The sequence below is a fragment of the Oncorhynchus mykiss genome, chromosome 2 (genome assembly GCF_013265735.2).
Source record: "Oncorhynchus mykiss isolate Arlee chromosome 2, USDA_OmykA_1.1, whole genome shotgun sequence".
Taxonomy (NCBI): domain Eukaryota; kingdom Metazoa; phylum Chordata; class Actinopteri; order Salmoniformes; family Salmonidae; genus Oncorhynchus; species Oncorhynchus mykiss.
In genome coordinates, this window is record NC_048566.1 from 4227068 (window position 1) to 4360000 (window position 132933).

Consider the following 132933-nt stretch of genomic DNA (forward strand, 5'->3'; position numbering starts at 1 on the left):
TTTTACCCTAACCTTGTTTCCAACAGTAAAATATTGGGTTGGATCATTTGTGTTGTTTTAGAAATTTAAACACATTTTATTTGAAAGCCTTCTTGTCACTGCTCTTCTGCCTCTTGCCACTGGAGGGCACTAAATGATCAAATTGTGACTGTGGTATTAGGAATAAAGCATAAGATATATAGTATAGGTGGTAGGAAAAAACACAAAGTAGGTCATAATTACAAAAACATTAGATTTTTATTACAACATTTGAACAAATACAACAATACACTGATTCCAAACAACTTTGCTCGTCAATTAAGATATCCAATCGTCTTCATGTTGCCACTAGCCTTCTTGAATTGAAGACTTTTATTCCGTTTTGCGTGGACAAACGAGCGTACTTGGTAAGAAGAGCTCCAGTTGTTTGCTTTTCTCCACACAAGTCCCTGCATGACAATAAATCGTTGAGGATCAAATCGTTGTTAACACAGAGAGCTTTCCAGATAAAACAAGACAGTTGGCTGTGTCTGACACCACCTGGCAGTGTCTGACACCACCTGGCAGTGTCTGACACCACAAACATCTGGCACACAAGTCTAAATCTCTAATAGTCATTATGGGACAGCACAGAGACAGCGGTCATTATGGGACAGCACAGAGACAACGGTCATTATGGGACAGCACAGAGACAACGGTCATTATGGGACAGCACAGAGACAGCGGTCATTATGGGACAGCACAGAGACAGCGGTCATTATGGGACAGCACAGAGACAGCGGTCATTATGGGACAGCACAGAGACAACGTCATTATGGGACAGCACAGAGACAGCAGTCATTATGGTACAGCACAGAGACAGCGGTCATTATGGTACAGCACAGAGACAGCGGTCATTATGGGACAGCACAGAGACAGCGGTCATTGTGGGACAGCACAGAGGCAGCGGCCATTATGGGACAGCACAGAGGCAGCGGTCATTATGGGACAGCACAGAGACAGCGGTCATTATGGGACAGCACAGAGACAACGTCATTATGGGACAGCACAGAGACAGCAGTCATTATGGTACAGCACAGAGACAGCGGTCATTATGGGACAGCACAGAGACAGCGGTCATTATGGGACAGCACAGAGACAGCGGTCATTATGGGACAGCACAGAGACAACGGTCATTATGGGACAGCACAGAGGCAGCGGCCATTATGGGACAGCACAGAGGCAGCGGCCATTATGGGACAGCACAGAGGCAGCGGTCATTATGGGACAGCACAGAGACAGCGGTCATTATGGGACAGCACAGAGACAGCGGTCATTATGGGACAGCACAGAGACAGCGGTCATTATGGGACAGCACAGAGACAGCGGTCATTATGGGACAGCGGTCATTATGGGACAGCACAGAGACAGCGGTCATTATGGGACAGCACAGAGACAGCGGTCATTATGGGACAGCACAGAGACAGCGGTCATTATGGTACAGCACAGAGACAGCGGTCATTATGGTACAGCACAGAGACAGCGGTCATTATGGTACAGCACAGAGACAGCGGTCATTATGGGACAGCACAGAGACAGCGTCATTATGGGACAGCACAGAGACAGCAGTCATTATGGTACAGCACAGAGACAGCGGTCATTATGGTACAGCACAGAGACAGCGGTCATTATGGTACAGCACAGAGACAGCGGTTATTATGGTACAGCACAGAGACAGCGGTCATTATGGGACAGCACAGAGACAGCGGTCATTATGGGACAGCACAGAGACAGCGGTCATTATGGGACAGCACAGAGACAGCAGTCATTATGGTACAGCACAGAGACAGCGGTCATTATGGTACAGCACAGAGACAGCAGTCATTCTGATGCTCAGTTTTACTCACTGTATGTAAGGGGTGATGTCCTCCTCGGTCCACTTCTGTCTCATGGTGAAGAGGTGGGTGAATCTCTCCAGTGTGTCCTCGGGAAGATCTTCCACTCTCAGCAGAGATATGGTCTCTGGTTTGGAGCTGCGGTCCACAAGGGCTAGACTCTATAGAAACCCATAACCATCTGGATAATCCTGTAATCATGTCTGCCAACAACCATCACGTCTTTAAAAATGTGTGATTACCATATTTCTAAGGCTAAAATAAAACCTGCTGTAATGCCTAAAAACGTAAACATCCATTATGAGATATTTTGCTGTAGAATCTAAGAATAGTCCACATGTAACAAAACAGTGTTGGTTAAAGACATGCTCTGGAACTTTAACTAGTAAGTACAGTGCCTTGCGAAAGTATTCGCCCCCCTTGATCTTTGCGACCTTTTGCCACATTTCAGGCTTCAAACATAAAGATATAAAACTGTATTTTTTGTGAAGAATCAACAACAAGTGGGACACAATCATGAAGTGGAACGACATTTATTGGATATTTCAAACTTTTTTAACAAATCAAACACTGAAAAATTGGACGTGCAAAATTTTTCAGCCCCCTTAAGTTAATACTTTGTAGCGCCACCTTTTGCTGCGATTACAGCTGTAAGTCGCTTGGGGTATGTCTCTATCAGTTTTGCACATCGAGAGACTGACATTTTTTCCCATTCCTCCTTGCAAAACAGCTCGAGCTCAGTGAGGTTGGATGGAGAGCATTTGTGAACAGCAGTTTTCAGTTCTTTCCACAGATTCTCGATTGGATTCAGGTCTGGACTTTGACTTGGCCATTCTAACACCTGGATATGTTTATTTTTGAACCATTCAATTGTAGATTTTGCTTTATGTTTTGGATCATTGTCTTGTTGGAAGACAAATCTCCGTCCCAGTCTCAGGTCTTTTGCAGACTCCATCAGGTTGTCTTCCAGAATGGTCCTGTATTTGGCTCCATCCATCTTCCCTGTCCCTGCTGAAGAAAAGCAGGCCCAAACCATGATGCTGCCACCACCATGTTTGACAGTGGGGATGGTGTGTTCAGGGTGATGAGCTGTGTTGCTTTTACGCCAAACATAACATTTTGCATTGTTGCCAAAAAGTTCAATTTTGGTTTCATCTGACCAGAGCACCTTCTTCCACATGTTTGGTGTGTCTCCCAGGTGGCTTGTGGCAAACTTTAAACAACACTTTTTATGGATATCTTTAAGAAATGGCTTTCTTGCCACTCTTCCATAAAGGCCAGATTTGTGCAATATACGACTGATTGTTGTCCTATGGACAGAGTCTCCCACCTCAGCTGTAGATCTCTGCAGTTCATCCAGAGTGATCATGGGCCTCTTGGCTGCATCTCTGATCAGTCTTCTCCTTGTATGAGCTGAAAGTTTAGAGGGACGGCCAGGTCTTGGTAGATTTGCAGTGGTCTGATACTCCTTCCATTTCAATATTATCGCTTGCACAGTGCTCCTTGGGATGTTTAAAGCTTGGGAAATCTTTTTGTATCCAAATCCGGCTTTAAACTTCTTCACAACAGTATCTCGGACCTGCCTGGTGTGTTCCTTGTTCTTCATGATGCTCTCTGCGCTTTTAACGGACCTCTGAGACTATCACAGTGCAGGTGCATTTATACAGAGACTTGATTACACACAGGTGGATTGTATTTATCATCATTAGTCATTTAGGTCAACATTGGATCATTCACAGATCCTCACTGAACTTCTGGAGAGAGTTTGCTGCACTGAAAGTAAAGGGGCTGAATAATTTTGCACGCCCAATTTTTCAGTTTTTGATTTGTTAAAAAGTTTGAAATATCCAATAAATGTCGTTCCACTTCATGATTGTGTCCCACTTGTTGTTGATTCTTCACAAAAAAATACAGTTTTATATCTTTATGTTTGAAGCCTGAAATGTGGCAAAAGGTCGCAAAGATCAAGGGGGCCGAATACTTTCAACCTCCCGAGTTGGGCTGGATGTGTCCATGTGTACTTCATACATGCATAATCTGTGTGCAGAAAAACATCCTAACCTCAAACTGGCCACGAAATCCCTCATTTTAAAGCAACTGTTTTCTGGAAGCTATGCGACGCCATTTTCCCTACATTTTCTGGACCAGGTTCAAGCTGGAAAACTGGCCCATCCCTCTGTGAGCTGCCAGTCTGACCCCCGTCCTCACCTTCAGCTGGTCCAGTCTAGTGCCCATCCCTCTGTGAGCTGCCAGTCTGACCCCATCCTCACCTTCAGCTGGTCCAGTCTAGTGCCCATCCCTCTGTGAGCTGCCAGTCTGACCCCCGTCCTCACCTTCAGCTGGTCCAGTCTAGTGCCCATCCCTGTGAGCTGCCAGTCTGACCCCCGTCCTCACCTTCAGCTGGTCCAGTCTAGTGCCCATCCCTCTGTGAGCTGCCAGTCTGACCCCCGTCCTCACCTTCAGCTGGTCCAGTCTAGTGCCCATCCCTCTGTGAGCTGCCAGTCTGACCCCCGTCCTCACCTTCAGCTGGTCCAGTCTAGTGCCCATGCCCTCTGTGAGCTGCCAGTCTGACCCCCGTCCTTACCTTCAGCTGGTCCAGTCTAGTGCCCATCCCGTCTGGGACACTTTGCTGCCACACCTCCTGGAACTCTGCCAGGTTGAACTTGGCTGCGTTCTGCAGCAGCATCTGAGCTGTGGCTCTGCACACCTTGTCCTCGTTCAGCGCAAAGAACACCTCATCTGAAAAATTACCACATTTTCATTTCTGTTTAATATCCATGAAATAGCTGTGAAGAGCCAAAATAGTGCACGAGGGAAGAGGTAGTTTGGCTGTGTGTCACTCTACAGCACACCAAAGCATGAGGGAAGAGGTAGTTGGCTGTGTGTCACTCTACAGCACACCAAAGCATGAGGGAAGAGGTAGTTGGCTGTGTGTCACTCTACAGCACACCAAAGCATTAAAAACGTACAGTACTTTGACTTACCGTTGTCCGTGTAGCGCCTTCCATAACAGTTCAAGCTATGCTCTATCATCTCCCTGGGAAGGAGAAGGGGTTTGGATGAGTATTAAACAAATACATGTATTCCCTACCCCACACACACACTTTTTAATGTTGTCATGACAATTACATGCAACAGAGAGCTTCCACACACTTCGGTTCAATGCACATTTTAAAGACGTTGGTTGTCCTGAGCCTTTAGTCAAATCTGGCCTTTGACAGAGCTGACAACGTGATGACTAAGTATTACATCAAACTGCTCTCCACTTCATCATTTTATTTAACCAGGCAAGTCAGTCAACAGTAAATTCTTATTTAAAATGACGGCCTACACCGGCCAAACCCGGGACGACACTGGGCCAATTGTGCGCCGCCCTAGGGGACAGCCGTAACGTTGCCTAACTGCACCTACTGTGGCTCCAGACATCCTAACTCCTCCAGACTGACACGAAGAGGGACTTTACTGAAGGACCAGGACTCAGAGTCCACCAGCTGAGTGATGTGACCCAGTAGCTTCATCTCATAGTCAAAATCCAACAGCCTCCAGTAGCCTGGAATACACAAGAGGGGACCATGTTAAAAGAGCACAGGACAAACAAACACCTTCTCATACATGTGGACACACCAAGGCCAGCATGTATATAGACACAAACCACATACAGTAGATCACATATCTAAATGGAAAAACTGTGAGAAAATTAACATTTGGAAGATTTGAGAATGATTCTTACCGTTGACCTCACAGGCATGAATAGTCTGTAGTTGGGCCTCCAGTTCCTCCTCACTTGCTTGGATTCTTTCAAGCAGGTCTCCCATAGTGTACTGCCAAAAGTAAACGTTTTATCAAGCAGGTCTCCCATAGTGTACTGCCAAAAGGAAACGTTTTATCAAGCAGGTCTCCCATAGTGTACTGCCAAAAGGAAACGTTTTATCAAGCAGGTCTCCCAGTGTACTGCCAAAAGGAAACGTTTTATCAAGCAGGTCTCCCATAGTGTACTGCCAAAAGGAAACGTTTTGTCAAGCAGGTCTCCCATAGTGTACTGCCAAAAGGAAACGTTTTATCAAGCAGGTCTCCCATAGTGTACTGCCAAAAGGAAACGTTTTATCAAGCAGGTCTCCCATAGTGTCCTGCCAAAAGGAAACGTTTTATCAAGCAGGTCTCCCATAGTGTACATTTTAGTCATTTAGCAGACTCTTATCCAGAGCGACCTACAGTGCTGAGTGCATAAATTGCCATACTTTTTTTTTGGTACTGGTCTCTCGTGGGAATCGAACCCACAACTCTGGCGTTGGAAGGTCCATGTTCTACCAACTGAGCCACACGGGACTACCAAAAGGAAAGCTTTTAAAAAAAGAGAACGGTAGCGTAGCGGCAGACATTTACTCAGTGTATAATAGAGATGATGTTCTAGCGTGTACTGGCCTTTCCTGGGTGTCTTTTCTTAGCGGCACCAACTTCGCTGATAGTTGCTTTATTGAGGAAAAGTTGTACCGACTATGAACGTGACAGTCCTACCTTAAGATGAATGGACTGTAAGTCTCTCTGGATATAATCTAGTAGAGTTAATAAGTACCTTCCCCTCTGTGACATCCTCCTGCCCACTGATACCTGGGCCCTCGTACGGATTCTCCATCAGAAGTCTCTTCAGCTTCTTTAGTTTGGGATGGCGCTTTCTCAGCTCCCAGTAACTGTTAGAAAAGCCCCAGATCTGTTGGGAAAAGGGTCATTTCTCAGGTCCTGAATACATTTCAGCATATTATGTCACACTGCAACTTTCTGTAGGTACTGGAGAGCATTATTGGTGTGTAACATTTGGGGAAAGTCGTACAGTATTGATAACATTGAATGATGTGGGTCAGGTACTCCCAAACTGAGGTAACTTTGTTAAAGCAAGGCCCCTGAACTCTCGTGTATTTTCTGCATTATGCAAATGATATGGGCAGCGACCATGTAACATTTTTACAACATACAGACTGCGCTGGTTATCAAGGGGCAAAGTATTGACACGTTTCTTTCAATTGAGAGAAGAACTTAAAGTTCTTTACTGACCATAATTTTCACTTGTCTGACCGCTTGCATGATGATGAGTTTCTCACACGACTGGCCTATCTGGGTGATGTTTTTTTTCACCTGAATGATCTGAATGTAGGACTACAGGGACTCTTTGCAACTATATTCAATGTGCAGAACAAAGTTGCTGCTATGATTAAGAAGTTGGAACAAGGACAACACACAGGTCTTTCCATCATTGTATGATTTTTTTTGTGCGCAAATCAACTCAAGTTTACGGACAATGTCAAATGTGCGAGCTGGGTGTGCAATTACACAGGTACTTTCCCGAAACAAACTGGATTCGTTATCCCTTTCATGCCCTGCTGCCAGTCCACTTACCGATATCTGAACAAGACAGCCTCAGAAATTGCAACAAGCGGTTCTGTGAATAAATTCTATTTAAATCAGAAGCCAGAATGTAATATAGCGAAGCACCTAAGCGAGCTGGGTGCCCAATTATGCAGGTACTTTCCAGAAACAGACGACACAAACAACTGGATTTGTTATCTCTTTCATTCCCTGCCTCCAGTCCACTTACCGATATCTGAACAGGAGAGCCTCATCGAAATTGTAACAAGCGGTTCTGTGAAAAATGTATTTAATCGGAATCCACAGCCATATTTCTGGATGGGGCTGCGCTCAGAGTATCCTGCCTTGGCAAATTGAGCTGTTAAGACACTGATGCCCTTTGCAACCACGTACCTATGTGAGAGTGGATTCACGGCCCTCACTAGCATGAAAACTAAATACAGGCACAGACTGTGTGTGGAAAATGATTTAAGACTGAGACTCTCTCCAAATACAACCCAACATTGCAGTGTTATGTGCATCCTGTCAAGCAGACCCTTCTCATTAACCTGTGATGAGTTATTCTCCATTTACGATAAACAAATAAGGTTTTATATGTAAGATGGTTAAACAAAGAGCAAAATGATTGATTATTATTATTATATTATTATTAGTGCCCTGGTCCTATAAGAGCTCTTTGTCACTTCCAACGAGCCGGGTTGTGACAAAAACTCACTCATTCTTGTTTAATAAATGTATTGTATAGTGTGTGTGTGTGTGTGTGTGTGTGGCAGGCTTACAATGATGGCAAAAAAACAACATTTGAGAGTGCCCTGCCCCTGGTGCTTAGAGGGGGTACGTAGCTGGAGGTTGAACGTTTGAAGGGGTACGGGGACTATAAAAAGTTTGGGAACCACTAATGTAGGTGAACACAGTGCATTAGAAAACCATGTAATACATCACAATGAACTCACTGTGTTAGAATGTCTATAGCTATTTAGTGTGCGTGTGTCAGCATGTTAACGTAATATCTACTGTACAGACATTCAATAACAGATCAGTGATTTTCAAAATGGCTGTCACACCAGAAACATTCATTGTGTTCAGATAGTTGATAAGACTCCTCCTACCTGTGCATGGACCAGCTGAGAGCTGGCCTGGTTGTCAGTAGTCAGATGATCTGGAGTCAGGCAGCCAGGCACTAACAGCAGGAGGTTTGAGGTGTCGGCTATCTTCAGGTCATAAGTCTTGTCTTCACTGCACAGGACAGCTCTCTCATCCTGGTCTCCTCTGATAACCAGGCTGCATGTAGAGAACAAGGATAAAGGAGAGAGAGATTGTGGAGATTGTTGACGTGTAGAGAGACTCAACGTTAAAACTGTCTCTCTACTCGTCAATGTTAAACAGACATGTAGAGAGACTCAACGTTAAAACAGTCTCTCTACTCGTCAATGTTAAACAGACTGTTTTTAACGTTGATGTGTAGAGAAAGTGGCAACAGCTGGATGAGTTGTTTTCGCCAGGGCTGGACAACCCTTCTCCTATAGAGGTAGTAGGTGGGTGGCCCTTGACCATCACATTCCATTACATCACACATAAGAGTCATTGGATGAAGGGGTATTCTGAAGGAGGAGTTTAAATAAGAGACATGACGCTCAGTCTATACATTAACCCGCATCTCTTGCGGTACGGTTTTTGTGGAATTATTTTTTTTAATGTGATATGAAAAGTAGAAGGATTTATGTTTCTATAACTGTACTGCAAGTGTGAATCGATTCACGTTTAGTTTGAGTATTCGGCCGTTTTTGGCTTCCGGAGTCAATTTGCCCTTTAAAACAGAACATGTAAGGTCCTTGGACTAACGGAGTAACGGTAGACTCCTTAAACCTGAATCAGGTGTGTTTCAGTCCAACACACCTGATTCAGATTATCAAGGTCCTGATAGGGAAGATCAATCATAGAATAAGATGTGTTGGAGCAAATGCCTGCAGACATCCGGTAAGAGTCCAGGTGGGTTGCCAACGCACACTACACACACGTAATCTGTGAACCCAGAACAAAATCTCGTGTAAACCAACCAGTCACCTGCGAATGTTTAGGAGAGACAACCCACCGCCACATTTCTATTAACCCAACTAGCTACGTCTATTAACGTAACTGTGTTTAATCTCTTAACTGTGTATTTATGTTGAATTAGCTACATTGTAACTATGCAGATACTTCACCTCTTTCCTGCTTCTATGTGTTTACAGAGAGTGTCATCCAGTTCCATCAGGCAGTAGTCTCCGGACGAGACGCTTTCTCCAAAAGTCAAACAGTGAATTGTGTTCTGCAAATCATTCTCTTTTAGTTTGGCGATTTGTATGGTCGCCTGCACCTCTTCTAATGTTCTCGACATCTGGTTCTAATATATGAGCTAAATTTAATGAGAAATAGCCTATTTTGTAGTGTACTCCAACTAAATGTGATTCTCGCTAGATTAACTTTCCCGCAATATATACCGGAAGTACGATGGCATATTCGATTGACAGCGGCATAGGCCAATGAAAGTCTCGATTACGTCACGTTGTCCCTCCTACAGTACAGTCGATTTATGTCCGCGCCGCACGCCGAGTTCACCCGACGTGGGTGCACGGTGCTGAAATCTACCACTGGAAATGATCAGATGGAACCCAACCTTCATCTACGGTCACTGAACCTAACCATAGCGCCAAAGGCGATGCGCTTGATTTAGCTCGCTTAGCACACCGAGTGAGTGCAGTTTGTTGGTTTGAGACTAGTCCACTTATCCGATTATGTAACATTTGCATATATCGCGCCTTCTTGGTTTACTTCCACAATGCCCACTTGTCTTGTGAGCGTTGCCAATTTAGAAACTTTGTCGCTATATTAAGCGAGTTTTCAGACCCCTCCAGCGACGTTTATTGGTAAAGGATTCCAGCGACAAATTCAGATTTTCTTTTTCAGGCTGCCTTTGGGGTTTTGACGCAGAGGGTGTCTATGATTTTAACAGCATTTAGCGACTTTTCCCACTCAATTCTACCGCAAACAACAGTGGTTGAAGGTGCAGGCTACTTGTGCAACATTAGTCACATCAACGACGCACCCACATGCCGCGTTCACGTACTAGTTGAAACCAGGAAACTGACATTTCCTGGTTGCACGCGTGTATAACTTCAACCTATTAGCAAGTCGGACATTTCAGAGTTTCTTAGTTCCAACTAGCACTTGAACGCGGCAATAATCAAGAGAGGCACAACGTGCGGCGGAAAAGGGCGAAAACGCGACGTGGAGACCGCAGTTGTGCCGCATCAAGCCAAATTCATGATGTGACGCCGTCGCGGAAACGGTAAAACGTAATCTAGCGTCTTCTAGCGACAAATCAAGGAGCCAATAGCTGTAATCACTGAAAAAAGTCGTCAACCCTGCACGGTGTCAACGTGCTTTTCATGGTAGGATCGCGTAGTAAACAGAGGCAGAGGTCCGAGTGGAGCTCATTACTACTGAAGAAATCTATGCACATTTCACAAGGAAACGCTGTTCGTTGAATGAAGCTTTACGGACGAGAAAATAATATGCATACGTTTAGATGGTTAGCGGACCAGTTACATTTTTAGAATACAAAAGAAGTTCGACATCAAGATAGTATCCCCTCTTGCATAGCTATAGATAGCGTCTGTCCATTTTTCACTGTGTGAAACGTGTTTTTTTTAAATGCGTTTCTCACATTATGCTGCTGGTTTGCAAATCTAGGACAACGTTATCTCGAGGAACAATAAATCAGCAATTTTTTATCCATGGTGTTTGCAAGGTAAATTATTTGAAAAATTGTTATGCATTTAAATGTGCACGTAATGATCAAATACTACAGCACATGTGTGTCAGAGATGGACCACAGCAGGGGTGTTTTACCTGTGATCATGGAGGATATGATTGCACTGTGAGCTAACGTTATCTAAACTATCCTGTTTATTTCAATAGATTGTACTGTTGATATTCTGCAATTTTGTTTGGATATACGAATGACTGGTTACGTCAGTTATGACACTAATACAGTATAGCTACAGTCATTAGGACAGAATACAGGGGAGCTATTCAGACGGCTTGTCAATGACATAAGGATAGGCAGCTATGTATGATGTACTGTACAGTGGAGCTATTCTGACGGCTTGTCAATGACAAGGATAGGCAGCTATGTATGGTGTACTGTAGCTCGTTTTCACAGGCTATGATGCCTTTGGCTTGTGTACAGTATTTACAGTGCCAGTAATATTTCCGTTATTTTAACAGTTGTAAAGAGATGGATGGTATCGGGAACACAATGCAGAAGAAGGCTGCGGAGCTCGAGCGCATGGCCGAGGTTCTCGTCACCGGAGAGCAGTTGAGGTAGGAGTGGCTGGCTCGAGCTGAGAGCTCTGTATGATCCTGTTCAAACTGTGTTGCGGCTTTTCAAACAAAGGCGTGAATTGTACCCATTCAAACCAACGCACAAATACAATACATTTTCTGCAATGCCAATGTGTATTGCGTTGTACTGGCGTAGTGCACGCACACAATGTGATTATTTCAAGTCTCAAAGGTTGTTTTTTTTTGCTTTGTGTAACTGAAAGCCATTCATTCATTCATTGTGGTGTCAGTCCGAAGAACACTGCTGCTTGTTTTAGTGGAAGAGAAGTAACACCTGCTATTTGTGGAACAGAACACACACCCTTGGCCCATATTAGGGGTGCCATAAAAAAGCATGATTGAAATAGTGAGATAGCAGGAAGGGACAGCAGTGAGTGTCAACATCAGTGAAATGACTCTTTATAATTGGCATTGAAACGTTTTATCGCCTGTCAGGATGTGTGTGTGTTTGGGGGGGAAGTTGCTGTGTGTTTACAGATCTTTAACTTCATCATGGTCAAATCATATAGGTCAGTCAATAAACTCAATGTCAGTGTTCCCTATCAGTGGTTAATCTTTGACCCTCTCTAAAATGGTCACTTTTAACTAGGGCTGTGATAATATCAGTATTGCATTTATCTTTCTACGCCAAAAATGAAAACGGGAAGCAGACCAAACTCTTTTTGTCCTTTTAAAAAACCTGCTGTGTGTAAAATATTGTGTGTCGTAACTTTGAAAATAAATAAATGTGTCTCTGAATGACAACGTAATGTTTTCCTAAAGAAGTTAAATCTGCTTTATCTGGAACACAATGCCACGATACTAACGAGTATTCTCCCTGGCCCTACTCTTAACCTGCCACAGCATGGCACAGTACTAGTCTGGTCTCCCTGGCCCTACTTTTAACCTGCCACGATACTAACGAGTATTCTCCCTGGCCCTACTTTTAACCTGCCACGATACTAACGAGTATTCTCCCTGGCCCTACTTTTAACCTGCCACGATACTAACGAGTATTCTCCCTGGCCCTACTCTTAACCTGCCACAGCATGGCACAGTACTAGTCTGGTCTCCCTGGCCCTACTCTTAACCTGCCACAGCATGGCACAGTAGTAGTCTGGTCTCCCTGGCCCTACTCTTAACCTACCACAGCATGGCACAGTACTAGTCTGGTCTCCCTGGCCCTACTCTTAACCTGCCACGATACTAACGAGTATTCTCCCTGGCCCTACTTTTAACCTGCCACGATACTAACGAGTATTCTCCCTGGCCCTACTTTTAACCTGCCACGATACTAACGAGTATTCTCCCTGGCCCTACTCTTAACCTGCCACAGCATGGCACAGTACTAGTCTGGTCTCCCTGGCCCTACTCTTAACCTGCCACAGCATGGCACAGTAGTAGTCTGGTCTCCCTGGCCCTACTCTTAACCTACCACAGCATGGCACAGTACTAGTCTGGTCTCCCTGGCCCTACTCTTAACCTACCACAGTACTAGTCTGGTCTAGTTGGCCCTACTCTTAACCTACCACAGCATGGCACAGTACTAGTCTGGTCTAGTTGGCCCTACTCTTAACCTGCCACAGCATGGCACAGTAGTAGTCTGGTCTAGTTGGCCCTACTCTTAACCTACCACAGCATGGCACTGTAGTAGTCTGGTCTCCCTGGCCCTACTTTTAACCTACCACAGCATGGCACAGTACTAGTCTGGTCTCCCTGGCCCTACTCTTAACCTACCACAGCATGGCACAGTACTAGTCTGGTCTCCCTGGCCCTACTCTTAACCTACCACAGTACTAGTCTGGTCTAGTTGGCCCTACTCTTAACCTGCCACAGCATGGCACAGTACTAGTCTGGTCTCCCTGGCCCTACTCTTAACCTACCACAGCATGGCACAGTACTAGTCTGGTCTAGTTGGCCCTACTCTTAACCTGTCACAGCATGGCACAGTACTAGTCTGGTCTAGTTGGCCCTACTTTTAACCTACCACAGTACTAGTCTGGTCTAGTTGGCCCTACTTTTAACCTACCACAGTACTAGTCTGGTCTCCCTGGCCCTACTTTTAACCTACCACAGTACTAGTCTGGTCTCCCTGGCCCTACTCTTAACCTACCACAGCATGGCACAGTACTAGTCTGTTCTCCCTGGCCCTACTTTTAACCTACCACAGTACTAGTCTGGTCTCCCTGGCCCTACTTTTAACCTACCACAGTACTAGTCTGGTCTAGTTGGCCCTACTATTAACTTACCACAGTACTAGTCTGGTCTAGTTGGCATGTCTTTTAACCTACCACAGTACTAGTCTGGTCTAGTTGGCCCTACTCTTAACCTACCACAGTACTAGTCTGGTCTAGTTGGCCCTACTTTTAACCTACCACAGTACTAGTCTGGTCTAGTTGGCATGTCTTTTAACCTACCACAGTACTAGTCTGGTCTAGTTTGCATGTTTTTCTCCCAACAAAGTGATAACCTCATGCTTAATGTAACTAAGAACAGGAAGACTTGTGTCTCTAAATCATATCATTGACTAGAGGTCATATGGGGATAGGCTATGTTTGCCTCCCAAATGGCCCCCTGTTGCCTTTCTAGTGTATGGGAATAAGGTGCCCTGTCTTAGACATGCCGACACAGATGTTGCTGGCCACTGGCTACCACTAGCTGGAATAATTGGTCACAGCTGAACATAGTGCACCTGCCTCCTTTTGGCCCAGTTGAACAAGAGTACAAGACATGCTGTTGTGCTGAAGATTAGCTCGTAGCTAATCGGCAGGTAGCCTAGTGGTCAGTGTTGTTGGCCAGTAACCGAAAGGTTGCTAGATCGAATCCCAGAGTTGACAAGGTAAAAAGTTGTCAGTCTGCCCCTGAACAAGTTAACCCACTGTTCCCCTGAACTAGTTAACCCACTGTTCCCCTGAACAAGTTAACCCACTGTTCCCCTGAACAAGTTAACCCACTGTTCCCCTGAACAAGTTAACCCACTGTTCCCCTGAACTAGTTAACCCACTGTTCCCCTGAACTAGTTAACCCACTGTTCCCCTGAACAAGTTAACCCACTCTTCCCCTGAACTAGTTAACCCACTCTTCCCCTGAACTAGTTAACCCACTCTTCCCCTGAACTAGTTAACCCACTGTTCCCTGGTAGGACATCATTGTAAATAAGACTCTGTTCTTAACTGACTTGCCTAGTTAAATAAATACAAACCTAAACATTATAACAGGACAAAAGCTTCCTTGGATTCTGTAGTGTTAGAATGGTATTTTTGACCCCTGGCTTTATAATTCTAATGAGGAAACCAAGCCGTGTGGATTCATGGCAGGTTGCCCTTTGGGTTTAGGTTACTCGCTACGTAGTGCACTACTTTGACGAGAGCCCTATAGGGCCTCGAGGCTCGGACTGAGCTGCCAAATCTAATCCAGGAGACGCTAGACAGCAGTAGATTCTACAGAGACCTCTAATCCAGGAGACTCTAGACAGTAGTAGATTCTACAGAGACCTCTAATCCAGGAGACAGTAGTAGATTATAGAGACCTCTAATCCAGGAGACAGTATTAGATTATAGAGACCTCTAATCCAGGAGACTCTAGACAGTAGTAGATTCTAGAGAGACCTCTAATCCAGCTAGACAGTAGTAGATTCTACAGAGACCTCTAATCCAGGAGACACTAGACAGTAGTAGATTCTACAGAGACCTCTAATCCAGCTAGACAGTAGTAGATTCTACAGAGACCTCTAATCCAGCTAAACAGTAGTAGATTCTACAGAGACCTCTAATCCAGCTAGACAGTAGTAGATTCTACAGAGACCTCTAATCCAGCTAGACAGTAGTAGATTCTACAGAGACCCAAAAGAGCCAGTGGAGCAGCTGTAATGAACAATGGCTGTTTTGTTGACTTTCTCCATTTTAACATTATAGTGAATCACCCCGATAAACACACAAGCTATTCAGGACACATCTTGAGGAAGATGCCTTTTTATTCCTGGTTGTTGTTTAACTAATCTTCCGTCTAGTGGTTGTAGTTGTAGTGTTGTTCATGGGTCAGTCCAAGAGGCAACATAACATTTGTTCATAGCAGAGTAACGCGTGTACTGTAGGTACACTTTGAGACAGTGTTCTTGTAAAGGATCATTCATTTCGACATCTAGATTCACTTTTGTTGGCCAATCAATGAGTTTTGTCTCGTCTGCCTCAACCTCTCCTCTCCTGATCGATTTAGTTGCACATCTGCTGTCTTTCGTCATCTTCGTACTGAAAGAGGAGCCAGAATACACAAGGAACCCAGAGTGTGTAAAGAGTTCTTGTTCTACCCAGTCTGTCTGCTAAAGCCTGGGACATTTATTCTACTGTGCATTTAATGACCTGGACAGACACTCCAAATCACTCAGACCTGACTGATTTATATGACGTGCACCACCTACATAACAGCCCCTTATACATACTGAGGTATTAGTTAAAAAAAATGGTTAACTGTTCATTTTTTGACTGTTTCAGTTCATTTTTAATGAGGACACCTGTCAAATTTTATTTGAAGTGCACCACCTACATAAGAACTTCTAAATCTCTTCATCCATCCTCCTCAGACCTGTCCACTTTATCCCTCCCTCTGTCCATCCTCCTCAGACCTGTCCACCTTATCCCTCCCTCTGTCCATCCTCCTCAGACCTGTCTACTTTATCCCTCTGTCCATCCTCCTCAGACCTGTCCACTTTATCCCTCCCTTTGTCCATCCTCCTCATACCTGTCCACTTTATCCCTCCCTTTGTCCATCCTCCTCAGACCTGTCAACTTTATCCCTCCTTCTGTCCATCCTCCTCAGACCTGTCCACTTTATCCCTCCCTCCGTCCATCCTCCTCAGACCTGTCCACTTTATCCCTCCCTCTGTCCATCCTCCTCAGACCTGTCCACTTTATCCCTCCCTCTGTCATCCTCCTCAGACCTGTCCACTTTATCCCTCATTCTGTCCATCCTCCTCAGACCTGTCCACTTTATCCCTCCCTCTGTCCATCCTCCTCAGACCTGTCCACTTTATCCCTCCCTCTGTCCATCCTCCTCAGACCTGTCCACTTTATCCCTCCTTCTGTCCATCCTCCTCAGACCTGTCTACTTTATCCCTCCCTCTGTCCATCCTCCTCAGACCTGTCCACTTTATCCCTCCCTCCATCCATCCTCCTCAGACCTGTCCACTTTATCCCTCCCTCCGTCCATCCTCCTCAGACCTGTCCACTTTATCCTTCCCTCTGTCCATCCTCCTCAGACCTGTCCACTTTATCCCTCATTCTGTCCATCCTCCTCAGACCTGTCCACTTTAGGGCAAAAAACAGTATGCAGTCAAACGTTTGAAAACACCTACTCATTCAAGTTTTTTTTTTTATTTTGACTATTTTCAAGACATCAAAACGATGAAATAACACGCATGAAATTGTGTAGTAACGAAAAAAAAGTGTTTTATATCGTAGATTCTTCAAAGTAGCCACCCTTTGCCTTCATGACATCTTTGCACACTCTTGGCATTCTCTCAACCAGCTTCACCTGGAATGCTTTTCCAACAGTCTTGAAGGAGTTCCCACAAATGCTGAGCACTTGTTGGCTGCTTTTCCTTCACGCTGCGGTCCAACTCATCCCAAACCATCTCAATTGGTCTAGTTGGCCCTACTCTTAACTCTTAACTCTTAAGGTGACTGTGGAGGCCAGGTCATCTGATGCAGCACTCCATCACTATCTTTCTTGGTCAAATAGCCCTTACACAGCCTGGAGGTGTGGTGGGTCATTGTTCTATCGAAAAAAACAAACGATAGTCCCACTAAGCCCAAACCAGATGGGATGGCGTATCGTTGCAGAATGCTGTGGTAGCCATGCTGGTTAAGTGCGTCTTAAATTCTAAATAAATCAGACAGTGTCACCAGGAAAGCACCATCACACCTCCTCCTCCATGCTTCACAGTGGGAAATACACATGCAGAGATCATCCGTTCACCTACTCTGCGTCTCATAATGACAGAGTGGTTGGGACCAGAAATCAAAATGTTGGACCCGTCAGACCAAAGGACAGATTTCCACTGGTCTAATGTCCATTGGTCTAATGTCCACTGGTCTAATGTCCACTGGTCTAATGTCCATTGCTCCTGTTTCTTGGCCCAAGCAAGTCTCTTCTTCTTATCGGTGTCCTTTAGTAGTGGTTTCTTTGCAGAAATTTGACCATGAAGGCCTGATTCACACAGTCTCCTCTGAACAGTTGATGTTGAGATGCGTCTGTTACTTGAACTCTGTGAAGCTTTTATTTGGGCTGCAATTTCTGAGGCAGGTATCTCTAATGAACTTATTCTCTGCAGCAGAGGTAACTCTGGGTCTTCCTTTCCTGTGGCGGTCCTCATGAGAAACAGTTTCATCACAGCGCTTGATGGTTTTTGCGACTGCACTTCAGAAAGCTTTAGAAGTTCTTGAAATTGTCTGACCTCCAAGTCTTAAAGTAATGATGGACTGTCGTTTCTCTCTGCTTATTTGAGCTGTTCTTGCCATAATATGGAGTTGGTATTTTACCAAATAGGGCTATCTTCTGTATACCACCACTACTTTGTCACAACACATCTGATTGGCTCAAACACAGAAGGAAAGACATTCCAGAAATGACCTTAACAAGGCACACCTGTTAATTGAAATGCATTCCAGGTGACTACCTGGAGAGAATGCCTACAGTGTGCAATGCTGTCATCAACACAAAGGGGAGCTAATTTAAAGAACATCAAATATATTTTGATTTAACACTTTTCTGGTTACTACATGATTCCATATGTGTTCTGTCATGGTTTTGATGTCTTCACTATTATTCTACAATGTAGAAAATATCTTTTTTTTTAACTGAAATGAGTAGGTGTATCCAAACATATGACAAGCACTGTGCCTACATAAGGAAATCATAACACAATCCTAATTCATCCATCCACATCCTCCTCAGACCTGTCTGTCGGATGTCCTACCCGACAACACTTTTATCTGAGGAGCAAAACCTACTAGGTTACACAGAGGCTTCATAACCCATTGATAATCCCTACACACTGCACTCATAAGCAGAATGCTCTGAATATTCTCATTACATAACTTCAAATGAACCATTTTTAAAAATGAAGAATATAAAACAAGTGTAACTTATTGACTTCAAAAGGGAGAGAAAAAAAATCCAGCCAATACTGTGAGTCAGCATGCTGTTGTGTCACTGACTAGCTAACATAACCACAGTTCAGAGGTCACCAATGTGCACCACACCGTTTGGTTGTTGTCACTTCCTCTTGAAGACAACTACCAAGAAACTGGAACATGTGCTACGAATTCACAATACGTGTACATGCATGTCCTTCCTGAGAGAACATGGAGTACAGACCAGTGCAGCCAAAGCTGTGTTATAAGAGACTGTACAGGAGAGTGTGTGTGTGTGTGTGTACATAACGACATTTGTAATGTCTTTATTCTTTTGGAACATCTGTGAGTGTGTAATGTTTGTTGTTTTATGTAACTTTTGTATATTATCTATTTCACTTGCTTTGGCAACGTTAACACATGTTTTCCATGCTAAGGAAGCCCCTTGAATTGAGAGAGGGAGAGCGGTATGTCACTAGGCAACATAATTGTGTAGATACAGTTACAACACATGACGGAGAGAGAGAGAAGCTACACTACTGTATGTCAATAGCCTGACGTTGTGTTGTTCCACAGACGATGCAAGAATAGTCTACATTACTAGCTGTAGGCCTTATCTTTTCCTGAACATGTGTATTGTAGTTACAGCATGAGAGAGAGAGAGAGAGAGAGAGTACAGCTTGTCAATAGCCTAAACGTTGTGTTGTTCGTTCCACAGGCTGCGTCTCCATGAAGGGAAGGTGGTTAAGGACCGCAGGCATCACCTGAGGACGTATCCCAACTGCTTTGTGGCCAAGGAGCTGATCGACTGGCTGCTGGAGCACAAGGAGGCGTCGGACAGAGACACGGCCATCAAGATCATGCAGAAACTCCTGGATCAAAGCATCATCCATCACGGTAGGGCCTTCTGACACGACCACGTCTGGGCTGTGTTCATTAGGAACCAAATGTACTGAAACGGGGAGAGATTTCCTGGACCTGTCCAATAAGAAATGCTCATTTTTTCGTTTTCCATTGCTAAGCATTTGGTGATGGTGTGCCCTAATTAATACTCCTCTGAGATTGGGGTTTTTCTGGGAACAGCCAGATCCTGCTTCTCTACGGTCTTCAAATACAATTTTTATCGTCACATGCGTCTTACAGTGAAATGCTTACTTACGAGCCCCTAACCAACAATGCAGTTTAAAAAAAAAAAATACGGATAAGAATAAGAAATAAAAGTAACAAGTAATTAAAGAGCCGCAGTAAAATAACAAGAACAAACCTGCTTCTCTACAGTCTTCTGACATGACTTCTATCTGGTTGTCATTCATTAGGGAACTCAACAGGAAATGTTCTGTGTCAGGTTGTTTTGTTTTTCTCTATGCAGATAGTCCCTGCCTGTTTCAAATGTGGTTTTGTTTTGTTTAGTACCTAATGTTCTTCCATTTTAATGTAAAGAGACAAATCCTCTGTCTCTCTCTCTCTCTCCTCTGTCTCTCTCTCTCTCCTCTGTCTCTCTCTCTCTCCTCTGTCTCTCTCTCTCTCCTCTGTCTCTCTCTCTCTCTCCTCTGTCTCTCTCTCTCTCTCTCCTCTGTCTCTCTCTCTCCTCTGTCTCTCTCTCTCTCTCTCCTCTGTCTCTCTCTCTCTCCTCTGTCTCTCTCTCTCTCCTCTGTCTCTCTCTCTCTCCTCTGTCTCTCTCTCTCTCTCCTCTGTCTCTCTCTCTCTCTCTCCTCTGTCTCTCTCTCTCCTCTGTCTCTCTCTCTCTCTCTCCTCTGTCTCTCTCTCTCTCTCTCCTCTGTCTCTCTCTCTCTCTCTCCTCTGTCTCTCTCTCTCTCTCCTCTGTCTCTCTCTCTCTCTCCTCTGTCTCTCTCTAGTTGGTTGTCTTTCTCTCAGCCAGTCTGGATGTAGCCTAGCACAACAATGTCTTGTTGAAGGTTAATATATATATATATATATTGTATGTCAAGGATACACAGTGTGTAGCTGCTGTCTGATGACCTATGAGTTTCCAGATAGCGGAGTAGCTAACATAACACTTTAAACTCAGACCTCACCACTCAAAGAACAGCAAAGTGCTTCATTTGGCAAATTTCGTTCACTTCAGAGGATTGACAGGCTCTGGGTTGTCGAGAGAAACGTAATGGCATTAACTACGAAGCTTTCAGGTAAACTCGCCTCTGTTTAGTGGGCTGTTAGTGTGGAGGAAAAGAGGAGGCCATTAGCAGTTAGCTAACTCGCCTCTGTTTAGTGGGCTGTTAGTGTGGAGGAAAAGAGGAGGCCATTAGCAGTTAGCTAACTCGCCTCTGTTTAGTGGGCTGTTAGTGTGGGGGAAAGAGGAGGCCATTAGCAGTTAGCTAACTCGCCTCTGTTTAGTGGGCTGTTAGTGTGGGGGAAAGAGGAGGCCATTAGCAGTTAGCTAACTCGCCTCTGTTTAGTGGGCTGTTAGTGTGGGGGGAAAGAGGAGGCCATTAGCAGTTAGCTAACTCGCCTCTGTTTAGTGTTAGTGGGCTGTTAGTGTGGGGGAAAGAGGAGGCCATTAGCAGTTAGCTAACTCAGCTCTGTTTAGTGGGCTGTTAGTGTGGGGGGAAAGAGGAGGCCATTAGCAGTTAGCTAACTCGCCTCTGTTTAGTGTTAGTGGGCTGTTAGTGTGGGGGAAAGAGGAGGCCATTAGCAGTTAGCTAACTCGCCTCTGTTTAGTGGGCTGTTAGTGTGGGGGGAAAGAGGAGGCCATTAGCAGTTAGCTAACTCGCCTCTGTTTAGTGTTAGTGGGCTGTTAGTGTGGGGGAAAGAGGAGGCCATTAGCAGTTAGCTAACTCGCCTCTGTTTAGTGGGCTGTTAGTGTGGGGGAAAGAGGAGGCCATTAGCAGTTAGCTAACTCAGCTCTGTTTAGTGGGCTGTCAGTGTGTGGGGGGAAATATGACGCAATTATCAGTTCACTAAATGTAAACAAACATTGTTCCTCTTTTTTGTGTTGCAGTTTGTGACGAGCACAAGGAGTTCAAAGACATGAAACTGTTCTATCGCTTCAGGAAAGACGACGGGACGTTTCCGCTGGACAACGAAGCCAAGGTCTTCATGAGGGGACAACGGATATATGAAAAGTAGGTTTTATCAATTCAATGAACCCAGAGTGGCTTTTTGTTCTGTTGATGGCGGGAGACATTTTATCCAGGGGGAAAACCCAAGTAAAAAGCTTTCTCATTACAGCGAGTTCTTACTTGTTATATTCAATCAATGAAATATGTTCTGAACAGTATTATTTTTAGGGTGTAGGCATCCTGTTTGTGTTGTTGTTACCGGTCTAGTACATGGTGTTGTTCAGCAGGCAGGCGAGAGTGGTTAGAGCCTAATAGTTTCCATAGAAACCCCCTCCTCAACCAGATAGATCTTGTTCGGTCACTCTGCCAGCTACAGTCATCTCTCTCTTTCTCTCCCTCTCTCTCTCTCTCATGAGAAAACCAAGTTTTAATCAGTCATGGACATAAAAATGCTGAAAAAAATGGTCTCCCTGTTTAAAAAGAAGATGGAGAACAAGCTATGAAGGAAAAATACTGGAGTTTTGGTGCAGGTATAGACAACTAGCTATGAATGATAAATACTGGAGTTTTGGTGCAGGTACAGACAACTAGCTATGAAGGATAAATACTGGAGTTTTGGTGCAGGTACAGACAACAAGCTATGAAGGATAAATACTGGAGTTTTGGTGCAGGTATAGACAACTAGCTATGAATGATAAATACTGGAGTTTTGGTGCAGGTACAGACAACTAGCTATGAAGGATAAATACTGGAGTTTTGGTGCAGGTACAGACAACAAGCTATGAAGGATAAATACTGGAGTTTTGGTGCAGGTACAGACAACTAGCTATGAAGGATAAATACTGGAGTTTTGGTGCAGGTACAGATAACTAGCTATGAAGGATAAATACTGGAGTTTTGGTGCAGGTACAGACAACTAGCTATGAAGGATAAATACTGGAGTTTTGGTGCAGGTACAGACAACTGGCACAAAAATAATAGTGCGATATTATCCAAACAATTCGATACAATATTTAGTCAACTGAATAATATCACTAAATTAAAGCCCAGTCGCCAAGTGGTCTGGAGTTGGCTGCATTACTGCTAGACCAGACTCCAGGACATTAGCAAGGGGTATGAGTTGGCTGCATTACTGCTAGACCAGACTCCAGGACATTAGCAAGGGGGATGAGTTGGCTGCATTACTGCTAGACCAGACTCCAGGACATTAGCCAGGGGGATGAGTTGGCTGCATTACTGCTAGACCAGACTCCAGGACATTAGCAAGGGGGATGAGTTGGCTGCATTACTGCTAGACCAGACTCCAGGATATTAGCAAGGGGGATGAGTTGGCTGCAATACTGCTAGACCAGACTCCAGGACATTAGCCAGGGGGATGAGTTGGCTGCAATACTGCTAGACCAGACTCCAGGACATTAGCCAGGGGGATGAGTTGGCTGCAATACTGCTAGACCAGACTCCAGGACATTAGCCAGGGGGATGAGTTGGCTGCAATACTGCTAGACCAGACTCCAGGACATTAGCCAGGGGGATGAGTTGGCTGCAATACTGCTAGACCAGACTCCAGGACATTAGCCAGGGGGATGAGTTGGCTGCATTACTGCTAGACCAGACTCCAGGACATTAGCAAGGGGGATGAGTTGGCTGCATTACTGCCAGACCAGACTCCAGGACATTAGCAAGGGGGAGGAGTTGGCTGCATTACTGCTAGACCAGACTCCAGGACATTAGCAAGGGGGAGGAGTTGGCTGCATTACTGCTAGACCAGACTCCAGGACATTAGCAAGGGGGAGGAGTTGGCTGCATTACTGCTAGACCAGACTCCAGGACATTAGCAGACAGAACATTCTAGCAGCATAGCAACATGCTGTTTGAGTTGATATGCAATTTGTAGTTGGACCGTATCAAATGTAATTCATTCAGGGTGGTTTCTATGGAATGGACCTTTCCGTGTGTGTGTGTGTGTGTGTGTGTCACACACACACCACCTTGAGAACAAGTTCTCATTTACAACTGCAACCTGGCCAAGATAAAGCAAAGCAGTGCGACACAAACAACACAGAGTAACACATGGAATAAACAACAACACAGAGTTACACATGGAATAAACAACAACAGAGTTACACATGAGATAAACAACAACACAGAGTTACACATGGAATAAACAACAACAACAGAGTTACACATGGAATAAACAACAACAACAGTTACACATGAGATAAACAACAACACAGAGTTACACATGGAATAAACAACAACACAGAGTTACACATGGAATAAACAACAACAGAGTTACACATGGAATAAACAACAACAGAGTTACACATGGAATAAACAACAGTTACACATGAGATAAACAACAACACAGAGTTACACATGGAATAAACAACAGTTACACATGAGATAAACAACAACACAGAGTTACACATGGAATAAACAACAGTTACACATGAGATAAACAACAACACAGAGTTACACATGGAATAAACAACAACAGAGTTACACATGGAATAAACAACAACAGAGTTACACATGGAATAAACAACAGTTACACATGAGATAAACAACAACACAGAGTTACACATGGAATAAACAACAACAGAGTTACACATGGAATAAACAACAACAACAGTTACACATGAGATAAACAACAACACAGAGTTACACATGGAATAAACAACACAGAGTTACACATGAGATAAACAACAACACAGAGTTACACATGGAATAAACAACAACACAGAGTTACACATGGAATAAACAACAACAACAGAGTTACACATGGAATAAACAACAACACAGAGTTACACATGGAATAAACAACAACAGAGTTACACATGGAATAAACAACAACAACAGAGTTACACATGGAATAAACAACAACAACAGAGTTACACATGGAATAAACAACAACACAGAGTTACACATGGAATAAACAACAACAGAGTTACACATGGAATAAACAACAACAACAGAGTTACACATGGAATAAACAACAACAACAGAGTTACACATGGAATAAACAACAACAACAGAGTTACACATGGAGTAAACAACAACACAGAGTTACACATGGAGTAAACAACAACAACAGAGTTACACATGGAATAAACAACAACAACAGAGTTACACATGGAATAAACAACAACAACAGAGTTACACATGGAATAAACAACAACAACAGAGTTACACATGGAATAAACAACAACACAGAGTTACACATGGAATAAACAAACGTACAGTCAATAACACAATAGAAAGGTCTATATACAGTGTGTGTAAATGTAGTAAGTTTAGGGAGGTAAGGCAATAAATAGGCCATAGTGGCAAAATAATTACAATTTAGCAATTAACACTGGAGTGATAATGTGCAGATGATGATGTGCAAGTAGAGATACTGGGGTGCAAAAGAGCAGAAAGTCAATGCTTTGTTACAATGTGTTAACTGACAACTTAAATACTCCACTCCTGACAGAGACGGTATGTTGAAATTCACCCTCAGGCATCTTGTATTGGCTGCTACTACCTAACTTACTACGCAGTAAGAATGCATCTCTCTCTTAGTTTTTTCTTTATTTAAGGCTAGCCCCTCTTCTGTCTGCTCAGGCTGGCCTCCCTGCCCCCTCTCCTCAGGCTGGCCTCCCTGCCCCCTCTCCTCAGGCTGGCCTCCCTGCCCCCTCTGCTCAGGCTGGCCTCCCTGCCCCCTCTCCTCAGGCTGGCCTCCCTGCCCCCTCTCCTCAGGCTGGCCTCCCTGCCCCCTCTGCTCAGGCTGGCCTCCCTGCCCCCTCTCCTCGGGCTGGCCTCCCTGCCCCCTCTCCTCGGGCTGGCCTCCCTGCCCCCTCTCCTCGGGCTGGCCTCCCTGCCCCCTCTCCTCGGGCTGGCCTCCCTGCCCCCTCTCCTCGGGCTGGCCTCCCTGCCCCCTCTCCTCGGGCTGGCCTCCCTGCCCCCTCTCCTCGGGCTCCCTGCCCCCTCTCCTCGGGCTCCCTGCCCCCTCTCCTGGCCTCCCTGCCCCCTCTCCTTATGATGGTGCTGTGTTTTCATTACATTTTCAATTCAGATTGAATTTCACTAGGACATCATGGCTTCCACCATTATGTTGTAAATTACACTTGTTATTGCAGTTTTACACGCCTGCAGAATGTCGGTCTAGTGCCTCTCTAGTTCGGTAATACTCTGTGACTGTGTCTGTATTGTAGCTATCTGCCAGCTCCACAGCAACCTTCTTTGTGCCAGCTCCTACTCCAGACCCTGTGGTGGTTGAGCCAGCCTCCCCCTGAGGGGTGTGTGTGTGTGTGTGGCGTAACAGGAAGACAGGCAGGGCCAGTGTTAGGGTGTATTTATGTAGTCACCATGGTAGAGGGACACACAGCCTGGTTTAGTGGAAGTATGCAGGCTACACCTCCAGTCTTCACACTCATCAGACTAGAGACTCAAACAAGCACAGCTACAAACAAACTACCTGTGTGTGTGTGTGTGTCCTGGAATCCCAGCCCAAGTTCCCAAGTACAGGAAGAGCTGTTGTATGGTTGTGCACAGTCTCGAAACAACGGATACAATCTCAAGGCGATATTTAACCTCCTTGTTTGACTATTGTCTTCCTGCCTGAACAACCAGGGTGAAGATAAACTTCAGTCCCTGGTTGTCTGGTAAATGGGCCTGTAGTGTTTAGAGGGTGGTGAAGGCACCCTTTTTTTTAGAGAATCAACAAAGCGAACCTTTCCTTCTCACAACGAGCAGGGTGGCCTCGGCCCTGAGCCCAGACCTGTGTGGTGTTAATGGTGGCGACTGACTCCTCGTTCAACCATAAGTTCAACCATAATGTTTCCACTTGTCTCATTTGAAGGAGTTGTGACGTCTACAGTACACGGTGGTGATTTAACATGGAGTCTACAGTGGTGATTAAACATGGGGAAGTCTACAGTGGTGATTAAACATGGGGAAGTCTACAGTGGTGATTAAACATGGGGAAGTCTACAGTGGTGATTAAACATGGGGAAGTCTACAGTGGTGATTAAACATGGGGGAAGTCTACAGTGGTAATTAAACATGGGGAAGTCTACAGTGGTGATTAAACATGGGGAAGTCTACAGTGGTGATTTAACATGGGGGAAGTCTACAGTGGTAATTAAACATGGGGGAAGTCTACAGTGGTGATTTAACATGGAGTCTACAGTGGTGATTAAACATGGGGTCTACAGTGGTGATTAAACATGGGGGAAGTCTACAGTGGTAATTAAACATGGGGAAAGTCTACAGTGGTAATTAAACATGGGGAAGTCTACAGTGTTGATTAAACATGGGGGAAGTCTACAGTGGTAATTAAACATGGGGGAAGTCTACAGTACACAGTGGTGATTAAACATGGGGGAAGTCTACAGTGGTGATTAAACATGGGGGAAGTCTACAGTGGTGATTAAACATGGGGGAAGTCTACAGTACAGTGGTAATTAAACATGGGGGAAGTCTACAGTGGTAATTAAACATGGGGGAAGTCTACAGTGGTAATTAAACATGGGGAAGTCTACAGTGGTGATTAAACATGGGGGAAGTCTACAGTGGTGATTAAACATGGGGGAAGTCTACAGTACAGTGGTAATTAAACATGGGGGAAGTCTACAGTGGTGATTAAACATGGGGGAAGTCTACAGTGGTGATTAAACATGGGGGAAGTCTACAGTGGTGATTAAACATGGGGGAAGTCTACAGTGGTGATTAAACATGGGGAAGTCTACAGTGGTGATTAAACATGGGGAAGTCTACAGTGGTGATTTAACATGGGGGAAGTCTACAGTGGTGATTAAACATGGGGAAGTCTACAGTGGTGATTTAACATGGGGGAAGTCTACAGTGGTGATTTAACATGGGGGAAGTCTACAGTGGTGATTTAACATGGGGGAAGTCTACAGTGGTAATTAAACATGGGGGAAGTCTACAGTGGTGATTTAACATGGAGTCTACAGTGGTGATTAAACATGGGGGAAGTCTACAGTGGTAATTAAACATGGGGAAGTCTACAGTGGTGATTAAACATGGGGGAAGTCTACAGTGGTAATTAAACATGGGGGAAGTCTACAGTACACAGTGGTGATTAAACATGGGGGAAGTCTACAGTGGTGATTAAACATGGGGGAAGTCTACAGTGGTAATTAAACATGGGGGAAGTCTACAGTACAGTGGTAATTAAACATGGGGGAAGTCTACAGTGGTAATTAAACATGGGGAAGTCTACAGTGGTAATTAAACATGGGGAAGTCTACAGTGGTGATTAAACATGGGGGAAGTCTACAGTGGTGATTAAACATGGGGGAACTCTACAGTGGTGATTAAACATGGGTGAAGTCTACAGTACAGTGGTGATTAAACATGGGGGAAGTCTACAGTACAGTGGTGATTAAACATGGGGGAAGTCTACAGTGGTGATTAAACATGGGGGAAGTCTACAGTGGTGATTAAACATGGGGGAAGTCTACAGTGGTGATTAAACATGGGTGAAGTCTACAGTACAGTGGTGATTAAACATGGGGGAAGTCTACAGTACAGTGGTGATTAAACATGGGGGAAGTCTACAGTGGTGATTAAACATGGGGGAAGTCTACAGTGGTGATTAAACATGGGGGAAGTCTACAGTGGTGATTAAACATGGGGGAAGTCTACAGTGGTGATTAAACATGGGGGAAGTCTACAGTGGTGATTAAACATGGGGGAAGTCTACAGTGGTGATTAAACATGGGGGAAGTCTACAGTGGTGATTAAACATGGGGGAAGTCTACAGTACAGTGGTGATTAAACATGGGGGAAGTCTACAGTACAGTGGTAATTAAACATGGGGGAAGTCTACAGTGGTAATTAAACATGGGGGAAGTCTACAGTACAGTGGTAATTAAACATGGGGGAAGTCTACAGTGGTAATTAAACATGGGGAAGTCTACAGTGGTAATTAAACATGGGGAAGTCTACAGTGGTGATTAAACATGGGGGAAGTCTACAGTGGTGATTAAACATGGGGGAACTCTACAGTGGTGATTAAACATGGGTGAAGTCTACAGTACAGTGGTGATTAAACATGGGGGAAGTCTACAGTACAGTGGTGATTAAACATGGGGGAAGTCTACAGTGGTGATTAAACATGGGGGAAGTCTACAGTGGTGATTAAACATGGGGGAAGTCTACAGTGGTGATTAAACATGGGTGAAGTCTACAGTACAGTGGTGATTAAACATGGGGGAAGTCTACAGTACAGTGGTGATTAAACATGGGGGAAGTCTACAGTGGTGATTAAACATGGGGGAAGTCTACAGTGGTGATTAAACATGGGGGAAGTCTACAGTGGTGATTAAACATGGGGGAAGTCTACAGTGGTGATTAAACATGGGGGAAGTCTACAGTGGTGATTAAACATGGGGGAAGTCTACAGTGGTGATTAAACATGGGGGAAGTCTACAGTGGTGATTAAACATGGGGGAAGTCTACAGTACAGTGGTGATTAAACATGGGGGAAGTCTACAGTACAGTGGTAATTAAACATGGGGGAAGTCTACAGTACAGTGGTAATTAAACATGGGGGAAGTCTACAGTGGTGATTAAACATGGGGGAAGTCTACAGTGGTGATTAAACATGGGGGAAGTCTACAGTACAGTGGTGATTAAACATGGGGGAAGTCTACAGTACAGTGGTGATTAAACATGGGGGAAGTCTACAGTACAGTGGTAATTAAACACGGGGGAAGTCTACAGTGGTAATTAAACATGGGGAAGTCTACAGTGGTGATTAAACATGGGGGAAGTCTACAGTACAGTGGTGATAAAACATGGGGGAAGTCTACAGTGGTAATTTAACATCCCACAGTGTAAGAGTCCCTCTGCCTACAGCGATCAGGACTCCTGTCCCCGGCGTTGTACTGTGTTCATGTATCCTATTATGTGTTGCCTCATGGCCGTCGCTGTCTAACTGCCCGCTTGGGATGAATAAAGTGTATTGAACGGAACAGAATGGAGTGGAATTGAATGTGGACAGGCTTTTCTGTGGACCATTCAGTAGTGTAATCCTGCTGTGCCCTGATTTTAGTTTTTATATCTTGGTACCAGCCGGGTCAAACGCTGCTTCTACTTACTGTTCTGTTGATAAGAAATACAAATAATAGTTTTGAAGAATGGAGCTCAGACCTTGACGTGATTCAGGCACTTGTTTTTCCCTTTTTAATATATACGGCACACTTTTTGTTTTCCTAACCGTCGTTCCAAGTCGATAATGATTTATATATTCTGTGTTACTGATTCTTAGAAATAACTTGAGACTTTTATAGTCTCTTTGTGAATTATTATTATCATAAACTCAAAGATGAACAACGGCGTTCATTTTGAACAACAGGTTTGAAACTTCTTTACGAACAACACGGCGTCAAGAAATCATAAAGAAACGATGCGAAGGCTTTTAATACAAACTAATGCTATGATGAATCCTCCCACACACTGCTGATCTGCAGGGATTGGACCAGAGCCAGTTGGCCTAGCAGGAATAAAGCTGACGGTCTGACAGCACCCTATCCCCTACACAGTGCACTACTTCTGACCAGAGCTCTAAGGGCCCTAGATAGGAATACACCCGAGTGGCCAAAACATTAGGCGTCAACATGGAGTGCTTTCGGCACCTTGTAGAGTCCCGTGCCCCGAATCATTGAGGCTGTTCTGATGGCAAAAGGGGGTGCAACTCAATACTAGGAAGGTGTTCCTAATGTTTTGTACACTTGGTGTAGGTTGTCATTTGGGATGCAGAGTGTATGTAGGATGGAACAGGTTGCGTTCAGGACATCCATTACCATGTGGTGGCTGTGGTAGCTTAACAGCAGAGCACGTTTACTGTACATTAAAGGACAACTACGCCACTTTTAACATGTGGCTTGTTATTGTCAAGTATTTGGTGAGCTACACAGTTTTTAAGTGTAATTTTATGATTTCATGTCTGTCGATTTTGTTTGGCGGTGAGCAATACCGGAAAGTGCTTCTCTGTGACGTTGTCGAGTCGGATCCCTGAGATGACGGCTACAGGAAATGATTTACAGCGACCGATATGACCCGTCTGTAGTTGTCTGATCATCCATCAAATCAAATGTTATTGGTCACAGACACATGGTTCATCATATTGGGCCTCCCTACCATATGTTGCTCTGCTCGTCTTTGTCTAATAACACCTGGAAATATTTTAAATATAACCTTTTTTTTGGTTCCGGGTAGAACTCTTTTTGGGTTCCATATAGAATCTTCCGTGGAAAGAGTTCTACATGGAACCCAAAAGGGTTCTTACCTGGAACCAAAAAAAGGTTCTCCTATGGGGTCACTAAAGAACCCTTTTTAGGAACTCCTTTTTCTAAGAGTGTAGGTTTTTGAGCGTCTACTTAAAATATTTCCAGGTGTTATTAGACAAAGACGAGCAGAGCAACATATGGTAGGGAGGTCCAGTATAATGAACCATGTGTCTTGATCTTTCAAAAATGACAAAAATAAGGAATCGTGCAGAATGGCTAACAAACGATAAAACATCAAATGTGGATCAAATCTTCCAGTAAGTGGATGTATACGAACAGCATAATAACTGGTTCTAAAGTTGCAGAGTTGTTATTTTTTAATGAAGCTGTGGCCAGACCTGCCTGGGTGGTTTAGATCAGATGTGGATTCGTGCTGTGTTCCGAAAGGCACACTATTACTTTCCTTTTTCAAAAGTAGTGCACTATATAGGGAATAGGGTGCGATTTGGGATGTGTCCTGGGTGTGTGGGTAAGCTGTCGGCTTGGTAATCTTTCACATGTCAAGCGTCAAGACTAAAGTGAGGTTAATGGGTGGGTTAGTTGACTCAGTGATAAGATGGCGAAACGTCAGCAAACAGTCACACGTCATTGCTTCCTATGGGAAAGAGGAATGAATCTGTGAAGAGAGAATCGCTGCCCCGCCTTGGAGAACACAAGCTATAGCCACACCATGATGACGTGGTCTGTCTTTGTCTCAGTGCCAAGCAATAACATGTCCATTATAGTTTCCACTGTCTTTGTCTCAGTGCCAAGCAATAACATGTCCATTATAGTTTCCACTGTCTTTGTCTCAGTGCCAAGCAGTAACATGTCCATTATAGTTTCCACTGTCTTTGTCTCAGTGCCAAGCAGTAACATGTCCATTATAGTTTCCACTGTCTTTGTCTCAGTGCCAAGCAGTAACATGTCCATGTATAGTTTTCACTGTCTTTGTCTCAGTGCCAAGCAGTAACATGTCCATTATAGTTTCCACTGTCTTTGTCTCAGTGCCAAGCAGTAACATGTCCATTATAGTTTTCACTGTCTTTGTCTCAGTGCCAAGCAGTAACATGTCCATTATAGTTTTCACTGTCTTTGTCTCAGTGCCAAGCAGTAACATGTCCATTATAGTTTCCACTGTCTTTGTCTCAGTGCCAAGCAGTAACATGTCCATTATAGTTTCCACTGTCTTTGTCTCAGTGCCAAGCAGTAACATGTCCATTATAGTTTCCACTGTCTTTGTCTCAGTGCCAAGCAGTAACATGTCCATTATAGTTTCCACTGTCTTTGTCTCAGTGCCAAGCAGTAACATGTCCATTATAGTTTCCACTGTCTTTGTCTCAGTGCCAAGCAGTAACATGTCCATGTATAGTTTTCACTGTCTTTGTCTCAGTGCCAAGCAGTAACATGTCCATTATAGTTTCCACTGTCTTTGTCTCAGTGCCAAGCAGTAACATGTCCATTATAGTTTCCACTGTCTTTGTCTCAGTGCCAAGCAGTAACATGTCCATTATAGTTTCCACTGTCTTTGTCTCAGTGCCAAGCAGTAACATGTCCATTATAGTTTCCACTGTCTTTGTCTCAGTGCCAAGCAGTAACATGTCCATTATAGTTTCCACTGTCTTTGTCTCAGTGCCAAGCAGTAACATGTCCATTATAGTTTCCACTGTCTTTGTCTCAGTGCCAAGCAGTAACATGTCCATTATAGTTTTCACTGTCTTTGTCTCAGTGCCAAGCAGTAACATGTCCATTATAGTTTCCACTGTCTTTGTCTCAGTGCCAAGCAGTAACATGTCCATTATAGTTTTCACTGTCTTTGTCTCAGTGCCAAGCAGTAACATGTCCATTATAGTTTTCACTGTCTTTGTCTCAGTGCCAAGCAGTAACATGTCCATTATAGTTTCCACTGTCTTTGTCTCAGTGCCAAGCAGTAACATGTCCATTATAGTTTTCACTGTCTTTGTCTCAGTGCCAAGCAGTAACATGTCCATTATAGTTTCCACTGTCTTTGTCTCAGTGCCAAGCAGTAACATGTCCATTATAGTTTTCACTGTCTTTGTCTCAGTGCCAAGCAGTAACATGTCCATGTATAGTTTTCACTGTCTTTGTCTCAGTGCCAAGCAGTAACATGTCCATGTATAGTTTTCACTGTCTTTGTCTCAGTGCCAAGCAGTAACATGTCCATTATAGTTTCCACTGTCTTTGTCTCAGTGCCAAGCAGTAACATGTCCATTATAGTTTTCACTGTCTTTGTCTCAGTGCCAAGCAGTAACATGTCCATGTATAGTTTTCACTGTCTTTGTCTCAGTGCCAAGCAGTAACATGTCCATTATAGTTTCCACTGTCTTTGTCTCAGTGCCAAGCAGTAACATGTCCATTATAGTTTCCACTGTCTTTGTCTCAGTGCCAAGCAGTAACATGTCCATTATAGTTTTCACTGTCTTTGTCTCAGTGCCAAGCAGTAACATGTCCATTATAGTTTTCACTGTCTTTGTCTCAGTGCCAAGCAGTAACATGTCCATTATAGTTTTCACTGTCTTTGTCTCAGTGCCAAGCAGTAACATGTCCATTATAGTTTCCACTGTCTTTGTCTCAGTGCCAAGCAGTAACATGTCCATTATAGTTTCCACTGTCTTTGTCTCAGTGCCAAGCAGTAACATGTCCATTATAGTTTCCACTGTCTTTGTCTCAGTGCCAAGCAGTAACATGTCCATGTATAGTTTTCACTGTCTTTGTCTCAGTGCCAAGCAGTAACATGTCCATTATAGTTTCCACTGTCTTTGTCTCAGTGCCAAGCAGTAACATGTCCATGTATAGTTTTCACTGTCTTTGTCTCAGTGCCAAGCAGTAACATGTCCATTATAGTTTCCACTGTCTTTGTCTCAGTGCCAAGCAGTAACATGTCCATTATAGTTTTCACTGTCTTTGTCTCAGTGCCAAGCAGTAACATGTCCATTATAGTTTTCACTGTCTTTGTCTCAGTGCCAAGCAGTAACATGTCCATTATAGTTTTCACTGTCTTTGTCTCAGTGCCAAGCAGTAACATGTCCATTATAGTTTCCACTGTCTTTGTCTCAGTGCCAAGCAGTAACATGTCCATTATAGTTTTCACTGTCTTTGTCTCAGTGCCAAGCAGTAACATGTCCATTATAGTTTCCACTGTCTTTGTCTCAGTGCCAAGCAGTAACATGTCCATTATAGTTTCCACTGTCTTTGTCTCAGTGCCAAGCAGTAACATGTCCATTATAGTTTCCACTGTCTTTGTCTCAGTGCCAAGCAGTAACATGTACATTATAGTTTCCCTGCGTTGTTCATACTGTTTATTCCCATAGCTCCACCTGTTTCCACACGGGTTTGATATTTACTGTGTGTGTGTGTGTGTGTGTGCGCCAAACATGGCATGTGTATTCTGTCTGTTGGGACTCCACCCTTGTCGTCTTCGGATATATATCTTGTACCAGGATCACTCAGTAGGAGGCTGCTGTGGTTAACTGACATCTATATTGTACCAGGGTCACTCAGTAGGAAGCTGCTGTGGTTAACTGACATCTATATTGTACCAGGGTCACTCAGTAGGAGGCTGCTGTGGTTAACTGACATCTATATTGTACCAGGGTCACTCAGTAGGAGGCTGCTGTGGTTAACTGACATCTATATTGTACCAGGGTCACTCAGTAGGAAGCTGCTGTGGTTAACTGACATCTATATTGTACCAGGGTCACTCAGTAGGAAGCTGCTGTGGTTAACTGACATCTATATTGTACCAGGGTCACTCAGTAGGAGGCTGCTGTGGTTAACTGACATCTATATTGTACCAGGGTCACTCAGTAGGAGGCTGCTGTGGTTAACTGACATCTATATTGTACCAGGGTCACTCAGTAGGAGGCTGCTGTGGTTAACTGAACTTATTGACCTTAAGTCCTAGTGCTCTTCCTGGAAGTTCATCTTTATAAATAGCACAGGGGTGGCCAAGCTAACCTCCTCCTGGGGACATGGGAACTACCCATCAGCAAGGTTTTGATTCCAGAATTACGCTGACACACCTGGTTTTACTTAGTCATTCATTAGTTATATCAGGTGTGTTATTGGTCGGAGCAAAAGCCTGCACAGATAACTATTTTAGATGGAGGTTGATGGGGAAAAGTCTGTTATTGTGTTGAATCAGGATGGACAACGATGTACAACTGATTTCCACATCGTATAAAGTAGTCTGTCCTAAAACAATAAACCTGTCCTTCTCAACAGGCTGATGATGAACACATCGTATAAAGTAGTCTGTCCTAAAACAGTAAACCTGTCCTTCTCAACAGGCTGATGATTTCCACATCGTATAAAGTAGTCTGTCCTAAAACAGTAAACCTGTCCTTCTCAACAGGCTGATGATGAACACATCGTATAAAGTAGTCTGTCCTAAAACAGTAAACCTGTCCTTCTCAACAGGCTGATGATGAACACATCGTATAAAGTAGTCTGTCCTAAAACAGTAAACCTGTCCTTCTCAACAGGCTGATGATTTCCACATCGTATAAAGTAGTCTGTCCTAAAACAATAAACCTGTCCTTCTCAACAGGCTGATGATGAACACATCGTATAAAGTAGTCTGTCCTAAAACAAACAGGTGTAATATAAACCTGTCCTTCTCAACAGGCTGATGATGAACACGGAGACGTCCATCCTAGCGACTCGGGAAGAAGAGGGTGAGTCGTTTGAACGGACGCTGGTGGCCTCGGAGCTTGTTGATTGGCTGCTGGCGGAGGGAGAGATGGCGACCCGAGAGGAGGCGGAGCATCTTGGACGGAGGCTTCTAGAACACGGGATCATGCAGCATGGTGAGTGGAAGGAGCGTTTCCATCGTCGGTCGGATTTTTTTTACATTTAAAATTTAAATTTTGGAGACATCCCAACTAACATAAGGTCACGGTCAGTACCCCCACCTGTCACACTGATGAAATGACATATCTCTGAGTCCTGAGTAGGGTTAGTCCTGCCGTTTGGGAACCACTTCCCTAAGCGAATGTAATTATAGGCCCTTTTTGAAGAAGCAGTTCTGAAAGCTGAATGCTGTACTTTCTTCTACTCGTCTACTATTTAGCCCTTCCTGGTTTTCACTGAGGATTTACATGGTGATATGGTCAAATGGTAATTACACAATAATTACCCATCGTGGTAATAACATTTTGCGCTGTTGTCAGTTGCTTCGATTTAATTCTATGGCGCTGTAATTTCCAAGTTGACTTTACTAGGTGAAAGAGGAGACGTGGGAGGGTTGATGTTCACACATGGTGGACAGTCACATTGGGTCCTCTCTTCCAAAGGGCTGTCAAGGATCCTATTTTAGTCAGGGAACACGGTGTCTTCTCTGGTCAGACAGGGATCACTCTGTGATCAAAGGCATGCTGGTATCATCATCATCACCCACTTGGATTGGATCTGTCCTGGTTTTTTTCTCACACACACACACACACACACACACCGATTATTTCACTATTCTTGTTGGGACCAAACAATTGAACCTTAAACCTTGACCCTTTAATTCCTAACCCTAATTGTAAACCCTAACCCCTTAAGCCTAAAACATCCACACTTGTCCAAATTGTCCTTGTTTTACTGTCCTTGTGAGGATTTCGGGGTCCCTACAAGGATGATGAGACCAAACACGTTTTGAAAGTTTAGCAGAGACTTTTTTTTAAACTTGGCTCCCAGAATTTCAGATTCACAGAAGATTGAGTTAACTTTGGATATGTTTTTATCTCACGACCAGTTTCATAATTAAACACGGCACATTTATCTGCTTGAAACGCGCGCTTCCTGCCCCATGATCCTCAAATGACAGGCACAGGGCTCTGGTCAAAACTAGTATAGGGAATAGGGTGCCATTTTTATTATGTGCCCTGGTCTGGCTCACATGACTGGCTGAAAGGACTGGTGTTGTCACGGTGACATGACTGGCTGGAAGGACTGGTGTTGTCACGGTGACATGACTGGCTGAAAGGACTGGTGTCGTCACGGTGACATGACTGGCTGAAAGGACTGGTGTTGTCACGGTGACATGACTGGCTGAAAGGACTGGTGTTGTCACGGTGACATGACTGGCTGAAAGGACTGGTGTTGTCACGGTGACATGACTGGCTGAAAGGACTGGTGTTGTCACGGTGACATGACTGGCTGGAAGGACTGGTGTCGTCACGGTGACATGACTGGCTGAAAGGACTGGTGTTGTCACGGTGACGTGACTGGCTGAAAGGACTGGTGTTGTCACGGTGACATGACTGTTAGTCTGTTAGTCTCTCTCTCTCTTTCGTCAGAGGTTAGCTGGGGTCTGTTTTCCGAGGTCAGGAGTGGGGAGGAACAGGGTGAAAGGGTTCTCTTATCAGGCCTGGTGGAATTCCTCTCTGTATAGTAACAGGGCAGTCATTGTAATTTAGTCCAGTAGAACAGTGACGAGGTGAATCACATCTCCAATAGGCCCTTCGCTGCGCTAGGAGTTAAAAGCAGGAAGTCACACCAGTTACTCATGTACAGGGCATGGCCACCTGCATGGCTACAGAGTGACTGTCCTGAGTCTCCTGACACTAATGTTACTGAACAACTGCAGCTTAGGGAATGTTTTACAGCTGAGTTGTGCTGAGAGGTGGTTCCACTAGGGGGGGGGGGGGGGGTGAACCCCTGATCAGAGACAGATGGACGTCATGCCTCTGGTCTCTGGCCAGGGTGTTCCCGACCGAGATCAGCTGCTCACCTCTGGACAACGGTGTGATCCGACCTAGATACACACATACAGCACACACAATCATCGACCCAGATACACACACACATACAGCACACACAATCATCGACCCAGATACACACACACATACAGCACACACACACACACACACATACAGCACACACAATCATCGACCCAGATACACACACACACACACACACACACACACACACACAGCACACACAATCATCGACCCAGATACACACCCACGCACACCGGTAGCATGTGTTGCGCACACGCGCGGCATACCAATGGCACGTGCACACCCACTAGACGCTCTCTGTCCTACTCTGTCCTCTACCCATGCTGCTGTTGGAACTGGTCTTCCTCTGTGTGACAGAGACAGACTAAAATACAGCAGGGAGTAGAGCTGCTACTGAGCCAGTCAACCTCCTCTTTCTACAGGATCACCTGTCTCTATTACTGAGCCAGTCAACCTCCCCTTTCTACAGGATCACCTGTCTCTCTGTCTCTATTACTGAGCCAGTCAACCTCCCCTTTCTACAGGATCACCTGTCTCTATTACTGAGCCAGTCAACCTCCCCTTTCTACAGGATCACCTGTCTCTGTCTCTATTACTGAACCAGTCAACCTCCCCTTTCTACAGGATCACCTGTCTCTCTGTCTCTATTACTGAGCCAGTCAACCTCCCTTTTCTACAGGATCACCTGTCTCTATTACTGAGCCAGTCAACCTCCTCTTTCTACAGGATCACCTGTCTCTATTACTGAGCCAGTCAACCTCCCCTTTCTACAGGATCACCTGTCTCTATTACTGAGTCAGTCAACCTCCCCTTTCTACAGGATCACCTGTCTCTATTACTGAGCCAGTCAACCTCCCCTTTCTACAGGATCACCTGTCTCTATTACTGAGCCAGTTAACCTCCTCTTTCTACAGGATCACCTGTCTCTCGGTCTCTATTACTGAGCCAGTCAACCTCCCCTTTCTACAGGATCACCTGTCTCTGTCTCCATTACTGAACCAGTCAACCTCCCCTTTCTACAGGATCACCTGTCTCTATTACTGAGCCAGTCAACCTCCTCTTTCTGCAGGATCAGTCCCATGTACTGTTCACCTTGTCGTCATGGTCACCTTGTCGTCATGGTCACGTGTTCAGCACTTTAATATAATCAGCTCTGGTTCTCTTGACTGTGGCACATCAGAATGGTCTCCCATCCTCGGAGCGGCCCAACCCTGCTTATCTGTCATCAGAGACAAGCCAGCAGCGGGTTGCAGCAGGATGGTACTGTGTGGGTACTGCCTACTGCCTGCTGGCTCAGTACAGGCTCTGAGATACAATCTGATTCCAGTGTGCTGAGCTGTGTAGTGCAGAGCGTGTCTGTTTCCAGTGTGCTGAGCTGTGTAGTGCAGAGCGTGTCTGTTTCCAGTGTGCTGAGCCGTGTAGTGCAGAGCGTGTCTGTTTCCAGTGTGCTGAGCCGTGTAGTGCAGAGCGTGTCTGTTTCCAGTGGGTTCTTCTCAGGCCCTGTGTCTGGGTGACTGCAGGACAATGGGCTAACCAGGGAGCAGAGAGCAGGGCTTTAACCCCAGAGAGACTGCATCACTGCTGGGTTCACACCCACCTCCCTGCTTGTGGCTCTTACCCTGCCTCTGTCTGCATTCCTCTCCTCCGCTGGCACAGACCAGACTGGTACCTCGGCTGGCACAGACCAGACTGGTACCTCGGCTGGCACAGACCAGACTGGTACCTCGGCTGGCACAGACCAGACTGGTACGAAACCATAATAAGTAGCCATCATCAGATTCCTCCTGCACTGATCTGTCTCGTATCTCGCAAAGGATAATGGGATGGATCAGAAGTAGATCGGCTACGATGGGTTGCCATGACATTAGAAAATATTACCTAGGAGACATTGTCTGCTGAACTCCATTCCTGCCTCAAAACTGTCTGAATGAATCTTAGCTAAAACAGTAAATGTGTCAATTCATGTATTTTTTTGTGATGAAGTCTTAGTAGTCACATTTGACATCTAGCTAATGATTATTGTGCTTCAATGAGCAGTATTTCTGAAGTTTGACCATGGGCACGAAAACTAGCATAAAACAGTCGAGCCAATCACTGAAATGATCTTTGACTGAAACGATGCTTCTAACCAACCAGCTATCTACTTAGTGCTGCACACACACAATGTTGAAATCTTCCAACAAAAGCTAGCTAGCAAGCTACTGTAGAGAGGTTGACTAGCACAAAGAGGCGGGGCTAACCAAAGAGGCGGGGCTAACACACACAAATTAACAAAGACAGAGGCTTCTGGCCTCCTCTCAGAATCAACTTGATCGCTCGCTCCTGAGGAATAATCAAGGCTGCTTGGCAGAACCCAGCCGTGACCCGGTTGGTGCTGCCACCTGGGGTTGGAGTGTGGAAGTGTGCCATGGTGGTGTGTTTGTCTATGTCCTAACACTCACCTTCCCCCACATCATAACAATACACACACACACGACAGCGTACACACACACACACACACACTGCATACTTTAAATGTCTGAACTGTAGAACAATAGCAGCCCTGCCTGGATGGATCCACATTGTGGGTTGTTTTGGTTCTGTTGTCCCACACAATCACTGCATTCCTGGTTGAGAGACTCACACAGAGAGCTGGTGATTTGATCTTGGTTGCACATGGTGTTGGGCCACAGAGTCAATGGGTGAATGAATTAACGTAACCAAGAGTCACTGAACATGTTGTTGTTTTGGTTGGATTATATGTGAATTACAATGAGCTGATATTTAGATCTTTGTAAATCAACACCATGGCAACAAGCGTTCTGAATACACACAATCAACCCCCGTTTTTAATCCTGATCGCTCCCTTTTTAGGGCACACGGTGCCAAAACATAATCAGAAACTATTGTTGGGTTATGGACCAGTCTGTGGTAACTGCCATGTTTTTAGACTGGGGGAATTGCATTGGACTGTCACTCTACCAACGTCAGGAGAGAACTTCCTCCTGGGATAAAACAAAAACAAACTGCAGATGATGAGGAATATTTCCGTAGTTCTCATTTTAATGACTCCAGACAGGACAATCCATCACTATAAACCACAGGATCAAAACCACTTCATACAGTCACAACAGCAGCTTTAAAGCATCACAAGATGCATCCATAACCAGACTAGTAAAGTAGAACATACCGGCTGTATGTCTGTATTTTTAACATTTATATATCTTAACTTGATTGAGACTAACATTTTGAGACTATATCAACAATGGACTAATGAAACAAATACCAAAATATTGTTTTTGGGTGGAGTGTTCCTTTAAATCCTGAGTCCTTACCCCTTGGCACAGTTATGCAGGCTTTATGGCTTAGTTACACAAGTGAGAGTCAGATTTTAATTCCTGGATGGCTTTAGTCGTATAGTCAGTCAGAGTTGGTTTTATGTCTTTCAAGGGATTTGGGGATTTTAAGGGGCATTCAGAGCCTCCCCCTGTACTGAGCGTTAGCCAAGTGAGAGTGTTGGCACAATGACGGCCCAAGCTAAGAGAAGGGAGAGTGTGTGTTTGTGTCCAACCCTAAGAGACTTAGCTGATTACTGGTATTGGAGGCACCATCAGAGGTGTTCTGTCTGAATGGAATAATTGAAGAGTTACAGGATTTGGAACTGAACTACCTTCTGTTCTATAGTTACCAGGATTTACAGTTAGTTACTGTAGTTACCAGGATTTACAGTTAGTTACTGTAGTTACCAGGATTTACAGTTACTGTAGTTACCAGGATTTAGTTAGTTACTGTAGTTACCAGGATTTACAGTTAGTTACTGTAGTTACCAGGATTTACAGTTAGTTACTGTAGTTACCAGGATTTACAGTTAGTTACTGTAGTTACCAGGATTTACAGTTACTGTAGTTACCAGGATTTACAGTTACTGTAGTTACCAGGATTTACAGTTACTGTAGTTACCAGGATTTACAGTTACTGTAGTTACCAGGATTTACAGTTACTGTAGTTAACAGGATTTACAGTTAGTAACTGTAGTTACCAGGATTTAGTCAGTTATATGAAACAGTAACTGAACGATCCTAAACAATCGTTTTGTTCTGTTTCTCTCTCTGACAGTGACCAACAAGCACCACTTTGTGGATGGAGGGCTGCTGTACCAGTTCAGACTGAACTTCAGAAGGAGACGACGTCTGATGGAGCTGCTGAACGAGCGCTGTCGCACCATCCCAGAGAGCCATGACAGCCCCTTCTGTCTCCGCAAACAGAACCCAGAGGGAAGCAACACCAGCTTCCTATCTGGTAAACCTCAATGTCTAGCAATCAAATGTCTTTATAAAGCCCTTTTTACATCAGGAGTTGTTGTACCCACACTATCTACTGTCAGACTGGGGCCGAATCCCACTATAACCCTTAGCCCCTACTCCCTACTCCCTATCTACTGTCAGACTGGGGCCGAATCCCACTATAACCCTTAGCCCCTACTCCCTACTCCCTATCTACTGTCAGACTGGGGCCAAATCCCACTATAACCCTTAGCCCCTACTCCCTATCTACTGTCACACTGGGGCCGAATCCCACTATAACCCTTAGCCCCTACTCCCTATCTACAGTCACACTGGGGCCAAATCCCACTATAACCCTTAGCCCCTACTCCCTATCTACTGTCACACTGGGGCCGAATCCCACTATAACCCTTAGCCCCTACTCCCTATCTACTGTCACACTGGGGCCGAATCCCACTACAACCCTTAGGGTTAGGGTTTACACATATCAACATCAGGGTTAGGGTAGAGTGTATAGTATGTGGGTGAAGGTCGTCAGTAGGTTTGTGGACCTGAGGGAGTGCTGTAGAGTGTATCGTATGTGGGTGAAGGCCGTCAGTAGGTTTGTGGACCTGAGGGAGTGCTGTATAGTATGTGGGTGAAGGCAGTCAGTAGGTTCTAAGCCTCATAATGAGAACCTAAAGTCAGCTTAAATGAACAACCTCGTCCACTACCTTCCTTTAACATCCTCTTCAGCAGGAGCTGGCAGACGACGCAATTATATCAAACGGTTTCCGACTCCTAATACATGGAATGTTCCAGAGGTTACAGAGGAAAGTACAGCACTTTGAGTTCCTCTGAGCTCCAGGTAGCTGGTCTGTCTCTTATCGTTGAGATTCCCTGGAAGGAGGAAGGAATGAGGGAACACCTCTTCCACAAACCTACAGATGTGATACCTGCCGTCCCTACACTCTAACCACTAGGCGACCTGCCGTCCCTCCCCTTTAACCACTAGGCTACCTGCCTGTCCCTACACTAACCACTAGGCTACCTGCCGTCCCTCCACTCTAACCACTAGGCTACCTGCTGTCCCTCCACTCTAACCACTAGGCTACCTGCCGCCCCTCCACTCTAACCACTAGGCGACCTGCCGTCCCTCCACTCTAACCACTAGGCTACCTGCCTGTCCCTCCACTCTAACCACCAGGTTACCCTGCCGCCCCTCCACTCTAACCACTAGGCTACCCTGCCGCCCCTCCACTCTAACCACTAGGCTACCCTGCCGTCCCTCCACTCTAACCACTAGGCGACCTGCCTGCCCCTCCACTCTAACCACTAGGCTACCTGCCGTCCCTACACTCTAACCACTAGGCGACCTGCCTGCCCCTCCACTCTAACCACTAGGCTACCTGCCGTCCCTCCACTCTAACCACTAGGCTACCTGCCGTCCCTACACTCTAACCACTAGGCGACCTGCCGTCCCTCCCCTTTAACCACTAGGCTACCTGCCTGTCCCTACACTAACCACTAGGCTACCTGCCGTCCCTCCACTCTAACCACTAGGCTACCTGCTGTCCCTCCACTCTAACCACTAGGCTACCCTGCCGTCCCTCCACTCTAACCACTAGGCGACCTGCCTGCCCCTCCACTCTAACCACTAGGCTACCTGCCGTCCCTACACTCTAACCACTAGGCGACCTGCCTGCCCCTCCACTCTAACCACTAGGCTACCTGCCGTCCCTCCACTCTAACCACTAGGCTACCTGCCGTCCCTACACTCTAACCACTAGGCGACCTGCCGTCCCTCCCCTTTAACCACTAGGCTACCTGCCTGTCCCTACACTAACCACTAGGCTACCTGCCGTCCCTCCACTCTAACCACTAGGCTACCTGCCGTCCCTCCACTCTAACCACTAGGCGACCTGCCTGCCCCTCCACTCTAACCACTAGGCTACCTGCCGTCCCTACACTCTAACCACTAGGCGACCTGCCTGCCCCTCCACTCTAACCACTAGGCTACCTGCCGTCCCTCCACTCTAACCACTAGGCTACCTGCCGTCCCTACACTCTAACCACTAGGCAACCTGCCGTCCCTCCCCTTTAACCACTAGGCTACCTGCCTGTCCCTACACTAACCACTAGGCTACCTGCCGTCCCTCCACTCTAACCACTAGGCTACCTGCTGTCCCTCCACTCTAACCACTAGGCTACCTGCCGCCCCTCCACTCTAACCACTAGGCGACCTGCCGTCCCTCCACTCTAACCACTAGGCTACCTGCCTGTCCCTCCACTCTAACCACCAGGTTACCCTGCCGCCCCTCCACTCTAACCACTAGGCTACCCTGCCGCCCCTCCACTCTAACCACTAGGCTACCCTGCCGTCCCTCCACTCTAACCACTAGGCGACCTGCCTGCCCCTCCACTCTAACCACTAGGCTACCTGCCGTCCCTACACTCTAACCACTAGGCGACCTGCCTGCCCCTCCACTCTAACCACTAGGCTACCTGCCGTCCCTCCACTCTAACCACTAGGCTACCTGCCGTCCCTACACTCTAACCACTAGGCGACCTGCCGTCCCTCCCCTTTAACCACTAGGCTACCTGCCTGTCCCTACACTAACCACTAGGCTACCTGCCGTCCCTCCACTCTAACCACTAGGCTACCTGCTGTCCCTCCACTCTAACCACTAGGCTACCCTGCCGTCCCTCCACTCTAACCACTAGGCGACCTGCCGTCCCTCCACTCTAACCACTAGGCTACCTGCCTGTCCCTACACTCTAACCACCAGGTTACCCTGCCGCCCCTCCACTCTAACCACTAGGCTACCCTGCCGCCCCTCCACTCTAACCACTAGGCTACCTGCCGTCCCTACACTCTAACCACTAGGCGACCTGCCTGCCCCTCCACTCTAACCACTAGGCTACCTGCCGCCCCTCCACTCTAACCACTAGGCTACCTGCCTGCCCCTCCACTCTAACCACTAGGCTACCTGCCGCCCCTCCACTCTAACCACTAGGCGACCTGCCTGCCCCTCCACTCTAACCACTAGGCTACCTGCTGTCCCTCCACTCTAACCACTAGGCGACCTGCCTGCCCCTCCCTCTAACCACTAGGCTACCTGCCTGCCCCTCCACTCTAACCACTAGGCTACCTGCCGTCCTTACACTCTAACCACTAGGCGACCTGCCGTCCCTACACTCTAACCACTAGGCTACCTGCCGTCCCTACACTCTAACCACTAGGCGACCTCCCTGCCCCTCCACTCTAACCACTAGGCTACCTGCCGTCCCTCCACTCTAACCACTAGGCTACCTGTCTCCCCTCCACTCTAACCACTAGGCTACCTGCCGTCCCTACACTCTAACCACTAGGCTACCTGCCGCCCCTCCACTCTAACCACTAGGCTACCTGCCTGCCCCTCCACTCTAACCACTGGGCTACCTGCCGCCCCTCCACTCTAACCACTAGGCGACCTGCCTGCCCCTCCACTCTAACCACTAGGCTACCTGCTGTCCCTCCACTCTAACCACTAGGCGACCTGCCTGCCCCTCCACTCTAACCACTAGGCGACCTGCCTGCCCCTCCACTCTAACCACTAGGCTACCTGCCGTCCCTCCACTCTAACCACTAGGCTACCTGCCGTCCCTCCACTCTAACCACTAGGCTACCTGCCGTCCCTACACTCTAACCACTAGGCTACCTGTCTCCCCTACACTCTAACCACTAGGCTACCTGCCGTCCCTACACTCTAACCACTAGGCTACCTGCCGTCCCTACACTCTAACCACTAGGCTACCTGTCTCCCCTACACTCTAACCACTAGGCTACCTGCCGTCCCTACACTCTAACCACTAGGCTACCTGCCGTCCCTACACTCTAACCACTAGTCTACCTGCCGTCCCTATGATGCTATTAACACGGTCGGGTTTTTAAGCTGAATGTCACACTACTACATGGACAACAGGCTCTCTAGTTAAACAAACTGTGGCTTTATAGAGACTTCATAACATGTTCATAAGCACTACACACGGATGCCACAATATGTTTTATCCATCTTTCATTTTCTATGTTCAGCAGGATTCAGGGTTCTCTACGTTCTGCAGGGTTCTCTACGTTCTGCAGGGTTCTCTACGTTCTGCAGGGTTCTCTACGTTCTGCAGGATATTGCAGAGCACTGATGCACAGTGACATGATTCTTTAGACTTTGCTCCACCGCCTGCCACAGTCTAGAGGCGTCCTGCTTTATGGAGGCTATATACAGCCTACCTGGAAAGAGTGATTAGACACACCTACACATCCTTTCACAACTAACAACTCAGACCTCTGACGACAGCAACACTGCTTTTACGCAGTCCTTTTCCCTCTAGTGCACTACTATTGACTAGGACCCATAAGGCTCTGGTCCCAAGTAGTGCACTGTATAGAGAATAGGGCTCCATTTGGGACATAATTGGTGTTTCGCTCTGAAAAGAAACAAATGTTGAATTGGGGATAAAAAGTCTCTCAGACCTTCGTTTGTTTTTGATGACATCAAAGGGGGAAAATGTGCTAATGAATAAAGGACATTCGCTTGTTCTCTCTCTCGCGCCTCTCTCGCGCCTCTCTCGCGCCTCTCTCTCGCCTCTCTCTCTCGCCTCTCTCTCTCGCCTCTCTCTCTCGCCTCTCTCTCTCGCCTCTCTCTCTCGCCTCTCTCTCTCGCCTCTCTCTCTCGCCTCTCTCTCTCGCCTCTCTCTCTCGCCTCTCTCTCTCGCCTCTCTCTCTCGCCTCTCTCTCTCGCCTCTCTCTCTCTGCCTCTCTCTCTCTGCCTCTCTCTCTCTGCCTCTCTCTCTCTGCCTCTTTCTCTGCCTGCCTCTCTCTCTCTCTGCCTCTCTCTCTCTCTGCCTCTCTCTCTCTCTGCCTCTCTCTCTCTCTGCCTCTCTCTCTCTCTGCCTCTCTCTCTCTCTGCCTCTCTCTCTCTCTGCCTCTCTCTCTCTCTGCCTCTCTCTCTCTCTGCCTCTCTCTCTCTCTCTGCCTCTCTCTCTCTCTCTGCCTCTCTCTCTCTCTCTCTGCCTCTCTCTCTCTCTCTCTCTGCCTCTCTCTCTCTCTCTCTCTGCCTCTCTCTCTCTCTCTCTCTGCCTCTCTCTCTCTCTCTCTCTGCCTCTCTCTCTCTCTCTCTCTGCCTCTCTCTCTCTCTCTCTCTGCCTCTCTCTCTCTCTCTCTCTGCCTCTCTCTCTCTCTCTCTCTGCCTCTCTCTCTCTCTCTCTCTGCCTCTCTCTCTCTCTCTCTCTGCCTCTCTCTCTCTCTCTCTCTGCCTCTCTCTCTCTCTCTCTCTGCCTCTCTCTCTCTCTCTCTCTCTCTCTCTCTCTCTCTCTCTCTCTCTGCCTCTCTCTCTCTCTCTGCCTCTCTCTCTCTCTCTGTCTCTCTCTCTCTCTCTCTCTCTCTCTCTGCCTCTCTCTCTCTCTCTCCTCTCTCTCTCGCCTGTCTCTCTCCTCTCTCAGTGAGTCCTACTAAAGAGATCAAGATGATAGTGGGTATCCGTCGTAGCAGCATGAGCAGCAGCTGTGGCAGCAGTGGTTACTATAGCAGCAGTCCCACCCTCAGTAGCAGCCCCCCGGTGCTCTGTAACCCAAAGTCAGGTAAGAGGCCTTAATACACTCTCTCAAACACACACACACACACACACCACAGTCCGGTAAGAGGGTCTCTATTCTCCCTGAGTGACCTTAATACACTCTCTCAAACACACACACACACACACCAACCACAGTCCGGTAAGAGGGTCACCGTTCTCTCTGAGTGACCTTAATACACTCTCACACACACACACACACAGCACAGTCCGGTAAGAGGGTCACCATTCTCCCTGAGTGACCTTAACACACACACACACACACACACACAAACCACAGTGGGGTAAGAGTGTGAATAGGAGCCCTGTGCACAGCAGTGTGTCTTCAATGTGCTGATACCCTCTCCTCCCCAGACTGAGGTTCTGGTCAGGAACTACTGACTATCCAGAACACATGGAAAAAAACTTGGGAGTGTTTTGGATCCTCAGTTTAGGTAAATGGTAACAGTATCATGTGGACAGAACCAGCCTGTTCTGGACTGCTATTGGTACCAGTGACTAGTGGTCACACGGACAGAACCAGCCTGTTCTGGACTGCTGTCTGTACCAGTGACTAGTGGTCACACGGACAGAACCAGCCTGTTCTGGACTGCTGTTTGTACCAGTGACTAGTGGTCACACGGACAGAACCAGCCTGTACTGGACTGCTGTCTGTACCAGTGACTAGTGGTCACACGGACAGAACCAGCCTGTTCTGGACTGCTATTGGTACCAGTGACTAGTGGTCACACGGACAGAACCAGCCTGTTCTGGACTGCTGTCTGTACCAGTGACTAGTGGTCACACGGACAGAACCAGCCTATTCTGGACTGCTGTCTGTACCAGTGACTAGTGGTCACACGGACAGAACCAGCCTATTCTGGACTGCTGTCTGTACCAGTGACTAGTGGTCACACGGACAGAACCAGCCTGTTCTGGACTGCTGTCTGTACCAGTGACTAGTGGTCACACGGACAGAACCAGCCTGTACTGGACTGCTGTCTGTACCAGTGACTAGTGGTCACACGGACAGAACCAGCCTGTTCTGGACTGCTATTGGTACCAGTGACTAGTGGTCACACGGACAGAACCAGCCTGTTCTGGACTGCTGTCTGTACCAGTGACTAGTGGTCACACGGACAGAACCAGCCTGTTCTGGACTGCTGTCTGTACTAGTGACTAGTGGTCACACGGACAGAACCAGCCTGTTCTGGACTGCTGTCTGTACCAGTGACTAGTGGTCACACGGACATAACCAGCCTGTTCTGGACTGCTGTCTGTACCAGTGACTAGTGGTCACACGGACAGAACCAGCCTGTTCTGGACTGCTATTGGTACCAGTGACTAGTGGTCACACGGACAGAACCATAGAAGAAGACTGTGTTTCAGATATCCAGGCTTTAGTCTTGTATAGAAGAAGACTGTTTCAGATATCCAGGCTCTAGTCTTGTATAGAAGAAGTCTGTTTCAGATATCCAGGCTCTAGTCTTGTATAGAAGACTGTGTTTCAGATATCCAGGCTCTAGTCTTGTATAGAAGACTGTGTTTCAGATATCCAGGCTCTAGTCTTGTATAGAAGAAGACTGTTTCAGATATCCAGGCTCTAGTCTTGTATAGAAGAAGACTGTGTTTTAGATATCCAGGCTCTAGTCTTATATAGAAGACTGTGTTTCTATCGAAGACTGCTGATTAAAAAATATATATATATTTTTTTCTTAAGCTGTGTGTAGCTGTGTGTTAATGCAAAGTATGAGATTCCCTGTCTTCGGGACATTGTGTTCTCCTATTTCTCTAAACGAGAGAGAAGGGTGTTGAAAGCGGCTGTTGAAAGTTGTGGGTGACAGGGTTTGAGGCCAGGGTTCGGTCAGGGGATAGTTGTGGGTGACAGGGTTTGAGGCCAGGGTTCGGTCAGGGGAAAGTTGTGTGTTTTTTTCTGTGACTGTAGACGTTTCATTAGCTGGTGTGTGAGTGTGCATGGATATTTCAGGTTAGCCACGGGGGAGTCCTGCTATTTCTTCCTGTTGAACTCTCTCCTGACCTACCATCACCTAGAACATGAGTTGAGAAATGGAAAGTGTGTGTGTGTGTGTCTACAGTATGGACCATATGACCCATTAAGGGTTGTTCTGGCAAGAGCTGGAACAGGGGGAGTAGCCCTTAGTTGGCAGTCATATATACACACACAGACACTCACTCACTCACTCACTGTGGGGTAGCTGGGGACGTACACCAGCAGGCCAGCCTGAGTTGCTGCACTCCCCACTGAGACAGAGGGGGACTGTTTATACCGTCGCACCAGGACAGAGGTAGACTGTTAATACTGTAGCACACAACGTCATGACACTGCCCTACACCCCCAGGCCAACGTCATGACACTGCCCTACACCGGGACACAGGCCAACGTCATGACACTGCCCTACACCCCCAGGCCAACGTCATGACACTGCCCTACACCCCCAGGCCATCATCATGACACTGCCCTACACCCCCAGGCCAACGTCATGACACTGCCCTACACCCCCAGGCCAACGTCATGACACTGCCCTACACCCCCAGGCCAACGTCATGACACTGCCCTACACCCCCAGGCCAATGTCATGACACTGCCCTACACCCCCAGGCCAATGTCATGACACTGCCCTACACCCCCAGGCCAACGTCATGACACTGCCCTACACCCCCAGGCCAACGTCATGTCACTGCCCTACACCGGGACACAGGCCAACGTCATGTCACTGCCCTACACCGGGACACAGGCCAACGTCATGACACTGCTCTACACCGGGACACAGGCCAACGTCATGACACTGCCCTACACCGGGACACAGGCCAACGTCATGACACTGCTCTACACCGGGACACAGGCCAACGTCATGACACTGCCTTACACCGGGACACAGGCCATCGTCATGACACTGCCCTACACCCCCAGGCCAACGTCATGACACTGCCCTACACCCCCAGGCCATCGTCATGACACTGCCCTACACCCCCAGTCCAACGTCATGACACTGCCCTACACCGGGACACAGGCCAACGTCATGACACTGCCCTACACCGGGACACAGGCCAACGTCATGACACTGCCTTACACCGGGACACAGGCCATCGTCATGACACTGCCCTACACCCCCAGGCCAACGTCATGACACTGCCCTACACCCCCAGGCCAACGTCATGACACTGCCCTACACCCCCAGGCCATCGTCATGACACTGCCCTACACCCCCAGGCCAACGTCATGACACTGCCCTACACCCCCAGGCCATCGTCATGACACTGCCCTACACCCCCAGGCCAACGTCATGACACTGCCCTACACCGGGACACAGGCCAACGTCATGACACTGCCCTACACCCCCAGGCCAACGTCATGACACTGCCCTACACCCCCAGGCCAATGTCATGACACTGCCCTACACCGGGACACAGGCCATCGTCATGACACTGCCCTACACCCCCAGGCCAACGTCATGACACTGCCCTACACCCCCAGGCCAATGTCATGACACTGCCCTACACCGGGACACAGGCCAACGTCATGACACTGCCCTACACCCCCAGGCCAACGTCATGACACTGCCCTACACCGGGACACAGGCTCTGACCCAGAACAATACACTGATTATTCACATACTGTTCATTCACAACATGGATGTTTTTATCATATCTGATAGATTACTCTTTTACAACCAACTCACACTGGCACATGGAAGTTGGCATGTATATTTAGACTAGCTACTTAAAGCTTACTAAAATGATTAGATACACTAAATCACATCTGCTTTAGTTTAACTCTGATCCCCACAACTCCTCCTCAGCCTTTTTGGTGAATTACTAACTTTTCACAATTCAGAGAAAAGGGTTTAGGCCTGTGTTCTCTCTCTGTTTTCTCTCTCTGTTTTCTCTCTCTGTTTTCTCTCTCTGTTTTCTCTCTCTGTTTTCTCTCTCTGTGTTCTCTCTCTGTGTTCTCTCTCTGTTTTCTCTCTCTGTTTTCTCTCTCTGTTTTCTCTCTCTGTTTTCTCTCTCTGTTTTCTCTCTCTGTGTTCTCTCTCTGTGTTCTCTCTCTGTGTTCTCTCTCTGTGTTCTCTCTCTGTGTTCTCTCTCTGTGTTTTCTCTCTCTGTGTTTTCTCTCTCTGTGTTTTCTCTCTCTGTGTTCTCTCTCTGTGTTCTCTCTCTGTGTTCTCTCTCTGTTTTCTCTCTCTGTTTTCTCTCTCTGTTTTCTCTCTCTGTTTTCTCTCTCTGTTTTCTCTCTCTGTTTTCTCTCTCTGTGTGTCTCTCTCTGTTTTCTCTCTCTGTGTGTCTCTCTCTCTGTGTCTCTCTCTGTGTCTCTCTCTGTGTCTGTCTGTCTCTGTGTCTCTCTCTGTGTCTGTCTGTCTCTGTCTCTCTGTCTGTGTGTGTTGTCCATTTTTAAAGGAGTTGTAAACAGTCAGCAGCAGTATGGAGGAGAAGAGCTGGAAGGCCAGAGAGAGGCTGTTTACAATTGTTCTGGAATACACAGGAAGTCTTTGAATCAGATTCTTGGGAAAAGACGGGAAGTGTTTTTCTCAGTAAGTCTCGAACACTGGGAGATGAGGGTGAGCCATGCAGGCAGCTGTTCTCAGCTTCCTGCCCCAAGACGTTTGACATTAACTGCTCTTTCTCCTCTATAGCTATAGATGAGCCTTGGTGATTTAAATAGACGCTGAGGAAATGTATATGATTCAAGTGTGATCGACAACACTTGACAATACTACCTTATTTTGGGGGGGTAAAAATGTACTTATTGTAATATGTGGTTGTCTCATCTAGCTATCTTAAGATGAATGCACAAACTGTAAGTCGATCTGGATGAGTGTCTGCTAAATTACTCAAAATGTCATGTAAATGAGTGAGGGACGGCCGTCTGTTTGGCGAGAGGGACGGCCGTCTGTTTGGCGAGAGGGACGGCCGTCTGGTTTGGCGAGAGGGGCGGCCGTCTGGTTTGGCGAGAGGGGCGGCCGTAACGACTGTTTGGCCAGAGGGACGGGCGTAACGTCTGATTGGTGAGAGTTGTGAGAGGCTTAAGCCTGTAGATTCCATTAGTGATCCCCGATCACTCATCATGGCCTCATTGACTTGCGTAGGGAGGCCGTTCTTGTAATTGTATTTCTATGTCTGCGGCCTCCCTGAACACGACTCTACTCTTCCTGTATTCCAGCTGTGGGGTGGAAGAGAATCTAGGTCACTGCAGTGTCCAGAGGTTACCCGAGGTCAACGTTAGTGAGTCACTTTCTAGGAAGAGAGGAACCCTTTTCATACCGACTCAGTGCTGCTACCACCAAAACAAGGAATTGTGGGTGGGCAAGAGAACTGGTTTGAGTTTGAAGGACGTCTGTTTATAAAGGTTAAGAGTTCATCTGTAGTGAGTGTACAGTAGCTACCTACAGTGCATTCTGAAAGTATTCAGACCCCTTAACCTTTTCCACGTGTTGTTACGTTACAGCCTTGTTCTAAAATGGATTACACACTTTTTGTTCCTCATCAATCCTACATACAATACCCCTTAATTACATTTTTACAAATGTATTATAAATAACAGAAATACCTTATTTACATAAGTTTGCAGACCTTTGCTATGAGACTCAGTTGATCTCAGGTGCATCCTGTTTCCATTGATTATCTTTGTTTCTACAACTTGATTGGAGTCCACCAGTGTTAAATTCAGTTGATTGGACCTGATTTAGAAAGGCACACACCTGTCTATATAAAGGTCCTACAGTTGACAGTGCATGTCAGAGCAAAAACCAAGCCATGAGGTCGAAGGAATTGTCCGTAGAGCTCCGAGACACGATTGTGTCGAGGCACAGATCTGGGGAAAGGTACCAAAACATTTCTGCAGCATTGAAGGTCTCCAGGAACACAGTGGCCTCCAACATTCTTAAATGGAAGGGGTTTGGAACCACCAAGACTTCCTAGAGCTGGCCACCCAGCCAAACTGAGCAATGGGGGGAGAAGGGCCTTGGTCAGGGAGGTGAACAAGAACCCGATGGTCACTCTGACAGAGCTCCAGAGTTCCTCTGTGGAGATGGGAGAAACACCTCTGCAGCTCTCCACCAATCAGGCATTGTGTGGTAGAGTGGCCAGACGGAAGCTCCAGAGTTCCTCTGTGGAGATGGGAGAACCACCTCTGCAGGCTCTCCACCAATCAGGCGTTGTGTGGTAGAGTGGCCAGACGGAAGCTCCAGAGTTCCTCTGTGGAGTTGGGAGAACCACCTCTGCAGGCTCTCCACCAATCAGGCATTGTGTGGTAGAGTGGCCAGACGGAAGCACAAGACGGCCCGCTTGCAGTTCATCTGGTCTGGCCAAACAGAGATCTGATGAAACCAAGATAAAACTCTTTGGCCTGAATGCCAAGCATCACGTCTGGAGGAAACCTGGAACCATCCCTACCGTGAATCATGGTGGTGGCAGCATCATGCTGTGGGGATGTTTTTCAGCAGCAGGGACTGGGAGACTAGTCAGGATCGGGGTGAACGGAGCAAAGTACAGAGAGATCCTTGATGCAAACCTGCTCCAGAGCGCTCAAGATCTCAGACTGGGGCGAAGGTTCACCTTCCAACAGGACAACAACCCTAAGCACACAGCCAAGACAACGCAGGGGTGGATTCGGGACAAGTCTCTGAATGTGGCCCAGCCAGAACCTGGACTAGGACCCGATCGAACATCTCTGGAGAGACCTGAAAATAGCTGTGCAGCGACGCTCCCCATCCAACCTGACAGAGCTTGAGAGGATCTGCAGAGAAGAATGGGAAAAACTCCCCAAATGCAGGTGTGCCAAGCTTGTAGTGTCATACCCAAGAAGACTCAAGGCTGTATTCGCTGCCAAAGGTGCTTCAACAAAGTACTGATTTTAAAATGTCTGAATACTTATGCAAATGTATTACCAATAAAACATGTAAATATCACATTTGCAAACATTTCTAAAAACCGATTTTTGACATTGTCATTATGGGGTATTGTGTTTTAGATTGATAAGGGGGGGGGGAAACATATAGAATAAGGCTGTAACTTAACACCATCTGGTAAAGGTGAAGGGGTCTGAATACTTTCCAAATTCACTGTATCTTCATATCCTCAACAGTACTATACGGAGTATACAGTAGTTACCTGTATTCATATCCTCAACAGTACTATACTGAGTATACAGTAGTTACCTGTATTCATATCCTCAACAGTACTATACTGAGTATACAGTATCTACCTGTATTCATATCCTCAACAGTACTATACTGAGTATACAGTAGTTACCTGTATTCATATCCTCAACAGTACTATACTGAGTATACAGTATCTACCTGTATTCATATCCTCAACAGTACTATACTGAGTATACAGTAGTTACCTGTATTCATATCCTCAACAGTACTATACTGAGTATACAGTAGTTACCTGTATTCATATCCTCAACAGTACTATACTGAGTATACAGTATCTACCTGTATTCATATCCTCAACAGTACTATACTGAGTATACAGTAGTTACCTGTATTCATATCCTCAACAGTACTATACGGAGTATACAGTATCTACCTGTATTCATATCCTCAACAGTACTATACTGAGTATACAGTATCTACCTGTATTCATATCCTCAACAGTACTATACTGAGTATACAGTAGCTACCTGTATTCATATCCTCAACAGTACTATGCTGAGTATACAGTATCTACCTGTATTCATATCCTCAACAGTACTATACAGTAGCTACCTGTATTCATATCCTCAACAGTACTATACTGAGTATACAGTAGTTACCTGTATTCATATCCTCAACAGTACTATGCTGAGTATACAGTATCTACCTGTATTCATATCCTCAACAGTACTATACGGAGTATACAGTAGTTACCTGTATTCATATCCTCAGCAGTACTATACGGAGTATACAGTATCTACCTGTATTCATATCCTCAACAGTACTATACTGAGTATACAGTATCTACCTGTATTCATATCCTCAACAGTACTATACTGAGTATACAGTATCTACCTGTATTCATATCCTCAACAGTACTATACTGAGTATACAGTATCTACCTGTATTCATATCCTCAACAGTACTATACTGAGTATACAGTATCTACCTGTATTCATATCCTCAACAGTACTATACTGAGTATACAGTAGTTACCTGTATTCATATCCTCAGCAGTACTATACTGAACACACACACTAAATGTCTTAAAACCCGCTATAGGAAACAGGGAAATTGTTTCCCTCAAGGCACGGTCATGTGACTGCATGCTTTCCTCTTTTCCTTTAAACAACAGCCATGTTGTCCTCCTCCTGCACACAGGACAACATGATGAGACTATAGTTACTGCTGCAGGATGAATGTTGTCCTCCTCCTGCACACAGGACAACATGATGAGACTATAGTTACTGCTGCAGGAGGAATGTTGTCCTCCTCCTGCACACAGGACAACATGATGAGACTATAGTTACTGCTGCAGGAGGAATGTTGTCCTCCTCCTGCACACAGGACAACACGATGAGACTATAGTTACTGCTGCAGGAGGAATGTTGTCCTCCTGCACACAGGACAACATGATGAGACTATAGTTACTGCTGCAGGAGGAATGTTGTCCTCCTCCTGCACACAGGACAACACGATGAGACTATAGTTACTGCTGCAGGAGGAATGTTGTCCTCCTGCACACAGGACAACATGATGAGACTATAGTTACTGCTACAGGAGGAATGTTGTCCTCCTGCACACAGGACAACACGATGAGACTATAGTTACTGCTACAGGAGGAATGTTGTCCTCCTGCACACAGGACAACATGATGAGACTATAGTTACTGCTGCAGGAGGAATGTTGTCCTCCTGCACACAGGACAACATGATGAGACTATAGTTACTGCTGCAGGAGGAATGTTGTCCTCCTGCACACAGGACAACATGATGAGACTATAGTTACTGCTACAGGAGGAATGTTGTCCTCCTGCACACAGGACAACATGATGAGACTATAGTTACTGCTGCAGGAGGAATGTTCTGCAGCGGGGGTGTGTGTGTCAGTACTTACTGTGTGTGTGTGTCAGTACTTACTGTGTGTGTCAGTACTTACTGTGTGTGTGTGTGTCAGTACTTACTGTGTGTGTGTGTGTCAGTACTTACTGTGTGTGTGTGTGTCAGTACTTACTGTGTGTGTCAGTACTTACTGTGTGTGTCAGTGTCAGTACTTACTGTGTGTGTCAGTGTCAGTACTTACTGTGTGTGTCAGTGTCAGTACTTACTGTGTGTGTCAGTGTCAGTACTTACTGTGTGTGTCAGTGTCAGTACTTACTGTGTGTGTGTGTCAGTGTCAGTACTTACTGTGTGTTTGCTTTGCAGTGTTGAAGAGACAAGTGAGTCCTGAGGAGCTGCAGACCCCAGGAGGCCCTTACATAAAGAAGACATTCACAGTACGTCACACACACACACACACACACACACACACACACACAGGGGGGGGGGGGGGGTAATGAATGTAATGACATGCCCAAGCCATAGACTGTTCTCTCTGCTTCCGCACGGCAAGTGGTACCGGTACATCGAGTCTGACACCAGCAGGTTCCTGAACAGCTTCTGTCCATAAGCCAGCAGACTGAAACACAGCTTCTGTCCCCAGGCTAGCAGACTGATACACACAGCTTCTGTCCCCAGGCTAGCAGACTGATACACACAGGTTCTGTCCCCAGGCTAGCAGACTGAAACACACAGCTTCTGTCCCCAGGCTAGCAGACTGAAACACAGCTTCTGTCCCCAGGCTAGCAGACTGATACACACAGCTTCTGTCCCCAGGCTAGCAGACTGATACACACAGGTTCTGTCCCCAGGCTAGCAGACTGAAACACACAGCTTCTGTCCCCAGGCTAGCAGACTGAAACACAGCTTCTGTCCCCAGGCTAGCAGACTGATACACACAGCTTCTGTCCCCAGGCTAGCAGACTGATACACACAGGTTCTGTCCCCAGGCTAGCAGACTGATACACACAGCTTCTGTCCCCAGGCTAGCAGACTGACACACAGCATCTTCCCTCTACATATCTACCTCTATCACTCCAGTGTCCCTGTACATTGTTAATATGGTACTGAACTGACCCTGTATATAGTATGTTTACCCCTCTACATATCTACCACTATCACTCCAGTATCCCTGTACATTGTTAATATGGTACTGAACTGACCCTGTATATAGTATGTTTACCCCTCTACATATCTACCACTATCACTCCAGTGTCCCTGTACATTGTTAATATGGTACTGAACTGACCCTGTATATAGTATGTTTACCCCTCTACATATCTACCTCTATCACTCCAGTGTCCCTGTACATTGTTAATATGGTACTGAACTGACCCTGTATATAGTATGTTTACCCCTCTACATATCTACCACTATCACTCCAGTATCCCTGTACATTGTTAATATGGTACTGAACTGACCCTGTATATAGTATGTTTACCCCTCTACATATCTACCACTATCACTCCAGTGTCCCTGTACATTGTTAATATGGTACTGAACTGACCCTGTATATAGTATGTTTACCCCTCTACATATCTACCTCCATCACTCCAGTGTCCCTGTACATTGTTAATATGGTACTGAACTGACCCTGTATATAGTCACCTTACCCCTCTACATATCTACCTCTATCACTCCAGTATCCCTGTACATTGTTAATATGGTACTGAACTGACCCTGTATATAGTATGTTTACCCCTCTACATATCTACCACTATCACTCCAGTATCCCTGTACATTGTTAATATGGTACTGAACTGACCCTGTATATAGTATGTTTACCCCTCTACATATCTACCTCCATCACTCCAGTATCCCTGTACATTGTTAATATGGTACTGAACTGACCCTGTATATAGTATGTTTACCCCTCTACATATCTACCTCTATCACTCCAGTGTCCCTGTACATTGTTAATATGGTACTGAACTGACCCTGTATATAGTATGTTTACCCCTCTACATATCTACCTCTATCACTCCAGTATCCCTGTACATTGTTAATATGGTAATGAACTGACCCTGTATATAGTATGTTTACCCCTCTACATATCTACCTCTATCACCCCAGTATCCCTGTACATTGTTAATATGGTACTGAACTGACCCTGTATATAGTATGTTTACCCCTCTACATATCTATCTCTATCACTCCAGTATCCCTGTACATTGTTAATATGGTACTGAACTGACCCTGTATATAGTATGTTTACCCCTCTACATATCTACCTCTATCACCCCAGTATCCCTGTACATTGTTAATATGGTAATGAACTGACCCTGTATATAGTATGTTTACCCCTCTACATATCTACCTCTATAACTCCAGTGTCCCTGTACATTGTTAATATGGTACTGAACTGACCCTGTATATAGTATGTTTACCCCTCTACATATCTACCTCTATCACTCCAGTGTCCCTGTACATTGTTAATATGGTACTGAACTGACCCTGTATATAGTATGTTTACCCCTCTACATATCTACCTATCACTCCAGTATCCCTGTACATTGTTAATATGGTACTGAACTGACCCTGTATATAGTATGTTTACCCCTCTACATATCTACCTCTATCACTCCAGTGTCCCTGTACATTGTTAATATGGTACTGAACTGACCCTGTATATAGTATGTTTACCCCTCTACATATCTACCTCTATCACTCCAGTGTCCCTGTACATTGTTAATATGGTACTGAACTGACCCTGTATATAGTATGTTTACCCCTCTACATATCTACCTCTATCACTCCAGAATCCCTGTACATTGTTAATATGGTACTGAACTGACCCTGTATATAGTATGTTTACCCCTCTACATATCTACCTCTATCACTCCAGTATCCCTGTACATTGTTAATATGGTACTGAACTGACCCTGTATATAGTATGTTTACCCCTCTACATATCTACCTCTATCACTCCAGTATCCCTGTACATTGTTAATATGGTACTGAACTGACCCTGTATATAGTATGTTTACCCCTCTACATATCTACCTCTATCACTCCAGTATCCCTGTACATTGTTAATATGGTACTGAACTGATCCTGTATATAGTATGTTTACCCCTCTACATATCTACCTCTATCACTCCAGTGTCCCTGTACATTGTTAATATGGTAATGAACTGACCCTGTATATAGTATGTTTACCCCTCTACATATCTACCTCTATCCCTCCAGTATCCCTGTACATTGTTAATATGGTACTGAACTGACCCTGTATATAGTATGTTTACCCCTCTACATATCTACCTCTATCCCTCCAGTATCCCTGTACATTGTTAATATGGTACTGAACTGACCCTGTATATAGTATGTTTACCCCTCTACATATCTACCTCTATCACTCCAGTATCCCTGTACATTGTTAATATGGTACTGAACTGACCCTGTATATAGTATGTTTACCCCTCTACATATCTACCTCTATCCCTCCAGTATCCCTGTACATTGTTAATATGGTACTGAACTGACCCTGTATATAGTATGTTTACCCCTCTACATATCTACCTCTATAACTCCAGTATCCCTGTACATTGTTAATATGGTACTGAACTGACCCTGTATATAGTATGTTTACCCCTCTACATATCTACCTCTATCACTCCAGTATCCCTGTACATTGTTAATATGGTACTGAACTGACCCTGTATATAGTATGTTTACCCCTCTACATCTAAATGTCATTTTATACTTTAGACTGTATTCATATATAGTATTAATTTTAATGTCTGTGTCTATGAGTTTCTAGTAAAATAGACCACATGGTTCAAGAGAAAATAGCCTAATTAATGAAAAAAGCATCTAATCAACATTGGCATTATTATCAATTAACTCTGCAACTTTTGACTTTCATCACAACTGCCTCCCAGGTTGGCGACAAAGCATTTACAATAAATAAATCTACTGGATATTTATGAAACCCTCATATTAAACACCCATTGTATTCACTAAGTTGATGGTTATATTTAGGATGTTTCACAGCTTTGTCATTCTATATAATATATATATATATTTAAACACTTATCTTATTTGATTGTTTTATATATTTTTACATGTGATAAGGACACACAGAGGACCAGAAATAACACACAACAGATATTTTTAAATATTTTTTAACATCCTTAAGTTACCAAAATAATGGTAGTTTCCTGGTAAAGTTTCCAGTAATTATACCCTCCCTTTGCCACCCTAACCCACACACACATTCTACTGTCACCCGAAGATGGCATGTCCACATCCCACACACAGTATACACACACTCTGGCCTGCATGGTCTGATCCACAGACGATTCTCCTCCTTACCGGGTCTGATATTCACCAGGGAATCGGGCTGAATACACTACTGATACCAGTTCATATTAGACTGGGTGGGACACATCATCACTCCTAACAGACTGACCGGATTGGCTCTGCCTGAGATGACCCTCTTGTGTTCTGAAATGGAATGCTTGTCTGAGTAGGTTCTTAGAAGCCTCATGAGAGAGATCTGATAAGGGCTGTTACAGCACGCGCAAGCACACCACACACACACCCCTACCCCCTAACTCTAAAATAGCCTCTGTCCTCGTGGGGGTGTAGGAAATGTCCCCTACTTTTGGGAAATTCCTGTATCCAGGAGGATAGTAATATATACACACACACACACACAGTTAAAAACAACACTTCATGTTACTTCTGCATAACAAACATTACAGTTCCTGACAGATACATTTTAGAGAATGATGAAACATTAGCGCGGTGTCAGGCCCCCTGTAGCGCGGTGTCAGGCCCCCTGTAGCGCGGTGTCAGGCCCCCTGTAGCGCGGTGTCAGGCCCCCTGTAGCGCGGTGTCAGGCCCCCTGTAGCGCGGTGTCAGGCCCCCTGTAGCGCGGTGCCAGGCCCCCTGTAGCGCGGTGCCAACCTTTTTAGTCACACCAACCCTGTTGTTTCTAGCTCTCTGCTTTAATGCTCTTTTTTAAATACATTTTGACTTGCCTCCTCAGATCGTGGGGGATGCGGTGGGCTGGGGCTTCGTGGTGCGAGGCAGTAAGCCCTGCCACATCCAGGCTGTCGACCCCAGTGGTCCCGCAGCAGCAGCTGGGATGAAGGTATGTAACACACACACACACACACACATACCATCACACACACACACACACACACACACACACACACACACACTCCACTGCCAGCTGGGAGTAGAGAGCACTGACCTAAACAATGGGCAGGGGGGAGGAAGGAAGGGAGAAGGGAATTAGTGAGGGAGGAGAGACAGAGGGAGCAGGAGAGGAGAGATGTGAAAGAGAGGGGCATGGAGAGGAGAGAGACCAGGGGAAGGAGTGAGGGAGGGGAGAGGGAGCAGGAGAGGAGAGATGTGAAAGGGAGTGGCATGGAGAGGAGAGAGACCAGGGGAAGGAGTGAGGGAGGGGAGAGGGAGCAAGAGAGGAGAGATGTGAAAGGGAGGGGCATGGAGAGGAGAGAGACCAGGGGAAGGAGTGAGGGAGGGGAAGAGGGAGAAAGGGGGAGGAGAGCAGAAGGAAGGGGGAGGAGAGAAGTGAACTAAGACGAAGGAGCCGTAGCTAAATTAACTTTAATTAAAAAAAAAACTTGTTATCAATATTGAAGATAGTGTCACTTCTGTCACATTTTATCACCATAAAAACATGTGCTATGTTTCTACCTCTCCCCCTCCCTTTCTCCTCTCTCCCTCTTCCCCTCCCTTTCTCCTCTCCTCTCTCCCTCTTCCCCTCCCTTTCTCCTCTCCTCTCTCCCTCTTCCCCTCCCTTTCTCCTCTCCTCTCTCCCTCTTCCCCTCCCTTTCTCCTCTCCTCTCTCCCTCTTCCCCTCCCTTTCTCCTCTCCTCTCTCCCCATTCCCCTCCCTTTCTCATCTCCTCTCTTCCCCTCTCGTTCTCCTCTCCTCGTCTCTTGCAAGTCGAGAGCAGAGCTGGCTCCATCCCATAGAAATCAAGCTGATGCAGTAATAACGGATCTGTGCAGCCAGGGGTTTGTGTCCCAAATGGCACCCTATGTAGTGCACTACTTTAGACCATAGACCTATGGGCCCTGTTCAAACGTAGTGCACGACATAGGGAATATGGTGATATTCTGGACACAGGCAGTCAGTTACGCAACACTAAATGCTGTTCTCTCTGCATGGTTGTTGATGCTTCTTATATAAGCCATGTTGGTCAGACAGTCTGAAGCCTTGTGTTTACTGCCTGCCTTTCCTCTGTGGTAAAACAGGCTCTGACTGAAGCCTTGTGTTTACTGCCTGCCTTTACTCTGTGGTAAAACAGGCTCTGACTGAAGCCTTGTGTTTACTGCCTGCCTTTCCTCTGTGGTAAAACCGGCTCTGACTCTCACATTGATCACATGCTGCTGCCTCTTAACAGAGGCACTAAAAGCGAGTCACAGCTCTTGAAGTGGCCCATAAACTCTCATTCTATGGGGACCTTTGGAAGGAGATAATGACAGAGAGAGTTGACTCACTGCTTCCAAATGTTACATCTAACGTTGCTAGAGCGGCAGTTTTATAATGTTGGTCGAACGTTGCCAGAGTTGAGGTCATTTTATAATATGAATGAGGCAGAACATCTCCGTCATGGCAACCACAGCCATGTAATACATATAATCACAACACAACAGGAGACAGTAGAGGTCTGAGGAGACTCAGACAACACAACAGGAGACGGTAGAGGTCTGCTGAGACTCAGACAACACAACAGGAGACGGTAGAGGTCTGAGGAGACTCAGACAACACAACAGGAGACGGTAGAGGTCTGAGGAGACTCAGACAACACAACAGGAGACGGTAGAGGTCTGCTGAGACTCAGACCACAACACAACAGGAGATAGTAGAGGTCTGCTGAGACTCAGACCACAACACAACAGGAGACAGTAGAGGTCTGCTGAGACTCAGACCACAACACAACAGGAGACAGTAGAGGTCTGCTGAGACTCAGACCACAACACAACAGGAGACAGTAGAGGTCTGCTGAGACTCAGACCACAACACAACAGGAGACCGTAGAGGTCTGCTGAGACTCAGACCACAACACAACAGGAGACAGTAGAGGTCTGCTGAGACTCAGACCACAACACAACAGGAGACAGTAGAGGTCTGCTGAGACTCAGACCACAACACAACAGGAGACAGTAGAGGTCTGCTGAGACTCAGACCACAACAGGAGACAGTAGAGGTCTGCTGAGACTCAGACCACAACACAACAGGAGACAGTAGAGGTCTGCTGAGACTCAGACCACAACACAACAGGAGACAGTAGAGGTCTGCTGAGACTCAGACCACAACACAACAGGAGACAGTAGAGGTCTGCTGAGACTCAGACCACAACACAACAGGAGACAGTAGAGGTCTGCTGAGACTCAGACCACAACACAACAGGAGACCGTAGAGGTCTGCTGAGACTCAGACCACAACACAACAGGAGACAGTAGAGGTCTGCTGAGACTCAGACCACAACACAACAGGAGACAGTAGAGGTCTGCTGAGACTCAGACCACAACACAACAGGAGACAGTAGAGGTCTGCTGAGACTCAGACCACAACACAACAGGAGACAGTAGAGGTCTGCTGAGACTCAGACCACAACACAACAGGAGACAGTAGAGGTCTGCTGAGACTCAGACCACAACACAACAGGAGACAGTAGAGGTCTGCTGAGACTCAGACCACAACACAACAGGAGACAGTAGAGGTCTGCTGAGACTCAGACCACAACACAACAGGAGACAGTAGAGGTCTGCTGAGACTCAGACCACAACACAACAGGAGACAGTAGAGGTCTGCTGAGACTCAGACCACAACACAACAGGAGACAGTAGAGGTCTGCTGAGACTCAGACCACAACACAACAGGAGATAGTAGAGGTCTGCTGAGACTCAGATCACAACACAACAGGAGACAGTAGAGGTCTGCTGAGACTCAGACCACAACAGGAGACAGTAGAGGTCTGCTGAGACTCAGACCACAACACAACAGGAGATAGTAGAGGTCTGCTGAGACTCAGACCACAACACAACAGGAGACAGTAGAGGTCTGCTGAGACTCAGACCACAACACAACAGGAGACAGTAGAGGTCTGCTGAGACTCAGACCACAACACAACAGGAGACAGTAGAGGTCTGCTGAGACTCAGACCACAACACAACAGGAGACAGTAGAGGTCTGCTGAGACTCAGACCACAACAGGAGACAGTAGAGGTCTGCTGAGACTCAGACCACAACACAACAGGAGATAGTAGAGGTCTGCTGAGACTCAGACCACAACACAACAGGAGACAGTAGAGGTCTGCTGAGACTCAGACCACAACACAACAGGAGACAGTAGAGGTCTGCTGAGACTCAGACCACAACACAACAGGAGACAGTAGCGGTCTGCTGAGACTCAGACCACAACACAACAGGAGACCGTAGAGGTCTGCTGAGACTCAGACCACAACACAACAGGAGACAGTAGAGGTCTGCTGAGACTCAGACCACAACACAACAGGAGACAGTAGAGGTCTGCTGAGACTCAGACCACAACACAACAGGAGACAGTAGAGGTCTGCTGAGACTCAGACCACAACACAACAGGAGACAGTAGAGGTCTGCTGAGACTCAGACCACAACACAACAGGAGATAGTAGAGGTCTGCTGAGACTCAGATCACAACACAACAGGAGACAGTAGAGGTCTGCTGAGACTCAGACCACAACACAACAGGAGACAGTAGAGGTCTGCTGAGACTCAGACCACAACACAACAGGAGACAGTAGAGGTCTGCTGAGACTCAGACCACAACACAACAGGAGACAGTAGAGGTCTGCTGAGACTCAGACCACAACACAACAGGAGACAGTAGAGGTCTGCTGAGACTCAGACCACAACACAACAGGAGACAGTAGAGGTCTGCTGAGACTCAGACCACAACACAACAGGAGACAGTAGAGGTCTGCTGAGACTCAGACCACAACACAACAGGAGATAGTAGAGGTCTGCTGAGACTCAGATCACAACACAACAGGAGACAGTAGAGGTCTGCTGAGACTCAGACCACAACAGGAGACAGTAGAGGTCTGCTGAGACTCAGACCACAACACAACAGGAGACAGTAGAGGTCTGCTGAGACTCAGACCACAACACAACAGGAGACAGTAGAGGTCTGCTGAGACTCAGACCACAACACAACAGGAGACAGTAGAGGTCTGCTGAGACTCAGACCACAACACAACAGGAGACAGTAGAGGTCTGCTGAGACTCAGACCACAACACAACAGGAGACAGTAGAGGTCTGCTGAGACTCAGACCACAACAGGAGACAGTAGAGGTCTGCTGAGACTCAGACCACAACACAACAGGAGATAGTAGAGGTCTGCTGAGACTCAGACCACAACACAACAGGAGACAGTAGAGGTCTGCTGAGACTCAGACCACAACACAACAGGAGACAGTAGAGGTCTGCTGAGACTCAGACCACAACACAACAGGAGACAGTAGAGGTCTGCTGAGACTCAGACCACAACACAACAGGAGACCGTAGAGGTCTGCTGAGACTCAGACCACAACACAACAGGAGACAGTAGAGGTCTGCTGAGACTCAGACCACAACACAACAGGAGACAGTAGAGGTCTGCTGAGACTCAGACCACAACACAACAGGAGACAGTAGAGGTCTGCTGAGACTCAGACCACAACACAACAGGAGACAGTAGAGGTCTGCTGAGACTCAGACCACAACACAACAGGAGATAGTAGAGGTCTGCTGAGACTCAGATCACAACACAACAGGAGACAGTAGAGGTCTGCTGAGACTCAGACCACAACACAACAGGAGACAGTAGAGGTCTGCTGAGACTCAGACCACAACACAACAGGAGATAGTAGAGGTCTGCTGAGACTCAGACCACAACACAACAGGAGACAGTAGAGGTCTGCTGAGACTCAGACCACAACACAACAGGAGACAGTAGAGGTCTGCTGAGACTCAGACCACAACACAACAGGAGACAGTAGAGGTCTGCTGAGACTCAGACCACAACAGGAGACAGTAGAGGTCTGCTGAGACTCAGACCACAACACAACAGGAGATAGTAGAGGTCTGCTGAGACTCAGACCACAACACAACAGGAGACAGTAGAGGTCTGCTGAGACTCAGACCACAACACAACAGGAGACAGTAGAGGTCTGCTGAGACTCAGACCACAACACAACAGGAGACAGTAGAGGTCTGCTGAGACTCAGACCACAACACAACAGGAGACAGTAGAGGTCTGCTGAGACTCAGACCACAACACAACAGGAGACAGTAGAGGTCTGCTGAGACTCAGACCACAACACAACAGGAGACAGTAGAGGTCTGCTGAGACTCAGACCACAACACAACAGGAGACAGTAGAGGTCTGCTGAGACTCAGACCACAACACAACAGGAGACAGTAGAGGTCTGCTGAGACTCAGACCACAACACAACAGGAGATAGTAGAGGTCTGCTGAGACTCAGATCACAACACAACAGGAGACAGTAGAGGTCTGCTGAGACTCAGACCACAACAGGAGACAGTAGAGGTCTGCTGAGACTCAGACCACAACACAACAGGAGACAGTAGAGGTCTGCTGAGACCCAGATCACAACACAACAGGAGACAGTAGAGGTCTGAGGAGACCCAGATCACAACACAACTATCCATCTCCAATCATCTGGAGTGATTGGTAAAGAAAAATATAACCGCAGTTGTTAGACAGAACAATGACTTATACCCTGTCGCCGTGGTAACACAGAACAATGACTTATACCCTGTCGCCGTGGTAACACAGAACAATGACTTATACCCTGTAGCAGTGGTTAGACAGAACAATGACTTATACCCTGTCGCCGTGGTAACACAGAACAATGACTTATACCCTGTCGCCGTGGTAACACAGAACAATGACTTATACCCTGTAGCAGTGGTTAGACAGAACAATGACTTATACCCTGTCGCCGTGGTAACACAGAACAATGACTTATACCCTTTAGCAGTGGTTAGACAGAACAATGACTTATACCCTGTAGCAGTGGTAACACAGAACAATGACTTATACCTTGTCGCCGTGGTAACACAGAACAATGACTGATACCCTGTAGCAGTGGTAACACAGAACAATGACTTATACCTTGTCGCCGTGGTAACACAGAACAATGACTGATACCCTGTAGCAGTGGTTAGACAGAACAATGACTTATACCTTGTCGCCGTGGTAACACAGAACAATGACTTATACCCTGTAGCAGTGGTTAGACAGAACAATGACTTATACCCTGTAGCAGGGGTTAGACAGAACAATGACTTATACCCTGTAGCAGGGGTTAGACAGAACAATGACTTATACCCTGTAGCAGGGGTTAGACAGAACAATGACTTATACCCTGTAGCAGGGGTTAGACAGAACAATGACTTATACCCTGTAACAGTGGTTAGACCGAACAATGACTTATACCCTATAGCAGGGGTTAGACAGAACAATGACTTATACCCTGTAGCAGGGGTTAGACAGAACAATGACTTATACCCTGTAGCAGGGGTTAGACAGAACAATGACTTATACCCTGTAGCAGGGGTTAGACAGAACAATGACTTATACCCTGTCGCCGTGGTGACATAGAACAATGACTTATACCCTGTAGCAGTGGTAACACAGAACAATGACTTATACCCTGTAGCCGTGGTAACACAGAATAATGACTTATACCCTGTAGCAGTGGTAACACAGAACAATGACTTATACCTTGTAGCCGTGGTAATACAGAACAATGACTTATACCCTGTCGCCGTGGTGACATAGAACAATGACTTATACCCTGTAGCAGTGGTAAAACAGAACAATGACTTATACCCTGTAGCCGTGGTAACACAGAACAATGACTTATAACCTGTAGCAGTGGTAACACAGAACAATGACTTATACCTTGTAGCCGTGGTAACACAGAACAATGACTTATACCCTGTCTTAGTGGTGACATAGAACAATGACTTATACCCTGTAGCAGTGGTAACACAGAACAATGACTTATACCCTGTCGCCGTGGTAACACAGAACAATGACTTATACCCTGTCGCCGTGGTAACACAGAACAATGACTTATACCCTGTCGCCGTGGTGACATAGAACAATGACTTATACCCTGTAGCAGTGGTAACACAGAACAATGCCTTATACCCTGTCGCCGTGGTGACATAGAACAATGACTTATACCCTGTAGCAGTGGTAACACAGAACAATGACTTATACCTTGTCGCCGTGGTGACACAGAACAATGACTTATACCCTGTAGCAGTGGTAACACAGAACAATGACTTATACCTTGTCGCCGTGGTAACATTGAACAATGACTTATACCCTGTAGCAGTGGTAACACAGAACAATGACTTATACCTTGTCGCCGTGGTGACACAGAACAATGACTTATACCCTGTAACAGTGGTAACACAGAACAATGACTTATACCCTGTAGCCGTGGTAACACAGAACAATGACTTATACCCTATAGCAGTGGTAACACAGAACAATGATTTATACACTGCAGTTTAACATGGCTCCTTCTCTACAAATTCTCTGCAGCCTAAAATAACCAGTATCTCATTCATTTCAGCCACGGCCTGGCCATGAAATGGTTAACAAACACTTTTTCTGAGAAATGAAGTGCTCTTTTCTAGGAGTATTAACTCCTGAGTGACTGGGGCCTTCTGGGTAACGGTTGACTCGTTGCCAAGAAAAATAAGGGATTGTGTTTTTGATGTAATTTGCAGCGAGGGGATGCTCTAGAATTCCTTCACTGCATGAAATTAGGGTGAAGTTGAGACAATGAATTGCCATGTTGCAAAACAGTCCTAAAACATGTTTGTTTTTGCCAACACTGTTGCAATAGTGAGTCAGCAATCAAATCAAATGTTTCTCCCATCGAGAGCTAACTCTCCTGTCCCGTTCTGTGTTTCTCCCATCGAGAGCTAACTCTCCTGTCCCGTTCTGTGTTTCTCCCATCGAGAGCTAACTCTCCTGTCCCGTTCTGTGTTTCTCCCATCGAGAGCTAACTCTCCTCTCCCTTTCTGTTGTTTCTCCCATCGAGAGCTAACTCTCCTCTCCCTTTCTGTTGTTTCTCCCATCGAGAGCTAACTCTCCCTTTCTGTTGTTACTCCCATCGAGAGCTAACTCTCCTCTCCCTTTCTCTGTTTCTCCAATCGAGAGCTAACTCTCCTGTCCCGTTCTGTGTTTATCCCATCGAGAGCTAACTCTCCTCTCCCGTTCTGTGTTTCTCCCATCGAGAGCTAACTCTCCTCTCCCTTTCTGTTGTTTCTCCCATCGAGAGCTAACTCTCCTCTCCCTTTCTCTGGTTTCTCCCATCGAGAGCTAACTCTCCTGTCCCGTTCTGTGTTTCTCCCATCGAGAGCTAACTCTCCTCTCCCTTTCTCTGTTTATCCCATCGAGAGCTAACTCTCCTCTCCCTTTCGCTGGTTTATCCCATTGAGAGCTAACTCTCCTCTCCCTTTCGCTGGTTTATCCCATTGAGAGCTAACTCTCCTCTCCCTTTCTCTGTTGTTTCTCCCATCGAGAGCTAACTCTCCTCTCCCTTTCTGTTGTTTCTCCCATCGAGAGCTAACTCTCCTCTCCCTTTCTCTGTTTATCCCATCGAGAGCTAACTCTCCTCTCCCTTTCTGTTGTTTCTCCCATAGAGAAATGCATGTGTAGACATGGCTAACTCCTCTGTTCTTCTCCCTCCTCTAGGTGTGTCAGTTTGTGGTCTCGGTCAACGGGCTAAACGTGCTGTCTCTGGACTACAGGACAGTCAGTAACCTCATCCTGACCGGGCCCAGGACCGTTGTCATGGAAGTCATGGAGGAAGCAGATTACTGAAGAGGCAGGCGATCACGTGGCAGGGGGTGTGGCTGAGCAGAGTAGACCCAAGGCAGACTCTAAAGACACCATAGAGATAGAAGTGCCTTTATGGAACTCTGTGGGAAACTCTCTCTGGGCTTCTAACTCAATGGGAAACTCTCTCTGGGCTTCTAACTCAATGGGAACCTCTCTAGGCTTCTAACTCAATGGGAAACTCTCTCTGGGCTTCTAACTCTATGGGAAACTCTCTCTGGGCTTCTAACTCTATGGGAAACTCTCTATGGGCTTCTAACTCTATGGGAAACTCTCTATGGGCTTCTAACTCTATGGGAAACTCTCTCTGGGCTTCTAACTCTATGGGAAACTCTCTCTGGGCTTCTAACTCTATGGGAAACTCTCTCTGGGCTTCTAACTCTATGGGAAACTCTCTCTGGGCTTCTAACTCTATGGGAAACTCTCTCTGGGCTTCTAACTCTATGGGAAACTCTCTCTGGGCTTCTAACTCTATGGGAAACTCTCTCTGGGCTTCTAACTCTATGGGAAACTCTCTCTGGGCTTCTAACTCTATGGGAAACTCTCTCTGGCCTTCTAATTCTATGGGAAGACTCAAGCTCTGCCAGCCACCACCCACGTCTCTTTCCTATTGGACGCTGCTTCCCTCTGATGGCCGCCAATAGAACTGCTTTGAGAAGAGAGATGGACATTAGTTACTCTGTTAGATACACACATCTAGTCATTGGTCTCCTGTCTCATCTGTCTAGTTGATGTTGAGACATCAGATGGACCCTGATAACATAACAGCCCCCTGCTCCTTGATTTAGGGGACTGTGCCCTGCTGTCCCCTTCTGGTTTCTCACTGTCTCCTGTGGTCTGTGTTTTCTTTATGTATTGATGGTACTACCTACCCATGTGTGAAGCTGTTTGGGGAGAGACAGTTCTGGACCTGTCTAGATCTGTCTGTCTTTCTCTATCCCGGGATGAGATGTGGTGAAGTTGAAGACAGGCCTGAAGGAGACGGGCGGCATATCATTCGGGACAGGCCTGAAGGAGACGGGCGGCATATAATTCGGGACAGGCCTGAAGGAGACGGGCAGCATATCATTCGGGACAGGCCTGAAGGAGACGGGCAGCATATCATTCGGGACAGGCCTGAAGGAGACAGGCAGCAGATCATTTCGGGACAGGCCTGAAGGAGACAGGCAGCATATCATTTGGGACAGGCCTGAAGGAGACAGGCAGCATATAATTTCGGGACAGGCCTGAAGGAGACAGGCAGCATATCATTTCGGGACAGGCCTGAAGGAGACGGGCAGCATATCATTTCGGGACAGGCCTGAAGGAGACAGGCAGCATATCATTTCGGGACAGGCCTGAAGGAGACAGGCAGCATATCATTAGGGACAGGCCTGAAGGAGGCAGGCAGCATATCATTCGGGACAGGCCTGAAGGAGACAGGCAGCATATCATTCGGGACAGGCCTGAAGGGGAGAGAGACGGCATGTCATTCAGGACAGGCCTGAAGGAGACAGGCGGCATATCATTCGGGACAGGCCTGAAGGAGACAGACAGCATATCATTAGGGACAGGAGTGTGAGGCATTAACAAGTGACTGTTCAATCCTCTGGGCCACATGATGCAAACCACGTCCAACTAATCCAGAGCTGTTTGGACGTGTGACACAGATACCAGCCTGGTTCCACTGTGCCGTTGGCTAGAGATCACTCACTATACATTGTGGCAGTTGTGTGAAGTTGGCCTTAGTTTAACCAAGCAAACAGGGTTGTAATATTGTTCATGTTTATGCAGGACTAATTGTTGTTGATGATTTGTCTTTTCACTTAGGGCGAGTTTCCCGGACAACAAATCCTGGACTAAAAAATCTAAATCAATAGATATTCTCCATTTGAAAGTCCAAGATTATTCTTTGTTCAGGAAACCGTCCTTTTGAAGACAAAGTAGGTAGCTACTGGCTAGTTAATGAGGTAACACTTGACTGGATGGTTCTACTGTCTGTAGGCCTGAATATCATGATTATAATTACCACATAAAGGATAGGACTCGATATGTAGACCTAAAGGATATGTAGACCTAAAGGATATGTAGACCTAAAGGATATGTAGACCTAAAGGATATGTAGACCTAAAGGATATGTAGACCTGAAGGATATGTAGACCTGAAGGATATGTAGACCTAAAGGATATGTAGACCTAAAGGATATGTAGACCTAAAGGATATGTAGACCTAAAGGATATGTAGACCTAAAGGATATGTAGACCTAAAGGATATGTAGACCTAAAGGATATGTAGACCTGAAGGATATGTAGACCTAAAGGTTGCGCCTGTAACAACTACCTTCACTCTGTCATGACACAACGAACTATTACCCATCAGGCCCCTTTCCCAGACATGCATTTTGCTTCGTCTTGGACTAGAAAGCAAGCTGAAGGGAGAATCTCCCGTTGAAAGAGCTTTTTGGTCCAGGGAATCTGCTCATGGTGATATAAATGGGGTGGTTTGCATAGTTTTCTAAGATTTATAATGTGTAATGACCGTGATGAGTCTGTTTCTTTAGCTCCGGCATTGAGGCCTATGATGACACCCACCTGTTACCAATAGCCGAATGTGGATGTCTTATATCCACTATAGTCCCTAGTCTTTCAGAAGTGGCATGTTCCACACTACCGTCAATTCTATAATATATGGATATGTTAATATATATATATATATATATTTAATGTAGATCTGTGTATGGATGTAGGCTGACTAAGGCACTTTAAAAATGAAAATAACTGCATCAGTTTGTTTTCTAGTTAAAATGTCAGAAAATGGATAGTGTGTTAAGACGTCACGATACTGTACCATCCTGAAACATAAACACATGATGATCAACCCTTTCTATTCGCCATCAGACCCGGTTCTACTTGTATTTAAGAAGGAGAAAGGGGTTTTATTTCGGTAGCTAGCTGTGAATTTAAAGTAGAAGAACTATTGGTGGCACGAGAGAAACAATCTATGGCAGTATTTAATAACAGAGTCATCTGTAGCTCAGTGTACCAGGGTCAACTGTGGTCTTATGACATCAATTCCTGGTCAGATAAAGTAGCCTAGGTTCATTGTAAGATTTAATAATAAAATAATAGCAGTACAAGCTCTATGTTCATCTTTCTTCGATATGCAGTGTTGTTGTTTACCATAATGTCAAGCCTCAAATCATCAGGTTTGATTTTAGATTTTTTTTTTTAAAACAGTCACTTTTTGACAAGCTAGGATTCTGTCTCTTTTTATAATGTGCTTACGTGTGTAAAGCAACTAAATGCATCATACACTTACATAGTTTCTTGAATGTAGTGCTTGCTAACGATCCAGGGTTCTTTTTTCAGGACTGATATATCAATGGTTAAGCTCTCACTATGAACATTAGACATCAGTGATTGGGTGAATGGTTGCTCTCACTATGAACATTAGGCATCAGTGATTGGGTGAATGGCTGTTCTCACTATGAACATTAGACATCAGTGATTGGGTGAATGGCTGCTCTCACTAAGAACATTAGACATCAGTGATTGGGTGAATGGCTGCTCTCACTAAGAACATTAGACATCAGTGATTGGGTGAATGGCTGCTCTCACTAAGAACATTAGACATCAGTGATTGGGTGAATGGCTGCTCTCACTAAGAACCTTAGACATCAGTGATTGGGTGAATGGCTGCTCTCACTAAGAACATTAGACATCAGTGATTGGGTGAATGGCTGCTCTCACTAAGAACATTAGACATCAGTGATTGGGTGACCCACTGCAATGCATGAGGTTTTCGTGGTATGTTGGTTTTACACATTTCTACTCCACCACCTAGTTTCATGTTAGTCCTGTAATGAATTATTGGTTCTGCCATACTAGGAAAGGCTTGTGTTGTTTGGTTAAGCAAGAACTTAGAGAAATTCACATTACAATGAGTCATTTTAATACTTCAGCTGTTTTTGGTTCCACTTTACTGAAAGCATCCAGGGTAAAACGCATGATAACGTGTTATTACCATGAGCCTTTTATAATGTCTTATCAGGCTTATAAAAATGCTTATCCTGTATTAACACCTGTGTGTTTTAAACAGACACAATGACCAGAAAGAGCTGGAAATCCAGTCACTATTGGAACTTCTTAAATGTGCCATGTTATACATCTTGAAACATTTGCCTTAACTTTTTGTGATTTTGCTGCACGTCTTCTTTTCAGTTGGTGGTCGTTTTTAATATTTGAATATCTTCTCCTTAATTAAAGGGTTCACTATGCAATCCTCTTCCTGATCTGTCTTACTATATTAACCTTCTGCTGATTATTTTACAGACTGGACATCTTTTATTTTATTCTTGACAATCAGTGTTTTCTTGATACACAAGGTCTGAGTTTCCAAATGTTAGTGCACTACTTTGGACCAGGGCCCAGTGGTGGGGGTGGGGGGGGTTATATCACTATATAGGGAATAGAATGCCATTTGGGACGCTACGGAGATCTGAACAGCACAATGACCTGACGGCAGTACGGATAGAGATACAACCTGCCACGTACTCTCTGCTTCATAGAAGGTTTTACTAATGGTAATGAATCTATGACTTTTTGATTAAAAAATATTTAAAAAATCTGTTTATTTTTACCAATCAGTCAGCAGCTCATTTTAAAGGGATTCATTCATCTACAGATCATTATGTTCCTAAAATAATCTATGTACATTAAATGATCTAGATTACACTCTGGGCTCACCAAGTGACTATATAAAGGCTCTAATAGCAGTTTGTGTACATACATTTTATAAAATACATTGTGTGGATGAATGAATGTCAGGATAATGAAAATAAATAAGTTCACGTCTGGCATCACATCTGGCATCACGTCTGTGTTGTGCAATGCAGCTAAAGGCATAAAGTTCATATGTAAAGTTCACAATGTAAAGTTCATATGTGTTTTAATAAACATACTGGTTTGGTTCAACATGTATTTACAGCGTCATACTTCCTGTTAAAGTTAGTTTGGTCAAATGACTTACCTAATCATGTATTAATTACTGGTTAGTAAATAGTCACAAACTCCGTCTCAGATGGACCACTAGGCCTCACATCAGGTGTATTCAACTCTGACCCTACGAGGTCCGGAACCCGGCTGGTTTTCTGTTCTACCTAATCATTAATTGCAACCACCTGGTGTCTCAGGTCTAAATCGGCCTCTGGTTAGAGGGGAACAGTGACTGGTGTCTCAGGTCTAAATCAGTCTCTGGTTAGAGGGAGACAGTGACTGGTGTCTCAGGTCTAAATCGGCCTCTGGTTAGAGGGGAACAATGACTGGTGTCTCAGGTCTAAATCAGCCTCTGGTTAGAGGGGAACAGTGACTGGTGTCTCAGGTCTAAATCGGCCTCTGATTAGAGGGGAACAGTGACTGGTTATTCCCTACCACAGCTAATCCCTACCATTGTAACGCAGAGTTGTCATAATACTTAAGTAATTGTACATTACACCAGGGGTGTCAGACACAATATAAGTAACCTAATGTATCCCTTTAACTGCCCTGTATGCCTCTACTGAACCTACAGCTATTGTATGCAGTAATCATGTGCCTATGAACCAGATTTATACTGTTAGCACTGAGCCGGTGTGCCCTAGGAGGAAGTCCACTGTGAGCAGCTCACCCTTCACTAGCATAAAGAACACGAGCACATCTACTGCTACTAAGCTTCCCAGTAAAGCAATGAAACCAAGTAAGCTTTCCAGAAGAAAAGTGCTCAAAATAACCCACGGTAATATATGTAGCTTAAGAAACAAGGTTCATGAAATCCAATAATTTGCTAGTCAGAATAGTAACAGATGACATTCATATCTCTGAAACACAGAGGAATTAAATTCCTATATGTTTATTACCCAATTCAATTAAAACACTCAGCCCATTTCTAAGGATTTGTAAGAAACTTATTTGCATAAAATGGGCGGAGACCAGTCTCAAAATCAAGCACTAGCGTTTATTCTCGAGAGTACTGAACATGATACAATTTACAACAGGTTATAAACTGAAAATGACGTCATTAGGTTTCAAACTGTCCCGTCTCTCCTCCACTCCAGTACAATGGCAGTATAGTTCTCAAGCCTTCCTACATCATCCTTCACTAGTTTAGATAATTTATGACAAGGCCAAGGCCTCCCTGTGTAGATAAGCATTCTATCCAGTCTGACGATAAGTTCATTCATTTCTACCAAGGAACAGACAGTCATTGTTCTAATTCTTGATTATATTTACACACATTATATTCAGTACTAGGATTAAAAGAAAATTCATACATCTATACAGTAACATAATAGTATTCTGATTAGTCAGTCCTGATTTGAAATGTATACATAATTAGTCATTATTGATTAAAAAAAAAATCCCTTAACAGAAACTCATGTGACGATAAAGTGGTAGCAATAGAAGGCTATAACATTTATAGAAAAGATATAAATGCCAATGGTGGAGGTGTTGCTGAGGGTGCTAGAGTGTGCTAGACAGGCTGAAAGAACCATTCCAAAGTGACTGGCCTTGACAACATTCCTGACAGATTTCTAAGGGATGCTGTGGTAATTATCACCCCCTGTGTAACTCACATTGTGAATCTGTCTATTGAACTAGGGTGTTTTCCCAGTGAACTAAAACTTGCAAGGGTCATTCATTTTATATATATATATAAAAAAATGGAATAATTTAGATCATGGAAACTGTCTCAATCCTGTGTGCTTGATCGAAGGTCATGGAAAGGATTATGTTCAAGCAGATTTGGTTTCCAACAAAGATGTGGTTGAGGAAGACAAAGATGTGGTTGAGGAAGACAAAGATGTGGTTGAGGAAGACAAAGATGTGGTTGAGAAAGACAAAGATGTGGTTGAGAAAGACAAAGATGTGGTTGAGAAAGACAAAGATGTGGTTGAGAAAGACAAAGATGTGGTTGAGAAAGACAAAGACGTGGTTGAGAAAGACAAAGACGTGGTTGAGAAAGACAAAGACGTGGTTGAGAAAGACAAAGACGTGGTTGAGAAAGACAAAGACGTGGTTGAGAAAGACAAAGATGTGGTTGAGAAAGCCCTCAGTGCTGAACTTCTGGATGTCAGTAAATGGCTATATGACAATAAACTGTTACTTCACCTTGGAAAAACAGAGTCCATCTTGTTTGGGTCCAAAGTGAAACGGAGGAAATCCCCAGATTTTTAAAGGTGGTAGTCGGTGACGTAGTGGTCACAGCAGAAGACTCTTAAGTATCTTAGATGTGTGCCAGATAACCATCTGACAGGGGAGAGCATGGCACAAAATGTTATCGCCAAAGTGAACCATAAAATTAGGTTCCTGGCTAGAACCTCCAAATATCTGGATAAGAATACAATGGGCAGAACACATTGGCAGGAGCTCTTGTTCAGTGGCCCTTCGACTATGCATGCTCTTCCTGGTACAATAGTGCCCCCAAGATATGAAAAAATAGATTGCAGACATCTCAGAACAAATGAGTCAGGATTATTCTAAAACTTCCAGCGTTACGCATCTTGACTGTTCACAACTTTGAAAGCATTAGACGGCGAGAGGTGGAGGAGAGAGTTGCTTGGATAAAATTGGCGAGAGGTGGAGGAGAGAGTTGCTTGGATAAAATGGTGTCTTGCACATAAGACTGTCCCCAGATACTTATGTAACTACTTTAGTAAGGGATAACCACAACTATTCAACTAGAAGGAGTGAAACTGACGCTCTTCCTTATAGATTTAAAAGTGGTTTTCGGGAAAGAAACATGTTTATATTCGGCTGCCATTTGGAATGATTTTCCAAAGAATTTGAAACCTTATAACCTCAATAGGTAGTTTCAAGATCTCACTGAGCAAAATGGCTAAATAGTAGCATGTCTCAAAAGTGAATGTTGAGATTAAAGTAGGTGACAGAGAGGGAAATGCTGGGATAGCATGTGGTCTGCCTTTTTGGTGCCTGTTGCTTATTATATTGTGATTGTCTTGTGTGAGATATATATATATATATATACAGTTGAAGTCGGAGGTTTACATACACTTTGGTTGGAGTCATTAAAACTCATTTTTCAACCACTCAACAAATTTATTGTTAACAAACTATAGTTTTGGCAAGTTGGTTAGGACATCTACTTTGTGCATGGCACAACACAAGAAGATACTGGAGGAAACAGGTACAAAAGTATCTATATCCACAGTAAAACGAGTCCTATATCAATATAACCTGAAAGGCCGCTCAGCAAGGAAGAAGCCACTGCTCCAAAACCACCATGAAAAAGCCAGGCTACGGTTTGCAACTGCACATGGGGACAAAGATCGTACTTTTTGGAGAGATGCCCTCTGGTCAGATGAAACAAAAATAGAACTGTTTGGCCATAATGACCATCATTATGTTTGGAGGAAAACGGCGGATGCTTGTAAGCCGAAGAACACCATCCCAACCGTGAAGCACAGGGGTGGCAGCATCATGTTGTGGGGGTGCTTTGCTGCAGGAGGGACTGGTGCGCTTCACAAAATAGATGCCATCATGGATATATTGAAGCAATATCTCAAGACATCAGTCAGGAAGTTAAAGCTTGGTCGCAAATGGGTCTTCCAAATGGACAATGACCCCAAGCATACTTCCAAAGTTGTGGCCAAATGGCTTAAGGACCGCAAAGTCAAGGTATTGGAGTGGCCATCACAAAGCCCTGACCTCAACCCTATAGAAATTTTGTGGGCAGAACTGAAAAAGCGTGTGCGAGCAAGGAGGCCTACAAACCTAACTCAGTTACACCAGCTCTGTCAGGAGGAATGGGCCAAAATTCACCCAACTTATTGTGGGAAGCTTGTGGAAGGCTACCCGAAATGTTTGACCCAAGTTAAACAATTTCAAGGCAATGCTACCGAATACTAATTGAGTGTATGTAAACTTCTGACCCACTGAGAATGTGATGAAAGAAATAAAAGCTGAAATAAATCATTCTCTCTACTATTATTCTGACATGAAATGTTCTTAAAATAAAATGGTGATCATAACATATCCATAATAAATACAAATGCTGGTGTCTCAGGTCTAAATCAGTCTCTGATTAGAGGGGAACAATGACTGGTGTCTCAGGTCTAAATCAGTCTCTGTTTATAGGGGAACAATGACTGGTGTCTCAGGTCTAAATCAGTCTCTGATTAGAGGGGAACAATGACTGGTGTCTCAGGTCTAAATCAGTCTCTGTTTATAGGGGAACAATAACTGGTGTCTCAGGTCTAAATCAGGCCCTTATTAGAGGGGAACAATGACTGGTGTCTCAGGTCTAAATCAGGCCCTTATTAGAGGGGAACAATGACTGGTGTCTCAGGTCTAAATCAGTCTGATTAGAGGGAAACGATGAAGAAATGCAGTGGAACTGGCTTCGAGGTCCGGAGTTGAGTTTGTGGTCCCTATGCACTAGAGATCGGAAATGATTTGCCTAATATATGCAATATGGTGAAACTTCCACCTAGCCTATCAGAGGGCAGGGTTGAGCTACTACCAGATTGGTTGCACCTGTCAAATCCTCTCAGATCTCCACAAGTGCGTAGGGTCTAGGGGTCATCTTTGTCAAATCATATTTGCTGTACTCATCTTCAATGTTCCTGCAATGCCTCCTGCTTTTTAATGTGTAATGTACTGTATCACCAACGAGGGGCAGTGTTACACTATATTTGGTCAACACTGGTACCCTCCTTACTCTACACTCTGATTCTCAATCAGAGCCAGACCTGGCTACAGGCCTTAAAGCCGTAGAATCCTCTCCCTATCAACTCCATTACTTCAGGATGACAGGTTAACAGAAGACTTTGTTTGGCCCTCTAGACTTGTTCCTCTGGTCAACAGTAGTCCACTCTAGGGAATAGGGTGTGATTTGGGACCTGCCGCCGGGCTAAAATTCCAGACCTGTCCCTGTCCCACCTCTGTCACAGATCCGTAGTTAAGCCTGAGAGAGATGGATTTGACAGCCCCCTTTCCTCCCCACTGGGCAGCTGTGTAGATATGAGGGGAGTGGATTGGGGGGTAAACCACATGGTTCTTGTCTTCTGATAAACTGGGTGTATCGCTGCCATGTTGCTTTCACATGTCCAGAACCCCTTCAGATCTACAGGAGGAGCTAAGGGTCACTTTGGAATTCATTCAACGATACCGTCTCTCTCTCTCTCTCACTGTTTTATTCCACTGTTAGATCCATAAACCTCACAACATTGTCACCTAGCAACAGAGCCCTATATTTTTTGGAATGAAAAAAATAAATATATATACAGTATTTGGGGGGGTTTGCCTGTTTTGCATGTTATTTTGGCATTAATATGTGTCACATATCAGTTTGCAAACAATGTATAAAAAAATATATATATATAGCATTGAGTTAATGAAGCCGCATACAAACAGGCAACTCTAAAATCCAGGTGTTTCAGCCTAGCTCAAGTGCTTTCTGTGGTGGTGGGGCAGGCCAGCAGAAAATAGGAGCGTTGCACTGTGATTGGCTCAGCATTGCACCGTGATTGGCTCAGTGTTCTGTCACTCATGGGGACCCGCCTTTAGTGAGGGTAGATAGACTTGAAGAATGTGAACCCAACTCTGAATTGTACATCTTTTTCTTTCTTTGATGACAAACTTTGCCGATGTAGGACCGTCGCGTACAACGAGGTGAGTCCAAAAATGCCTTACATCCTGCTGCATAAACGATGTGACATGCCAGGGAGATATGGTCAGCCATATCAGATAGGGTTTTTTTATTAAACAAGGCTGATTGAATTGTTTCGCTGCCGGACAAGGCTCCGCTGACAGCCAGGTGTAGCGGTGGTAAGGATTCACTCCATGGTGCTGGAAAGAAAGCTCTGCTGTTGAGACAGCTTTACGTCGGCCCTAACAGTTTGTCGCCATTCTAGTACAATTCATGTATTGTTTAGTGTTGTGTTGTGTAGTGGCTTTCATCTAAAAAAAATAATTGGGGGGAGTTTGCCCCACCAAGATTTACATGCTAAAATGGCCACTGAATATATATTTTTATTTTACTTAACTAGGCAAGTCAGTTAAGAACACATTCTTATTTTCATTAATGGCCTAATAACAGTGGGTTAACTGCCTTGTTCAGGGGCAGAATGACAGATCTGTACCTTGTCAGCTCAGGGGATTCGATCTTGCAACCTTCTGGTTACTAATCCAACGCTCGGACCACTAGGCTACCCTGCCTCCCCATATATCATATGATGTGGTTAACTCAACTGATATGTTAAACACCTATACAGACGGTGTTGTCGTCGAGGAGGAACTGGAGCAAAGTCAAAGGTCATCATATCATCCCTGTTACATCAGCAGACTGAGGAGGAGGAACTGGAGCAAAGCCAAAGGTCATCATATCATCCCTGTTACATCAGCAGACTGAGGAGGAGGAACTGGAGCAAAGCCAAAGGCCATCATATCATCCCTGTTACATCAACAGACTGAGGAGGGGGGACTGGAGCAAAGCCAATGGCCATCATATCATCCCTGTTACATCAACAGACTGAGGAGGAGGGACTGACTGGTGATCTCTGTTACATCAGCAGACTGAGGAGGAGGGACTGACTGGTGATCTCTGTTACATCAGCAGACTGAGGAGGAGGGACTGGAGCAAAGCCAATGGCCATCATATCATCCCTGTTACATCAACAGACTGAGGAGGAGGGACTGACTGGTGATCTCTGTTATATCAGCAGACTGAGGAGGAGGAACTGGAGCAAAGTCAAAGGCCATCATATCATCCCTGTTACATCAGCAGACTGAGGAGGAGGGACTGGAGCAAAGCCAAAGGTCATCATATCATCCCTGTTACATCAGCAGACTGAGGAGGAGGAACTGACTGGTGATCTCTGTTACATCAGCAGACTGAGGAAGAGGGACTGACTGGTGATATCTGTTACATCAGCAGGCTGAGGAGGAGGGACTGACAGGTGACTGATGAGATCATAGAGATACTGGTATTTCTATGGATGAGCTTTATCAGATGGAAGAAGCATCAGATTGTAAACCATACCACAGGTTTTGCTCTTCCCCCAGATGGCAGATCTACTGAATAAACCAGGAAATTAGAGCAGGTTTTTTCAAGATGGTATGTGAGGTGGGTAGAATACCATGACAACGATAAAATAAAAACACTACCTTAACCAACAATAACAGTCTGGTGGTCCAGTCTGCTTGTAGCCTCGCCATCCAGCCTGATCTCACCAGGCTACATGCATGGCTCTCTACACAGATACTGATAGATAGTGCAGCAGTAATCAGCCTGGTAATAAGAGACTACAGATACTGATAGATAGTGTAGCAATAATCAGCCTGGTAATAAGAGGCTACAGATACTGATAGTGCAGCAGTAATCAGCCTGGTAATAAGAGACTACAGATACTGATAGATAGTGTAGCAGTAATCAGCCTGGTAATAAGAGACTACAGATACTGATAGATAGTGCAGCAGTAATCAGCCTGGTAATAAGAGACTACAGATACCGATAGATAGTGCAGCAGTAATCAGCCTGGTAATAAGAGATTACAGATACTGATAGATAGTGTAGCAATAATCAGCCTGGTAATAAGAGGCTACAGATACTGATAGTGCAGCAGTAATCAGCCTGGTAATAAGAGACTACAGATACTGATAGATAGTGTAGCAGTAATCAGCCTGGTAATAAGAGACTACAGATACTGATAGATAGTGTAGCAATAATCAGCCTGGTAATAAGAGGCTACAGATACTGATAGTGCAGCAGTAATCAGCCTGGTAATAAGAGACTACAGATACTGATAGATAGTGTAGCAGTAATCAGCCTGGTAATAAGAGACTACAGATACTGATAGATAGTGCAGCAGTAATCAGCCTGGTAATAAGAGACTACAGATACTTATAGTGTAGCAGTAATCAGCCTGGTAATAAGAGACTACAGATACTGATAGATAGTGTAGCAGTAATCAGCCTGGTAATAAGAGATTACAGATACTGATAGATAGTGTAGCAATAATCAGCCTGGTAATAAGAGACTACAGATACTGATAGATAGTGTAGCAGTAATCAGCCTGGTAATAAGAGATTACAGATACTGATAGATAGTGTAGCAGTAATCAGCCTGGTAATAAGAGACTACAGATACTGATAGATAGTGCAGCAGTAATCAGCCTGGTAATAAGAGACTACAGATACTGATAGATAGTGAAGCAGTAATCAGCCTGGTAATAAGAGACTACAGATACTGATAGATAGTGTAGCAGTAATCAGCCTGGTAATAAGAGATTACAGATACTGATAGATAGTGTAGCAGTAATCAGCCTGGTAATAAGAGATTACAGATACTGATAGATAGTGTAGCAGTAATCAGCCTGGTGATAAGATACTACAGATACTGATAGATAGTGTAGCAGTAATCAGCCTGGTAATAAGAGACTACAGATACTGATAGATAGTGCAGCAGTAATCCGCCTGGTAATAAGAGACTACAGATACTGATAGATAGTGAAGCAGTAATCAGCCTGGTAATAAGAGACTACAGATACTGATAGATAGTGTAGCAGTAATCAGCCTGGTAATAAGAGACTACAGATACTGATAGATAGTGTAGCAGTAATCAGCCTGGTAATAAGAGACTACAGATACTGATAGATAGTGCAGCAGTAATCCGCCTGGTAATAAGAGACTACAGATACTGATAGATAGTGAAGCAGTAATCAGCCTGGTAATAAGAGACTACAGATACTGATAGATAGTGTAGCAGTAATCAGCCTGGTAATAAGAGACTACAGATACTGATAGATAGTGCAGCAGTAATCCGCCTGGTAATAAGAGACTACAGATACTGATAGATAGTGAAGCAGTAATCAGCCTGGTAATAAGAGACTACAGATACTGATAGATAGTGTAGCAGTAATCAGCCTGGTAATAAGAGACTACAGATACTGATAGATAGTGTAGCAGTAATCAGTCTGGTAATAAGAGATTACAGATACTGATAGATAGTGCAGCAGTAATCCGCCTGGTAATACGAGACTACAGATACTGATAGACTCCCATGTGTTTCTTCGTTGTCATGGCAGCAGTTGGCTACAGTACATACAGAAATAATCAAGTTAACAGCCTAAAATATGAAGCTAACAGTTGATACATTTTCATCATGGATCTCAAACAAGTTTTAACGTCAAAATACCTCAGAAAACAAACCCCCTTTGATCATTCAGGAGATTATGTTCTATTTAACTGACTTCTTTTAGAATCTTACATTCTATTTAACTGACTTCTTTTAGAATCTTACATTCTATTTAACTGACTTCTTTTAGAATCTTACATTCTATTTAACTGACTTCTTTTAGAATCTTACATTCTATTTAACTGACTTCTTTTAGAATCTTACATTCTATTTAACTGACTTCTTTTAGAATCTTACATTCTATTTAACTGACTTCTTTTAGAATCTTACATTCTATTTAACTGACTTCTTTTAGAATCTTACATTCTATTTAACTGACTTCTTTTAGAATCTTACATTCTATTTAACTGTCTTCTTTTAGAATCTTACATTCTATTTAACTGACTTCTTTTAGAATCTTACATTCTATTTAACTGACTTCTTTTAGAATCTTACATTCTATTTAACTGACTTCTTTTAGAATCTTACATTCTATTTAACTGACTTCTTTTAGAATCTTACATTCTATTTAACTGACTTCTTTTAGAATCTTACATTCTATTTAACTGACTTCTTTTAGAATCTTACATTCTATTTAACTGACTTCTTTTAGAATCTTACATTCTATTTAACTGACTTCTTTTAGAATCTTACATTCTATTTAACTGACTTCTTTTAGAATCTTACATTCTATTTAACTGACTTCTTTTAGAATCTTACATTCTATTTAACTGACTTCTTTTAGAATCTTACATTCTATTTAACTGACTTCTTTTAGAATCTTACATTCTATTTAACTGACTTCTTTTAGAATCTTACATTCTATTTAACTGACTTCTTTTAGAATCTTACATTCTATTTAACTGACTTCTTTTAGAATCTTACATTCTATTTAACTGACTTCTTTTAGAATCTTACATTCTATTTAACTGACTTCTTTTAGAATCTTACATTCTATTTAACTGACTTATTTTAGAATCTTACATTCTATTTAACTGACTTCTTTTAGAATCTTACATTCTATTTAACTGACTTCTTTTAGAATCTTACATTCTATGGTTGCCATGCAGATCTGTTAACAGAGGGTCTTGGCCAACATTGTTGTTGATGTTTTTGGAGAGTTTGGCTGTTTACCCAAGTGAAATACAGTCTGGCCACTCTGGCCAACAAACGACCAGTAATAACGTTTCAATTCACAGACTGTTTGAAAAACAAAATGCAAGCGGCTCAGTACAAGAAGCAATTATTCCTTATATGTAGATGGAAAAACATTTTAAACACTTTGAAAAAAACAGATAAAATAAGTGTGTAAATAGTTATTAAGCTAAAAAAATATATTTATGGTTTGTCGTAAAGACAAATCCAATATGATACAAAGTGGTGATTTATTGTATCCTTTTAGGGTCAGGATGAGTGTGTTGTTGTTAGGACTGTAGGAGAAATGACCCCAGTCACCTCTTGAAAAAACGTTCAACAAGAAATAGTTTCAAACACTTTCACAAAGACAGATCTGAGTTATGAAATGATTGATTGTAGTTTTTGGAGGTATTTGGGCGCGTTCCTCTGCCCAGGCGTTGCCGACGCACTCCAGGTTTTACAACGTCTGGATATTTATCGTATGAACTAACCCAAGGATATGTTAAATCAATCTGTCGGTCGAGGAAACAGTCGATGACGCGACACGCAACCATTGGTTGATGCATGCAACGTCTGAGCAGGGGAACGCGACCATTCTCACCTCCTAAAGGTCACAGGTCAGAGGTGAGTGTGTGAGGGAAAGACCCAATTGCTTCCTGTCATAACAATAATATAATATAATAATCCCTGTCAGACCTGGCAACCACCTTCCCGAACATGACCCTGTCCAGAAACATCCGTGGCCCCTGGACTACTCCTGAACAATTCCTAGACAACTCCTATCTCCTATCATATAACCACTAGACCACTCCTCCTATCATTTAACCACTAGACAACTCCTCCTATCATTTAACCACTAAACAACTCCTCCTATCATTTAACCACTAGACAACTCTTCCTATCATATAACCACTAGACAACTCTAGTGGTTATATGGCCACAGTGTCTCCTGACCCCTCCTGTCTCAGCCTCCAGTATTTATGCTGCAGTAGTTTATGTGTCGGGGGGCTATGGTCAGTTTGTTATACCTGGAGTACTTCTCCTGTCTTATACCCCCGGATAGGGCCAAACAGGAAGGATATAACCCCACCCACTTTGCCAATGCACAGCCCCCACACCACTAGAGGGATATCTTCAACCACCAACTTACCATCCTGAGACAAGGCCGAGTATAGCCCACAAAGATCTCCGCCACGGCACAACCCAAGGGGGGGCGCCAACCCAGACAGGAAGATCATATAGCCACTAGACAACTCCTCCTGTCATATAACCACTAGACAACTCCTATCATATAACCACTAGACAACTCCTATCATATAACGACTAGACAACTCCTCCTATCATATAACCACTAGACAACTCCTATCATATAGCCACTAGACAACTCCTCCTATCATATTACCATTGTGTGGACTTGGCAGGATGAGATGGGTATAAACAATATGGAGGAGAAGGTGGGGCTCAGCCTAATAATGTATTTTATTATTGTTGTATTTGGGGCTCTTGAGTGACACAGCGGTCTAAGGCTCTGTATCTCAGTGTTAGAGGCGTCACTACAGACACCCTGGTTCAGCGGTCTAAGGCTCTGTATCTCAGTGTTAGAGGCGTCACTACAGACACCCTGGTTCAGCGGTCTAAAGGCTCTGCATCTCAGTGTTAGAGGCGTCACTACAGACACCCTGGTTCAGCGGTCTAAGGCTCTGCATCTCAGTGTTAGAGGCGTCACTACAGACACCCTGGTTCAGCGGTCTAAGGCTCTGTATCTCAGTGTTAGAGGCGTCACTACAGACACCCTGGTTCAGCGGTCTAAGGCTCTGCATCTCAGTGTTAGAGGCGTCACTACAGACACCCTGGTTCAGCGGTCTAAAGGCTCTGCATCTCAGTGTTAGAGGCGTCACTACAGACACCCTGGTTCAGCGGTCTAAGGCTCTGCATCTCAGTGTTAGAGGCGTCACTACAGACACCCTGGTTCAGCGGTCTGAGGCTCTGCATCTCAGTGTTAGAGGCGTCACTACAGACACCCTGGTTCGCATCCAGGATGTATCACAACCGGCGTCGTCCAGGTTTGGCCGGGGTGTAGGCCGTTATTGTAAATAATAATTTGTTTTTCCTAGTTGAATAAATAAAGGTTAAGTAAAGGTTAAATAAAGGTTAAATAAAGGTTAAGTAAAGGTTAAAGGTTAAGTAAAGGTTAAGTAAAGGTTAAATAAAGGTTAAGTAAAGGTTAAATAAAGGTTAAATAAAGGTTAAGTAAAGGTTAAGTAAAGGGTAAATAAAGGTTAAGTAAAGGTTAAATAAAGGTTAAGTAAAGGTTAAAGGTTAAGTAAAGGTTAAATAAAGGTTAAGTAAAGGTTAAATAAAGGTTAAGTAAAGGTTAAATAAAGGTTAAGTAAAGGTTAAACAAAGGTTAAGTAAAGGGTAAATAAAGATTAAGTAAAGGTTAAAGGTTAAGTAAAGGTTAAATAAAGGTTAAGTAAAGGTTAAAGGTTAAATGAAGGTTAAATAAAGAGTAAGTAAAGGTTAAATAAAGGTTAAGTAAAGGTTAAAGGTTAAGTAAAGGTTAAATAAAGGTTAAGTAAAGGTTAAAGGTTAAATAAAGGTTAAGTAAAGGTTAAATAAAGGTTAAGTAAAGGTTAAATAAAGGTTAAATAAAGGTTAAAGGTTAAATAAACTCATGTTTTATTAGGATCCCCTATGAGCTGCTGCAGCAACTTCTCTTCCTGGGGTCCAAACAGGAAACAACACAACAAATAGAATACATAGATATACATACCACTACTTAATACATAGATATACATATATATACCACTACTTAATACATAGATGTACATATACATACCACTACTTAATACATAGATATACATATATATACCACTACTTAATACATAGATATACATATATATACCAGGTGACGCAGTGGTTAAGGGCGCTGTACTGCAGCACCAGCTGTGCCATCTGAGTCCCTGGGTTCGCGCCCAGGCTCTGTCGTGGGGCGGGTGGGGCGACGCACAATTGGCCTAGCCTAGCGTCGTCCGGGTTAGGGAGGGCTTGATCGGAAGGGATGTCCTTGTCTCATTGCGCACCAGCAACTCCTGTGGCGGGCCGGGCGCAGTGCGCGCTAGCCAAGGTTGCCAGGTGCACGGTGTAGCCTCCGACACATTGGTGCGGCTGGCTTCCGGGTTGGATGCGCGCTGACGCATGACTTTCAACCTTTGTCTCTCCCGAGCCCGTACGGGAGTTGTAGCGATGAGACAACTACTACAACAATTGGATACCACGAAATTGGGGAGAAAAAAGGGTAAAAAAATAATAATTAAGAATAAAAAAAAGAAAGAAAGCAGAGCAACGCCTTATCGTGGACAGACCTCTTCCCATTTCAGTAACCATTGAGTCTATGTTTTGACCATGATACCGTGGCTTGCTAGTTGCTCTCCAGGGTGACACACCCAGCAGTTTGGTCTCTTCAATATCTCTCCTATCCTTTCTATATCTATATGAAGTAAGTCCCTACACTCCAACCAGCTCAGGTCTCATGGCCCTTCCACCCCCACGGGAGAGCATTTCCCTCTCAGCCCACTCCAAACTCTTCTCTGTCCTGGCACCCCAATGATGGAACCAGCTTCCCCCTGAAGCTAGGACAGCAGAGTCCCTGCCAATCTTCTGAAAACATCTGAACCCCCCCCCCCCCCCCCCCCCCCCCCCCTCTTCAAAGAGTATTTTAAACAATTCCACAGCACACCCCCTCCCTATAATTATAATAATTTATACACTGTAAATTGACAACAACTAAGACCAAAAAGAGATTATATTTGAGAAGAACAATTATTTCCTACCTTGTTGACATTGAGACACAATCAAGTATTTTTTTTGATTTGTGGGAATACTTGGGAACAGATTTCCCAAATCAAACTAATTAAACAAACGTAATGAATTCCTGGTGATTATACAATATTTTTTGCCCCAAAATTAAAATGACAATATATGTATATATAAATGACATGACCAAAAAGTATGTATATTATTTGTTGTTGTTGTTTCTGGACAGGAGATGTGTCTACACAGCTGCATTCTACAGCACCAAGTCTTCCTGTTGAAACACATTCACCTCCTCCTCTTCAATAGATGTCAGTAAAGTGTAAACTTCAGAGAGCTTCCTTTGTAGGTTCTGGCTGCCTCCTCCCTGTAGATATACCTCACTAGTTACACTAACCTGACCACACTGACAGACTCACTAGTTACACTAACCTGACCACACTGACAGACTCACTGGTTACACTAACCTGACCACAGACTAACTAGTTACACTAACCTGACCACACTGACAGACTCACTAGTTACACTAACCTGACCACAGACTAACTAGTTACACTAACCTGACCACACTGACAGACTCACTAGTTACACTAACCTGAACACACTGACAGACTCACTAGTTACACTAACCTGACCACACTGACAGACTCACTAGTTACACTAACCTGACCACACTGACAGACTCACTGGTTACACTAACCTGACCACACTGACAGACTCACTAGTTACACTAACCTGACCACACTGACAGACTCACTAGTTACACTAACCTGAACACACTGACAGACTCACTGGTTACACTAACCTGACCACACTGACAGACTCACTAGTTACACTAACCTGACCACACTGACAGACTCACTAGTTACACTAACCTGACCACACTGACAGACTCACTAGTTACACTAACCTGACCACACTGACAGACTCACTAGTTACACTAACCTGAACACACTGACAGACTCACTAGTTACACTAACCTGACCACACTGACAGACTCACTAGTTACACTAACCTGACCACAATGACAGACTCACTAGTTACACTAACCTGAACACACTGACAGACTCACTAGTTACACTAACCTGACCACACTGACAGACTCACTAGTTACACTAACCTGAACACACTGACAGACTCACTAGTTACACTAAACTGACCACATACTAACTAGTTACACTAACCTGACCACAGACTCACAAGTTACACTAACCTGAACACACTGACAGACTCACTAGTTACACTAACCTGACCACACTGACAGACTCACTAGTTACACTAACCTGAACACACTGACAGACTCACTAGTTACACTAAACTGACCACATACTAACTAGTTACACTAACCTGACCACAGACTCACAAGTTACACCAACCTGACCACACTGACAGACACACTACCAACACTAACCTGACCACACTGACAGACTCACTTGTTACACTAACCTGACCACAGACTCACTAGTTACACTAACCTGACCACAGACTCACTAGTTACACTAACCTGAGCACCCGACTCACTAGTTACACTAACCTGAGCACAGACTCACTAGTTACACTAACCTGAGCACAGACTCACTAGTTACACTAACCTGACCACACTGACAGACTCACTAGTTACACTAACCTGACCACACTGACAGACTCACTAGTTACACTAACCTGACCACAGACTAACTAGTTACACTAACCTGAACACAGACTCACTAGTTACACTAACCTGACCACAGACTAACTAGTTACACTAACCTGACCACAGAGTCACTAGTTACACTAACCTGACCACAGAGTCACGAGTTACATTAACCTGACCACAGACTCACTAGTTACACTAACCTGACCACAGACTAGCTAGTTACACTAACCTGACCACAGACTCAATAGTTACACTAACCTGGCCACAGAGTCACAAGTTACATTAACCTGACCACAGACTAGCTAGTTACACTAACCTGACCACAGACTCACTAGTTACACTAACCTGACCACAGACTAGCTAGTTACACTAACCTGACCACAGACTCAATAGTTACACTAACCTGGCCACAGAGTCACGAGTTACATTAACCTGACCACAGACTAGCTAGTTACACTAACCTGACCACAGACTCACTAGTTACACTAACCTGAGCACAGACTCACTAGTTACACTAACCTGACCACAGACTCAATAGTTACACTAACCTGACCACAGACTCACTAGTTACACTAACCTGACCACAGACTCACTAGTTACACTAACCTGACCACATACTCACTAGTTACACTAACCTGACCACAGACTAACTACTAACAGTAAGCTGAACACACTGACAGACAGCTCTGTTTCTTCATACCCTCCACTTCAACTAAGAGGTGTATTCATGAAATTAAACTCCACTTTAATGGCTGTTTACTTTCCTGCAGCATGTATGCTGCAAATTCACACCGAGGGCTACACAGAGGCCCTGACCCTTGAACCCAGGTCCGGACAGCTAATTACAAGATGGAGAACAAATATCAGGGTTGTGTTGTGGAGCTAAGTGACCACAGTGTTCAGACCTAATGACAAGGCCACAGTTCATCGTTATTACCCGTCTTCACCAGGCTTGTTATTTGGAAGTAAGACGTTGAGAGTGTGAGAGAGCTGGCCGTTCCAGATCCCCAGGGCTGAGTCCCTTTATGTAGAGAGCTGACCGTTCCAGATCCCCAGGGCTGAGTCCCTTTATGTAGAGAGCTGACCGTTCCAGAACCCCAGGGCTGAGACCCTTTATGTGGAGAGCTGACCGTTCCAGATCCCCAGGGCTGAGACCCTTTATGTGGAGAGCTGGCCGTTCCAGAGCCCCAGGGCTGAGTCCCTTTATGTAGAGAGCTGAGTCCCTTTATGTAGAGAGCTGGCCGTTCCAGATCCCCAGGGCTGAGACACTTTATGTAGAGAGCTGGCCGTTCCAGATCCCCAGGGCTGAGTCCCTTAATGTAGAGAGCTGAGTCCCTTTATGTAGAGAGCTGAGTCCCTTTATGTAGAGAGCTGAGTCCCTTTATGTAGAGAGCTGGCCGTTCCAGAACCCCAGGGCTGAGACCCTTTATGTAGAGAGCTGGCCGTTCCAGATCCCCAGGGCTGAGACCCTTTATGTAGAGAGCTGGCCGTTCCAGATCCCCAGGGCTGAGTCCCTTCATGTAGAGAGCTGAGTCCCTTTATGTAGAGAGCTGGCCGTTCCAGAACCCCAGGGCTGAGACCCTTTATGTAGACAGCTGGCCGTTCCAGAACCCCAGGGCTGAGTCCCTTTATGTAGAGAGCTGGCCGTTCCAGATCCCCAGGGCTGAGTCCCTTTATGTAGAGAGCTGGCCGTTCCAGATCCCCAGGGCTGAGTCCCTTTATGTAGAGAGCTGACCGTTCCAGAACCCCAGGGCTGAGACCCTTTATGTGGAGAGCTGGCCGTTCCAGAGCCCCAGGGCTGAGTCCCTTTATGTAGAGAGCTGAGTCCCTTTATGTAGAGAGCTGGCCGTTCCAGATCCCCAGGGCTGAGACACTTTATGTAGAGAGCTGGCCGTTCCAGATCCCCAGGGCTGAGTCCCTTTATGTAGAGAGCTGAGTCCCTTTATGTAGAGAGCTGAGTCCCTTTATGTAGAGAGCTGAGTCCCTTTATGTAGAGAGCTGGCCGTTCCAGAACCCCAGGGCTGAGACCCTTTATGTAGAGAGCTGGCCGTTCCAGATCCCCAGGGCTGAGACCCTTTATGTAGAGAGCTGGCCGTTCCAGATCCCCAGGGCTGAGTCCCTTCATGTAGAGAGCTGAGTCCCTTTATGTAGAGAGCTGGCCGTTCCAGATCCCCAGGGCTGAGACCCTTTATGTAGAGAGCTGGCCGTTCCAGAACCCCAGGGCTGAGACCCTTTATGTAGAGAGCTGGCCGTTCCAGAACCCCAGGGCTGAGTCCCTTTATGTAGAGAGCTGGCCGTTCCAGAACCCCAGGGCTGAGTCCCTTTATGTAGAGAGCTGGCCGTTCCAGATCCCCAGGGCTGAGTCCCTTTATGTAGAGAGCTGGCCGTTCCAGATCCCCAGGGCTGAGTCCCTTTATGTAGAGAGCTGGTTGTTCCAGATCCCCAACGCTGAGTCCCTTTATGTAGAGAGCTGGCCGTTCCAGAACCCCAGGGCTGAGTCCCTTTATGTAGAGAGCTGGCCGTTCCAGATCCCCAGGGCTGAGACCCTTTATGTAGAGAGCTGGCCGTTCCAGAACCCCAGGGCTGAGACCCTTTATGTAGAGAGCTGGCCGTTCCAGAACCCCAGGGCTGAGTCCCTTTATGTAGAGAGCTGGCCGTTCCAGAACCCCAGGGCTGAGTCCCTTTATGTAGAGAGCTGGCCGTTCCAGATCCCCAGGGCTGAGTCCCTTTATGTAGAGAGCTGGTTGTTCCAGATCCCCAGGGCTGAGACCCTTTATGTAGAGAGCTTGCCGTTCCAGATCCCCAGGGCTGAGTCCCTTTATGTAGAGAGCTGTCCGTTCCAGATCCCCAACGCTGAGTCCCTTTATGTAGAGAGCTGGCCGTTCCAGAACCCCATGGATGAGTCCCTAATGGTATTCTATTCTCTTTATGCTGCGTTACGTTGGACCAGGACCCATAGGGCTCTGGTCAAAAGCAGTGAACTACAGTACCCTACAGAACAGGGTACTGATTTGGGACGCACTTCCAGACACACTGTCGACGCTCTGACAATGGAAACAGGTGTCACTTTGATTGAACTGCAGTGACCGTCATCCCATACTGTGGAAATGTACTGACTCAAGGATCTGCTCTGCTGTTTACATAATCAATACAGGCTATGTACTACAGTCAGGTCTATACTCCAGGTGGAAAAGACCACGGAAAATATGTCCTGTACATTCTAACCCTTGTAAAAGAGACCCCCCCCCCCCCCCCCCTCTTAAATAAAGGTAAAATGTGCATACCAGAGATTGTAAAACAATGAAATTGCACAGGCCCCGGGACATACTGCTTACTGGTCCCCTGGGGAAGACAAGAAGAGGACAGGAGATGGACATGTTGCGTCCCTATATAGTGCATTACTTTTGACCACGACTCATCCTGTCTGTTACCCAGCGGGAAGCAGCATGACAATCTGTCATATTTAAAAACCCTTTCAGGTCAGAGGTGAGACAACGATGTGACATAATAATCTGACTGTAAGACGAAAAAGGTATCTGGGAATGAGGACAAGAAGGGAGTGTGTGTGTGTGTGTGTGTGAGAGAGAGTGTGTGTGTGAGTGTGTGTGTGTGCGCATGTGAGTGTTTGTGTGTGCGTTTGTGCATATCAGTGTGTGTGCTTGTGTGTGTGTGCGTGCGTGCGCGTGCGTGTGCGTGTGCGTGTGTGTGTGTGTGTGCGTGCGCGTGGGTGTGTGTGTGTGTGCGTGTGCGTGTGTGTGCGTGCGTGTGTGTGTGTATTCATGTGAAACATTGAAATTATTGTTTGTCACATTTCCCCCCCAAAAAACATCTCACATTTTACACTTTATAGTTTCTCTCCAATGCTCCAGAACAGCAGTTTGAATAAGAAATCAGAATAGCCTACGGTATCTAGACAGACTGTTGAATCCCAATGACCTTTAAATTGTTTATGACAGAGACAGGCGGCAGAGAGAGAGAGAACCATATGGTTGAGGCTCAATGAACTCCGTATCAACTCTAAGGTTGCGATCCAAATGGCACCTCCGTTCCCTACACAGTGCACTACATTTAGGGCTCTGGTCAAACCTAGTGCACTATGTGTAGGGAATATGGTGCCATTTGGGACTCAGCCATAATGCATTTATTCATTCTATATTCGATTCTGTTCTGTTCAGGGAGGCGGGTTCATGAGCAGTGCAGATCTGTTGTCCGACTCGATTCCTGGGGTCCTGAGAGGAGCTGTCACTCAGGGTCCGCTGGGAACTGAACGAAAGGAGGCACTGAGCTCTGAGAGAGAGAGAAAGAAGAGGGAGAGAGAGATGCTTAGCTTGTTGAAATGTAATTGGGTACTTTGAGCCAAAGGTTAAAGTTAAAGTTTTTCAATGCAACATTACTTAGAAAGGAAGAAAAATGTCTCACTTTGGCATAAAAAAAAAATCAGAAAGTTAACAATTGGTGGGCTTCTCTCGTTGGAGTCTGTAATGTTGTGCTGCATCTACAGTAGTCCAGAACAGGGAATCATGTCTAATGTGTAGAGGACCCAGGAGATATATAAGGATTCATGTCTAATGTGTAGAGAACCCAGGAGATATATAAGGAATCATGTCTAATGTATAGAGAACCCAGGAGATATATAAGGAATCATGTCTAATGTGTAGAGAACCCAGGAGATATATAAGGAATCATGTCTAATGTATAGAGAACCCAGGAGATATATAAGGAATCATGTCTAATGTATAGAGAACCCAGGAGATATATAAGGAATCATGTCTAATGTATAGAGAACCCAGGAGATATATAAGGAATCATGTCTAATGTGTAGAGGACCCAGGAGATATATAAGGAATCATGTCTAACATGTAGAGGACCCAGGAGATATATAAGGAATCATGTCTAATGTGTAGAGGACCCAGGAGATATATAAGGAATCATGTCTAATGTGTAGAGAACCCAGGAGATATATAAGGAATCATGTCTAATGTGTAGAGAACCCAGGAGATATATAAGGAATCATGTCTAATGTGTAGAGAACCCAGGAGATATATAAGGAATCATGTCTAATGTGTAGAGAACCCAGGAGATATATAAGGAATCATGTCTAACATGTAGAGGACCCAGGAGATATATAAGGAATCATGTCTAACATGTAGAGGACCCAGGAGATATATAAGGAATCATGTATTGTGTGTAGAGGACCCAGGAGATATATAAGGAATCATGTCTAACATGTAGAGGACCCAGGAGATATATAAGGAATCATGTCTAACATGTAGAGGACCCAGGAGATATATAAGGAATCATGTCTAATGTGTAGAGAACCCAGGAGATATATAAGGAATCATGTATTGTGTGTAGAGAACCCAGGAGATATATAAGGAATCATGTCTAATGTGTAGAGAACCCAGGAGATATATAAGGAATCATGTCTAATGTGTAGAGGACCCAGGAGATATATAAGGAATCATGTCTAACATGTAGAGAACCCAGGAGATATATAAGGAATCATGTCTAATGTGTAGAGAACCCAGGAGATATATAAGGAATCATGTCTAATGTGTAGAGGACCCAGGAGATATATAAGGAATCATGTCTAACATGTAGAGGACCCAGGAGATATATAAGGAATCATGTCTAATGTGAAGAGGACCCAGGAGATATATAAGGAATCATGTCTAATGTGAAGAGGACCCAGGAGATATATAAGGAATCATGTCTAATGTGTAGAGAACCCAGGAGATATATAAGGAATCATGTCTAATGTGTAGAGAACCCAGGAGATATATAAGGAATCATGTCTAACATGTAGAGGACCCAGGAGATATATAAGGAATCATGTCTAATGTGTAGAGGACCCAGGAGATATATAAGGATTCATGTCTAATGTGTAGAGGACCCAGGAGATATATAAGGAATCATGTCTAATGTGAAGAGGACCCAGGAGATATATAAGGAATCATGTCTAATGTATAGAGAACCCAGGAGATATATAAGGAATCATGTCTAATGTGTAGAGAACCCAGGAGATATATAAGGAATCATGTCTAACATGTAGAGGACCCAGGAGATATATAAGGAATCATGTCTAATGTGTAGAGGACCCAGGAGATATATAAGGATTCATGTCTAATGTGTAGAGGACCCAGGAGATATATAAGGAATCATGTCTAATGTATAGAGGACCCAGGAGATATATAAGGATTCATGTCTAATGTGTAGAGGACCCAGGAGATATATAAGGAATCATGTCTAATGTATAGAGGACCCAGGAGATATATAAGGAATCATGTCTAATGTGTAGAGGACCCAGGAGATATATAAGGAATCATGTCTAATGTATAGAGAACCCAGGAGATATATAAGGAATCATGTCTAATGTATAGAGAACCCAGGAGATATATAAGGAATCATGTCTGATGTGTAGAGGAGCCAGGAGATATATAAGGAATCATGTCTGATGTGTAGAGGAGCCAGGAGATATATAAGGAATCATGTCTAATGTGAAGAGGAGCCAGGAGATATATAAGGAATCATGTCTAATGTGTAGAGAACCCAGGAGATATATAAGGAATCATGTCTAATGTATAGAGAACCCAGGAGATATATAAGGAATCATGTCTGATGTGTAGAGGAGCCAGGAGATATATAAGGAATCATGTCTAATGTATAGAGAACCCAGGAGATATATAAGGAATCATGTCTGATGTGTAGAGGAGCCAGGAGATATATAAGGAATCATGTCTAATGTGTAGAGAACCCAGGAGATATATAAGGAATCATGTCTGATGTGTAGAGGAGCCAGGAGATATATAAGGAATCATGTCTGATGTGTAGAGGACCCAGGAGATATATAAGGAATCATGTCTAACATGTAGAGGACCCAGGAGATATATAAGGAATCATGTAGTGTGTGTAGAGGACCCAGGAGATATATAAGGATTCATGTCTAACATGTAGAGAACCCAGGAGATATATAAGGAATCATGTATTGTGTGTAGAGGACCCAGGAGATATATAAGGAATCATGTCTAACATGTAGAGGACCCAGGAGATATATAAGGAATCATGTAGTGTGTGTAGAGGACCCAGGAGATATATAAGGAATCATGTCTAACATGTAGAGGACCCAGGAGATATATAAGGAATCATGTATTGTGTGTAGAGGACCCAGGAGATATATAAGGATTTATGTCTTGTGTGTAGAGGACCCAGGAGAGATAGAGAGCCTTATATCTGGCAGTGCAGGGCTTGAATATGGCAGACAGAGAGACCTGTTGTTCAGACAGTGCAGGTCTTGAATATGGCAGACAGAGAGACCTGTTGTTCAGGCAGTGCAGGGCTTGAATATGGCAGACCTGTTGTAGAACAGGCCAGGACAAACTTCACACGGATTCTTTCAAACCTCAAACGCTCCAGTTCTGTTTGAAGCTACCTAGCTGTGATTACTGCTCTGTTTTCTACTATGGTGGTCGACTGGTTGTGTTTCCAGTTTAGTACAAGTTGGATGAGACCCTGCAATTGTACATGTCATTTTTATCTGAAGGAAATAAGGCTGTTACAACACAACTGGTATCCAATACACACATACACAATGGGAACGTTCTTGGGGGACTGACTGGATTTAGGGGAAATATCTGTTACTGTCCACTATAAAGTTGAGAATACTTGATATGGTAGTCCACCCCCCCCCCTCTCTCTCTTTATCTCTCTCTCTCTCTCTCTCTCTCTCTCTCTCTCTCTCTCTCGCTTTATTGGCATGGGAAACATATGTTGACATTGCCAAAGCATGTGAAATAGATAAACAAAAGTGAAATAAACCATTTTAAAAATGAATAATAGACATTACAGTCACAACAGTTCCAAAGGAATAGAGACATTTCAAATGTCATATTATGTAAATGTAAATTCTTTGTGGATCTGTGTGATCTGACGGAAATATGTGTCTCTAATATGGTCATACATTGGGCAGGAAGTTAGGAAGTTCAGCTCAGTTTCCACCTCATTTTGTGGGCAGTGAGCACAATAGCCTGTCTTCTCTTGAGAGCCAGGTCTGCCTACAGCGGCCTTTCTCAATAGCAAGGCTATGCTCACTGAGTCTGTACATCAACACTTTCCTTAATTCTGGGTCAGTCACAGTGGTCAGGTATTCTGCCACTGTGTTCTCTCTGTTTAGGATCAGTCACAGTGGTCAGGTATTCTGCCACTGTGTACTCTCTGTTTAGGATCAGTCACAGTGGTCAGGTATTCTGCCGCTGTGTACTCTCTGTTTAGGATCAGTCACAGTGGTCAGTTATTCTGCCGCTGTGTACTCTCTGTTTAGGATCAGTCTTAGTGGTCAGGTATTCTGCCACTGTGTTCTCTCTGTTTAGGATCAGTCACAGTGGTCAGGTATTCTGCCGCTGTGTACTCTCTGTTTAGGATCAGTCACAGTGGTCAGTTATTCTGCCACTGTGTACTCTCTGTTTAGGGTCAGTCACAGTGGTCAGGTATTCTGCCACTGTGTACTCTCTGTTTAGGATCAGTCTTAGTGGTCAGGTATTCTGCCGCTGTGTACTCTCTGTTTAGGATCAGTCACAGTGGTCAGGTATTCTGCCACTGTGTACTCTCTGTTTAGGGTCAGTCTTAGTGGTCAGGTATTCTGCCACGGTGTACTCTCTGTTTAGGATCAGTCACAGTGGTCAGGTATTCTGCCACTGTGTTCTCTCTGTTTAGGGTCAGTCTTAGTGGTCAGGTATTCTGCCACTGTCTACTCTCTGTTTAGGATCAGTCACAGTGGTCAGGTATTCTGCCACAGTGTACTCTCTGTTTAGGACCAGTCCCAGTGGTCAGGTATTCTGCCACTGGGACTGGCAGTACTCTCTGTTTAGGGCCAAATAGCATTCTAGTTTGCTCTGTTTTTTCACACACAGACAATCCATTTTCCAGCAGCATCTCATTGCAGTGCGATAGTGTTGAAAGGAACTGATTCCTTCCCAGCAGCCATTGGATGCTCCCAGCCTAGTCAAAGACAGTTGAGGTGACATCATTGGGACTGTCAAAGCATCTGGTTTCTGTCTCTCTCTGGGAGCAAGGATCTGGGTTTCCCTCTCTCTGGGAGGGGCTGGCTGGGAGGGGAGAGGTGTTAGGAGGACAGACAGACCAGAATAGTGCACTATATAGGGAAAAGGATGCTCTTTTGGTTCTGATCAAACGTAGTGCACTATATAGGGAATAGGGTGCCATTTGGGATGGTCTATGGACGATGGATGGGAGGTTTGTGGGGAAAGACGTTGAGGGGCATTGGTCGCTACGGTACACCTGGTGTGGAGTGTAGTTTATTCCAGAGCCGCAATGCTGCACAATTCACTATTACCCACGTTTCAAATTCCGCTGTCCCAAAAGACAAGTCAACTAAAATAAGGCCCTATTCCTAGGGAATTTGCAAATGTTCATTCGATATTACGCAACAGCCATTCAAGGAACAACTTGGCGTAGATGTATGTTTAAATGTATAGTCACTTGGTGCGTTCACAGCCTCAGAGCACCAGAGAGCGCGCAACAGAATTTGCCGAAGCACCTGCTCAGATTCCACAATTCCAATCCAGTCGGTGTCAGACATAACAATGCTATGAAAACTAACGATAGAGCTAAATGACCATTTCCTGAGTGTTAAAACCTACATTCGGTTACAAGTCGTTTACTTGACAAGTCCTGTCGAGGCAGAGTGCCTGAGGGTTTTTGTCGAATTCCACCCTCCCGTTTCGCTCCCGTCCTCCTGTTCAGCAGCAATTGGTCGATTTTTTTCTCCCTTTCCCCCCCGTCAGTCCACAGGATGAAATGAGGTGAAGGAAGGAGAGAGAGAAGTAGAGGGGGATGAATAGCCGAAGGGATGGGTGAATAACGACGCAAGAAACACCCACCCCCAGTTTTAGTCTGGACTGACTGACGGAATAGTTGACTGAGAGAGGCTGAAACAAACCAGGGAGACAGACACACACTCTGGGGATTGAGAGGATCCGTGGGAAATAGGAGCGTTTAGGATTTGATGACTTGTGAGTTATGGATTGCTATTTCATTAATTCAGTATGGAATTTGTTTTGTTTCGAGTGCTTAGCCTATATTTATTATGGTCATTTACTCCACGCTCTCAAAGGCAATCAATTGGATAGGTTGACTTGATCAAGTATACTGATAAATTACCAAATAAATTGTAAACGAATTGAAAGTTCTAGAATGTAACTAAACTTGTGGGCAATCTTCTCATCAGTTTCCTGTCGGGTGCACAAGTTAACAATTAACTTTTGAAGTAGACACTGTGAGAGTTGCACAACTGGAGTAATTTAAGCCATTCAAATGTTTTTTGTGTGCCTATAAATCAAGTCAGAAATGATTTTTTTATGTATTATTAACTGTCATTATTATGGTCTTCGTGGAATTTCATTGTAAATACAAAAAAAAACAACGAAATATGTCTATTTCCCGGTTGTTTCCAGGGCGACAAGATGCGTTTTGTCCCTATCTCATATTCTATTGACGTGTAGGCTACCTTACTTCAGATTAATGAGGTTTATTTTGATTGGACTGCGTTTAGGGATTACTACTTCACGAGTTTCATCAGCAGTTTCAGCTTTCAAATTGAATGTGCTGATTCGTCTATACTTCCTCTTTTGAAGAATAATTGGCCATAAGGGTTTACAAGTAGGGAAAAAAAAAACATCCAATGTTTGTCAGCAAATAGTTACTTCCCATAAGGACACAAACTGGTTGAATCAACGCTGTTTCCACGTCATTTAAACAACAATAAGCAAATGTGATGAAATTGAAACAACGTGGGACCCTGTCATGGAACTGTAAAAAAAAACGTCATTTTTTTCACCGACCGTTTAACCTAAATCTAATGACAATATATTTGTTTTGGTTAAATTGTATTGCATAAGTATAGCAAATAATGGTTTTGAAGAAAACATTTTATGCTTTTGCTGGTATAAAATAGTTTAAATGTCTAAATGATATCTCTGTCATGAAGTCAATGTCCAGGTTTAGTTTGATGGACACAGATACCAGGATTAAGATGTACATTTATCTCTGTATATAAAGACACAGTTTGACGCGTTATTCACTTATGTCCAGGGATGTTGATTGGAAATCTATTTTCATCATCAATGCTGTTTGAGTATGATGAATGCATTGAATATAGTCATAGAACAAAAATGTACACAAGTGAGTAAAGCTGGTCATTTTCAGCCTACTGCCCTACAGTCGTCCTATGTGGCAGTATTGTACTAGCTTCCTCCATTCCTGTGCTGCTGTTACAATCTGCCTGTCTAGTCAAAGCCTTAATGATGAGTGACAGACAAGTTGAGCTCTGCTTGTTCTCAATGTCAACAATGGCACTCGGGAAATGTTCTCTTGTGCCTGTCCGTCAAAATGTAACAAAGTCCTCTACTGTTCTGTTTCCAACTTCCCATTCTGAAAGTGACTCTCATCTTCCCCCTTTTCCCCTCACTCCCTTCTGCCTGCCCCCACGTGAGACAGGCTGGGCCTCGACACTGAAAAAGCCCGATAGCTATGGATGTCTGTTACTACTCAATGCTGGTCTCTCTCTCTCTCTCTCTCTCTCTCTCTCTCTCTCTCTCTCTCTCTCTCTCTCTCTCTCTCTCTCTCAATTTACATTTTCAATTTAAGGGGCTTTATTGGCATAGGAAACATATGTTACCATTGCCAAAGCAAGTAAACACTCTCATACTCTCTCTCTCTCGCTCTCTCTCTCTCTCTCTCTCTTGCTCTCTCTCTCGCTCTCTCTCGCATTCTGTGTCCCTCTGTCCTCTCTCTCTTTCTCTCTCTCTTGCTCTCTCTCTCGCTCTCTCTCGCATTCTGTGTCCTTCTCTCTCTCTCTCTCTCTCTTCTCTCTCTCTCTCTCTCTCTCTCTCTCTCTCTCTCTCTCTCTCAATTCAATTCAATTCAGTTAAAGGGGCTTTATTGGCATGGGAAACATGTGTTAACATTGCCAAAGCAAGTGAGGTAGATAATATACAAAAGTGAAACAAACAATAAAAATTAACAGTAAACATTACACATACAGAAGTTTCAAAACAATAAAGACATTACAAATGTCATATTATATGTATATATACAGTGTTGTAACAATGTACAAATGTTTAAAGTACACAAGGGAAAATAAATAAGCATAAATATGGGTTGTATTTACAATGGTGTTTGTTCTTCACTGGTTGCCCTTTTCTCGTGGCAACAGGTCACAAATCTTGCTGCTGTGATGGCACACTGTGGAATTTCACTCAGTAGATATGGGAGTTTATCAAAATTGGATTTGTTTTCGAATTCTTTGTGGATCTGTGTAATCTGAGGGAAATATGTGTCTCTAATATGATCATACATTGGACAGGAGGTTAGGAAGTGCAGCTCAGTTTCCACCTCATTTTGTGGGCAGTGTGCACATAGCCTGTCTTCTCTTGAGAGCCATGTCTGCCTACGGCGGCCTTTCTCAATAGCAAGGCTATGCTCACTGAGTCTGTACATAGTCAAAGCTTTCCTTAAGTTTGGTTCAGTCACAGTGGTCAGGTATTCTGCCACTGTGTACTCTCTGTTTAGGATCAGTCACAGTGGTCAGGTATTCTGCCGCTGTGTACTCTCTGTGTAGGGCCAAATAGCATTCTAGTTTGCTCTGTTTTTTTTGTTAATTCTTTCCAATGTGTCAAGTAATTATCTTTTTGTTTTCTCATGATTTGGTTGGGTCTAATTGTGCTCCTGTCCTGGGGCTCTGTGGGGTGTGTTTGTGAACAGAGCCCCAGGACCAGCTTGCTTAGGGGACTCTTCTCCAGGTTCATCTCTCTGTAGGTGATGGCTTTGTTATGGAAGGTTTGGGAATCGCTTCCTTTTAGGTGGTTGTAAAATGTAACGTCTCTTTTCTGGATTTTGATAATTAGCGGGTATCGGCCTAATTCTGCTCTGCATACATTATTTGGTGTTCTATGTTGTACACGGAGGATATTTTTGCAGAATTCTGCATGCAGAGTCTCAATTTGGTGTTTGTCCCATTTTGTGAAGTCTTGGTTGGTGAGCGGACCCCAGATCTCACAACCATGAAGGGCAATGGGCTCTATGACTGATTCAAGTATTTTTAGCCAGATCCTAATTGGTATGTTGAAATTGATGTTCCTTTTGATGGCATAGAATGCCCTTCTTGCCTTGTCTCTCAGATCGTTCACAGCTTTGTGGAAGTTACCTGTGGGGCTGATGTTTAGGCCAAGTTATGAATCGTTTTTTGTGTGCTCTCGGGCAACAGTATCTAGATGGAATTTGTATTTGTGGTCCTGGCGACTGGACCTTTTTTGGAACACCATTATTTTGGTCTTACTGAGATTTACTTTCAGGGCCCAGGTCTGACAGAATCTGTGCAGAAGATCTAGGTGCTGCTGTAGGCCCTCCTTAGTTGGTGACAGAAGCACCAGATCATCAGCAAACAGTAGACATTTGACTTCGGATTCTAGTAGGGTGAGGCCGGGTGCTGCAGACTTTTCTAGTGCCCGCGCCAATTCGTTGATATATATGTTGAAGAGGGTGGGGCTTAAGCTGATCCCTGTCTCAGCCCACGACCCTGTGTGAAGAAATGTGTGTGTTTTTTGCCAATTTTAACCGCACACTTGTTGTTTGTGTACATGGATTTTATAATGTCGTATGTTTTACCCCCAACACCACTTTCCATCAATTTGTATAGCAGACCCTCATGCCAAATTGAGTCAAAGGTTTTTTTGAAATAAAAAAAGCATGAGAAGACTTTGCCTTTTTTTGGTTTGATTGGTTGTCAATTAGGGTGTGCAGGGTGAATACATGGTCTGTTGTACGGTAATTTGGTAAAAAGCCAATTTGACATTTGCTCAGTACATTGTTTTCATTGAGGAAATGTACGAGTCTGCTGTTAATGATAATGCAGAGAATTTTCCCAAGGTTACTGTTGACGCATATTCCGCTGTAGTTATTGGGGTCAAATTTGTCTCCACTTTTGTGGATTGGGGTGATCAGTCCTTGGCTCCAAATATTGGGGAAGATGCCAGAGCTAAGGATAATGTTAAAGAGTTTTAGTATAGCCAATTGGAATTTGTTGTCTGTATATTTGATCATTTCATTGAGGATACCATCAACACCACAGGCCTTTTTGGGTTGGAGGGTTTTTATTTTGTCCTGTAACTCATTCAAGGTAATTGGAGAATCCAGTGGGTTCTGGTAGTCTCTCTCTCTCTCTCTCTCTCTCTCTCTCTCTCTCTCTCTCTCTCATCACTATTCCTAAAACCTCTTTCTAGCGCTCTCCAAAGCCCACAGCTGTGGCAGTCAGGCAGTGTTAAATAGTCTGTATTTCTCTTCCTCTCCCTGCTAGGTGCAGAAGGAGCATCACAGTTGTAAGGATGCTAATTTAAGGGGCTTTATTGGCATGGGAAACATTGCCAAAGCAAGTAAACACTCACTCTCATACTCTCTCTCTCTCTCTCTCTCTCTCCCTCTCTCTCTCTCTCTCTCTCTCTCTCTCTCTCATTGTCTCTCTCTCTCTCTCTCTCATTGTCTCTCTCTCTCTCTCTCTCTCTCTCTCTCTCTCTCTCTCTCTCTCATCACTATTCCTAAAACCTCTTTCTAGCGTTCTCCAAAGCCCACAGCTGTGGCAGTGTTAAATAGTCTGTATTTTTCTTCCTCTCCCTGCTAGGTGCAGAAGGAGCATCACAGTTGTAAGGATGCTGATTGTAGGACTCCCAATAAGGACGTGGTGTCCTCTGCTCTTCCTGGTGTTGGCTGTACATTTCCCAGCCCCTGCCCAGGGTCAAGGTAAGGGCTACACTGTGACTGGATGATTACCCAAATGCTTCCGTTGCTCGTCTCCTCTGTCAGTTCCTCTTTTGATGTGCAGATTTGGTCCCATTTCATTCCGTCTCTAACTGTACGTGGACGTGACATTTTCACCCCCCACACCAAGTCTTTGTTTTACATTCAAATAATACAATTTGATTCTTGTTTTGTGTTTGTCATGCTTTTTTGTTGTTGTAAAGAATATTATTTGGGTGTAATCATATAAATTTTTACATGGAGCATAAACCCGAGCCTTATAATGAGATATAAAGGCCCAGTCACAGAAGCACATCTGATTGCTATCATGCTTAGCTGGGCTGCCGACTTGATGTCCCCAAGATGATTGTTTAATCAGTCGTCTATCATGCAACAACCTTCACCTGTGGTCAATGGAAGAACCCTGTGGAGGGGGTCTCGTTTGGTCTGGTCTCGTCTGCTCTGGTCTTGGAGACAAACTGGGTTTAAATTCTATTCGCAATTATTTCAAATACTTGTTTTATCTGTGCTTGATTGAGCCTGCCTGGTTTAATTGGGCAATAGAATAATCTCAAAATGGCAAACCCTCAAACCCATCTGGCACTCTAGGCAGACTCAGTCAACCCCCCCCCCCCAAAAAAAATAGTTGAAAGATGTTGAATAGTATGTGAACCCAGGTCTGCTGTGAGCGGATTGGAAAGGGAGAAAACATTCAGGATCCTATCTGAGGGGGGGGGGGATCATATGAAAACGTCCTCCAGGGACACATCAACTTTTAATTGGCCTGTCTGTGTGCTGCTTGGACGCAGCTCAGCTCAGCATTCCATCCAGGCCTTGGAGTGAAAAGATCCCAAATGACACCCTATTCCCTATGTAGTGCACTACTTTTAACCAGGACCCATAGGGCTCATAGGGCTCTGGTTAAAAGTAGTGCACTATATAGGGAATAGGGGTCCATAGGGCTCTGGTCTAAAGTAGTGCACTATATAGGGAATAGGGTCCCCATAGGGCTCTGGTCAACAGTAGTGCACTATATAGGGAATAGGGTTCCATAGGGCTCTGGTCAACAGTAGTGCACTATATAGGGAATAAGGTGCCATTCGGTAGAGTAAAGCATCTGGTGTGGGAGTGGAGGCTCTGTGGACTGGTGTGGAGCTAACCTGGGTTCATCTGGTGTGGGAGTGGAGGCTCTGTGGACTGGTGTGGAGCAGGCCTGGGTTCATCTGGTGTGGGAGTGGAGGCTCTGTGGACTGGTGTGGAGCTGACCTGGGTTCGATTAGTATTTGTTTTCTTTTCAAATACTTGGAAAGTTCAGATAAGCTTGCCTGGCGCAGTGGAACCAATGGGATAGTCCCAACTCCCGACAGTGTCATCCCTGTCCATCTGGCAGTCCAGGCAGGCTCAATCAAACCATTAACAAATACTATTTGAACCCAGATCTGGTGTGAAGAGGGGGATTTCTGACTCCTGTCTGTGGAGGGTGTATATATAATGTATATCTGGTCTGCACGTCTCTCCCCCACAGCTACTGACTCCTGTCTGTGGAGGGTGTATATATAATGTATATCTGGTCTGCACGTCTCTCCCCCACGGCTACTGACTCCTGTCTGTGGAGGGTGTATATATAATGTATATCTGGTCTGCACGTCTCTCCCCCACGGCTACTGACTCCTGTCTGTGGAGGGTGTATATATAATGTATATCTGGTCTGCACGTCTCTCCCCCACGGCTACTGACTCCTGTCTGTGGAGGGTGTATATATAATGTATATCTGGTCTGCACGTCTCTCCCCCACAGCTACTGACTCCTGTCTGTGGAGGGTGTATATATAATGTATATCTGGTCTGCACGTCTCTCCCCCACGGCTCTCTGCTCGGGTCAAGCTAGGCCACTTACCATTTCCTGTATATATAATACACTGGGAGTTCCATTTGTTTAAAAAAAAGAAGTGATTTTAGGTTATTTCAACCCCCAGTCACCACTGTCTATTGTAGTGGACACTGGACACTGGACACAACTAGCTGCTACAACCTGTAACAGAGAATCTCTATCTGTCTCTGGGCACCACAGTGTGTTGTCTGGTCAGGCTCTGGGGTCAGTGACATGCTGTTTCATATGACAGAGTCCTTCGCTAATGATTCTCTATTGATTCCATGTCTGTCTGTATGGGTCAGCTCCGTGCTCTACTCCAAATGGCATCAGATTAGCTTTTAGTTACCTAATTAGGAAAAAAACAAGGTGTTTCATTTGAGCGTGTTAAAATCTAGATTGGTGAATTTGTATGTGTGTAGGGAGAGATTCTGATGAGAGTGTCAGAAAAACAGGTCAATAAAACCCAAACAGATGGTCGTGTTTTCATTTACCTGCAACAGTAGAGTACACGCTTACAACGAGAGGTTTCAAAAGGGTTCTTCTGCTGTCCCCATAGGAGAACCCTTTTGGGTTCCAGGTAGAACCCGTTTGGGTTCCAGGTAGAACCCGTTTGGGTTCCAGGTAGAACCCTTTTGGGTTCCAGGTAGAACCCGTTTGGGTTCCAGGTAGAACCCTTTTGTTTTTTTGAGACAAGATAGTAGCTTCTAAATCAAATCAAATCAAATGTATTTATATAGCCCTTCGTACATCAGCTGATATCTCAAAGTGCTGTACAGAAACCCAGCCTAAAACCCCAAACAGCAAGCAATGCAGGTGTAGAAGCACTAAACAATTGGATACCACGAAATTGGGGAGAAAAGGGGTTCTTCGGCTGTCCCCAGAGGAGAACCCTTTTGATTCTAGGTAAAACTTTTGAGGTTCCATGTAGAACCCTTTTTTTTTCTCCCCCTTTTCGTGGTATCCAATTGTTTAGTAGCTACTATCTTGTCTCATCGCTACAACTCCGGTACGGGCTCGGGAGAGACAAAGGTCGAAAGCCATGTGTCCCCCGAAACACAACCCAACCAAGCCACACTGCTTCTTAACACAGCGCGCATCCAACCCGGAAGCCAGCCGCACCAATGAGACAAGGATTTCCCTACCGGCCAAACCCTCCTTAACCCGGACGACGCTAGGCCTCCCGGTCGCGGCCAGAGCCTGGGCTCGAACCCAGAGTCTCTGGTGGCACAGCTAGTAGCGCTGCGATGCAGTGCCCTAGACCACTGCGCCACCCGGGAGGCCAAGAACCCTTTCAAGGTTCTAGATAGCACCTTTTTTTCTAGGAATGTAGAGTGTAGAGTGGTCATAATGGCCTGTGTTGTTAATGCTACTGTGTTCATGTTCATTTTAAATCCATGTCTGGGGTTTCATTTAGGCCTGGATGAGTAGAACGAGGAACATATTGACATTCTATGTAAACCTAATTCACATTATCCAAACAACTCTTGGTCAATGTCTCTTCTCTAATCCCCACGTTTGTGGTATTTAACATGACAGTACTCTTAACCAACTTCGACTGAACGGCACCGAATGTATACTGCAGCCTCATTCTCCACATGGTGTGATGGAGGACTAGCAGAACAGAGTCTTAATATTTAAATACCCTCAGCAGGGATTTACGCACCATGCTGGTAACAGATAAATGTTCCAAAAAGATGAAGCTAGGCCTTAGTCAGGTAGGTGAGCAGCGTGCCAAGAGAGGGAAGACATACAGACAGACATACAGACAGACAGACAGACAGGTAAAGGGCTCAGGATTCAGGGGTAAGTGCTATCTGCCACAACAGAAGACTCCTCACATGGAGGAGAGGAGAGGGATGAGCCAAGGGTGAGTAATGACATGCTGATAGCCAAGGGTGAATAATGACATGCTGATAGCCAAGGGTGAATAATGACATGCTGATAGCCAAGGGTGAGTAATGACATGCTGATAGCCAAGGGTGAGTAATGACATGCTGATAGCCAAGGGGGTAATAATGACCTGATGATAGCCAAGGGTGAATAATGACATGCTGATAGTCAAGGGTGAATAATGACATGCTGATAGCCAAGGGTGAGTAATGACATGCTGATAGCCAAGGGTGAATAATGACATGCTGATAGTCAAGGGGGTAATAATGACCTGATGATAGCCAAGGGTGAATAATGACATGCTGATAGTCAAGGGTGAGTAATGACATGCTGATAGCCACGGGTGAATAATGACATGCTGATAGCCAAGGGTGAATAATGACATGCTGATAGCCAAGGGGGTAATAATGACCTGATGATAGCCAAGGGGTAATAATGACATGCTGATAGCCAAGGGTGAATAATGACATGCTGATAGTCAAGGGTGAATAATGACATGCTGATAGCCAAGGGTGAATAATGACATGCTGATAGCCAAGGGGGTAATAATGACCTGATGATAGCCAAGGGGTAATAATGACATGCTGATAGCCAAGGGTGAATAATGACATGCTGATAGTCAAGGGTGAATAATGACATGCTGATAGCCAAGGGTGAATAATGACATGCTGATAGCCAAGGGGGTAATAATGACATGCTGATAGCCAAGGGTGAATAATGACATGCTGATAGTCAAGGGTGAATAATGACATGCTGATAACCAAGGGGGTAATAATGACATGCTGATAGCCAAGGGTGAATAATGACATGCTGATAGCCAAGGGGGTAATAATGACATGCTGATAGTCAAGGGTGAATAATGACATGCTGATAGCCAAGGGGGTAATAATGACATGCTGATAGCCAAGGGGGTAGTAATGACATGCTGATAGCCAAGGGGGTAATAATGACATGCTGATAACCAAGGGGGTAATAATGACCTGCTGATAGCCAAGGGTGAATAATGACATGCTGATAGCCAAGGGTGGAATAATGACATGCTGATAGCCAAGGGTGGAATAATGACATGCTGATAGCCAAGGGTGGAATAATGTCATGCTGATAGTCAAGGGGGTAATAATGACATGCTGATAGCCACGGGTGGAGTAATGAAATGCATCACATCATGAAGGAATCCTACAGCTACTGTGTTCATCTGTGGAATCCTCGACTCACAATAGTGTTCCATTGTTCCTCTCGGAATCCTCCACACCCTCGTCCTCACACAGAGAAAATGGACGTATGTGTTCCTATACATTATTCAGATCTCATGTACAGCTGAGTCAGGCTGACAGATGCTCCCATACACCCGAGGGGAAGGGGGGGGTGATCTACCAGAGGGTTGCTGGCATCAATATCTCAGGTGCCACATACTGCCGATGTTCCCTTGACAGGAACATAACCCCTGCTTCAGCCTCTCCGACGTTACGTGTGTATATCAGCGTGTTGACAAAAGCAGAAGACTAATGTCTATCTGGACTAATAAACATCCTGTCCTCCGTCAACTCAATTCATGTGCAGTGAGTCAGACACTACAAATGGAAAGTACTTAAAGATGGCAATTTGTGAATTTGTAGCTACTTCTGCCAAGGCAGTTGGTGTTAAATACCTCACATTATATTCACATCTAGTATCCAGTCATTATTTAATTGTCTTTTCTGTTTCCCAGGTGGTTTTAAATACCTCACATTAAATTCACATCTAGTATCCAGTCTTTTCTGTTTCCCAGGTGGTTTTAAATACCTCACATTAAATTCACATCTAGTATCCAGTCATTATTTAATGGTCTTTTCTGTTTCCCAGGTGGTTTTAAATACCTCACATTATATTCACATCTAGTATCCAGCCATAACTGTGTCACCAAATGTCTCTGTTCATTACAAACCTGTTTATACACACGGTTAGATAAAACACTAGAGATCAATGTGTCGGAGGAAACACCGTACACCTGGCGACCTAGTCAGCGTGCACTGTGCCCGGCCCGCCACAGTGCACAGTGCGCGGTGAGACAAGGACATCCCTGCCGGCCAAACCCTAATCCGGACGAAGCTGGGCCAATTGTGCGCCACCCCATGGTCCTCCCGGTCGCGGCCGGCTGTGACAGAGCCTGGACTCGAACAGAATCTCTGGTGGCACAGCTAGCACTGCGATGCACTGCCTTATACCACTGCGCCACCCAGGAGGCCCTATTATAATTTTTTTATGTATACATTTGCAAAAAATTCTAAAAACCTGTTTTCGCTTTGTCATTATGGGGTTTTGTGTGTAGATTGATGAGGAACAAAAAATATGTCGTCCATTTTAGAGTAAAGCTGTAACATAACAAAACATGGAAAAGAGTCAAGGGGTCTGAATACACTGAACACAGAAACAACCCCCAGATGAGTTCCTATCAGGTTTATAGGAGATGTTTACTGAACACAGAAACAACCCCCAGATGAGTTCCTATCAGGTTTATAGGATATATTTACTGAACACAGAAACCACCCCCAGATGAGTTCCTATCAGGTTTATAGGAGATGTTTACTGAACACAGAAACAACCCCCAGATGAGTTCCTATCAGGTTTATAGGAGATATTTACTGAACACAGAAACCACCCCCAGATGAGTTCCTATCAGGTTTATAGGAGATATTTACTGAACACAGAAACAACCCCCAGATGAGTTCCTATCAGGTTTATAGGAGATGTTTACTGAACACAGAAACAACCCCCAGGTGAGTTCCTATCAGGTTTATAGGAGATATTTACTGAACACAGAAACCACCCCCAGATTAGTTCCTATCAGGTTTCAAGTCCCTATATGGTAGATACTGTAGTATATTCATAGATTTATAGGCATGTAAAGATTACATTGGTACCCATTCTTCTACTTGCAAGGAGGAACAAACACCACTCTGTTTGTTGGCCTGGGCATTGAGCCTTGTCTTCTCAACTTCTCAGTGTCTTCTCAACTTCTCATTTTCTTCTCAACTTCTCATTGTCTTCTCAACTTCTCCTTGTCTTCTCAACTTCTCATTGTCTTATCATCTTATCATTGTATTCTCATCTTCTCATTGTATTCTCATCTTCTCATTCTATTCTCATCTTCTCAACTTCTCATTGTCTTCTCAACTTCTCCTTGTCTTCTCAACTTCTCCTTGTCTTCTCAACTTCTCATTGTCTTATCATCTTCTCATTGTATTCTCATCTTCTCATTGTATTCTCATCTTCTCATTGTATTCTCATCTTCTCATTCTATTCTCATCTTCTCAACTTCTCATTGTCTTCTCAACTTCTCATTGTCTTCTCAACTCAAAAGGTGGCAATGTAGTAGTGTGGTTCTGGTGACTAGTTTGTAGTTCAACTAACATAGAATGTAGACCAAGTAAAATGGTGAAAGTGCTATGCAACAACCTTATAAATAGTTTTGCGTCAATCTCAGATGGTAGTATTTCACCATACTACTGGAACGTCGTCTGTCCATAGCTGGAGGAAAAAAGAGTACCATTTTTACATGTGGTTGTTCTCATTGGCTACAAGAAACACCATGCTGTTACATGGTACGAAAAAGTAAGAGCAGCTTCATATAAAAAAAACAACGTCACATTCTCTTCCTCATAGCAGCCTGCGTATAGAAACCGCATATAGCATCAATATCTAGCTATAGCCTAGCTGCGCTAACGTAATCCTAAGAGAATGTCTTCCACTGACTGTTCTTTCCATCGGGACGGCAGGTGAAGCTGATTGATTCTCCATCAACTGAGAGATCAAACATTTACTGACTCTTAACAGTCTGCAGCACCTGTCTTTTTGAGAGGAAATGTCGATGCCGTCATCGACTTAGAAACGCTAGCCTGGAATCCCATCTGATTTGCTCTGTTTCACAATGATTTTACATGAAACAAAGTTTATCAGTTTGGATTTCAGGCTATAAACATGCCCTCCCCCCTCCCTCCCCCCCTCCATCCTTACTAGTTAAAAATGGTGTCTCAAAAAGTAAGGCAATATGACTGACATTTAAGAACCTTCTTTGTCTATAACGGTTTGGTTTGCAATATGTTATTCTACAACAATATGTTATTCTACAACAATATGTTATTCTACAACAATATGTTATTCTACAACAATATGTTATTCTACAACAATATGTTATTCTACAACAATATGCTATTCTACAACAATATGCTATTCTACAACAATATGTTATTCTACAACAATATGCTATTCTACAACAATATGCTATTCTACAACAATATGCTATTCTACAACAATATGCTATTCTACAACAATATGTTATTCTACAACAATATGCTATTCTACAACAATATGCTATTCTACAACAATATGCTATTCTACAACAATATGCTATTCTACAACAATATGCTATTCTACAACAATATGCTATTCTACAACAATATGCTATTCTACAACAATATGTTATTCTACAACAATATGCTATTCTACAACAATATGTTATTCTACAACAATATGCTATTCTACAACAATATGTTATTCTACAACAATATGCTATTCTACAACAATATGCTATTCTACAACAATATGTTATTCTACAACAATATGCTATTCTACAACAATATGCTATTCTACAACAATATGTTATTCTACAACAATATGTTATTCTACAACAATATGTTATTCTACAACAATATGTTATTCTACAACAATATGCTATTCTACAACAATATGCTATTCTACAACAATATGTTATTCTACAACAATATGTTATTCTACAACAATATGCTATTCTACAACAATATGTTATTCTACAACAATATGTTATTCTACAACAATATGCTATTCTACAACAATATGTTATTCTACAACAATATGCTATTCTACAACAATATGCTATTCTACAACAATATGCTATTCTACAACAATATGCTATTCTACAACAATATGCTATTCTACAACAATATGCTATTCTACAACAATATGCTATTCTACAACAATATGTTATTCTACAACAATATGCTATTCTACAACAATATGCTATTCTACAACAATATGCTATTCTACAACAATATGCTATTCTACAACAATATGCTATTCTACAACAATATGCTATTGGACAACAATATGCTATTCTACAACAATATGCTATTCTACAACAATATGCTATTCTACAACAATATGCTATTCTACAACAATATGCTATTCTACAACAATATGCTATTCTACAACAATATGTTATTCTACAACAATATGTTATTCTACAACAATATGTTATTCTACAACAATATGTTATTCTACAACAATATGCTATTCTACAACAATATGCTATTCTACAACAATATGTTATTCTACAACAATATGTTATTCTACAACAATATGCTATTCTACAACAATATGTTATTCTACAACAATATGTTATTCTACAACAATATGCTATTCTACAACAATATGTTATTCTACAACAATATGCTATTCTACAACAATATGCTATTCTACAACAATATGCTATTCTACAACAATATGCTATTCTACAACAATATGCTATTCTACAACAATATGCTATTCTACAACAATATGCTATTCTACAACAATATGCTATTCTACAACAATATGCTATTCTACAACAATATGCTATTCTACAACAATATGCTATTCTACAACAATATGCTATTCTACAACAATATGCTATTGGACAACAATATGCTATTCTACAACAATATGCTATTCTACAACAATATGCTATTCTACAACAATATGCTATTCTACAACAATATGCTATTCTACAACAATATGCTATTCTACAACAATATGCTATTCTACAACAATATGCTATTCTACAACAATATGCTATTGAACAACAATATGCTATTCTACAACAATATGCTATTCTACAACAATATGCTATTCTACAACAATATGCTATTCTACAACAATATGCTATTCTACAACAATATGCTATTCTACAACAATATGCTATTCTACAACAATATGCTATTCCACAACAATATGCTATATGCTATTCTACAACAATATGCTATTCTACAACAATATGCTATTCTACAACAATATGCTATTCTACAACAATATGCTATATGTTATTCTACAACAATATGCTATTCTACAACAATATGCTATTGGACAACAATATGCTATTGAACAACAATATGCTATTCTACAACAATATGCTATTCTACAACAATATGCTATTCTACAACAATATGCTATTCTACAACAATATGCTATTCTACAACAATATGCTATTCTACAACAATATGCTATTCTACAACAATATGCTATTGGACAACAATATGTTATCCAATATGTTATCCAATATGTTATTGTGTTATACCAGAATGGGTTGTCTTTGTGGACGTCTGTTCATTGTCTGTGTGTGATTAACCTGGCTGATGTGTAGTACCGTAGTGGCACTAACACCTGCTGGGGATTGTATCTGCCTCCCAAATCTTACCATACTCCGTCTGTGGTCCACTACCTTCAATCAGAGTCCTATGGGCCCTGGTCAAAAGTAGTGCACCAAATAGAGAATAGGGTGCTATTTGGGACAAAGTCTGTATTCAACATGTTAATCATCAATACTCAAACTGTAACTGAATGAGTCAGTATTAATGATGGGTCTACTGTTGTTCTGTTTCAGTTCCAGCTCCCAGAAGGTTACGTTTTAAAGTACTGGGGACGAGCAAATTACATGTATCCTGGAAAGAGCCGAAAGGGAATGTCGACGGCTATAGAGTTTTATACCAGAGTGAACCAGGTAAGAGTTCTAATCATCTGTCTGTGCCTTTAGTTGATGTAGATAGTATAAAAATATACTCTTGGTAGATAGTGTGGTCTACAGCTTATCATGAGGTACACTTCCCTCAGGCGAGCAATACCTCGAGACTTCCTTAATATTAGACATCGCACAACAGCTGTTATTGACAAATAGACAGAGTCAATAAACAGTAACGTGCCAAGGTGCTGAATGCATCCCAATCCTATTGCAAATATTATGCGCCCTTACTGACGTTGGCCAGTAGTAGGCACAGCCCTTAATGAATGGAGAAACAGTGTGGTCATCAGCTTCACAAGCAAATGATGAGTGGAGTATTGCTGTTAATACAACTGTATTACCAGACGTAGCTGTTCTGTCCTGCCGACGCACAGAAAACGCAGCCAACTGTATATCATCCATGTCGTCGTTCAGCCACAACTGTGAAACATAAGATATTACAGTTTTTAATGTCCCGTTGGTAGGATTGTCTCGAACTGAGATCATCCAGTTTATTCTCCAGTGATTGCACGTTGGCCAATAGAACGGTTGGTAGAGGCGGGGAACCCAGTCGCCGACTAATTCTCACAAGGCATCCCAATCTCCGCCCCCTGTATTTCCGCATTTTCTTCATGCGAATGACAGGGATTTTGGGCCTGGTCTCGGAGAACCAGTATATCCTTTGTGTCGGACTCATTAAAGAAAAAATCTTTGTCCAGTTTGAGGTGAGTAATCACTGCTCTGATATCCAGAATGTATTTTCAGTCATAAAAGAGGGTAGCAGAAACATTATGTACAGAATATGTTACAAACAATGTAACAAAACCACACAAAATAGCACAATTGGTTAGGAGCACGTTAAACGGAAGCTATCCCCTATGGCGCTATTATGAATGAACCCAGGGTAATAATAATGAATGAACCCAGGGTAATGATAATGAATGAACCCAGGGTAATGATAATGAATGAACCCAGGGTAATGATAATGAATGAACCCAGGGTAATGATAATGAATGAACCCAGGGTAATGATAATGAATGAACCCAGGGTTATAATAATGACTAAACCCAGGGTAATGATAATGAAGGAACCCAGGGTAATGATAATGAATGAACCCAGGGTTATAATAATGATTGAACTCAGGGCAATGCTAATGAATGAACCCAGGGTAATGATAATGAATGAACCCAGGGTAATGATAATGAATGAACCCAGGGTTATAATAATGACTGAACCCAGGGTAATGCTAATGACTAAACCCAGGGTAATAATAATGAATGAACCCAGGGTAATGATAATGAATGAACCCAGGGTTATAATAATGAATGAACCCAGGGTTATAATAATGAATGAACACAGGGCAATGGTAATGAATGAACACAGGGTAATAATAATGAATGAACCCAGGGTAATGATAATGAATGAACCCAGGGTTATAATAATGAATGAACCCAGGGTTATTATAACGAATGAACACAGGGCAATGGTAATGAATGAACCCAGGGTTATAATAATGAATGAACACAGGGCAATGGTAATGAATGAACACAGGGCAATGGTAATGAATGAACACAGGGTAATAATAATGAATGAACACAGGGTAATGATAATGAATGAACCCATGGTAATGATAATGAATGCACATAGGGTACCGATAATGAATGAACACAGGGTAATGATAATGAATGAACACATGGTAATGATAATGAATGAACCCAGGGTAATGATAATGAATGAACCCAGGGTAATGATAATGAATGAACCCAGGGTTATAATAATGAATGAACCCAGGGTTATTATAATGAATGAACACAGGGCAATGGTAATGAATGAACCCAGGGTTATAATAATGAATGAACACAGGGCAATGGTAATGAATGAACACAGGGCAATGGTAATGAATGAACACAGGGTAATAATAATGAATGAACACAAGGTAATGATAATGAATGAACCCATGGTAATGATAATGAATGCACATAGGGTACCGATAATGAATGAACACAGGGTAATGATAATGAATGAACACATGGTAATGATAATGAATGAACCCAGGGTAATGATAATGAATGAACCCAGGGTAATGATAATGAATGCACATATGGTCCTGATAATGAATAAACACAGGGTAATGATAATGAATGAACCCAGGGTAATGATAATGAATGCACATATGGTACTGATAATTAATGAACCCAGGGTAGTGATAATGAATGAACACATGGTAATAATAATGAATGAACCCAGGGTAATGATAATGACTGAACCGAGGGTAATGATAATGACTGAACCGAGGGTAATAATAATGAATGAACCCAGGGTAATGATAATGAATGCACCCAGTGTAATGATAATGAATGAACACAGGGTAATGATAAAGAATGAAAACATGGTAATGATAATGAATGAACCCATGGTAATGATAATGAATGAACCCAGGGTAATAATAATGAATGAACCCAGGGTAATAATAATGAATGAACACAGGGTAATGATAATGAATGAAGCCAGGGTAATGATCATGACTGAACCCAGGGTAATGATAATGAATGAACACATGGTAATGATAATGAATGAACCCAGGGTAATGATAATGAATGAACCCAGGGTAATGTTAATGAATGCACATATGGTCCTGATAATGAATAAACACAGGGTAATGATAATGAATGAACCCAGGGTAATGATAATGAATGCACATATGGTACTGATAATTAATGAACCCAGGGTAGTGATAATGAATGAACACATGGTAATAATAATGAATGAACCCAGGGTAATGATAATGACTGAACCGAGGGTAATGATAATGACTGAACCGAGGGTAATAATAATGAATGAACCCAGGGTAATGATAATGAATGCACCCAGTGTAATGATAATGAATGAACACAGGGTAATGATAAAGAATGAAAACATGGTCATGATAATGAATGAACCCATGGTAATGATAATGAATGAACCCAGGGTAATAATAATGAATGAACCCAGGGTAATAATAATGAATGAACACAGGGTAATGATAATGAATGAACCCAGGGTAATGATAATGACTGAACCCAGGGTAATAATAATGAATTAACACAGGGTAATGATAATGAATGAATCCAGGGTAATAATAATGAATTAACACAGGGTAATGATAATGAATGAACACAGGGAAGAGTTGGCTAAACACACTGGACCACAGAATACATGTTTTTGAAAAAGGGGTTTATTTGATCTTGAATGAAGTTAAACACCCCCATACAGCTGAATGAATGAATCTTGACAACTCCTATTGCCATTGACAACATTGAGTTGATAAGACAGCACCAACAGTTGTGGGAGCCGGCTTAGAGAGTCTTAGGGAATATTTACCCTGTCTGTCTGTAAGGAAGGTCAGTGTTGTCTGACAAAGCCTGTCAGACATCTTGGAATAAACAATGAGGACAGAGATCACACGCGCACGCACGCACACACGCACGCACGCACACACACACACACACACACACACACACACACACACACACACACACACACACACACACACACACACACACACACACACACACACACACACACATACACACACACACACACACACACACACACACACACACACACACACACACACACACACACACACACACACACACACACACCGGTCCACCCTCCCCCAACCTGCTGTTCAGTGAAAAGTCATTCTGTGGTCTATTGACCAGCCCCTCTGGGGCCCCCTCCCTTTGTTAAAGACACAACAAAATAATTTGACCTGATGTGTCGTTGATTGATCCCGGACTTCCTCCTGGGAGATCACCTATGCGTTAGTTGCACAAATCCACTCCAGTTCCAATGTTCCCTAATGTTCCACCTTGGGGAAGCCTAGGGTTTCTGACTAATTAGAGATGCTGGGGTTGGAGCAGGACATATGATTGTTTGAGTTTCAGGGCTCGATATATACGCTTGTCAGCTTGCCCGGGGGGCAAGTGAAACAAATAGTTGTACAAGCAGATTATAGATTTAAGTTGTAAAACAAAAATCACAATATCAAACAATTAGGCTACTTCAATCAGAATCAGATCAAAGTGTCCTCTGGATGCAATGTTTTGCTCACTGTCCTCCCAATCTCTGCAGAGCGCATCGGAGTAGCATTTCTGTCGGCCTGCATTGATCGGCACGAGGGGACTTTCAATCATCTAGTTGCGAGATGTGTTTTTGAGATCAAAGCGAGCCGTGTTTGCACATTTGTTGATTAATAGTTGCTAGGGAGTTATTTGCCTGTTTCTAGCAGATTTTTGGTCAGCATGGTGTGCATCACCTGGGTGTGTGGCAGTGGGCCATTGAGAGAGAGGCACTAGATAATCAGCTAATCTACACAATGTTTTGAATTGGCTAGTTAACTATGTAACTATTCGCATGTATTCATATACTGTCCCACATCCTAAAATAACTTTCCACCAGCTCTCCTGTGGAACCCCAAATGGCCAGGATGCAGTTGTTACAGGGTGCACCGTTGATGAAACCAATGCTGCAGACTCTGCTTGTAAAATCGTCTCTCAAGCGCTCACAATTGGCTAGGATCGTCCTCTATTCAATAGTGACCATGAAATTATGACAAAGTAAAACAATATTCTTAGAATAATCTCATTGGGTGGCCAGGAGAGACCATGAGATATACTGGGTGTGTAGGATGGCCAGCCCTTCTCCTGTAGAGACCAGGAGAGATACTGGGTGTGTAGGGTGGCCAGTCCTCCTCCTGTCGAGACCAGGAGAGATACTGGGTGTGTAGGGTGGCCAGCCCTCCTTCTGTAGAGACCAGGAGAGATACTTGGGTGTGTAGGGTGGCCAGCCCTCCTCCTGTAGAGACCAGGAGAGATACTGGGTGTGCAGGGTGGCCAGTCCTTCTCCTGTAGAGACCAGGAGAGATACTGGGTGTGCAGGGTGGCCAGCCCTTCTCCTGTAGAGACCAGGAGAGATAGTGGGTGTGCAGGGTGGCCAGCCATCCTTCTGTAGAGACCAGGAGAGATACTGGGTGTGCAGGCTTTTTCTCAAGCCCTGCTCGAACACACCACATTGTAAAATAAATCAGCTGCTCAACAGGATAAGCTGACTCTGGTGTGTTTGAGCAGGGTTGGATAAAAAGCCTGCACCCCCAACAGCTCTCCAGATGGAGTTCGGACCACGTGTTTTATACTGTAGCCGATCAGTGCAGTTTTTTTTTACTTTGCGGGGGGGTAAGTGCCTTGCTCAAGGCCACAATGGCAGGAGATATACTACATGGGATCAGAGACCAGCAGCCTTCCATTGACAATACCAGTGAGACCAGCAGTCTTCCATTGATAATACCAGTGAGACCAGCAATCTTCCATTGACAATACCAGTGAGACCAGCAGTCTTCTATTGACAATACCAGTGAGACCAGCAGCCTTCCATTGACCATACCAGTGAGACCAGCAGCCTTCCATTGACAATACCAGTGAGACCAGCAGCCTTCCATTGACCATACCAGTGAGACCAGCAGTCTTCCATTGACAATACCAGTGAGACCAGCAGCCTTCCATTGACAATACCAGTGAGACCAGCAGCCTTCCATTGACAATACCAGTGAGACCAGCAGCCTTCCATTGACAATACCAGTGAGACCAGCAGGCTTCCATTGACAATACCAGTGAGACCAGCAGCCTTCCACTGACCATACCAGTGAGACCAGCAGCCTTCCATTGACCATACCAGTGAGACCAGCAGTCTTCCACTGACCATACCAGTGAGACCAGCAGCCTTCCACTGACCATACCAGTGAGACCAGCAGCCTTCCACTGACCATACCAGTGAGACCAGCACTTCCATTGACAATACCAGTGAGACCAGCAGCCTTCCACTGACCATACCAGTGAGACCTGCAGTCTTCCATTGACAATACCAGTGAGACCAGCAGCCTTCCACTGATAATACCAGTGAGACCAGCAGTCTTCCATTGACCATACCAGTGAGACCAGCACTTCCACTGACCATACCAGTGATAATAGTGAAGGTGAAGTGGCTCCTGGCATCACCTTTCTGGCCCATGGTGTTACAGACCTGTTTTTCAAGTGACTTGAGCTTTCTGACACGTCAACATGATGTCCTACATGTCTGAAGGACAGGTGGCTAAAAATGATAGTGTCAAACCCTGCGTTTGTATCAGCCATCAGCCGGGCTGGTCTCCTGTTGAGCTCTCTGTCTCTGGGTCTAATGAGGTATAATACTATTCCTGTTGAGCTCTCTGTCTCTGGGACTAATGAGGTATAATACTATTCCTGTTGAGCTCTCTGTCTCTGGGTCTAATGAGGTATAATACTGTTCCTGTTGAGCTCTCTGTCTCTGGGTCTAATGAGGTATAATACTGTTCCTGTTGAACTCTCTGTCTCTGGATCTAATGAGATATAATACTGTTCCTGTTGAGCTCTCTGTCTCTGGGTCTAATGAGGTATAATACTGTTCCTGTTGAGCTCTCTGTCTCTGGGTCTAATGAGGTATAATTCTGTTCCTGTTGAGCTCTCTGTCTCTGGGTCTAATTGGGTATAATACTATTCCGGTTGAGCTCTCTGTCTCTGGGACTAATGAGGTATAATACTGTTCCTGTTGAGCTCTCTGTCTCTGGGTCTAATGAGGTATAATACTGTTCCTGTTGAGCTCTCTGACTCTGGGACTAATGAGGTAAAATACTGTTCCTGTTGAACTCTGTCTCTGGGACTAATGAGGTATAATACTGTTCCTGTTGAGCTCTCTGTCTCTGGGACTAATGAGGTATAATACTGTTCCTGTTGAGCTCTCTGTCTCTGGGACTAATGAGGTATAATACTATTCCTGTTGAGCTCTCTGTCTCTGGGACTAATGAGGTATAATTCTGTTCCTGTTGAACTCTGTCTCTGGGACTAATGAGGTATAATACTGTTCCTGTTGAGCTCTCTGTCTCTGGGTCTAATGAGGTATAATACTGTTCCTGTTGAGCTCTCTGTCTCTGGGACTAATGAGGTATAATACTGTTCCTGTTGAGCTCTCTGTCTCTGGGTCTAATGAGGTATAATACTATTCCTGTTGGGTCTAATTAGGTATAATACTATTCCTGTTGAGCTCTCTGTCTCTGGATCTAATGAGGTATAATACTGTTCCTGTTGGGTCTAATTAGGTATAATACTATTCCTGTTGAGCTCTCTGTCTCTGGGTCTAATGAGGTATAATACTATTCCTGTTGGGTCTAATTAGGTATAATACTATTCCTGTTGAGTTCTCTGTCTCTGGGTCTAATGAGGTATAATACTATTCCTGTTGAGCTCTCTGTCTCTGGGTCTAATGAGGTATAATACTATTCCTGTTGGGCTCTCTGTCTCTGGGACTAATGAGGTATAATACTATTCCTGTTGAGCTCTCTGTCTCTGGGACTAATGAGGTATAATACTGTTCCTGTTGAGCTCTCTGTCTCTGGGACTAATGAGGTATAATACTGTTCCTGTTGAGCTCTCTGTCTCTGGGACTAATGAGGTATAATACTATTCCTGTTGGGCTCTCTGTCTCTGGGTCTAATGAGGTATAATACTATTCCTGTTGGGCTCTCTGTCTCTGGGACTAATTAGGTATAATACTGTTCCTGTTGAGCTCTCTGTCTCTGGGACTAATGAGGTATAATACTATTCCTGTTGGGCTCTCTGTCTCTGGGTCTAATGAGGTATAATACTGTTCCTGTTGAGCTCTCTGTCTCTGGGACTAATGAGGTATAATACTGTTCCTGTTGAGCTCTCTGTCTCTGGGACTAATGAGGTATAATACTATTCCTGTTGGGCTCTCTGTCTCTGGGTCTAATGAGGTATAATACTATTCCTGTTGAGCTCTCTGTCGCTGGGACTAATGAGGTATAATACTATTCCTGTTGAGCTCTCTGTCTCTAGGACTAATGAGGTATAATACTATTCCTGTTGAACTCTCTGTCTCTGGGACTAATGAGGTATAATACTGTTCCTGTTGAGCTCTCTGTCTCTGGGACTAATGAGGTATAATACTGTTCCCGTTGGGTCTAATTAGGTATAATACTATTCCTGTTGGGTCTAATTAGGTATAATACTATTCCTGTTGAGTCTAATTAGGTATAATACTATTCCTGTTGGGTCTAATTAGGTATAATACTATTCCTGTTGGGTCTAATGAGGTATAATACTATTCCTGTTGGGTCTAATTAGGTATAATACTATTCCTGTTGGGTCTAATGAGGTATAATACTATTCCTGTTGGGTCTAATTAGGTATAATACTATTCCTGTTGAGTCTAATTAGGTATAATACTATTCCTGTTGGGTCTAATTAGGTATAATACTATTCCTGTTCAGACCACTCACCTAGCCCAGTGTCCATTGTTTATCATACTGACTGGGAGAGAGACCACTCACCTTGCCCAGTGTCCACTGTTTATCATAGTGACTGGTAGAGAGACCACTCACCCAACCCAGTGTCCACTGTTTATCATAGTGACTGGTAGAGAGACCACTCACCCAACCCAGTGTCCACTGTTTATCATAGTGACTGGGAGAGAGACCACTCACCTAACCCAGTGTCCACTGTTTATCATAGTGACTGGGAGAGAGACCATTCTCCTAACCCAGTGTCCACTGTTTATCATAGTGACTGGGAGAGAGACCATTCTCCTAACCCAGTGTCCACTGTTTATCATAGTGACTGGGAGAGAGACCATTCTCCTAACCCAGTGTCCACTGTTTATCATAGTGACTGGGAGAGAGACCATTCTCCTAACCCAGTGTCCACTGTTTATCATAGTGACTGGGAGAGAGACCATTCTCTTAGCCTATTGTCCACTGTTTATCATAGTGACTGGGAGAGAGACCATTCACCTAACCCAGTGTCCACTGTTTATCATACTGACTGGGAGAGAGACCACTCACCTAACTCAGTGTCCACTGTTTATCATAGTGACTGGGAGAGAGACCATTCTCCTAACCCAGTGTCCACTGTTTATCATAGTGACTGGGAGAGAGACCATTCTCCTAACCCAGTGTCCACTGTTTATCATAGTGACTGGGAGAGAGACCACTCACCTAACCCAGTGTCCACTGTTTATCATAGTGACTGGTAGAGAGACCACTCACCCAACCCAGTGTCCACTGTTTATCATAGTGACTGGGAGAGAGACCACTCACCTAACCCAGTGTCCACTGTTTATCATAGTGACTGGGAGAGAGACCATTCTCCTAACCCAGTGTCCACTGTTTATCATAGTGACTGGGAGAGAGACCATTCTCCTAACCCAGTGTCCACTGTTTATCATAGTGACTGGGAGAGAGACCATTCTCCTAACCCAGTGTCCACTGTTTATCATAGTGACTGGGAGAGAGACCATTCTCTTAGCCTATTGTCCACTGTTTATCATAGTGACTGGGAGAGAGACCATTCACCTAACCCAGTGTCCACTGTTTATCATACTGACTGGGAGAGAGACCACTCACCTAACTCAGTGTCCACTGTTTATCATAGTGACTGGGAGAGAGACCATTCTCCTAACCCAGTGTTCACTGTTTATCATAGTGACTGGGAGAGAGACCATTCTCCTAACCCAGTGTCCACTGTTTATCATAGTGACTGGGAGAGAGACCACTCACCTAACCCAGTGTCCACTGTTTATCATAGTGACTGGGAGAGAGACCACTCACCTAACCCAGTGTCCACTGTTTATCATAGTGACTGGGAGAGAGACCACTCACCTAACCCAGTGTCCACTGTTTATCATAGTGACTGGGAGAGAGACCATTCTCCTAACCCAGTGTCCACTGTTTATCATAGTGACTGGGAGAGAGACCACTCACCTAACCCAGTGTCCACTGTTTATCATAGTGACTGGGAGAGAGACCATTCTCCTAGCCTAGTGTCCATATTAGGAAGGTATTATTAATGTTTTGTACTCTCAGTGTATTTTGCCACATTGGTTATGGTTACATCATAATGATTTCCTTTTGCCATTTGTTTGATACAAAAGGTTACATTAGACTTGTTTCAATTTCCAGAACGTCTAATACCCTTTAATTAAAAGTGCAATTTCTCTGATCTTGATCGTGCTGTTTCCTGTTTCCTGTTGGTGCTTCAGCATTAATCTGCTGAGTCATCACTTCCAAATGCTAGATCCATCCCCTAAATCTCCCTCCTCTGTTCTCTCTCTCTCTCTCTGTCTCTAGATGCTAGGTCCATCCCCTAAATCTCCCTCCTCTGTTCTCTCTCTCTCTCTGTCTCTAGATGCTAGATCCATCCCCTAAATCTCCCCCCTCTCCCCCTCTCTGTCTCTCTCTCGCTCTCTCTCCCTCTCCATCTCCCCCTCTCTCTCTCTCTCTCTCCCTCTCCCTCTCCTCCCTCTCTCTCCCTCTCCATCTCCCCCTATCTCTCTCTCTCCCTCTCCCTCTCCCTCTCCTCCCTCTCTCTCTCTCCATCTCCCCCCTCTCTCTCCCCTCTCTCTCCCTCTCCCCCTCTCTCTCCCCTCTCTCTCCCTCTCCACCCTCTCCCCCTCTCTCCCTCTCCCCTCTCTCTCCCTCTCTCCCGATCTCTCCCCCCTCTCTCCCTCTCCATCTCCCCCTCCCCCTCTCTCTCTCTCTCTCCCCCTCTCTCCCTCTCTCCCTTTCTCCCCGTCTTTCTCCCCTCTCCCTCTCCCCTCTATCCCCCCTCTCTCTCCCCTCCCTCTCCCCCCTCTCTCTCCCCTCCCTCTCTCACCCTCTCTCCCCCCCCTCTCTCCCCTCTCTCTCCCCTCCCTCTCTCTCCCCTCTTTCTCCCTCTCTCTCTCTCTCTCCCCCTCCCCCTCTCTCTCTCTCCCGATCTCTCCCCTCTCTCTCCCTCGCTCTCCCCCCTCTCTCCCCCCTCCCCCTCTCCCCCTCCCCCTCTCTCTCTCTCTCCCCCTCTCTCCCCCCTGCCCCTCTCCCCCCTCCCCCTCTCTCTCCTCCTCCCCCTCTCTCTCTCCCTCTCTCTCCCTCTCCCCCCTCTCCCCCCCTCCCCCTCTCCCTCTCTCTCCCCTCCCTCTCTCCCTCCCTCTCCTGGTTTAACACATCCAACCCCATCCTTCGGCAGTGTTCTGTGTGAAAGTGCTGCTGATTAAGCAGGGTTAGTCTCTTCCTATTGATCGGTCAGGCCTGTAGGATTTAAATCATCCTAATTGGTCAATAATGTGAACTGCTGAAGCTCGGAGCTATTTTACTGCTGAGGGAACTGAAAGTGGAGCCGTACGTGTGGCTTGTGGAGAGAAGAAGAGGACGAGGAGAGGAGAGGAGGGAAGAGGAGTGAACAGGGGAGGAGAAGATAAGATAAAAGGAGACAGGACAGGAGGAGAGAGGAGAGGTCCTGAGATCAAGCCCCAGCATGTTGGCTGACTGGCAACTAAGATCGTTTATGCAAATGAAGTTTGGCTAAACAAATGGAAAACTATTTACTCTTAAATGCACTTCCTCAAAATGGGTTAACTGACTAAATGGATCTGAAACTTTGTCTGCATTTGTGGTTGACCACGATTCACCTGAATATGACGGGTGAAGGAAAACGTCTCGGTTTCAGGAAAGAAGTTTGGAATTTCTGATATCTGGGCATTTGCGTCCGTAGTAGATTTCATAATGGGCAGAGCCTCGGGGCAGAAAGATCCAGACCCCAAATGTTACAAAGATAAGATGTGTGTCTCATGTGTACCTGTCCTTTAGAGACGATGCTGAGGTGTGCAGCTTGAGCTGTGAGGGATCACACAAGGTTGTCACACAAGGTTGTCACACAAGGTTGTCACCCCCCCCCCCCCCCCCCCCCTCCAGAGCCTTACCACCACAATAATCCCCATAGTGCACTGCTTCACACAACAGCCTGGACATTGAGACTCCTGGAAAAGCTTGAATGGCAAAGTGATGCATTGGAACGCTTCTCTGAGTCTACATCCCAAATGGCACTCTCTTCCCTTTATAGGGCACTACATTTGACCAGAGCCCTATGGTGCCCTATATAGGGCAGGGTTCCTCAACACCTGCTTTTATTTAGCCAACCAGGTCTTTTTTTATTAGTATTTTACATGCTCTATTGTTGGATATAAAATACTGCAAAAAATTAGCTCCAGGTGATTTTAATTTTGGAGAGGTCTGTTCCTAAGTATTCCCACGCATTAACAGAGAGACGTGCAATCATATACAAATGTAAGTAAGGTTGGAAGTTATTATGTTTTCGTCAAACATTATATCTGGTGGGGTCACATTAGTTTGGGCTTCCTGCGGTCAATTTGCAGTCTACAAATGATTTGTAATTACGTTCTGTCCCCCCCCATACCATCTGCTCATCTAGTCTATGATCCTGATATCGGGAAAAGGATGGCATGTTGGACACACACCTGGTCCCCACCCTGATATCGGGAAAAGGATGGCGTGTTGGACGCACACCTGGTCCCCACCCTGATATGGGGAAAAGGATGGCGTTTTGGACACACACCTGGTCCCCACCCTGATATGGGGAAAAGGATGGCGTTTTGGACACACACCTTGTCCCCACCCTGATATGGGGAAAAGGATGGCGTGTTGGACACACACCTGGTCCCCACCCTGATATGGGGAAAAGGATGGCGTTTTGGACGCACACCTGGTCCCCACCCTGATATGGGGAAAAGGATGGCGTGTTGGACACACACCTGGTCCCCACCCTGATATGGGGAAAAGGATGGCGTTTTGGACACACACCTGGTCCCCACCCTGATATGGGGAAAAGGATGGTGTGTTGGACACACACCTGGTCCCCACCCTGATATGGGGAAAAGGATGGCGTTTTGGACACACACCTGGTCCCCACCCTGATTTCTCTCTCCAACCTCCAACAGGCGAAGAGTACAAGGAGCTGCGCGTTTCCAAGGGGGACCATAAAGTGGTGATCCAGGACTTTGATGCCATGAAGGAGTACCACGTCAAGGTTCTAGCTGTGAGAGGGAACCAGCAGAGCAGAGCACTACAAGGGAAGTATGCCGGTATGTATCAGTCTGATTCTATGTCCTTTTGTTGCACTTATAGTATGCCGGTATGTATCAGACTGGTTCTGTGTCATTTTGTTCCACTTATAGTATGCCGGTATGTAACAGACTGTGTCATTTTGTTCCACTTATAGTATGCAGGTATGTAACAGGCTGGTTCTGTGTCATTTTGTTCCACTTATAGTATGCAGGTATGTAACAGGCTGGTTCTGTGTCATTTTGTTCCACTTATAGTATGCAGGTATGTAACAGGCTGGTTCTGTGTCATTTTGTTCCACTTATAGTATGCAGGTATGTAACAGGCTGGTTCTGTGTCATTTTGTTCCACTTATAGTATGCAGGTATGTAACAGGCTGGTTCTGTGTCATTTTGTTCCACAAATTTCTGAATAGTAAAATTACATCAGATAGAAACCTCACATTCATAGCATTGCTTTTGAAGAAAAAAAAAACGTTCTTATACAACAGTATAAATACAAAACATTAAACTACATGTATTCTGGAATGAATAAGTAGCTTTTACTACATTCAATAACATGTCAATGCCCTCCTCCCCAAATCTGGAGGTTCTATCTGAAACCTGACAGAGGCTCTACTAAAGTAGATTCCATTGAATGCTGTCTGGCTGGCCTGGCATCATGACTTTCTGTGCTGTGAGGGGAGAGGAGGAGTGGTCGTTGAAAGAGCAGAGAGCCTTCAGGGTTTTAATGGATCTCTTCACTGTAAGGTTTGGGTCTCTGCCCTATAGAGTGAATGAGGGTTTTAATGGATCTCTTCACAGTAAGGTTTGGGTCTCTGCCCTCTAGAGTGAATGAGGGTTTTACTGGATCTCTTCACTGTAAGGTTTGGGTCTCTGCCCTCTAGAGTGAATGAGGGTTTTAATGGTTCTCTTCACTGTACGGTTTGGGTCTCTGCCCTCTAGAGTGAATGAGGGTTTTAATGGATCTCTTCACTGTAAGGTTTGGGTCTCTGCCCTCTAGAGTGAATGAGGGTTTTAATGGATCTCTTCACAGTAAGGTTTGGGTCTCTGCCCTCTAGAGTGAATGAGGGTTTTAATGGATCTCTTCACAGTAAGGTTTGGGTCTCTGCCCTCTAGAGTGAATGAGGGTTTTAATGGATCTCTTCACTGTAAGGTTTGGGTCTCTGCCCTCTAGAGTGAATGAGGGTTGTAATGGATCTCTTCACTGTAAGGTTTGGGTCTCTGCCCTCTAGAGTGAATGAGTGTTTTAATGGATCTCTTCACTGTAAGGTTTGGGTCTCTGCCCTCTAGAGTGAATGAGGGTTTTAATGGATCTCTTCACTGTAAGGTTTGGGTCTCTGCCCTATAGAGTGAATGATGGTTTTAATGGATCTCTTCACTGTAAGGTTTGGGTCTCTGCCCTCTAGAGTGAATGAGGGTTTTAATGGATCTCTTCACTGTAAGGTTTGGGTCTCTGCCCTCTAGAGTGAATGAGGGTTTTAATGGATCTCTTCACTGTAAGGTTTGGGTCTCTGCCCTCTAGAGTGAATGAGGGTTTTAATGGATCTCTTCACAGTAAGGTTTGGGTCTCTGCCCTATAGAGTGAATGAGGGTTTTCATGTATTTCTCTACTCTCTGTGCCTCAGCTGAAGACCTGGAGGGGGAGGGAGGAGAGAGGGAGAGCACATTGCCTCTGAGACTTGATGACACCGGAGGGACTGAGGAGATCAACGAGATATCTGGAGGTAAGACTGACTGGCTGGCTGGCTGTTTAGCTAGATGGCTGGTGGTCTGGCTGGTTGCCTGGTTTGGCTGGCTGTCACTAGACTGTTAATGTCACTGCAAGACAGTGGGTAAATTACTAAATATAATGCAGTCTCTCTCTCTCTCTCTCTCTCTCTCTCTCTCTCTCTCTCCCTCTCCCTCTCTCTCTGTCTCTCTCCCTCTCCCTCTCCCTCTCTCTCTGTCTCTCTCCCTCTCTCTCTCCCTCTCTCTCTCTCTCTCTCTCTCTCTCTCTCTCTCTCTCTCTCTCTCTCTCTCTCTCTCTCTCTCTCTCTCTCTCTCTCTCTCTCTCTCTCTCCCTCTCTCCCTCTCTCTCTCTCTCTCTCTCTCTCTCTCTCTCTCTCTCTCTCTCTCTCTCTCTCTCTCTCTCTCTCTCTCTCTCTCTCTCTCTCTCCCTCTCTCTCTCTCTCTCTCTCTCTCTCTCTCTCTCTCTCTCCCTCTCTCCCTCTCCACAAGCTGGCTTTGAATATCTGTCTGGTTGTTCGGTTGGCAGACAAAATGCTCCTTTTTATCACTGTGAAATATTTGACCCTCTTTTCCATTAAATGTGAGAATAGGACGGAATGCCTTTGCTTTGGTCTTTATGGGTTCTAGAATGTTGGCAGTGTTCTATTTAACTCTGATCTGTTTAGCATAATATGCAGGTTGGCTGGATGGACGGGGAGGGATCAGGGTCGCAATCTAGCCAAAAAGACACACAACAATTTCGATGTGGCAGACAGACTCTTCAACTTCTACTGGTGATTATGTGTTATTATAATGATTGTTTTTAAAGTATTGAAAGTCACTCCCTCTGACATTTCTGCTGTTACTCAAACCATGGCGTATATATAGAGAGGTCGATGCCTTGGTAGGGTCCATATTATTATAGGGTACGAATGGAATGTGGGTTTGTGGTTTGAGGTCACTACTCAGTAAGGGGGCAAGTGATTTGGGGTGTCGTTTGAACATCTGTGGTATTATCGTTGGAGGAATAACCCTCTGTATCCATCACTATGTTAAATGTTGAGTTATTTTCAGAAAGGCCTTACTGCTCAGTAAAGTTCTAGACCAGGGGTGTTACAACCTGAGTCTGGAGGTCAGGACAACTGGGTGTCTCAGGTCGAAATCAGTCCTTGATTAGAGGGGAAGTGTTTAACATCAGGAGAGGAACTGGCTTCGGGTCCAGATGTTCTGTTCTGTCCTGCCTATTGGCTGATGAATCCACCACGAGATCCCAACAGTGAGTTGGACTGGTACTATTGGCTGATGACTCCACCACTACATCCCAACAGTGAGTTGGACTGGGCTGTTGGTTGATGACTCCACCACTAGATCCCAACAGTGAGTTGGACTGGGCTGTTGGCTGATGAATCCACCACTAGATCCCAACAGTGAGTTGGACTGGTACTATTGGCTGATGACTCAACCAATAGATCCCAACAGTGAGTTGGACTGGTACTATTGGCTGATGACTCCACCACTAGATCCCAACAGTGAGTTGGACTGGTACTATTGGCTGATGACTCCACCACTAGATCCCAACAGTGAGTTGGACTGGGCTGTTGGCTGATGACTCCACCACTAGATCCCAACAGTGAGTTGGACTGGGCTGTTGGCTGATGACTCAACCACTAGATCCC

At 44.5% G+C, this 132933-nt stretch overlaps 3 protein-coding genes across 11 annotated transcripts in view; 2 read left to right on the plus strand and 1 right to left on the minus strand.

Annotated features, from left to right (window-relative positions):
• Positions 1-214: 214 nt before the first annotated feature.
• dscc1 (DNA replication and sister chromatid cohesion 1) lies at positions 215-9725 on the minus strand. 2 transcript variants are annotated; one of them, XM_036935477.1, is made up of 9 exons: positions 9419-9725; positions 8324-8495; positions 6427-6561; positions 5584-5674; positions 5265-5403; positions 4838-4890; positions 4438-4592; positions 1866-2014; positions 215-428 (listed from the first exon to the last, which is right to left on the minus strand). In XM_036935477.1, the coding sequence occupies exons 1-9, from the start codon at positions 9589-9591 to the stop codon at positions 317-319; spliced, it is 1179 nt and encodes a 392-aa protein (XP_036791372.1). In that variant the 5' UTR covers positions 9592-9725; the 3' UTR covers positions 215-316. The 2 variants fall into 2 exon arrangements, with proteins under 2 accessions (XP_036791372.1, XP_036791367.1); XM_036935472.1 differs by lacking the exon at positions 9419-9725 and adding an exon at positions 8605-8783 and having other exon boundaries at positions 8324-8549.
• An 87-nt stretch (positions 9726-9812) lies between these two features.
• Positions 9813-75469, plus strand: deptor (DEP domain containing MTOR-interacting protein). 4 transcript variants are annotated; one of them, XM_036935488.1, is made up of 11 exons: positions 9813-9944; positions 10947-11004; positions 11484-11579; positions 19428-19606; positions 21669-21792; positions 35658-35839; positions 41855-42037; positions 47479-47616; positions 56950-57020; positions 61616-61720; positions 70374-75469. In XM_036935488.1, the coding sequence occupies exons 2-11, from the start codon at positions 10991-10993 to the stop codon at positions 70500-70502; spliced, it is 1221 nt and encodes a 406-aa protein (XP_036791383.1). In that variant the 5' UTR covers positions 9813-9944; positions 10947-10990; the 3' UTR covers positions 70503-75469. The 4 variants fall into 4 exon arrangements, with proteins under 4 accessions (XP_036791383.1, XP_036791386.1, XP_036791392.1 ...); XM_036935491.1 differs by lacking the exon at positions 10947-11004 and having other exon boundaries at positions 9817-9944; XM_036935484.1 differs by lacking the exon at positions 9813-9944 and having other exon boundaries at positions 9988-11004.
• Positions 75470-100915: 25446 nt separating this feature from the next.
• The window catches only part of col14a1a (collagen, type XIV, alpha 1a), a 244399-nt gene continuing 212381 nt past the window's right edge, over positions 100916-132933 (plus strand). For 2 of the 5 annotated variants that reach the window (XM_036935508.1, XM_036935511.1), the window contains exons 1-5: positions 100923-101279; positions 105941-106059; positions 116471-116587; positions 129425-129568; positions 131176-131274. In XM_036935508.1, coding sequence (XP_036791403.1) covers positions 105969-106059; positions 116471-116587; positions 129425-129568; positions 131176-131274 — 451 coding nt within the window. In that variant the 5' untranslated portion in view covers positions 100923-101279; positions 105941-105968. Of the gene's footprint in view, positions 101280-105940; positions 106060-116470; positions 116588-129424; positions 129569-131175; positions 131275-132933 lie in introns of all 5 variants that reach the window. The other 3 variants (XM_036935521.1, XM_036935515.1, XM_036935520.1) reach the window with 3 other exon arrangements.

Excerpts from the sequence above, each read along its gene's own strand:
- dscc1 (XM_036935472.1), bottom strand. The coding sequence starts at position 8,768 with ATGGTCAAGGGCCACCCACCTACTACCTCTATAGGAGAAGGGTTGTCC. Across the intron at positions 4,891-5,264 it reads TTAGGATGTCTGGAGCCACA|GGAGATGATAGAGCATAGCT; the intron begins GTAGGTGCAGTT and ends TCTCCTTCCCAG. Across the intron at positions 4,593-4,837 it reads AAGGCGCTACACGGACAACG|ATGAGGTGTTCTTTGCGCTG; the intron begins GTAAGTCAAAGT and ends GTAATTTTTCAG.
- deptor (XM_036935488.1), top strand. Across the intron at positions 19,607-21,668 it reads TCAAAGCATCATCCATCACG|TTTGTGACGAGCACAAGGAG; the intron begins GTAGGGCCTTCT and ends TTTGTGTTGCAG. Across the intron at positions 57,021-61,615 it reads ACATAAAGAAGACATTCACA|ATCGTGGGGGATGCGGTGGG; the intron begins GTACGTCACACA and ends TTGCCTCCTCAG.